General features: G+C 41.5%; 2 protein-coding genes, 1 non-coding gene and 1 pseudogene across 3 annotated transcripts; 3 read left to right on the top strand and 1 right to left on the bottom strand.

Moving 5' to 3' along the window:
- Positions 1–11,292: 11,292 nt before the first annotated feature.
- Positions 11,293–11,422, top strand: LOC143438710 (small nucleolar RNA SNORA17). The gene has a single exon (XR_013107405.1). It is a non-coding gene; the product is annotated as a small nucleolar RNA SNORA17 (small nucleolar RNA).
- A 1,056-nt stretch (positions 11,423–12,478) lies between these two features.
- Positions 12,479–20,362, top strand: LOC143438353 (FMR1-interacting protein NUFIP2 pseudogene; annotated as a pseudogene).
- A 43,273-nt stretch (positions 20,363–63,635) lies between these two features.
- Positions 63,636–89,388, top strand: Terf1 (telomeric repeat binding factor 1). The gene is made up of 10 exons (XM_076924321.1): positions 63,636–63,951; positions 65,613–65,708; positions 68,837–68,958; positions 70,672–70,758; positions 73,670–73,819; positions 74,344–74,456; positions 80,415–80,474; positions 82,412–82,497; positions 85,390–85,499; positions 88,412–89,388. The coding sequence occupies exons 1-10, from the start codon at positions 63,678–63,680 to the stop codon at positions 88,571–88,573; spliced, it is 1,260 nt and encodes a 419-aa protein (XP_076780436.1). The 5' UTR covers positions 63,636–63,677; the 3' UTR covers positions 88,574–89,388.
- Positions 89,389–93,234: 3,846 nt separating this feature from the next.
- On the bottom strand, positions 93,235–126,874 carry Sbspon (somatomedin B and thrombospondin type 1 domain containing). The gene is made up of 5 exons (XM_076924322.1): positions 126,505–126,874; positions 112,492–112,686; positions 101,887–101,977; positions 100,391–100,567; positions 93,235–95,171 (listed from the first exon to the last, which is right to left on the bottom strand). Exons 1-5 carry the CDS (start codon positions 126,716–126,718, stop codon positions 95,054–95,056), a joined length of 795 nt encoding a protein of 264 aa, XP_076780437.1. The 5' UTR covers positions 126,719–126,874; the 3' UTR covers positions 93,235–95,053.
- Positions 126,875–144,179: the final 17,305 nt, after the last annotated feature.

Genomic DNA, 144,179 nt, shown 5'->3' with positions numbered 1-144,179 from the left:
TCCCCTTCTACCCTATTCATCCTCAGCTCCTCCTCAACCTTAGAAAACGAGTTGTACAGGGCAGGATTTGGGAAACAAAAAAGGTGGAGGTGGGAAGGGGATAATAGCATGGCTCTAAAAGATCTAAAATAAGATTTATTTCCTCCCTTCTCCACCTTCTCCCATATTCAACTTGGTGTAAACAGATGGATTTAACCGTGACTCCGGTGAGTGCAGAATAGCAGGCTCCTGGAACCAAGGCTGAGTGCATTCCTCCCTTCATCACATGGCATTGTCCTTACAGCTCTCCTGAACGTTTGCTCTAAGACAGACTGTAGCATCCCTGGCCAATGCATGAACTTAACTAGGAAAGTGATCTAATGAGGTCCCTGATCAAGGCTAAGTGTTACAGGAATGACTGACTCTGACTGGCCAAAACAGCTTTGTGCTTTCTCACGACACACACTGATGTCAGAAAGTATCAGCAGAGAGCAGAGACTATCAGAACACTTCAGAAGCCTCAGTGAAGTTATAAGCCATGTGTCTCTATACGTCACAAGTACTTTAGGTGAATAGGGTGTACTTTCAGAGGGGAATCGTGGGGAAATCTCTGACCAAATGAAAGAGAATGGACTTTTTAAAACTGTTGCTGCACAGAAAGGTAGAAATAACACTCATACAACATACCACTGTTTTATTAAGTAATTCCCAAAACAACCAGCATGCAATTAATTCATATTGTATCTTTTAGTGCTGCATACCAGGAACCCAAGACTAGTAAGATGAGGTGCCTGCTGTAAAGAGTTCACAGGCAACATTGCAGGAAAGGCAAACATCAGCACAAGTATTTCACGCCCTCTGTCCTCTGCCATGTCTCTACTGACCAAGCATTTCACTGATTCCGGACACACAATTAGTATACAACACCCTCAACCACCTCAGACAATCAAAGAAGCTAGCCCACAGGGCATTTAAAGTTTCTTTATCACTACAAGGAACAAAGGTCTCAATATCTCCCTGTGTAGTCATGATATTGCTGCAGTAGCTGATGTCCTTTAAGAGCTTGTTGTCAGACAGACACTGTTCGAAGAGCCGTTTAACTCAGCTATCTGCTTCAATGCTCATTCTCAAAGGCAGTTGCTTAACAGGAAACTTTAGCAGTCTTCAATGAAGACACATGTGTAGAGGAAAAAGGAATAACTTCAGTATGTGGAAATCAGGTGCCCTTTAGGCAGAGCCTCCACTGTGATGGATGTCTCCCATTAGCGATAAGGACAGAGCTGGTGAGATTGTCTTCCCAGGATGGCTTTAGAATTAGAATAGATTCTCAGCCAGCTATAATGAGGAGCACAGAACAGTCGGGATAGAAGAGGACGAGGCAGATGACCTACATGACAGAGCCCAGCAATTAAGACATGAAGTGCCCAGTGTGTTTGTAAAACAGCAAACTTTTCCCAGTGTGCATGCAGTGTAAAATAACACGGGGTGTGTGTAAGTCAGTTTTGGTCATTGTGATGACACACCTAAAACCAATTTTAAAGAAAGATTCATTTTGCCTCACTCCACGGTTCTGAGTTACCCTCAACACATCTGTGGCAGCAGTAAGACAATCATAGTATGGGATGCCTGGTGGGCAACACTGGTCACCCAAGAGGATCAGGCAGGACAAGAAATGGGGTTGAAGGTAGGTCAGAGACAAAATATAATGTCAAGGCATGTCCTCAATGATCTGTTTTCTTCAAACAGGTCCCACCTCCTAGTTTGGATCACTTCTAAATAGCCTATTAAGCTATGAGCTTATCAATGGTTTAATATGTCAATAAAGTCAGGGCCCTTGGGATCCAATCACCTCCCAAAGTATCTCATATCCAAATACTGCTGCACAGGTGATCATGCCTTCAACACATTATACGCTAGAGGGCATTCATATCCAAACCGTAACAGTATGAAAAGCCTTGAAAATCACATAAAATAATGTCACATTTCATCCATTCGAAGTAAGGTTGTTTTAAAGAAGTGACTGGTAAAAGAAGACACAAAGAGAATAAAGCATTTAAAAAAAAAAAAGAAAGAAAGAAAGAAAGAAATGCCAACAGAGGAAGTTTAAAATCACTTACCATGTGATAGAAATACATGTCTGGTTTTAGGTGTCTTCACAAACCCCATGAGAGAGAAGACAGTATTCCTGCTAACCTTTGTGATTTGGACATCAAGGCTTAGAAGCCGAGTTTTGAAAGCAGGAGTACTATTTTTATAATTTAGGTGAGAACTAATGAAGAGTGAGTAGCTGACATTTGTTCTTTCAATGTCAGATGGTAGAAATAAAAAAAAAAAAAAAAAAACCAACCAAATGATGCAAGCACATTCAGAACTCATGTTAAATGTGTGATGTGTGTGCACTGTACTTGTTCACATAACATAAATCAGGTAAAGTCACATGACCAAGCCAAAACTTAGGAAGGAAGGCACTCAACAAGGAATGTAACTCAGTTGGTACAATACTTACATCACCAAAGAAATCTGGGTTCTTTCTTGGGTTCTTCAGCTCATTGATAAAAGAATTTTAAAAAAAAAAAAAAAAAAAAAAAACAGACTTGGAGTTTGCATCTGTGTTTATTTACATTTAATCTGAATACTTGTGTTTGATATTAGTAAGGTTTGCCTATTAACTACAAATTCTCTTTGGTTTGGTTTATATTGAAACCTTTTTATTTTATTTTCAGTTTTTTTTTAAATAGCTTCTTTGAATAAAACAATCTTAGACAACAACATTTTTCTCTGAGAACTTAAACTTTTAATACTTCTGTCTCTGGTTCCATTGTCGCTGGGTTCCACTGTCTCTGGTTCCATTGTCTCTGGGATCCACTGTCTCTGGTTCCATTGTCTCTGGGTTCCACTGTCTCTGGTTCCATTGTCTCTGGGTTCCACTGTCTCTGGTTCCATTGTCTCTGGGATCCACTGTCTCTGGTTCCATTGTCTCTGGGATCCACTGTCTCTGGTTCCATTGTCTCTAGGTTCCACTGTTTCTGGTTCCATTGTCTCTGGGATCCACTGTCTCTGGTTCCATTGTCTCTGGGTTCCACTGTCTCTGGTTCCATTGTCTCTGGGATCCACTGTCTCTGGTTCCATTGTCTCTGGGTTCCACTGTCTCTGGTTCCATTGTCTCTGGGATCCACTGTCTCTGGTTCCATTGTCTCTGGGATCCACTGTCTCTGGTTCCATTGTCTCTAGGTTCCACTGTTCTGGTTCCATTGTCTCTGGTTCCACTGTCTCTGGTTCCATTGTCTCTGAGATCCACTGTCTCTGGTTCCATTGTCTCTGGGTTCCACTGTCTCTGGTTCCATTGTCTCTGGGATCCACTGTCTCTGGTTCCATTGTCTCTAGGTTCCACTGTCTCTGGTTCCATTGTCTCTGGGATCCACTGTCTCTGGTTCCATTGTCTCTGGGTTCCACTGTCTCTGGTTCCATTGTCTCTAGGATCCACTGTCTCTGGTTCCATTGTCTCTAGGTTCCACTGTCTCTGGTTCCATTGTCTCTGGGTTCCACTGTCTCTGGTTCCATTGTCTTTGGATCCACTGCCTCTGGATTTTGCTGCCTATGGATTCCATTGGTTTTAGTGAAAAGTTGGCTGTTAAGCTGGGAGTGCTCTCTCTCTCTCTCTCTCTCTCTCTCACACACACACACACACACATTTACTTTTAAATTTTTTATTGATTGGTTGGCTGGCTGATTGATTGGTTGGTTGGTTGGCTGGTTGAAATGGGCTCATTCTGTATGGCCTAGAATTCACTCTAAAGACCAGACTGGCTTTACCAGCACAACCCACTGGAATTCTTTTCCAGATGTTTTTCTTTGGCTTTCAACATTTTTTTTTCTGATGAGCACCTTTGTGGAATGCTTGGACTTTACCACATGTTATGAATTAGTGTTTAGTTGTTGTTGTGGTTGTGGTGGTGGTGGTGGTGGTAGTACATGGAAATTTTTTGTTCTGATAGAAACCGAGTAGTGTAATTATAGCAAACAAGGCACTCTTTCCCTACCATTATTTCTCAGCATGTATCAAATTTGTGCATCTTTGTATTGTATTGTCTTGTTGGAAAACACCCATCTCACTCAAATTTCCATTTATTTCTAATATGTGGTGAAATCACATGTATACCAAAGAATTATTTTAAAATAAATATAATTAATTTTCAATAGATATTAGATTTGTAGACCTATTTTATAATACCTACAATCAGATAAAATTTCTCTAGCAAAAGAGATTGTAAAAAAAAAAAAAATGTTTGAGAAGCCCTTATCTAGATTGGGTTATTTCTAATTGAGTTGTTGACCAAAAGGGTCTCATGGGAATCGCCAAACAACCCTCAAACAACCCAAGCTTTTGTGCTCCACAAACACAGCAAGTCCCCATTGCTGAAGACAACACTCCCACACTCATTGAACATAAAAGTCAAATTGGTGCCTACATAGAGCCTTCACCCCTACATCCTAGTATCTTGGAATAAGAAAGTACTCTACGTGCTAGCAAAAGAGAAACATAAACACCAATCATCCATAAATCTTTTAATCTACAGTATTGTCCTGACTGAAGATATGCTATGATAATGGTGGTACAAACACTATGGGTGTAACCAACCAATATCTGATTTGACTGAAGGCCTATTCCGCAAGATGGAACCCAAGTGCAGTACTGCTTAGGTAACCAAGACTAGATAGCCCAAGGACAGAGAGTAAAACCAAATACTACTGTCCCAAATGATAATGATGCTAAAATAAATGTAGCAATAAAACAACACCTAATGACATTCTGCTATACTCATAGGTCAGTCTCTTGCTCAGCCATCATCAGAGAAGCTTCCTCCTGCAGTAGTTGGGAACAAATTCAGAGACACACAGACTTATGTAAAATAAAAGACCTAGGAACACTCATCTATAAATAGGATGTCTCCATGAAATCTTTTCCCTCAGGGCTCTGGAAATCCCAAGAAACATGAGATGAAAAGGCGTTAAGAGTTAGAGAATTTGGAGGATATCAAGAAAACAAGGTCATCTATATCAATGATCAAAGCCCACGTGAGCTCTCAGAGACCGATGCAGTGTGCACAGGGCCTGCCCAGCTTTGCTCCAGATCCTCAGCATGTATGTATTATGGATTTCAGGTTAGTGTTTTTATGGGATTCCTGAGTATGTGAACAAGTAGCTCTCTGATTCTCGTGCCTTCTCTTGGGCTCTTTTTCTTCTGTTTGTTTGTCCCGTCCAACTCCAATGTGATAGTTTTGATCTTATTTTATTTTGTTATATTTTATTAGTATCCCTTAGAAGCCTGGTTGCTTTCTAATGAGAGACAGAAAGGATCAGGATGGGAGAGAAGGAGGAACTAGAAGGAGCAAAGGGAGGGGAAACCATCAATGGGATATATTATGTGAGGAAAAGATTTATTTTCAATAAAAAGGGAGAAAAGAACACACTAAAATTAAAACCAAAAAAATATATAAAAATTAAAAGAAGCCCTTGTCTAGAATATCAATCAATAAGGAGTAACATTCTGCATAATGGAATGCGTTTCTATTGTATGTTGAACATCTTTCTTTAATAAATATCAAAGTTATCTCATTAGGATGAATTTTGACCAAAGAAGTTAATATAGTTCACAAAAAGCCAACTGGAGGAAACTAGTACTAATTAATTTCTCCTTTACAAATCATTCACTTCCTAGGTTAATCACATTATACATATTTCTAAATTATATGTTTCGAGTCCACTCAAAATTAACTATACAATTTTCTTGGATAGGAATTTGAAGTTCTATTTCTTCATTTTATAATCAATCTTTGCATGCAATCTTCCTCTTGCTTGAGATTATTTCTGTAAGGAGGAAGGATTTAAATAACCCTACAATAAATAATAAACAAACATAACAACCCTGTTGCAAGTTTTCTTTTTCTTCCAATAAGATGTGGGTAAAAATAACAAATCCTTCCCCTCAGGACTTAGGAACTAGGGCAGAAGAGGTGCTGAGAAAATAGCTGAGCCAGAAGGAATGGGTGACACCAAGGACACAGTGTCTTCCAGACACAACAGGACTGATGCACATATGAACTCACAGAGACTGTGGCAGCATGCACAGGTCCAAGACAAATGAGGTCTCAGTACTGACAGGAAGAAGTAGATACAAGCTCTCACTTAACTATGAGGCTGTCATCAGTTGACAACTGCTTGCAAAGGAAAAATTAGTTTTCTTCACTAGAGTCTCACTGGGTAGAAAACTCACACTTAAGGTCAGGTCCTATGCCCAGATGGCCAACAGAGTCAGCTCAATGGTATTTTACCTTAGTTGTCTTTTGCTTGTATGGTTTCTGATTTAGGGGTTTTGTGGTGTGTGTGTGTGTGTGTACTCAGATTTCTTATTCTTTTTCTTTTATAAAAATTCTGATGCAATTGATGATTTGTTGTTTGCCTGTTTCCCAGAGAGAAGAGAAAGAAGGAATGGGGTTGGATAAGTGAGGTGAGGAAGAGTATCAGGGAGATAAGGGGCGGGGGGACTGTGGTCAAAATATATCATATACAAAAATATTTTCAATACAAAAGAAAATTACAAATGCTATTTCTGTACATACTAAGTAGTGAACCACTTAGGTTTAATTTTTTTCTAACCACATTTATTGTCGAGGAAGATGGACAGTAGGCCATGGATTTGAAGTAAAAAGGATCAGGGGCTCATTTTCATTTAGGAGAAACCTATAATCCTAGTTCAGGAGGTCCAAACAGTAGAACCTCTCAAGCCCAAGAGTTTGAGGGTAGCCTGGGGTGACATGACCTGTCTCACAAAGGAGGAAAGGAAAAAACAAAGAAGGAAGAAACAAGAACTGGAGATGCTGGGGGAAGATGGGGATGGGGAAGCATGTGAGTTCATGCCTCCTTGCTTAGCTTTAACCTTGACCACTGCCCATCCTGTAACTCACTCTGTTTCAAGGCTAAAGAAAGGCCCAAAGAAACAGCGGAGGGACCAGGTAAGGTAAGACTGCAGCTGACTCTGAGCCTGTCAATCACAGTGGCTGCTTCCTCCTTTCTGGAGACTGCCTAGTGAGATGGTTCTACCACTTGCTGTGAACTGTTTTTTTTTTTTTTTTTTTCAGGCCTGGTATTTTCTCGTAAACTTGCTAGAAATTACCCAAGTTCCCAAGTACTGAGGTTATAAAAGAAATTTCACAAACAGTCTAAAAAAAAATTTTTTTTTTTGGAAATGAAAAACTTTTCTCTCACAGAACAAGTAATCAAGCATTATTTTCCAAAGAGCCATTTTCTCTCTGTGAGCACAAAACTCCCATTTTGGAGTCTTCATAAATGGATCTGTTTTATAAATGAACACCATCAGAAGGACTACACTAGCATTCAAAAGGGAAGAACCCAACCAGAAAATAAGGGCCCTGTCAGTGGTGGGACAATTCTTTCACCTATGAGAAACTATCTGAAGTGTGTGTGTGTGTGTGTGTGTGTGTGTGTGTGTGTGTGTGTGTGTGTTGTATGCATATGTGTGTGTTTGTATATTCGCACACTTGGGGTGGAACCTAGATCCTCCTGCATTTTAAGTACATGCTGTAACATGAAAGCACATGTCTAGTCTGAGACACAATCTTAAAGACACCAAGCAATTTTAGATTCAGAGTATTATTAACAGTTTAGACACCCCAAACACACAGAAAGAAACAAAAGGAAAAGCTGACTGAAATTTATGAGGGAAAATGCTGCTTCAAAAATTAATTCTTAATTTGGATAAATTGCAATACAAAGCCTTATAATGAAGATAGTGTCGTGGTGTATCTATTCACCATCGAAGACTGCTTAGACGTGGGTTTAAGCCAATAGAAGTCTTTATTAGCCAGAGGCTGGCTATATTGAGGGTTCCGGATCCCAGTGAAGTCCTGACTCTTTCTCACAGTGATCTTTTAAGCACACACACACACACACACACACACACACACACACACACACACACAAAGGTTGACACACTTCAGTTAACAAGAACATTTAGCCAGAAGTGGAACTACAAAAGCCAAAAAAAAAAAAAAAAACCTTTGGAGACTTTCCCAGAACTATGGACTTTATGGATTAGATCTTGGCTTTTATTTTAGCAGGTAGGGCTGTTCTACATACTGAGTTTTATGGCCTGAATGGTATCATGATGTTAGTTGTGCTAAGGTCTGAGAGCCTACAGGTTGGAGGCCTTGTTGAGGCCTTGTTATAATAGATGCCATTTTTTGCAAAATATAAGAGTACAATACAGTACAAAGTAGAATCATGGTTCTGTAATGCATGAACTCTTGCAACAATAGTCTAGTTCCCATTACAAGAGTTCCCTGATAACACTTGTGATGTCTATTTTTTGTTCTCAACTTGACACATCGGGAATTAACTAAAATCTATGAAAGATTTTTGTCTAGTTTGAAATAGGTAGATACATTTCTAATCCAAACCTTTGAGGTAAGAGAACACGTGCCTTTATTCTGGATCTTGAGGCAGGAAGATATACCTTTAATCTGGGCCATACCTTCATCTGGAAGCCTATATAAGGACATGGAAGAAGGAAGCCTTTGATCTTTGCCTGCTTGCTTTTGCCTTGCTTTAGAGCCTACTATTGAATTCTTGGACTTTCTACTGTTAGCCAGCCATTGTTTGATTAACTGGACCACAGCCTGTAAGTCATTCTAATAAATCCCATATCTAGATAGATAGATAGATAGATAGATAGATAGATAGATAGATAGATATAAATATATATGTGTGTATATATTACATATATACACACACATACAGGCTGTGGCATTAGTCTATAGTGATGATGATGATGTAATAAAAAATTAAAAAATTAAAAATTACTGCATTTTCTATTGTAGCTCCATTATACAGCAGACTCTTCTCAACAGGATGATTTTCAGAAACCTCCTGAACATTACCAGACCGATTATCAGCTTTTGTATTTTACCCAACCCTAAACCAATCACTACTTGAGGAAATACCTAGCTCTGACTGGCCAGAACCGGAATACTGGATTTGGCGATCTTCCCACCCATGCATAAAGCGAAAGAGTTAGAAATTCCCTGAAAGAAAACAAGATGGCATTCCAAAAAGCACACAGAGTTGAAGCTGAGCAGGGATATCACCACTTATGCTATAGCTTCTGTTTTAGTCAACCATCTCTTGGATGGCCAGTGAAAATGAAGATTACCCCAATTTTCTCCTTTATCCTTTGAATTTCAACAGGTCTAGGCATGAAGAATGAAACCACTGAGAAAAATTAAACTCACTTTGTCTGAGATTTTGGAGTTATTTATATTCAAATAGAAAATGTATCCCATTTTGAGTCTGTTGTGTTTGTTGTTCTGGGACTCGCTTACCTCATCTCTAAAAACAAGAGCTTTTCCTTAAATGATGGTTAATGTTGACTGACAGCTTGACAAAATGAGCCTAGGGTCGCTCAGGAGACAGACTTTAGAACAAGTCTGTGAGGAAGTTTCTAGAATGGGTTATCTCGGGTGAGAGGACCCAAAAGTGAATGTTGCCACCATTCCACAGACTTGGGTCTCCAGCAAAACAGCAAGGAGAGTAGAGCACCAGCATTCATCTCTGTCTGCTACCCCACCTTGTTTTTTCCCACAGAAAAACTAGATGTGCATGCTTGGTAGCCCATTGTAATGGCTAGTCTTCTTTCACCATAGAGGCATCTAAGTTAAAAGAACCTCAATTGAGAAAATGTCTTCATAAAATTGGCCTGCAGGCAAGCCCGTAAGGCTTTTTTTAATGAATATTTGGAAAGGCCCAGTCCCTTGTGGGCAGGTGTTTCAGAGGGTTACAAGAAAATAAAATTAACCAGCCAGTAAGTAATGCTTCTTCACTGCTTCCACTTCACTTCCTGCCTCCAGAATCTTGCCCTGATGCCCCTTGGTGATGAAGCACGACCAGAGAGCTGTAAGAAGAGATAAACTGTTTCCTCCTCAGGTTGGTTTTGGTCAGGGTGTTATTATAGTATTCGAAAGCCTAATTAAAAATCTATGATCCCAGCAGTTGGGAAGGAGAGACGGGGGAGTCCTGGGAACAAGCTGGCATGCCGAATCAGATAAACGGGCGAGTATCAGAAGCCCCTGCCTAGATGAATAAAGTAGAGAATAATAATATAGGAAAAGCTCTGCATGTAACATACATACTTGTACATGTGTGTCCACACATATGTAAATAAGAATTTACAACACGTACAAATAAAACATTATTCTCCAAAAAGCTTCCACCCTTTCCAAAACCAAGGTTTTATTTTTCTTTTCTTTATTTTGTCAAGTAAATACTTAAAAGTTTAATTAGTTGAAATAGAGCCAAGTGTTGGGTCACATGCCTGTATTCCCTCAGTTAGGAAGGACAGGAAGGGAAAGAGTTCAAGGTAATTCTCAACTACATAGGGAATTTTAGGCTATTCTGGGCTATTGGGGACCCTGTATTTTTGTTTGTTTATTTTAGTTTTAAATTGGAGTCTCTTTATAACCAAAATTATATCAAAGTAGAAACAAGAATTACCTAACCTCCTTGCTCCCATCAGGCAACTCTCCAAGTTGGTGATCTTGTATATGACTTTGACACTGGCAAACAGGTTCAGTCGTGTAATGGAAACCCTGCTTCATCACATCATGGTGCAATAGAGCCACACATATGCCAAGCACATCTCCTGTAGATGATAAACCAAACCTAAGTGCCTCTCGAGGATCTGAAAAACAATATCTGGATGATGTGCAGACACTATTTCTAGTAGAGTAATATGCAAAGAACTAAAGAACTATACCAAAAAAAAAAAAAATGGTCCGTAAAAGCTTGAATTTTGAGAATTATGAGAACTTATATGTAAATATATATATATGTGAGTCTGGTGCAATTCCAGAACATAGAAGACTGAGGCAAGATAACCACACAGTCACGGATAGCCTGGGCTACAAGATTGCTGTAGTTGAGACCATCACAACCTAACTTTAGAGTAGCAGTAATAACATTTCACTAATATACTAGTTGGGCACTAAATGTAGGATAATTTAGTATCATAAAAGAATCAAATTTCTCAAATCTAGTCTTTTTAGTATCTTAAGACACAAAAACTCGGACTATAGACATTTATCTTCCAAATACTACATACTAAAATCAACAAGCTACCAGTTTTTAACATCATCAAATATCTAGTTAAAAAATGATAATTTAACTTAGTTTTCTATGAATTTTTAAATATCTTCTGTGTTCGCTGTCAAATAAGTTTTTTTTTTTTAATTAATTCATAGACCTGCTTCTAGAAACATTGCAGGTGTGACCCTGTGTCACATGTGTGTCACTAGGTGGCACAGAGGAGAGAGGCTGTGTCCTATGCTCAGTGCTCTGACCTATGATATTCATAGGTCAACAACTTTCCCTGAAAAAGGACAGCCTGAAAAGACCACCAGTTTGGTGCCATCCAGCTCCCAGGACTGGGAGCAAGCTGGAAACTAGAATAACCAACCCCACCTGGAACTGAGGGCCACAAGCAAAAGTGAGCCGAGAGAACCCTCACATGAGGCCAGGCAGAAAGTGAGCCAAAGATAACCACCAGACTGGCATCATGGAGCCTGGACGGGGAGCTAGCCTGAGGTGACCACCAGCCAGGCACCATATAATGCACAAGTAAGACATAGCACTCCTGAGACTACTCCTGAGACAATCTCAGACACTCAGAGACCCCAGGCACCTCTAAGGAGCAAGTAAGTGGTAGAGAAATAGAAGAGAAAGAGAAATGGAAGGCTGTGAGCACATTGAAGAGAGGCAGGGTCATGAGGAACAGCTGATGTGAGTAGCCTGTTAGCCCATCTGGAACCATGGTGGGGGTCACAGTCTGGGCTGCCACTGGAGGCTACGTGGTCTGGGTTGCCATCCAGGGGCATGTGATGTCAGAGGTCTGTCTGTGCAGAACTGGCCCCTCACCTGAGCATCCTGGGAGAGCTGGCATTGGAGTTATGAGAATAGAAGAGGTAACCCCACCCATAGCCAACTGTGGTACTCCTGGAGAGTGGCAGCATGTTGAGGAATTGTGACTGAGCCCCTACCCCAACCCATGCCGGGATACAAATGTGGGAGAGCTGTTCTTGCCATTTGTCTGCCATGTGGTGACATGGGTGAGGGAGAGATGACTGCCCTCACCTTTTACCACCTATGGCATGTAGGAGAGTTGGTCCCAAGGTCATCAGAGTGTGAGAACTGTCCCTGCCCCTCACCCACTGCATCACCCAGGAGAGCAGCCCTACACCTCACCTGGGCAGCATTGTAGAGCTGACCCTGAATGTAGGGGTTGTGGGTAAGGCCCCAGGGTTGTGCGTGTGGGATTACTGGCCAGACCTTTTGTCTGCTATGCAGTAGCACCATTGAGGGAAAGACCTCCTCTGCTCCTTTTTGCCCTCTTTTTTCTCCTCCTCTGGTGGGAGAGTTGGCCCATGGGATCATGAAAACAGGAGAGCTGTCCCTGTCCCTCATCTGCTGCAGCACTCAGGGGAGCGGGCCCCACACTTTCTTGGGCTGCAAGATAGAGCTTGCCCTGGTAGCAGAGGATGCTGGTAAGTTGGCCCTGAGCATGAGAGGAAGAATCTGTGGGATGAGCAGCTCAGATACCTCTCAGGGGAGATCCAGGACTATGAGGTGGCCCATCCCAACATCTATCCCATCAACAAACCACTGGAGCACATCAAGGGGGTGGTCCTACAAAAAAATTATTGAAGTTTAAACAGAAGGGGTAAGAAAAATCAAGGGCAGTGAAGTAACATGTTGTTGCCCCGGTACATACAGCTTAGCAATTTCTTTCTTCTTTTTTTTCTTTTTTTTCTTTTTTGGTTTTTCGAGATCGGGTTTCTCTGTATAGCCCTGGCTATCCTGGAACTCAGTCTGTAGACCAGGCTGGCCTCGAACTCAGAAATCTGCCTACCTCTGTCTCCCAAGTGCTGGGATTAAAGGCGCACGCCACCACTGCTCAGCAGCTTAGCAATTTCTTACTAGATTAACATTAACACTCACAATTAAGGCCTTTTAAAACTTTGTTTCCTATAATTTTATGCATCGTGTCTGATTTTGTTTTTAAATTTATCACAATAGGGCTATGTGCTATAGCCTGCCTTGCAAGCAAGAGATGCTTGCCAGAGTTCTATCCAAGGAACCTATGTGAAGCTGCTAGACTTGGTGGCACAGGCTATAATCCCAGGGCTGGGGAATATGACACCAAAGGATCCCTGGCCAGCTAACTGGTGAGCTCTAGGTCAATGAAGGATCCTGCCCTAAGGAGGAAGACATTTCTGGAGATGACCCCATCAAGTCTGTTCTCCAGCTTCCATACACATGTAGATATATACATCATATATATACACACACACTCTTTCAAAAGTAATAATTACACAATAAGTAATACTAAAATTCAAAATATACACTCTGATAAGATAACACATCAAAAACAAAGTCAGAAATGACACCTGTTTTGGAATAACTTATCAAATAAAATTTAAAATAAGTATAATTAATATGTGAATGACTATAGAAGAAGAAGTAGATAGCAGAAAAGAACAGAGACAGACTATAAGCAAAGGCCTGGGAAGACAATAAGAGAATCAGTAATAAGTGCTGCATATGAAAACTATGGTATCAAACCATGACAGCCTCTGGTAGACTAGACACTACCAAAGAGAGAACACATAGTTCAAAAGCAAAGGAACAGAAATTTGTCAAACTGACAAGTAATGAGATAAAAGAATAACAAAACAAACTATAATGCAACCACTATTTGGTAGCTTGAGAAGATGAACTGTCAGCACTTAAAATACACAAAGAGGGAGGAGGGAGGAAAGCAAAGAAATATGTGGGTAAAAAAATGACTAAGAAGTTCCCCCAAATGAACGATGTGGTCGATGCACTGGGTTACTGAAGAAAAACAAAGAGACAGATAAAAAAATGAAAACAGCATGTGGGAGGAGGACATGTTGGGGGAATTCTTAAAGGGACAGAGAATGGGAGTGAGGGATAGATATAAGATAGCTTCATTATGTGTGTATGTGTATATATATGTATGAATGTGTATATATATACATATATATATAATTGTCAAAAAATAAAATTAAATTATTTAAAAAATAAATAATTTTAAAAGCAAGATTGATTTATTGTTGTCTAAATAAACTTTACAAAAATACACAGAGAGAGAAAGGGAGAGAGAGAGAGAGAGAGAGAGAGAATATGGAAGGATGCAAGTCAGTATAGCATGCAAATGGAAGCCAAAGAATGCAGAAGAGGTTCTGTTTCTATCTAATAAAATAGACCTTAAGCCAAAATTAGCCAGACCAGGTCACAATGGTCAAAAAATGACAAAATGGGAACACCACCAATAATATATAATCATTACAAACACATGTACACCAAGCACGGACACACCCTATTTTATAAAACAAATGCTGGGCAAAGGGGACAAAAGGCCCCCTTTTTGTATGGTAATATTAGCTGACTTCAATATCACTTACATCAGTGGATAAATTATGCACACAATAAAATGAACAAAGAAATGCAAGGTTAAGTCATGCCATAGGTCACGTGGATTTAACAGACATCCACAGAATGTTCCATCCAACACATGTGTGGATCAGAGACCTGAACCTCACAGCTTGCTACATAGACAACCCATTCTGCCTCAGGAGGCCATCTTCTGACCTAAAAGTACAGACTCCAGCAAAACCCTCTGCACCCTGGCCTCGGACTGTGTGCTGCTTAGGACTGCATTACTTCACCTCCTCTGCAGCGTAACATGGGAGGTGCTGAATATGTGATGCTTGTGTAGTTTCTGGTTATCTATCTATCTATCTATCTATCTATCTATCTATCTATCTATCTATTTGTTTGGTTCTGTACCAGGGATGGAACCCAGGGTTTTGTGCATGTGGGGCAAGTTTTCTACCAGTAAGGTACAGCCCTGTGTGTTTCTATAGTTAATTCAGTACAAGGTTCTCCTGCACTCATCCTGATTCCACCTTACCAAAAGCAAGTGAAAGGCCTCCTGTGGAGGTGAGTGTGGCCTCACATTCACCTATAGCCACCACTGTGTCTCTGCCTATATGCACTAGAGGAGGGTGAACAAGATCTGGCTTCTGGTAATGATCTGGAAAGTGCCCCCTGGAAATTGTCACATGTCTGATCCTGTGATCTTTCTGCCAATGAGAGTCCATAGTTCCAGTTCTTGCTGTAGCTATGAGCTCAGCTCCAGGCTAATCAGAGCCCAGGCACGCATTGTCTACTGTGCCCTCCAATTTTATTGTTACCACCAGTGAAAACTGGCCATGGAACTTGCTCACTCTCTGCCTGAGTACCTGATCTGATGGGCCCTCTGATAGCAGGCCGTGTTGTGAGTTTCAAGAATCTAGTTTTTTAAAAAAACAAAACAAACCCAGCACTTTTAGCCCAATATATTGAAGCTGTGTTCCCAGGTCAGTCTTCACAGGTATAGAACAGTGGTTAGAAAGCAGTCAAATGTGATTGTGATCAAGCTCTCACCCTGCCACTCCACAGTGGTCTTGGTGAGGTCTATTGGCTCCAAACTCTGTGCCTAGATCTGGGACCAATTTAATGAATGGACAGATTGTTTCGTGCAGAATCAGCATCTGATAAAAAAGATAGGTGTACGGGAAGCTTCCCTAATTGTTTATTGGCTAAATAAAGATGGCAAAAGCCAATCTCTGGGTGAAAGAGAAGGCGGGATTTCCGAGCAGGACAGGAAGAGGAAGGGGGAGAGGATTGGAGTAGAACCAGACCGGGGAGTGAATATGAGCTGTGAACATGTAGATTTTTCGGGACACTGATAGTTTGTGGCCTCCACAGGCAACAGTGGAGGCCATGGAGAATGGGGCAGGATATTCTTCACCCAGCCTTTGAGTTATCTGGTCAGTTTTAAAATATAAAGTCTCCAGTGTTTTCTTTTCATGAGGCTAAAGGGCGCTGGGTGAGATGGGGTAGGTGTTGGTGGCAGGGCCAGCCTCTGGGGTGGCTGTTGGGTGGTGAGTGGTGGCTCAGGAGTTCTCAGGAAGAATGGAAGTGGAGCCAGTGGCAGCATGATCTTGGAGCTAAGTCATCAATGCACCAGGCAAGGGGAAGCATGCTTCTGAAAATTACATGTAACAGATAGGTTATCTCCCCTGCCCATAAGCTAGGCTCAAGCACTCGCTCCTAGTTCCATTGGCTTCCTATGGTAGCTATGACTGACTTCAGCCCTATTTAACTACAAGGATTCTAGGAAATGCCTCCATCACCATTTTCCAGAAGTTAACATTCAGAATGATGTCTTGCTAGCAGAAACCTTGCTGTTTTCTTAGGTACAGCCCTTCATGGAATGGTTGTAGCATTTGATTACTTATCTAACTACATAAACAGGTGATCTCAGCTGTTAGGATCAGGACTGTGGAAACGGTTCCATGAGTTAAGCTTGCTGTACAAGTATGAGACTTAGAGATCAGATCTCTAGTGCCAGGTAGGCACCGTGGCCTGCCTGTAATCTTTTGTGAGGTGGGAATCCCAATTAGGCTGGCAGACCAGAGTGTCTAATACAGCAAGCTTCAAGTTCAGTAAGATGGGGAATGATGGAGGAAGAGGCCAGTAGTACCTGAGGCCCCCCCCCCACATACATACACAAGTGTGCTTGCACACACAGATGAACATAAATATGCATGCATAAATACCTCACGTTTACATATGCAAGAATGTGGGACCACGAAAGGATGATTTGGTTTCTGGTAGAGCACTGGCTTAGAAATAGCCAGAGACCCAACAGGTGTTCATTGCCTGCCAGGGACAGCACCTATCTCGCCACGCCCCAGATTCCAGACTCCTGACATATAGTCTAAGATCTCCATTGACCCACACTTTTCAGTCATGTAGGGCAATGCAGGAGGTTTGTGTCACCTAGCACAGGCAGAGGGTATGACTACTACAGGCCTCAGCCTCAAGAGATTTCCATATTAATGAGTTACCTAAAGGCCAGAGGGCGTAGCCAATTACATATTCCTTACCCTTCCTTCTCCCTCCCTATTTAAGTCAGGTCCACCCTGACTTAAGTTGGGGGGGCGGAGGGTGCATCCAGATTCAACTACCATTCACCATGAAAATAAAGCCTGTAAAACCCACGGACTTCCACATGTCTTTTGGGGGCCCACCATGGGGGTACCACCAAGAAGTTCTCAACTACTGAGCTGTGTCTATCTCCCATGGAGAGCTTATCTGCGTTCCAGCCATGGAGGCCTGCCTCTTTAAGCAAGCTAGCCGAGCCGCCTTTCAACCAAGAGAGTAACCAAAGAATTCCTTTCCAGCGGGATGCAGTCAGGGCTTCCCTCTTCGCCCTAATGCCACAGTCTCTTTTCCTCCTCAGCCTTCCAGCAGTGTCTGATGCGCTCGGTCAACAGCTTCTTCAAGCGCTCACCCGAGCACCCCAGAGCTGGCAGGCAGCCCTCTCTCCGGGTCCACTCAAGAGCACCTGCCCCCCACAGAACTTCTGACTGAGTTCTCTCCCCTGGGGGGGGCACTCCTGTGGCTTCTCACAGCTCACACCCTCCCCGGTGCCTCAAGGAACCAACTCAGTCAAATTCCCGCACTTCTGCCACTCTGAGCCACAATTCCAGCCGACTAAGCTGTGACAGACTAGTGGGATCACAACCACCCAACAAGATTCAGAACCCACGCCCACGTGTGAGCTATCATTCCCCTCACAAGAAGAAAGTTAATAAAGGGTTTTTTAATGCTAAAATCATCTTAGGTTACTTCTCTGCTCTGTTCCCACCATTCCCAAGGGTAAATTGTGTCCTGTTTGGGCCTATACATCCATCCCATATGTTCCTGCTACTTAAACATACATTTTTTCCTAAGTGAGCCACCCTGTAGCCTGCCAAACTATGCAATCCAAACCCTGCAGCTTATAAGGGGTGACCCTCACAGCTGGTGCCTCCTAAACACAGTAACAATTTGCACCCTGTGGAATGAAGTAGTCTGTGTTTGTTCATGGCCTAAGCCCCACCCAGGTGACTGTGATGTAAATGTTTCCATAGCAAATAATTATCTTTTTGCATATGTAAAGATGTAATACAGCAGGGCTGAAATCTCACAAAATCCAGCCAGATGAGATAAACATGTTGCTTAAGCAACAGACACAATGGCTTGGAGCAACCAGCCCCCCCAAATGTTCATGTTCCAGATGGGTCAACATCACAGCCCAGGGGTTGTTTCACTATGGAGTAAAATGTGTAACTATGAATACCTGACGATATGTTGCGACATTCTGCGTCCTGTGGGAGTCGGTATTTATGTGGAGAGATATGACTGTTAAGACATGTGAACATGTCCCTGCATCTGGAGCATGTGTTTACCCTCAACATTTCAAAGTCGTCATTTGGGCCTCAGTTCTATACAGAATTTAAAATAGACTCTGGAGTCTTCTCTCTATTGTCCGCAGCCCTCAGTTAACACCCAGGTCTGGTTTTGTGTAGGTGTCTGTACCTGAATGTTAACACATTAAATAAAAACTCCATACAACCAGGAACCCATGCTATGATGACAAATGCCTTGATTTTAGAGACTCAGCAGAAGACCTTACAGGCTGAAGTAGGGGACTGCATTTCCAGAGGGCAACTTGCTACCTAAGAGGGAAGAGGGTCTGGATGAAAAGTTACCTCATTTGAATAAGCTCAAGGACACTTAGTTCCTGGAAATACTAAAAGGACATTAACACACTACTCAAGTCCCCACGTGCCCCACTGACTTGCAGCAGACAATGTTGGAAATGCAGTCTAAGCCTCCACCACAGACCTTTTGAGTCACTGTCTGAATTTTAACAAGGTTGTTATATCATTCACAGGTACACTAGGGTCTGAGAAAAGCTGGTTTGTCTACAGCACCATGGTGTGGGGTAGACAGTTGAAAGTACTTAGGAGGGAAACTTTAAAGCCTGACTATAGTGAACAAAAGAGAACTCAAGTATAGATGATTCTAATCCTATTTGGAAATATGAAACTGGACCTGGAGGAACAAGTCGAGGAAAACCTACTATGGGTGACATGTTTTGTAAAAGCTCAGATGTTAAAAAAAAAAACTGGTTTGAGTAGTAAAAAAAAAAAAAAAATTGATGATCGGCCTAAAGGGAAGCATGCCTCAGCTGCTGCCTCCAAAGAGGACTCATGGACCTTGTTTAAGCCACCCCCAGTTTTTCCAGTGGACAAGAACAGTGCAAAAATAGTTCCTAAAATAAGTTATGCAAGCAAAGTTAAGGAAAACCTCAACAAAACTGTACAGAACTCTTCTGTGTCACCATCTTTGTCTTCATTATCATTATCTACTGGGGAAACTCAGACCCAGTCTTCCAGTTGCTTTCCCAGGTCCCCATGTCAGCTCTGAAATCTGTTACTTGCACCAGTTTCTCTAATGGGCCTGTTTTAACAGGAACTGAAGGAAGTGTGTATCCATCTTGGGGTCAGCCACTGCTAACGACTGCTGCTAATACTTTAACACCCATCTCTACTGGGGTTGATTCAGTTCTTAAGGACATGAGTCTGTTGAACAAGTCTAGCCTTTTTATCTACCCTTCAAATATGCAAACAGTGCTGTTAAGTGCACAAGTAGATCTGCCCTCTCAGACAGATCAGCAAAACCTGGGGGATATATTCCAGGATCAATGAGATTTATCCTTTATAAATGAACCAAGTGTTGGCCCAGGGACAGTTATTGAAAAGTCATCAGATCATAAAGTGATGGAAGTGACATTTCAAGGAGAATATCCTGCCACATTGGTTTCACAGGGTGCTGAAATAATTCCCTCAGGAACTGAGAATCCTGTGTTTCCCAATGCTTATAAGCTGGAAAAACAAAACTAGTCCTCAAGTTCTAAGTAACGTTCTAAATCCCGGGACTACTGAGAGTGGAGCCTTATCCTTGGAAGCCTATCGTATAGGTGACCTGCAAAAAGCAGACACCAGTAGTCAAGGTGCTTTAGCGTTCCTCTCAAAGGACTACAAAATAGAAAATCAAAATCCTCTGGCCTCTCCTACAAACATTTTGTTAGGCTCTACCAAAGAACAGAGATACCAGAGAGACCTAAAAAGGAATGATAACTGGAGTTCTTTTGACTTGAGGGCTGCTACTGTATATCACACTAAAGAAATGGAGTCTATATGGAATTTGCAGAAGCAAGATTCCAAAAGAATTATCACTTACAATGAAGCCATGGATAGTCCAGATCAATGAAGGACCAGACTGCCTATTTGTAACCTTGCTGCAGCATTACAGCCACCGTTCATGTGGGACACAAGGCTTTTATGCTCCTAGATCTTCAATGCAGCAGAGGAACCATAAGTAGAATCACAGGATAATATATACAAACATATTTTGTGTGTGTGTGTATGTATATGTATATATATATGTGTGTGTGTGTGTGTGTGTGTGTACATATATGTGTGTGTATGTGTGTGTGTGTGTGTGTAGTTATAGTTATTTTTCTTTATTATTTTGTTAGTTTTCGTTTTTAAGTGTGAATGCAGGTGATTAATGAATACAGACTTAACAAGCGTGGTTCTAAAGTTCCTGCTGTCATCTACTTGGGCAACAAATGACTCACTGGAAAGGAAATCCACCTACTTCTAGGTATCTGTACCTTGTTTTGTGACTAAAGTGATGCACTAATCATGGGGAACCCAGAATGATTCAACATTTTCCCCTACTTCAACCTTGATCTTTTAGTTTTCTTTTGAGGACTGAAGGAGAATGCTGGATAAATGCCTTGAAGTTTGCAAGGATGTTTTTTGTTGTTTGCTGTTTGTTTTTTTAATCCAATTATTTGCATATCTTGCCAAGAGTTGTGCAGCCTTTTGGGGTGTTAGGGAACTAGTTCCTTTCTTTTTTTTGTGGGGTGGGGACAGGGGAGGGCATTGAGGTTCTACAATTCTGGAATAGTTTTTAGATACATAGTTAACTTACTTTGGTTACATGTTTGACTGTTAACAGCTGAAGAATCTAAGAGTGTCATTCAAGAAAAGCTGCAGAATAAGTAATTGGCTGATAATTACCCATTGTAATTGTGTAACTGAGAGCAAAAATATATTCTGCTTTTCCTCTGTAGGTGCTCAAACTTGTTCTCTGTCATTAACACTAAGTGTATATTCTTGTTTTTCATCAACTTTTAAGAGAAACTTATGTAACTTTCTGTAACTTCTTTTAATTTCAGTTTCTCAGCAAAATTCAAAAATAGGAAAATAATTCATGAAAACTGTCTTGTTTTTTAGCCAGTGAGAAGGTAATAAACACTGCTTATAGAAGGTGTGTTTTCAGGTAAATTCTACATCTGAGCCTACTTGTTTCTAATTATATCTTAATATATTTTATAATTAGAACAAGATTGGGATTTTTTTGGGTTTTTTTTTCTCTTTTTGGTTTTTTTTTTTTTTTTTTAAGAAAAATAATTGGAATTCTGAACATTTTATTTTGGGCAGAAAGAGCATTATCCTGCCTTATCATTGCATTACCATCCTGTTGTGCTGAGGTTTGTATATAGCAGGCTAAAATTGTGTGTGTGTGTGTGTGTGTGTGTGTGTGTGTGTGTGTGTGTGTGTGTGTAGAAATTAAGGGTCCAATTTAAGACTGGGTGACGTTAGTGGCATAAAAACAAGTTCTCTGGCCTGATGTAGCATCACGTCACACACATAACACATACAGATAAGTTAATGTATCCATGTATGTCAAATACAAGTTAAACTAGCAGGGCATTTATAGAGTTGCAGTCTTCTAACAAAGGCAAACTGGATCCCCTGGACACTTTGGGGGAGAAAGTAGTTACTTTTTATTCTTGTTTTCTAAGAAACGTCTAGTTTTGAGCAATTGTAGTGTGGATGGATTTTTCTGGTTTTGTTAATTATTTGGGGTTTATAACAAATGTTTATGAAAGAAACTATTTGATTTACTGCAGAAAAAATATACTTTTTAGTCTAGATTTTTGCCCTGCTTAGATTTAAAAAAAAAAAAAAAAAAAAAAGTATAAGCATGGATTGCCAATTCCACTTGATGTGAACAAAACTTTTTATATATAACGTATTGTATCAGTCCAGGTTCAGAAACTTGTGGTAGGCCAGTTTCAGATAATATCATTTCACCTGTAAACTTTTACTGATACTGTAACTTTCAAATGTATAATATGTTTACAGATGTGCCCTGTATTTAGTCACTTTGTTCCTATTTTGATTTTTGTTGTTGTTGAGTCTCTTGCCTGCTTACCAAAATCTAGGATGCTTCAGGCCGTGTACATCAGTGAGGCATCCTTGAACTTTAAAACATTGAACAAACTGGAAAATGGAAATTGCCACATACTGAACTTAGAAGAGTCTGTGTTTTGTGTTCCTTTTAAAAAAAATAAAAATTTTCAAGAAGTTTAAAAAAATCAGGCTGTAGACGAGCTTTTCTTATTAGTCATTGATATGGGAGGGTCCAGACCATTGTAGGTGGTGCTATCGCTGGGCTAGTGGTCCTAGATCCAATAAGAAAGTAGGTTGAGCAAGAATGATGAGCAGGCCAGTAAGCAGCACCCCTCCATGGCTTATTAGCTCCTACATCTAGTTCCTGCCCTGTTTGAGTTCTGACTTCCTTTGATGATGAACTATGAGGTGGAAGTATAAGCCAAAGGAACTCTTTCCTTCTCAAGTTGCTTTGGTCATGGTGTTTCATCATAGCAATAGTAACTAACTAGGACATGCATGCTCCTTAGGCTAAGTCAAGGGGACCCTGGTCCTCATTACAGCTACCATAGGCACTCCCAAGTGGGTTCAGTTAAGCCCTCATAGCTCTTTTCCCACATTGGTGGAGGTTTAATACTCAGCTTAGTGTTTTGGACCTCTGTGGAATCCTCCAAAGCTAATAGGCCAAGGGAACGTTCCTATTGGGCAAGATGTTTCTCTTTTCTGTCATGGGCAATGAGTTCATCATTGCATTAAAAATCCCCCTAGTTCACATTGAAAAAAAAAAATCTCCCTAGTTCAGGGAGATATGTGCCCTACTAAAATCCCACAGAATAAAAATAGCCAAAATAAACAAAATCAAGCCTTCTTATTTGAGGAGAAAGTCCTAGCACCATGCTTGGCCAATGATAATATTTACAGCCCTGACTCATGGACCCAAGTAGCTTCACTCATCGGAAGCAGAGATACCCAAGAAGAAAAGACCCCCTCCCATGATTTTTTGACTTAGCTGTAATTCAGCAATGTATAGGGCCATCTAAAGTAGGACAGGCTGATAACAACACAGTCTCTGAGCCCCCCTCAGTCAGATGAGCCCAAAGACCAAGGTCCTAAAAACCACCCTATTTCAGATCTCACAGCCCTAACCCAACTAATAAAGAAAATAAAATCCATCTACCCACCCCTGCCTCTGTTTCCATCAGAAGAACACTAAATAAACCATCTACCATGTAATAACTTTGTAATTTTTGTGACTCCTTTGCAAAAACAAACCCCACCTCCCATGCTACTCAGGACTTCAATGCAGAACTAGAACCCCAAAACACTTGAGCATTCCCTGTTTATATTAACCCAAATCAAACTAAACCACTCAGCTGGTACCCATTCTAAGCCTCAGACTTAAAAGAATTCAGGCAGGCAGTGAAGGAAGATAGCACCCACGCACCATGGACAAAATCTCTTCTACAGAGCCATATTGCCAACCTAAACATGCCCCAAGATTAGAAAGATATTTGCCACTCCTCCCTGCCCAATATTTTTGGAATGGGAGGCCCTATTTCAACATGAATGTCATCAACAAGTCAGGCAAAATTGGGACCAACACAACACCCAATGAGGTTTGATAAACTCTTTGGCCAGGACAACTTTTCCACTGGAGCACAGGAGGTGGTGCAGTGAGGAGGGTATCATGAACAGGTCCACCTCTGTGCAACTCAAGCTTGGGACAGGCTAACCCCACACTCAGGGTCAAAAGACCCCACCTCCTCCCTGCACCCCTCCATCCAGGAGAACCCCTATCTGATTTTATTCTCAGAACTAGACTGAGCCTAGAAAGAAAAATCTCCAGCCCCACAGCCAGAGATCTTCTTCTTAAAAATAGAAGTAATAATAGAAAAAACACATCAAATTCTAAAAGCCTAACTTCTAAAATAAAAGACAACCACCCAATCAATGATGACTCTGACTGCACTAAATATATTAAACATCTACAAAAACTCCAGGGACTCTTACCCACAAGGAAAGCACAAGACATTCTTCTCTTTGACCTACCACCCCCCCTTTGCCTTGTAGGACCCTTCTTGAAACCCCATCTTACACGTGCCTGTGACATCACCATCACCAAATCAGTATGTGTTAACCCTCCTGTTCTCCTCTGATATAACGGCACTACAGATACCTGTATTAACACCCCTTCCCAAGGCTCCTGCACCCCATAATTGTTCCTCAGGTTTAATTCTTTTTTTTTTCTTTTTTTTTCTTTTTTTTAATTGGTTGTTTTATTTATTTACATTTCAGATGTGATCCCCTTTCCGCATTCCCCCACCCCAGAAACCCCCTATTCCATCCCCCTCCTCCTGCTTCTATGAGGGTGTGCCCTCATCCATCCACCCACCCTCAAATTCCCCAACAATGGGGCATCCATCCTTCACAGGACCAAGGACCTCCTATGCCCAACAAGGCTATCCTCCACTACATATACAGCTGGAGCCATGGGTCCCTCCATGTGTGTTTCCAGGTTGGCAGTTTAGACCCTGGGAGTTCTGGTTGGTTGATATTGTTGCTCTCCCCATGGGGCTGCAAACGCCTTCAGCTTCTCGAGTCTTTTCTCTAGCTCCTCTGTTGGGACCTCGTGATGAATTCAATGGTTAGCTGTGATCATCTACCTCTGTATGTCAGGCTCTGGCAGAGCCTCTCAGGAGTCAGCTATATCAGGTTCTTCTCAGCATGCACTTCTTGGCATCCACAACAGTGTCTGCATTTGGTGACTGAACACTGGGTGGATACTCAGGTGGGGCAGTGTCCAGTCGGCCCCTCCTTCAGTGTCTTCTCCACACTTTGGTTCCATATTTGCTCCCTTGAGTATTTGTTACTCCATCTAAGAAGGACTGAAGTACCCCCATTTTGGTCTTCCTTCTTAAACTTCATATGGTCTGTGAGTTGTATCTTGGGTATTCCAAGCTTTTGGGCTAATAACCACTTATCAGTAAGTGCATACTATGTATGTTCTTTTTGTGATTGGGTTACCTCACTCAGGATATTTTCTAGTTCCATCCATTTACATAATAATTTCATGAATTCATTGCTTTTAATAGTATTCTATTGTGTAAATGTACCATATTTTCTGTATCCATTCCTCTGTTGAAGGACATCTGGGTTCTTTCCAGCTTCTGGCTATTATAAATAAGGCTGCTACGAACATAGTGGAACATGTGTCCTTGTTATATGTTGGAGCATCTTTTTGGTATATGCCCAGGAGCTGGATCCTCAAGTAATACTATTTTCTGAGGAATCACCAGACTGATTTTCAGAGTAGTTGTACCAACTTGCAATCTCACCAACAATGGAGGAGTGTTCCTCTTTCTCCACATCCTTGCCAGCATCTGCTATCACCTGAGGTTTTTTTTTTTTTTTTTTTTTTTTTTTTTTTTTTTTTTTTTTTTTTTTTTTACCTTAGCCATTCTGACTGGGGTGAGGTGGAATCTCAGGGTTCTTTTGATTTGCATTTCCCTGATGACTAAGGATGTTGAACTTTTTTTTTTTTTTTAGATGCTTTTAGGTCATTCGAGTTTCTTATGTGGACAATTCTTTGTTTAGCTCTGTACCCCATTTTTAATAGGGCTATTTGGTTGTCTGGAGTGTTATTTTTGAGTTCTTTGTATATACTGGATATTAGCCCTCTATCAGATATAGGGTTGGTAAAAATCTTTTCCCAATCTCTGGTTGTCATTTTGTCCTATTGACAATGTCCTTTGCCTTACAGAAACATAGCAATTTTATCAGGTCCCATTTGTCAATTCTTGACCTTTTAATGACTGCTGCTATTTCTTAGAGGTTATGGACTGTTTAGATGATTTATCTGATCCTGATTTAACTTTGGTACCTAGTATCTGTCTAGAAAATTGATAATTTCATCCAGATTTTCCAGTTTTGTTAAGTATAGGCTTTTATAGTAAGATTTGATGATTCTTTTGGATTTTTTCTGTTTCTGTTATGTTTTCCTTTTCAGTTCTGATTTTATTAATTTGGATACTGTCTCTGTGCCCTCAGGTTATTCTGGCCAAGGATTTATCTTACCTTGTTTATTTTTGAAAGAACCAGCTCACAACCACTCTGGAAATCAGTATGGCAGTTCCTCAGAAAATTGGACATAGCAGCTCCCTGCTCCCTCCCAGAATCCTGGCCTGAAACACGGGCCACACTTCCCACATAAGGAAACGTGACCTGTGGTCGTGTAGCCCAAAACAGAGTTCTCCATGCTAATGAGGTACCCAGAGGCCTGGAGGGGTTTAGTCAATAAGCTTCCTTTCCCAGACATTCCTCCCAGCAAAAGGTATGTAATCTCTGGTCCACCCTGAGAAGGTAGTATGCATCCATTTTCCATGATGAACAGTCAATAAATAGTATGGGCAAACATGGACTGTCTCTTCCATCGAGAACCACCATGGGGAGCATGAAAAAGGCTTCCCCTACAAAGCCCCAGCCTAAGTCTCCTGTAGAAGGCCTCTGTGTGCTTCCAGACAACCACCACTAAGCTAAGGATTTTCACAGAAGAGCTAAACCAAAGTTCCTTATTTCTCTGGCCCCGGGTTCATCATCATCCTCAGCCCAGGGCCCACAGTTCCACTCCCAACTCTTCACGACCCAGCAGCACCTAGATGTCCAGGAGTTTGGAAGCACTGGGCCCCATCACAGACCTCTGGACCCCCAATCTTTCATTTCCAACTCCTCACAGTTTTCCAGGAGTGACTGGATTCCCAGGAGTCGGAGAACCCCAGCTTTGGCTTTCCACATCCTAGGCTGCATTTTCCAACCCCCGGGGTGGTGTCTCAGCACTTCCCTAAAACCCGGCACCAATAACAGCAGAGCTGGGTAAACTCAGTTAAGCATACTACCCTACCTGTGTTAAAATACAGACCCACAGATATGTATTTTGTGGAAAAAAAAAAAAGAAAGAAAGAAAGAAAGAAAGAAAGAAAGAAAGAAAGAAAGAAAGAAAGTTCTTAAAAGTGTTGGAAAACACAATCATTCAGGACTAGTGTAGTCCACTGGGAAGCTGTCCATGGGTACAATGTATTAACTTGGTCTGTAACAGGCCACAGGGTGCAAAACACATGTTATGAGTGCAAAACCTTTACAAATATATTCCCCTGACAAACACTGGTCTGCCTCTTCAAGAATTGTACGACAGAGGTATGTGGGTGGGTTTGGATGAAGGGAAAAGAAGGGCAAAATGGTATAATTATATTATAATGTTAAAAATTAAAAAGTGAGCGAACCGGCGGTGCCGCAGCAGAGGGTGCGGGTCCCTCTGCGCTCTCTCTCTGAGTTCGAATCCTGCTCGCTCCCGCCCGCCTCCTCCCGCGTCTCCTGGGAAAAAATTAAAAAGTGTTTCTTAAAAAGAATCATGTGACAGCATCAAGGAAAACCTGTATTTCTTATGCATCAACAGCCTCATCTCCATCCCTCCCACTGAGTCCTGGGAGCAGCTCTTTGCATAGGTGTCTGACAGATGCCACCTACAGGCACCGAGCCTAAGAATGAGAACTGGAAGCAATGACAACCTCTACAGGGAAAGAGAACAGAAACATGGTATGTTCCTGGAATGGGCTAATCACCACAAAACTGAAGCATGTGGGCACACACGTATTGCCATGGCAAACCTTAACATTTAATACTGAGTCAACAACGTTCAAATCCAAAAATCCATCACACATAAACGTGAGCTTTAGCATGTGTGTGTGTACACAAGAACACCAAGGGGGCTCAATGGGCGCGTTTCACACCCACATCCCATTACTCTAGGGCACAAGGGTAGAATCACTTCTGTGACACTAAAAGTACTGGACAGGTTGGTGGCAAGTGGGGAGTACTCCAACAGAGACCATAACATCTCATTTAATTTCTAAAAAGTATGCCCTGAAAGTTGGGTGAGGTGGCTCATGCTGCAAACCCAGCACTAAACAGGCAAGCACAGAAGGACTACAGCAAGTTCAAGGCTAACCAGGTCTACAACGTTGCAGGGCTGTTAGCCCGTGTGCGGGCTTGGGTCCTGTTGGGCAGTGCTGTGGATCCCTCCGCTCAGGGAGTTCACTCCACACAGCCAGCCGTACACACTGTGGGGCTCCACTCGGGCATGGGGAGATCTCAATCCAAACTCCCGCGGGGGCAGGGCTTTTGAGCCGTGGTCTCCAGGCCAATGCGGCTGACCCGGGAGGCCAGTGGTCTATGTCCTTGGGCTCCCAGATGCAGCTGGGAGCCTCGGAAGAACAGAGACTCAAGGGCATAGAGGCTGGACCGCAGCAGAGAAGAACAAGGGGGAGGGAAGCCCCGACAGCGCCCCATAGGTTGAGACTCTTTGTTACCGGGACTTGGCTGGCTCTGCTAGCTTGTTTGAGTTGGCGACCTCTGCAGCAGGAACATAGAGAAGCCCTCAGCACAGTTCCCCATGGTGGGGAGTTCCAATGACGCGAGGAAGTCCATGGTTTTAAAGGTTTATTGTCATGGCAGAAAGTGGATGAATCTGACTGTACTCCTCCCCCAATCCCCCATTCTCAGGGCAGACCTGAGTTAAATAGGGAGGGAGGAGGGTCTGGAAGGAACACTTAATTGGCTATGCCCTCTGGCCTTTAGGTATCTCGTTAATATGGAAATCTCTTGAGGCTGAGGCCTGTAGTCACACCCTCTACCTGTGGAGGGGCTGGTAGGGGCATTGCCCTATGTGACTGAAAGGCACGGATCAATGGAGGTCTTTGGCCGAGTGTCAGGAGCCTGGGGTCTGAGAGTGAAGCCAAATACCTACCATCATCCCATTAGGGTCTGGGGCCTATACTCAACCTGGAACCAAGCTATCCTTCACGGTCCCACACATAATGAGTTCCAGACAACACTGTCTAGAAACAAAACAAGATAAATAAACAAACCAAACCAGAGGTGCTCTTTAGTGAGAAATCTGTGAGAACATCTTGACTACTGTGATTGCTTGGTGGCAGAGCTGGAGTGTTTATGTTTAGGTGCAGTCTTGTTTTGCATTTGTTGTTAGAAGGAAGAGGAAGAAGAAGCAGAATAATTGTGTCCAAAATACATGCATTCCCATATGGCATCATAGATCCACATACCCCTTGGCAATAGAATAAAAAACTCGCCTGTATTGAAAAAGTTATTAGGCAATCGTAATTACCTGAGCAAGTAAAAGAAACCTAAAAAACGAATAGGTATGCCTATTGGTCAAAATGGCTTAGATTTTGCTGCAGTAACAACCACCTCCTCAATCTTAGTGTTTTAACAACAACAAATATTTGCTTATTTTTCATTCATACAAAGTCCTTAGCACACTTAAAGGAATTTTCAGCAGCTGTCCTTCACACCATGTTCATCCAGTGACTCCCCTGTCCTCAACCAGAGGCTTCCATTTGAGCTGCAGCAGAGGAAGAGAGTTGGGTTTCACTTCCTTGACTCATTCGTAATATACACCAGCATTCTACTGGACAGAAGCATTTGCAAACCTACAACAACTATGGAAAGCCAAAGGAGCAGGAGCTCTAGCCAACCTGAGCGTGTCAAACATGTCTCTGTCAGACCTTGCCCTTCTCCCATTCCCTCTCCCTTCCAACAAAAAAAAAAAAAAAAAAAAAAAAAAAAAAAAAAAAAAAGATTAGGTTACAATCCTAGAGCTAACCACTAAGGTCTATTTTCTTCCTCCTTAAGCTCACCACCAAGGTCCAGCTATCAAAGTATTGAAGTCTGGCAATCAAAAAATTTCCCTTTGGCTCATCTAATTAGCATGCCCAATCAAAATTAAACATCTCATTCTAACACAAGGTTGCCCTTTTTTTCTTTATGAACTGCCACTTGCCTATGGGCCACATCTGTCTCCTCTCTATCCACAGGAAGTCCTTTATCCTTTGTGACAAATCTCACCCCCCCCCCTTGTTCTTTTCCCTTCTCCCTTGTCCTCTGTCTCCTGTCTTTGTCTCTCATTCCCTGACCTCTGACCTTCTGAGGCAAGGAAATCTTTTTGCTGAGAACTTGGTCTTGGTGTGTCCTGGGCCAATTCAGGTCTTTTGGTCCTGGACCTATTCCATGCAACACAAACATTCCTCAATGCCAGCAACCTGTCATTACAGGCACACTCTGAAACAATTGCATGACCTTCCCAGAGGAGGCCACTTAGAAAATGGCAGGCACAGTTCTCTTGTCCTCTGTGGTAGTCAACTCTCCAACACCTGGGGTATCAACTTATGAAGACAAAAGTTGGCTTTACCTCACAGTTGAAGAAGTCCTAGTAGGGTTTCTTGGTTTTGGTGCCTGTGGACATTCAGAAAAAGGAACCCATTGGCAGCACGAGGCAGAACAGAAATGCTCGTCTTATACCTCAGAAGAAGGACCAGTGATTGAACTATGCCCTATGCCTTTCCCCCAGAAACCTAAACCTCCCACTAAGTCTGCCACCCTGGGGGTCAAGCATCTAACACTCGGGCCCTTGGAAAGTACTTAACATCCTGACTCTAGTACTGTAAGTGAATCTACTGGTGTGTACTGATGTTTAACAACTCCTAGCAATCTTCAAGCACACAGTTTTGAATGTTAAGGCTAATTAACCAGTAATGTCATCACTTTTCATTTTGTGTGCTAATGGGGGCACATACAGAAACTACAAGTAATGACTCTCATTAGAAGAAGGAAATTAGCATTTATGAGTTTTAATTAAGTTTTGGCTCCCAGACACAATGTATTTTTGCTTTTCACTAAAAATAGTGAGCCTTTAAGTTAGAGAAGGAAGTAAAAAAAAATGCCCAAATAATTATAAGAAATTTGAGACAAGAATGACAACATTAATGTTTCTGATTTATGATTTTTCACAGCCTATCCAGAGGTTGGCGACCAATAGGTAACCCAGATTTACCATCAAGAGAGAATAAAACAAAAAAATTAATAATAAATGTAAATATACTATAGAAACATTAAATATTTATTTTAGATATCATCCATTTATTATTACTATTGCTGTTGCCATGATAACACTAACCCACAGAATTAGAGAGGAATATAAAAACCTCTATATAAAAACCCAGAATATTTAAAGCATAAAGATATTAACTTTTCCCACCTTCATTCTATCATGAATGTCATGACTATCTGAAGTTGCTCAATGCCTTTAAAACTAAAACTAAAAAATATCTCCAAGTAGAAAGGTTAAAACAATAAAGGGAGAGTTGGGGTATACCTCAGTGGTATCTCATTCACCTAACATGTACGTGGGCCCTGGATTTAGTCCCAAGCATCACAAAACAAGTATTTAAGTTAAATAAATATACAATAGAAAGCACTGGAAGCAGTAGGAGTCCATGTGAAGCATATAAATAATGCTGGCACAAAATGAGGCTTTATTTTTCTCCAAAACAATCTGGGGAATGCCTACAATGCCTTAGTTACCGCTAAGGGACAGTGTCTCTATCTATTTTGGTGGCCCGGCAGCTTTCTCTCCTTAATTAGAGTCTCCATATTGCTTGGCCATCTGTTTCTGGGTTCCCAAGCTTTGGTGATGGAAGGGATATTTTATGATCTCATCCCTTTAATGGGAGGATAAACTCTACATTTATCTGATCAGGACTCAATATTTTTGGAGAAGACTTGAGGACCCTCATGATGCTTGCTATGTAACTACTGAACATTCTCTTCACTGCAGAGGTTCCCAGTATTCCTGATTGGTCTGTCTAGAAGGAAGATGCCATTTGCAGAACTCATTCTTCCTACTTCTCAACACTTATCTTAGATTGTCTTCTGCTGCTGGATTTGTTATTTCAAAGAAATACTTGGGTTTTCTCATACGCATCGCTTCTTCCTATACTGAGTCATTTGGATGTTAGATGCAACTCTGGGTAGTCACTAGTGTAGACCAATTTTTTGACACCAACTTCTCAGTTTGGAGAGAAGTTGCTCAAACACTCTGGTGTACTGTCTGCAACAATGGCTTTCTATAGTTCTTCTCATCTCTGTACAAGCATATCCCTTCTCTTAGCAAGAGACAAAATGTTCATTTGACTGCAATAGACTCTGGGGTGGCCTCATGCCTTGCTTTGACCCTAAGAGAAAGAAGTGAGTACTGTTCTGGGCCTAAGCTTGAGATCTGAGGAAGTCTGCTGCTGTTCATTTGGCACTTGGCTGCCATGGAAATGAGTCTAGGCTACATCATAAGAGGCTATGAAGACAGGTTCTGAGGGAGAAACTACTGAGAAGGAGAGGCCACATGAAAGAAAATCAAGGATTCTGGCATATGCGTGAACATCACCATTATCACAACAGAAGAATGCAGAACGTTGATAGTCCTTTGAATTGTCTTTTGTAATGTGCCATAGGACGGACATATCACTGAGACCATTTTATGTCCCATAGAATTAGATGGCTGTAAACCTGGTGCCTCAGTTTGCACCAGGTAGAGTGGAGAAGAGCCATTTACATGCTTGAGTCCCTGACCTACAGATAAATGAGTAAAGAAATTGTTACTATGAACTTTTGTATTTGGAAATGGAATGTTATATAGCAATATGTAGCTGGCAGAAATAGTTCGATATACCATTGTAACAACTGCCACAGAGATTAATGCTACCCTGCTTATACCTTGCAATGTGACATTGCCATATGTCCCATCAAAAGGTAGAAAACTGTGACTACTGGTCAACAGAATACAACAAAAGAAATGCTGTAGAAGTCCTGGGCAAGCCTTAAGCCACAGAAAGCTTCGAGGCTCCAACACTCATAATTTTGGGGCCTGTACTCCACCATGTTAGAAAAAACCTAAACTAAACCTTGCAAAAGGAAATGAGGATGCTACAGCTGATAGCCAACTTCAACCAACAGACACTTGAATGAGGCCATCTTGAAGCTCTTCTTTCCACAAGATACACAAATCAGCCAGACAAGCTCACCAACTCTGCTCTCTGTTTTAAACAATTATTGTTTTAAGCCACTAAGCATAGAAACAGTGTCTGTGCAGCAGATTATAATGGCTGAAAAATGCTCACCTACATGGTTCTCCATAATTCCAAAAAGGTACACTTTAGACTGTCATCACCGTTGGAAGTGCAGCACAGTGGTCAGATCCACAGCTCTAGTGTTATACTCCTTGGGTTTATTAGGGCTCTACCACTAACAAAGGAAATGACTGATCTAATACCAATATCTTTGTTTTCAAAATAGGGATCAAAATAGTAAGTACATCAATGGGGTCTCAACAGGCAATTCATGAAACATCTACCTAATATATATTTAGTAAATGCTAGGCAGCCTTATTTTTCCAAGGTTTTAAGGTAGGTTTTTATGGAAAGTCTTTACAAATTTTCAAGTGAAGTCATATCCTTTTAAGATCTTTTTATAAAATGAAACTGAGAATGAAAAGCCCACATTCCATAGCCCTCCAAGCCTTCTTCAGGGGTTGTCATGGTAGTACTGAAAGAATTATAGGAGAAATGGTATAGGGCGTTTTTATGGAATGGGTCTGTAGGAGGGAAGGCTTCTACATGATAATTTAAAACAGTTTTGAGCAAAGCTTTAGGCCCTGATCTTTTTAAAATTCCTACTTCCCATGATTTCTTAAAGTAGGATTCTGAAATTTTCAAATTTCCTGTCACTGTGAAGATAAAAATCTAAATACTTGTTTTATATTGATGTTATAGGACAGAAACATTCACGAGCACGTGTGTTGTGCTGTTTCATAGAACAGTGAGACAATCCATTCTGTGATATAGCAGTAGAAATGCAGAGATGGCAAGATGGCATAGCAGGTAAGGGTGCTTTCTGCCAAGACTAGGACCCAAGTTCAAGCCCTGGGATTCACATAGAAGAAGGGCTGACTCTTTCAAGTTGCTCTTTGGTCAACACATGCACACTTTGGTGCAAGACACCTACATGTACACATAACAAATATATACATAAATGTAATTTTAAAGTTTAAACAATAAAACAAATAAATTCAGTTCTAAATCACTGGAAGCAAAATTAAATAGTTGAAAATTGAAAACTTAATTAAATGGTAGTATATCAATATATTATGAATTTATATACTGGGAATAAGGAACCAGTAAACTGTCTAATCTATTTGATTATATTACAAATTATTTGTTTGTGTTATTTAGATGGACTTCAAGAACTTCCTCATGACTAAGACATCAAAACTGTCAAGACAGTAGAATAAGAATGAACTATGTTCTTAAATTAATGAGATGAAAATCCTCTATAGCCAGAGACGATGCTATAGTTTGGGTACATTCTAAATAATTGGTGTAGAAAATGCTACCAAAATTAATGTATATTCTTTTTATACCCTTTAAAATTTTTACTTAGTTGAGGTTACTACAGCAAAATACCCTATCCTAGTAATTGCAAAGAACAGAAATATATTTGTCACAGTTTTCCTGGAGGCTGAGAGGTCTATGGCCAACATGCCAAAAGTTTCTGAGGCACCACTTCCTGGTGAATAGAAGAACACCTCCTTACTGTTTTCTTACATGGAAGAGAAACAGAGACCAAGAAATAGAAACAATAAACAGAAATCAACAGGCAATATAAGCAAGTTCTCTGGTGTCTCTTCTTCTCAGGCCTAGCCTTTAATACCTAATTGTCATTCAAAGGCTCATCTCCAAATGCCATCATTTTGAGAATCAGTGTTCCACAGGTAAACTGGAAGAATGAAAGGAGTCTATAATGGTAGTAAAAGGGTTACTGTGGCATGTTTGCCTATCTGACAGAAATCATTACATTTCTTGTCATACATGTGTTCTTAACAGGTTTCTGTAATAGGTTTTCTCCACCAATGGAACAAGCCAATTCAAGCCGAATTAAAAGTATAAAAGCAAGTTTATTGAGGGCAGCTCTCAGGTGAGTTCACTGGTCTTAGAGAATGAGGTCAGGGAAATCACCATAAAGACAGGGAGACAGAGAAAGAGAGGGCATTCATCCAGAGAGGAGAAACGCAGAGGGACAGAGGGAGGGAAGGAGAAAGAGAGGAAAGGAGAGAGAGGGAAATCTTGGGTGGCTGGAGAGTTCTTTTATCTGCAGCACACACCTGATGCACCTGATAATGTAAGCCAACTGCTAGGTCCCTGTCTCACAGGCCAGTTGAATTGTCTGTATATTAACAGGGTTAGGGTTAGAGTAGCAGGTTTGAAATCTAACATCCTGTACTTGAATTTCCTTAAACCTGGGAAGACACAATACATCTACCACAAACAACATCAATGGTTTGCACTCAAGAATGTCTGTTCCCTTGGGAACATTTGGCAGTATCCAGAAATAAAGGGTTGTAACTAGTGAAGCCAGTGTTGCTACTGCTAAATACCCTATAATGTCTAGTCTCAGCCATGATGAGGCTGAACCAGCCTGTCATAGAGATGATCTAAATTAGTGGTTCTCAACCTGTGGGTCACTTTGGGAGTGTAACGATTCCTTTACAAGGATCACATATCAGATATTTATATTACAATTCATAACAAGTAGCAACCAAAAAAATGATTTCATGGTTGGGAACACTAGAGCATGAGGAACTGTATTAAACGGTCACAGCATTAGGAAGGTTAAGAACCCTGGCCTAAGAAGTGTGTATGACTCTCTGGGCTAGGCTGTAGAGGGTACTATACCTTCTTCTTAGCCTGTCCTTTCAGGGATTGTTTGCAAGCATGCAATAAAAAACTCAGGGGCACAGAGAATCAAAGATCTGAATCATACCTCTTGCAAAAGCCCAAAACCAACAGCCAGCAACAATTTACCCAGACACTCGAGTAGATCACCTTGGAATCAGATCTCCCCGCTTTCAGTTAAGCCACATCCCCTGATATGTGCAGCAGAAATTAGCCACCCCCTCAGAGGCTGGGCAATGCAGATTCATAAGACAAATTAATGGGCTTTCTTTATGTCACTAAGTTTGTAAATGTTTCCACAAAAAAATGGAAACTGCCATCTATTTATCATCTATACGGCTAGTTACCTGTCATCCACTTATTTATCCTTTCTCAGTAATTGCAGTGAGAATTAAAATTACCTGTTTAAGTGGCGTTGTGCTCTTGGTAAAACATTTAAATACTACATAGTATTTGCTACATTGTGTTGTAAAGAGAACATAATAGGAGCAGCAATCAACCCTTCCTGGGTACTTGTGAGTCACATGTAGCAGTAGTTCCCTTCAGAGGCCTCTGTGACTCTGACCTGGAGAACACCTGCAGTTCTTAAGCTGATAAAAACTACACACTAAAAATATCGGCATTCTAAATTAGACAGCAAGACCATCAAAGGGTGTAATTATTGACCCTTCATCAAACTGTTGAAATGAAGCTCAGACACATACAGCAGGATAAGAAACTTGTTTTTAAAGAATCAATGCATACATTATACATTGATAATTAAAATTTCCTGGTAGAAAATTGTCACCAGTGCTGGGCGGTGGTGGTGCACGCCTTTAATCCCAGCACTTGGGAGGCAGAGGCAGGCGGATTTCTGAGTTCGAGGCCAGCCTGGTCTACCTAGTGAATTCCAGGACAGCCAGGGCTATACAGAGAAACCCTGTCTCGAAAAACAAACAGAAGAAAGAAAGAAAGAAAGAAAGAAAGAAAGAAAGAAAGAAAGAAAGAAAGAAAGAAAGAAAGAAAGAGAAAATTGTCACCAAAGGTAAATCAGTAAAATAAATGACCTTGTTTCTAGTTAGAATTTCTGCATTGCATTTCAAAAATTATATTAAGAAACTTCAGAGCCATCCATACACTAAAGAAAATAATGAAATGATGGCAACCAGATGGTTTAGCATTAGCTGCTATCTTAGAATTTTTAGACTATTTCTAGTCAACATCTTCACTCTTGGTAGTACTATGTTTTGAATTTTACACATTGTCTGAGAGTTATACATTTTGTTAACAGAGTCTTTTATGATTAATATTTAAGATTCATAATATCCTCTTCCTGTAAGCAGCCTGGGGGACCTGTAAAAAAAAAAAAAAAAAAAACTTTTATGCTCTTGACCCAGAAACCCCTGCAAAATTATGAAAATCAAGAGGTTCCAATCTGTGTTTCTTTTAAAAACACCCATGAAACTTTCCAGTTACCTGTAAAATGCATGTCCCCAAAGCCACCAAGTATCAAAAAAAATGTATTTTTAATATATAAGCACACATTTAATGATGCATGTGTATAAAGATGTCATGAAATGAAACCCGTTACTGTGTGTAATAGAAAAAAAAAAAAACAAGCAAAAATAAAACAGGAAAAGTGCCAACATGTACTACAAAAGTAACTTTTTACTCACCTGATGTGATTGTCCTCTCTGAGGCTTACGGCTGAATAAGCATACCCTTTCCAGTTCTTTCTGTACTTTGGCTAATTGGTTCAATTCAGCTAGCTATTCTGGCCCAAACACTTCTCCAAGCTTACTGATTCATTCTGGCTTCTCTCAGCTTCTCACTGAATTGCTCTGCTTTGTCTCATACTAACTCTGGCAATTTGTTCTAATCTTCTGGCTCCTTTTTACTCTCTGGCTTGTTCTGTCTTTACCTGTGACCTGTCTCTGTAAAATGGTCCTAGTAAAATTGCCCCACTCTCTCCTTCTCTCTCTCTGCACTGCTCTCTTAAGACACCTTTTCTTTCTGTCCATTCCTGTCCCCTGTGAGAGTTGGGTGTATCCTATCTCAGACTCACCCTGTCAAATCTTTCTGATTCATCACTTTTTCAGCCTCTCAAGTAGACATAACTTTTAAACATGGTTTCTTTGTGGTCTCTTGCCAGAGCAGCCATGTTGCTGGGTTAAAATTTCTCTACAACATACCATGTTAGTGGGATTGCCAAGTGTGGCAAGGCCAAACAGTGGAAAGGGAGTTGGACTTAATACCCCAAAAAGAAAGTTACTTTTTTTTCCTATTTGTGCTTTAAAATGCAGAAAGTTATATTTGATTTGGATATGAAATTTTCTGGCCATTGAAGACACCCAAGTGAACAAACCACTACCACACTTACAGACCTCATGGTCAGATCAGCCAGTATATGAACTCCAAAATGAAATGCTTTTTCATCACTGGGACCAAATACCTAACAAAAAACAAGTTAAGAAAGGTGTGCTTGTGTGCACAGTTTGTGAGGTTACAGTTTATTATGGCAGGAAAGTTATGGAGGTAGGTGATTCGTATTGTTGGCAGCATGGGAGTTTCTCAGTGACTCAGAAAAACAGACAATGAGGAATGTTGCTTCTATGCCTTCAGTGAGGCAGAGCATCATGGTGGAAACATATTGCAAAAACAAGCCTTGTCACTAAAGAGTAAGAGGGAATGAGGAAGAACTGTTCCACTATCTTCTTCAAAGACACGCTTCCAACTGCCTGAGGACCTCCTGCCAAATACTACTTCTTGAAGGTTCTATCATCTCCCAGTAATGGTACACTGGGGACTAAGTCTTTGCCATATGGTCTCTGGATAAACATTTAAGACCCCAAATATAAGCCAGGCACTGTGGCTTATGTCTGTAGCCCAGCAATTAGGAGACAGAGGCAGGAGGATCACTGTAACTTTAAAGTCAGTCTTGTCCATATATTGAGTTCCAGGCCAGCCAGGGACACATATCAAGTCATAGGGCTAGAGATACAGGTCAAGGGAAAGATAGCTGTTTTGTACGTATGAGAACAAGGTTTGTTTGGGGTGGGGGATCAGAGACAAAGACAGAGAGATAAAAGGAAGAAAGGCAGGCAGGGATGAAAAAGGGAAGGTAAATAGGGGGATTAGGTTGGTCTAGATTATAGATAGATGGTAGATAGATAATATATATATACAGACAGATACATACATACATACATACATACATACATACATAGGTTTTTTTTATTTTCTTTTGGTTTCTTGAGACCAGATTTCTCTGTGTACCCCTGGTTATCCTAGAACTCACTCTGTAAACCAGGCTGGCCTCCAACACATAGATCCACCTGCCTCTGCCTCCTGAGTCCTGGAATTAAGGGCTTGCACCACAGTATTTACCTACTTATTTGGCACTGTCCCTTTTGTTGTTTATAATCATATGGCTTTATACATCCTCCTGCCGTACTGATTGGCCAATGACAAATCTTCTGAGTTCCATGAACACACATTTGTGTTCTGCCTTTGACATCCTTGTCCTCCCAGTACACAGACAGAAATGGCTTTGTCTGCTCATTACCACACACAAAGCCTTAAACTCTGTAGTGTCCTCAAGTAAAATCTGCAACATACCTACTTGAAACTGGAAAAGCATAGAAAAAATCTTTGAAAAGAGATCTCAGAAACAGTACATCAGAGACTAATTTTTAGATTGGCTTAATTGGCATCTTTAAGTCATCTTATAATGGTTCTCAGTCTGTGGAGGAAGGCGGGTTTCTTATTTTTATCTCCAGTTTCTGCCGCTCATGACTAATTTGCAGGTCTGGCCATATGCCCACATGAGATTCACTACATAGAATTCAATAATACCTGAACTTGTCTAGACCTTTATTTAACAAGACAAATCAACCAGTCCACAATTAGATGTCTCAGCAATAATTCATTGCTATAGTCTCTAAAGTTGAGCACAGTGGCACACATATGTATCCCACCACTTAGGAGGCAGAGGCAGGAGGCTCAGTTCAAAGCCAGTCTCTGCTGCATAGTAAGTTAGAGGCCAGCTGGGCTATATGAGTTTCTGTCTTACGAAAGTTCCTGGATATTTCATATTGGCTTTGTTCCTTATTAACCAAAAGCAATAATCCACAGCACCAATTGCAGGCTGTACTCAATGTAGCCCTGCACTAGAAACTTCAATTAGCTAGGCAAGGAGGACAGTTTAGGTGGCAAAGTGCTCACTTAGCATGCCCCTATGTTGAATGTCCAGTGCCACACAAAACCAGAAATGATAATTCATGCCTACAATCCTAGCATTCAGTGGTGGGGTAGGATAATCAAAAGTTGAAGCTCTTCCTCAACTACATAGCAAGTTCACAGTGAGTCCAAACAATATGAGATACTGTCTCAAAAAAATAAAATCAATCGGAGCTGGAAAGATAGCTCAGTGGTTAAGCACACTGGCTGTTCTTGCACGGGACCCTGGTTCAACTCCCAATATCCACGTGTCAGCTCATCACTATGGGTAACTCCAATTCCAGTGAATCTAGCACCATCTTCTGGGTAATCTGTAGCCCCACTACCACCACCCCACACACAAATAGTAAGATAAGTCTTTTTTTAAAAAAGTCAATTATCCTGAATGATTCTTTCCAGAGAGTATCAGTTAACAATATATTAAATGTAGAAAATTTAGAGTCCCCTCTCTGGAAATTTTTGTTTGTATACATTTCACATTCCAAACTGTCATTTTTTTTTTTTTGCTGACAGTCATAATTTTTGTTTTATTATGTGTTTGTATATACGCACATGCATGTGCCACATGAGTGCAGATATCCTTGAAAGTTAGGTGAGGACAGTGTATCCCCTGGAACTGGAGTCCCAGGCTGTAGTGAACGTTATGTGCTCTTCTAGAAGAAGAGCAACTACTCTTAACAACTGAGCCGTCTCTCCAGACCCTCAAAGTGCCACTTGAGTAATGAGAATATGGGTCTGATGTCAGTGCACACAAGCTCTGATCTTGGCTGCACATTTAGTGAACGTATGGTTTTAGGCAAGTTCCTTAACTTCTTACCCTCGTTTCCCTCATTTGGGATGTGTGGGTAACATGTTACAAAGATGGAATGGGATTTGGATTGATGATGCTGTGAGGTTTTCACAACATTGCCTACAATGCAGCTACAAATGAGAATTGCTGCTTCCATGATTCGCATTTTATACTTGTTGGTCAGTGAGTGCTGAGATTTGAACTCAGGACCTTATACACTCTAAGCACATACATGTTGTACCACATAGCTTATACCCCAGAGCCTATGTTTAAATTGGGGAAAGTGCCTTGCTATTGACATTAATTAGCAGTTCATCATTTCATTTTACTTAAGTACAACTTTCTTTTAAAAAACTGTTTCTCACCAGTTGGGTAAGATAGTTCACATCCGTAATGTTCCTACTCTGTCAGAAGCTATAAGGAAGACAGTTTGTGGAGGAGAGCAGACACCTATTCTGAAAGCAGATGGGCTAGTGGCCATTAACTTAGCATAGCATGAAAGTCTGAAACTGAGTCCAGGATGGGGAATTCTACTTCAGGAATCTAGAAAACATATTAAGCAAAAAACAAACATGCACTAGAGTAACCATTGAAGGCAGAAGTGTGGTATAAGAAAAACAACACTTCTTTTCTTCCAGGGTCTAACTCAGAGCTGAGAGCATTTGTTCCTTTTTATATGGGAAATAACTATTCTCATTCCCATTACTATATAAAATATATGTTGTTATAATAAAATATGAAGACTGGATAGCTTATAAAAGTTTTTGCTTAGGGGCACTTCAGAATGAACCTGTGTCCTTTAGAATGCTAGAAAGGCACTCAACTGTATCTCCACCTCTCCTTATCCCCCCCCCCTTTTTTTTTTTACAGAGTTTTGTTCAACCTAGGCTGCTTTCCAACTCACTATGTAGCTGAAGATAACTTTGGACTTCTGATCATCTTGCCTCCACCTTCCAAGTGCTGGGATTATAGGTATATCTATGATGGCCAGTTTATATAGTTGTAGGGTTAGAACCTTAGGGTTTCAGGAATGCTAGGAAAGTTCTTTACCAACTGATATACATTCCTAATACACCTCCACCACAGACTACCACCACCACCACCGCCGCCATCACTACCTCTGCCACTACTGAAATCACATGCGCTTGAGTGTGTGAGTTTGTGTGTATGTGTGTGGGTATGTGGGTGTTAAATTTTATATATAGCAGGCCTTAAGTTTGCCATCTTCCTACCTATACCTCCAGAGTTGCTGGGATTACAGGTCTGCATAACCTGCTTTTCTGGGTTTTGTTTTGGTGTGTGTGTGGCAGGGGCTGGGGAGGTGACGGGGAGGGCTGCTTTATAACTCGTAGCTCTGGAACTGGAAAGGCCAAAAGCACTGTACTGGTATTTGGTCAGCATCTAAATCTTCTCGTTGCATGTTCATAGCATGGCCCAGGGAGGCACATGGTGAGAGAACAAGGTGTGAGCTTGGTTTCTCTTCCTCTCTTTGTAACACCACGGTATCTAACACTAAATCCCTTACACCTATAAATGCCATCACTTTATGTCTAAAGGTTGAGTTTTGCAGAGGACACATCAAACCCCAGACCAAGTTGGTGAGAAGATAGGCCAGCTACACCGCTGGCAAAAGGTGAGTAGTCCTCTACCAATATGAGAAGTCAATGTTCTGACAAAAACAAAACAAAACAAAACAAACAAAAACAACAAACAAACAAACAAACAAAAAAAACCCTACACTCTTTCTCCCAGTTCTAGTCCCAGACTAGGAGTCTGATATCAGAGGATTCTTTTGTGGAGAAACCATCTAACCCAAGAGAAAAGATCTAGATGCACTACAAATGGCTACTGGTAAAGAAGACTTAGTGAAAACAAACCCAGTAGTCCCCTAATCATGCTGCACTGTTACTGATTTATCATGCAGATGAGTCAGGACTAAAGACCATATTGAATTAGAAGCAATCGCTAAGGCTATGTAACAGCAAACTCGTGCCCCAGTGGACAGAGGAGAATTAATGGTTACAGTCCATGATCATCTTCATCAAATTGATTTAACAGGCACTGCAGAAATCCGGACTTGAAGCTGACTTCCAAAGGCACAAAACCTGACCCTGCTTTCCTACTTCTATGAAGGAATGGACCGAAAGCCCAAGAGCCCTAGAGGCAGGCAGCTTCTACCTACCATCCCCATAAAAACCCTGAGACTTGTTTCTGTTTTGCAAATGGTGGGTCGAGAGATCAGAATATCTCTACCCCCACTCGCCTTTGACCGCAAGTCAGACTTGAATAAAAACTCTCTTCTGCACTAGTCTGTCCCCTGGCTTTCCAGGAAATATACAGTAACAGGACTTCCAAATTCCAGCAACAAATCTAGCAAAACCAGACTTGTATCAGACAACAGATTCCAGAAATTTCAGGTGAAAACAACCTTGCTGATATACACAGCAGCTGACTAGCTCCTCAGTATTCCACTCTCATATATGGGCAAAGGTTAGAAGGTAACTGAAGAAAAATTTAATATTAGAAAGAAAGGAAGAAAGGAAGGAAGGAAGGAAGCAAGAAAGCAAGCAAGAAGAAAGAAAGAAAGAAAGAAAGAAAGAAAGAAAGAAAGAAAGAAAGAAAGCAGAACAAGTGGGAAAATGAGGGAAGCAAGCAAAAGCTGAAATATAAAATATATCCTAAGAAAGATAAAGTATGTGGCATCTAGCAAACACAATGAAAAACTCAGAGGAAAGACAGAACTCATGGGCATTAAAAGTACTGATGAGATGCTCAGTGGTAAGAGAACTTGCTATTCTTACAGAGGACCTGGGTTAGGTTCTCAGCACCTACAGGGTGCTCACAGCCATCTCTAACTCTAGTTCCCGGGGATCTTATACCCTCTGGCCACAGAGGGTGGTACCTCCATACACCATGCCATGATACACATAGACTCAGGCAGGCATACATGCAGACACATAAATAAAAAATACATCTTTTTTAAAAAGCAAAATTTAAGTTAGAAGAACTAAGTATTCTTGTTGAAATACTTAGTTCCATTTCCAAGAAATAGAAAACCACAAGAGAAAACCTTTTTTTTCCTAACAAACGATTAGCCAGAGAACTTTTTATTGACCATTAGAAGTTCCAGAAACAGAGAAGACAGGGAGAAGGGAAATTACTAGAAATAATGCAATTCATTAGACTCATGAGACAGGACTAAAGAACACGACTTTCTAAATTAAAAATAATCACCAAGAAAAATCATGTTAAACAACATGAAATTTCAGAAAATGGCATACAGAGGAAATTGTTAAAAGCTTCCAGACAGGAGGAAAACAAAGGTTTCCAAAAGAAAGATTTAAAACTGTAATCATATCAGATCTCACTGTATTTTACTGGAACCAAAAGGACAATGAGGTAAGATCTCTCAGAAATTTCCAGTTGCCCATCCAGTACTCAAACAAGTATATTGATATGGAAAGTTATTGCATTTTTAGGCAAGAAGAGTTAATCTCCCATACAAACAGTGACAAAATCACCAGGATAGGAATGGGATGAGGGCGGGGCCACTGTTGGTTGCCTTCTTCACCCTCAAGTCTCTTTCAGAACAAAGTCCTGCCTTCCCCTTGATACTTACACCACTGTGGCTCAGTAACTTGTGGTGCAAGATTTTGAAGACCTTTAGGGCTGAAAGGTATAGATCAGTAGATTAAGCGTTTTGTTTGGTTAGTTAGTTGTTTTTGCTTTGTTTTGTTTTGTTTTGTATTTGAAAAGAAAGGGTTTATTTGGCTTATACTTCAAAATTATAGTCCACACTGAAGGAAGTCAGGGCAGGAACCTGGAGGCAGAAACTGAGGCAGAGGCCATGGAGGGATGCTACTTACTGGCTTGCTCAGCTCATGTTCTAATAGAATCTAGATCAAGGTCTAGGAATGGCACCACCCTCAATGGCCTGGGCCTTCCTTCATAATCATTAATTAAAAAAAAAAAAAGAAATGCCCTTTGGGTCTGCCTATTGCCAGATCTTTTTTTTAAATTTATTTATTTTTTTATTGGATATTTTATTTACATTTCAGATGGCATCCCCTTTCCCCATTTCCCCTCCCTAGAAAACCCGTATCCCATCCCCCTTCCTTTTGCTTTTATACCATTTTTTTTTAATGTTGATCAAAGGCTTTATAAGTTTGGTAATGCTCAATAACAAGATGCCCATACAATCAGAAGCGTAACCCAATACCCAACCTGACTGGTGGAGACACGTGAACATCCACCTCTCTCTCTCTCTCTCTCTCTCTCTCTCTCTCTCTCTCTCTCTCCTAGCTCTTCCTCCTCTCATCACTCCTCCTCTTCCTCTCCTTACTCCTCCCACCTTAGCTCCTCCTACATATCACCCTTCCTGTTAAAATAAAACTTTTCCCTCAAAATACAATTAGAGCATAACTATATCATTTTCTTTGTTTTTTAAAACAGGATCATACTATGCAAACCATGCTATCCTGGAACTGGATTATGTAAACCAAGTTAGCCTCAAACTCAGAGATCTACCTGCCTCTGCCTCCTAAGTGTGGGGACCAAAGGCATGTGCCATGCCACCATGCCTGGCCTGTAGCTCAGTTTTGTTTTTGTTTTTGGTTTTCTTTTTTTTTTTTTTTTTTTTTTTTTTTTTGGTTTTTTGGTTTTATTTATTTATTATTGGATATTTTATTTACATTTCAGATGCCATCCCCTTTGCCCATTTCCCCTCCCTAGAAAACCTCTATCCCATCCCCCCTCCTCCTTTTAGCTTTTATACAATTTTTTTTAAAATATTGATCAAAGGCTTTATAAGTTTGGTAATGTTCAATAACAATCAGAAGTGTAACTCAATACCCAACCTAGATATACCAACTGTCTTTGACTGGTGGAGGCACTTGAACATCTGCCTCCATGTTTCTCTCTCTCTCTCTCTCTCTCTCTCTCTCTCTCTCTCTCTCTCTCTCATCTCCTAGCTCCTCCTCCTCTTCTTACTCCTCCTCTTCCTCTCCTTACTCCTCCCACCTTAGCTCCTCCTACATATCACCTTTCCTGTCAAAATAAAACTTTTCTTTCAAAATACAATTAGAGCACAACTATACCAATTTGTGTCAGTAAAGTACAAGATAGACCTAATACCCAGTCCATCATTCTGTTGACTAAACAGAACCTCTGTCATCTCTCCTAACTAAAAGACTTAGTTCTGAACCTGGCTTTTTTCTTGGCTTTAGAATGAATGTCAGCTGAAAACAATCCTCTCAAATCTTTTCTCTCAAAGTAAATAGCCGGGATTGGCTATGAGACTATAAATCTTCAAGCCCATCAGAAGTCCAGAATGACTGAGTTAACTGAAATTATGGAAAGCACAAATCATAGCTTCTAAAACTTAGCCAATTTATAGAGACCGCTGAACACCTGGACAGTACCTATGCTACAAAACGTTGGAGCATTCAATCTTCAGCCTTCTGGCCCAGGATCATCTGACAGACCTAGTGATGCAAAATTATTAAGGGCTGATTACTCTGTCTTGGCAGATATAATCAGTCGACTATTCTGCAAGTGTGTTCTTTTCTGGACAGTAAATTGTCTATAGATGAAAAGAGGCAATTATTGCCTAGTGGCTGTCTCACCACAACTGGAGTAACTCCAAAGATGTGTAGCTCAGTTTTGAATCTATTACATTTGACTAAGGATATTAAAAGTAGGGTTGGACCATTTTTAAAAATGTGTAACTCACTGATACAGCACTTAATTTGGAAGCCCTAGGCCTAATTACCAACACTGTAAGGAAAGGGGAAAAAAATAAGAAGAAAGGTATATGTCTGAAGTGGGATTTAGTTCTCAGATGGGAATTCATGTGCTAATGAATTGAGACTCCACCAGGAACCCCTCAGACTCCATGCTACCTACAAGTGGACAGTTCCTCCCACCTCAGTTAATGTAGTCAGGATAACCCTTCACCAGCCAACAGGGTCTAGACAATTCATTATTGAGACTCTCTTCTCCACTGATTCTAGATTGTGTCAAATTGGCAATTAAAACTAACCATCAGAGCTGTAAACAACAATAAGTGTGTATGTCAGTACACAAGAAAACGAATAACCTGGAGACCATTGCATTAAACAATAGAAGCCAGACTTGTAAAGACAAATTTTACATTTCTTTCATGTGGAATGTATAGTTAAAAGTATGTGTATACATTATGTGTACTCCAGTAAAAATGGAGGCTGGAGGTGGCTTAGTGGGCAAAGTACCTGCTATGCCACAAACATGGAGACCTGAGTTCAGATATACAGCAGTTGTGTGAAAACTGGGCATGGTGGACCTCTATAACACCAACTGCTGGTAGGTGGAGACAAGATCTCCACAGCTCAATGGCCAGCCAACCTAGAGAACATGGTTAGGGTTGTGAAAAAATGACCAAGGCAACTCTTATACATAAGACATTTGATGGGGGCTGGTTTACAGTTTCAGAGGTTCAGTCTGTTATTATCATGGTGGGAAACATATCAGCATGAAGGCAGACTTGGTGCTGGAGAACCCGAGAGTTCTGCATCTTGATCTGAAGGCAGCCAGGAGACTGTCTTCTTGGCAGGCAGGCAAAAGACTATCTTCAGCCCTGAGCAGAAGAGTCTTCAAAGCCCACCCACACAATGACACACTTTCTCCAACAAGGCCACACATCTTCTAATAAGGGCACACTATGGCCAAGCATTGAAATATGTGAATCTATCAGGATCAAATCTATTCAAACCACAAAAGTAGATAATTGGTAAGCTCCAGATTCAGTCCCTGTCTCAAAATAAGATAGACAGGAATAGAGGAAGACATTCAATGACCTCCATACCCACAAACTCACATGAATACATACCTCACACACACCACCATTACCTGGCAACAATCAGGTATGCTCTCCCCACAGTTACCTGGCAACAGCCGGGTAGACCTGGCTCACTATAAAAGGGGCTGCTTGCCCCTCCTCTCTTGCCCTGCCCAGCAGGACAGTGAACAGGGTCTGGGGGGACCACCTGAAAGAGAGAATGGGGAAAACAGGGGCACACAAAGAACCACGGCTTATCTATAGTCTGATCAAATCGTTATTTTAATTTTTTCACATGGGGATTATATAGACATAGAGGCAGGATGTGGGGAGGGGGATGACACAGGAGTGTAGGTGTTCTCAGGGGGAGTACAGATATCTTCCAGAACAGGGTTTTGGCTGAGTGAAGAAGCAGGGAACAGGTCACTATGATTCTGTTTATGATTCATTTGTTATTATCCAAGCTGGTACTTTCCACCAAGGCTACCTTTCCACAGGACCTATGACTACTTGTTCTTATCTAGGTTGGTAGTTTTCCACCAAGGCTGCCTGTCTACAAGATCTATAGCTATCTGTTCTAGGGTCAGTGGTTTCCCACAGAAACCAAGACTTTGTGTTAGTAGGCATGTATGACTGACTTAGGCCTATGGCTGATTTAGGCCTTCAGTGTATAAACAAGGTTGCTTCCAACACTCTTTCTCTCTCTTACACTCTTGCCTCTTGCTCTCTTGCTTCTCTCTTGCCCTCTTGGGCTCTTCCCTTCCACGCCCCACCCCCCCTTCCATGTAGTCATGGCTGGCCTCTATTTCTCTACTCTCTCTGTCTCTCTGCCTCTACTACCCTCTTAACTCCCCTCTCCATGCCCTGAATAAACTCTATGTGGCTGGTCCCTCAGGGGGAAGAGATGCCTGGCATGGGCCCGCTGAGACATCCCCTTCCCCCATACCTCACCACACACCCATAGAACATATTCTCTTTCTCTTTATCTTTTTATAAACACATCAGTGTGCACCTGCGATCCTAGTACTTAGGAAGTAGAGGGATGAGGGTCTTCTGAAGATCAAACATAGCAAATTCAGAGCCAGTCAAGGCTATATGGTAAAGTAGCTGTGGGGCTATCAGGGTAGGAGTGGCTGGCTGGCAAGATGACTCAGCAGATAAAGGCACTTTTTGCCAAGCCTGACAATCTGCTCTGATCCCCCAAAACCCCCATGGTGGAAGAAGAAAAGCCATTTCCAGGAATTCCTCTGATCTTTATGTGTGTACTGTGGCATGCATATACATACACATACAAATATAAGCATGTACTTTTTAAAAATTTAACAAAAGCTGGAGGGAAGGGAAGGAGGGAAGAAAGGGAAAGAACAAGGCAGAAACCAGTCTCTGAGACTGGGAGGAATTCTAAAGGAAGGGGAAGAGGAAATGAGAAATATATATATACTATGATGTGTGTCATAGAAGCAGGAAGGAAGGCAGGAAGGAGGAGAAAAACCAAGAGGGATTCAGGGGAGACCATGGAGTAAGAGCAGAGAATGTACCACATGTGTATGGAAGGCCCTTCTCTAAGCAGTGTCTGCCTGCACTCAGGCAGTAGAGGAAAGAATATCAGAAGTTCAAAGCCATCCTCAGCTGCTGTGCTGGCTAGTTTTACAACAAAAGGAGAGGACCTCAGTTAAGAAAATGCCTCCATTAGACTGAGCGATAGGGCTGGAGAGATGGCTCAGTGGTTAAGAGCACTGACTGCTCTTCCAGAGGTCCTGAGTTCAATCCCCAGCAACCACATGGTGGCTCACAACCATCTGTAATGGGATCTGATGCCCTCTTCTGATGTGTCTAAAGACAGCTACAGTGTATACAGTGTACTCATATAAAATAAAATAAATACATCTTTAAAAAAAAAAAAAAGACTAAACTATAGGACAGCCTACATGGCATTTTCTTAATTGGTGATTGATGGGAGAGGCCTAGCTACCTGTGGGCTGGTGGTCCTGGATTCTATAAGAAAGAAGGCTAAGCAAGCCATTGGGGAAATAAGCCTTAGCCACACTTCTCCATGACCTCTGCATCAGCTCCTGCTTCCAGGTTCCAGCCCTGATTGAATTCCTATCCTGACTCCCCCGTGGTGGTTTGAATGAAAATGGCCCCCATAGGCACATAGGGAGTGGCACGATTAGGAGGTGTGGCCTTGTTGGAGGAAGCATGTCAGCAGAGCTAGGCTTTGAGGTTTCAGAACCTCAATACCTAAGTCCAGTAGCTCACTCTTCTTTCTTGTTTCCTGAGGATCAAGATACAGAACTCTTGGCCCCTCGCTAAGCACCATGTCTACCTACACTCTTCCACGCTTCTTGCCATGATGGTAATGGACTAAACTTCTGAACTATAAACCAGCCCCAATTAAATATCTTCCTATATAAGAGTTGCCGTGGTCATAGTGTCTCTTTACAGCAATAAAACCCTAACTAAGACACTTGCTTTGATGATAAACTGTAATGTGGAAGCCAAATAAACCCTTTCTTCTCCAAGTTGCTTTGGTCATGCTGTTTCATCACACTAACAATAACCCTAAAACAGCTACCAAGTAAATTCAAAGATAGTGTGGGCTACATGAGATCGTGTGTGTGTGTGTGTGTGTGTGTGTGTGTGTGTGTGTCTGTGCGTCTGTGTCTGTGTCTGTGTGACTGTGGTGCCTGTGTGTGTGTGTGTGTGTGTCTGTGCGTCTGTGTCTGTGTCTGTGTCTGTGTGACTGTGGTGCCTGTGTGTGTGTGTGTGTGTGTGTGTGTGTGTGTGTATCTGTGTCTGTGTGTCTGGGGGGTGGGTGGGCTGAGGAGATCACATGCCCTAGGGAGAGCCTACTACTTCTTCTAAATAGATATGTTATTAAACAACCTTCTAAGTATTCTGTTTATAGCCATAGATCTATACTACTTTCAATTTAGGTCAGAGAAGCTTCTTTGTGCAGTGCAGAGTAGTTGATACAGAGACTCATAAATGGACAAAGCACAGAAAATAAATAATTGCATACTCAGCCCTAAATGGGGCATCTATAGCAAACCCTACCCAGAGGACAGCATAGATGAGAGAACAGAAAACAAAACAAAACAAATATAAGAGCCAGAGAATGGGAAGGGATGCTCTAAAACGACATCTTCTGGACATAGCGCCGCCATTACCCCAGTTAATTCACAAACAGCTCTGGTTACCTGAATGTGATCAATCCAAGTAGCATTCCAGTACCAATGGGAAGGGGCTCACGCGGCTCCCCTCAGCTGAGGAGCTTCTGGCAACTGATAACTGGTGGCGTAAGGGGAGTCACTTTTTCTAGGATGTGAGCACTGAGAGGTTAGCCATGTCATACAGGCAACAAGGAGAAGCACGAAGGGGGAAGAAGGTGTGGGGGAGGTCGTGACAGGGGTCCTGGGAGTCAGACAGACTCCCTGAGAGTTGGGGATAGATATGACTGAGATACATTGTACATATTATGAAATTCTCAAAAGAATATATGCAAATAGTTTTAAAGCAATCTGGGTCTTTGATGGTGCTGTCCAGCCTATGGTTGTCTCCTCCACACTGACTCACATCCACATTCTTGTCCAAAGATATAAGACATTATACTGCGATTTGTGTTATTTAAAATGGATTATTTCTGTGACTGAAATGTGAAATATCCACGGAGAGTCTATGATAGGAAAAGACCCTTAGGAAGGAGAAAGACAGCCTTAATGCAAGCGAGCATTCCAAAGATGTCTAGCAATGCAACCCAATCGTGGAAGTGTGGCCTTGCTCACTGGTGCCGCCTCTCCTCTGATTGAGTGCATCTATGTTCCTCAATCGCTGACTCTCATGATCTCACCCCAACAGGTACCATCTGACTCTGTGGAGAGCAGATATAAGAAACGTATTTTGAAGTCAGAATAAGTTCTCAAACCCCCAGAGCAAAGCCACATCAGCAAAATTACTTCTATTTGCACAGTCACTAGAAACTGGTTCTTTGGACCTTAAGGCAGCACATTTACCCTGGCTTAGTTCTACCCATCTTGGCTTATAGAAGAACTTGCAGGAAGGAATTTCACAGATTGGGAAGGAAAAAAACTGAAAAAAACTACGTGGAGGAAATTATATCACATAGTAGTTTAACCAAATAGTTCATTGTATGGCGACCTCTACTGGCCAAATAAATGAACCACTAAAACTGAAAAAAAAAAAAAAAAAAAAGATTTAGTTTTGTCCTTCAAGAACTTGAAAAGACAATTTGAGAGAAATGCTATTTAGAATTATTACGTTCCACAGCAATCTGAATTCTTTTAGTTTTAAAAAAGACTCTACATATTTCAAACTTACAAAGTAGAAAAAATAATGTAATAAACACACAGCTGCTACCTTACTACACCTTAACATTTTGGCAGATTTACCAGTCTATGTGTGTATGTGTGTATGTGGGTTTGTATGCGTGTATTTATATGTATGTATGTATGTATGTATGTATGTATGTATGTATGTATGTATGTATTGGAGGGTGGAGAAGCAGTTAAGACAGAGCTCACTCCATAGCCTTAGCCTAAACTTCTGGGATTAAAGGCCTGACATAAAGGCTTAGATTTAGCTTTTGTTTTAGGTAAGAAACAGTTGGCTAAAGACTTAACTAGAGCACCAACTCTGGACCTCCCAACATACTAGGCTTGCCTATACGCTCCAAAGGAAAGAAGCAGAAGTAATGGGGTAACATTGAGGGGAGGTTTTTTTAATCGGATAGCTGTGCAGGAACACTGAGAGCAAGAATTTCCACCCATCTTCTAAGTGCTGACAGAGCTTTAGACTTAAATACAGGCAGGCATGGGGCAGAAGCAAGGGGTACACACAACTAAGTCATTGCTGCTCTAAAACCAAGCAGTCTGATCAATCACTATCAAACCTGGTGAAAATGTCCTGAAGAAGCTCTTATTGTTTGAGGGGATGTGGGAGAGAACAGCCATACAGGCCACAGTATTGTCCTTAAACCCACAAAAGCATAACCACTATGATCCTGAAACCCCGTCTTATGTAGTAACCCTTTCAAAACGTTGAAAGAAAAAAAAAAAAGAGAGAGAGACACTAACTACCTTATGGTTGGAGTCTCTGCCAAAATGTTTCTTCCAGACCTTGCTACATCTCCTCAACAGCTCTCTGCCTCTCCACATCTGGGACATCTTCAGAATCCCACCTCGGATTTTAAAAATAACCAATAAAATTATAAACTATAATTTTATAATATTATTTAGGGTTTGTTATAAATATAAAGGTTTTGTGTTTTCTTATAATTTTATAATTTTAGTTTACCATAAACTAAACTGTTGAGGTTTAGTCTCTTGCTATGTACTGTAATGTTAAATACTGGCCCCAAGGTCTGGTTGCCCCCAACGATTAGGAATCTTCACATTTACCAAGTGATGTTATATAACATTGCCCCCCAAGTTTGCCTTGATTTGTCAATAAAGATGTCTACACCTTGTAGCTTGACAGAATAGAGGCAGGCAGGGCTTCAGTTTCTGGGCTTGAGGTTTGAGGAGTGAGTCAGAGTAAGAGTGGCCCAGACAGAACATGGCAAGTTATATCTCTGGGTTATTGACAGGAACATAGACAAATAAGCTTAGAGGGTTGATATCAGCCCAGCTTTAGTGCTATTATTTAGGGTTTGTTATAAATATAAAGGTTTTGTGTTTTCTTAACAGGGCACTAAATGATCAAAGGTAAGGTAGAAACTATTGAATTAATTATTACTGCAACACAAAAACAGCAAAAAGCAAATGAAAAGGTCCTTTCAAGGAACTTGAGATTTGATTCCCACTCTAGGGATAACTTGTACCCATTACAGAGTCCCTTCTGCTTGGAGCTGGTCATGACAGAGACAGGAACCTGTCTGTGAGCCTCTGCTGTCCCTGGAGTCCATGATGATACAGATTTACAGGAGGCTTCCATGTAACATTTTGTAGGTCTTCAAGAGTCCGTGATAAAAGTTGGCAGCTGCACTATAGACGAAGCTCAATTGGTAGGATGTCAGCTTAGAATCCTTCAACTCCAGAAACTGACCATGGTGGCACACACCAGGAAGCCTTGGAGAGCAGAGGTAAGAATGTCATCCTTAACTACAAAGAAAGCTTGAGACCAGCCTAGGTTACACAGAATGCTGTGTTCACAAACAAATCAGAAACACTGACAGTAAGATGCCTCAGTTATTCTTATGCCTGGGCCTTCAGCCCTGAGGAGGGGAATGAGATAAATTAGGTATTATCCATATTTAGGCAGTTATCCCTTCAATGATTAGCATGGCTATGGATTGAACCAGAGGAACTCAAGATTTTAAAACAAAGGAGACAGATGCAAATTAAAGGCAGGGTTTCCGGTCTTCCCAACTTTTAATTGCTTAGGGGACCTACATGACATTAGTGATTATTAGAAAAGTCACTCATCAGCAGGGCGGTGGTGGCGCACGCCTTTAATCCCAGCACTTGGGAGGCAGAGGCAGGCGGATTTCTGAGTTCGAGGTCAGCCTGGTCTACAGAGTGAGTTCCAGTACAGCCAGGGCTACACAGAGAAACCCTGTCTCGAGAAACCAAAAAAAAAAGAAAAAAAAAGAAAAGAAAAAAAGTCACTAATTTCTAAATATTGTCATCATAGTTATATATATATGTAAGTATTCCATGTTGCAGTTCTGAAAAACAGTAGTTTCATCACCTTTCAAGAAGGTATTGCTTGATGTTTTCCCCATTAACATTTTCAACCTCCACTTCATAGGAATATAAGGTCCTCATGACAGGTTTTTATGAACATAAAATATATGTAACATATATGAAATACATATATATGAAATGTATACTTTTCGGCTGCATGAATTTGAAAGGTGGTAGGTAAGAACACTTCTATGTTCTGTATTTATGAGTACACATGTTTTTATTATGTGCACTTTATACTGTAGAAAGGAATGTGCACCTGATACATTGCAAATCGCTCAACACACACACACCATCATTGCTTTGTACATAGTTAGTCTCGAGCCCAGGCTGTGCCCTCAGCAGCCTTGAGAATCTACAATATTATTGCACAGAGAGACAATAATGATGGGAACAAAGAAGGAGTAAGGAGAGACGGCTGACCAGCTTACCACAGAGAGACAAGACTGAACTGTGGAATAATTAACTTGCCTTTGTTCCCATCCCCTGTACAGTGTGAGAGTTAGAGATGAGACTTAAGGCAGTCAAGATGTCTTCTCACTGACAGCAACCTGAGGAAAGATAAGATTCCATTCCTTTCGCTTCTCATGGGCATTTATGGTTAGAAGCAGCATAGCCTATAGCATCCTAGTTACAAATTGATTCATTATTGAAATCATGGCCTTTCTTACCCAAGGTGAAGATAAAAATCCAAGGTTTGGTTTTAGGGTTGGTGATGTTAGAGACGGAGCCCATGTCCTTGAGTACCACCATCAAAACACAGAGGTTTCTATGGATGAGGTAAACATAGCTCATGATAACAAAGGCAAGACAATGTTTACAAAAGATTCTATGCAAATTATTTGAAAGCCATAAAAAGTGGAGGAGTGCCAGCAGTAGCTATGTTACTGAGTACTTATAATATGCCAGAGACTGGCCTAGTGCTTCCTTTGTCCTAAATTTCAATCCTCACAGCACTCCTATAAAGGAACTTCTATGCTAACCTCCATTTTCCAGTTTTCCTTGGGTCAGATAGTTAGGCAAATGCAGCTAGTGCCCCCTTACTCTGATGCTGATGTCATGCCAAGAGTCCTGAGAAGTACATAGAAATCCTGCCGATGCCTGGCTTCACCAAGCTTCACCAAGCTCCTCCTACTGGGGTTTTAGGGGCTCCTAACCACATCCAAAATGTACTGGCCTCTTCTAAAACCTAACTGAACATCTCCTTCACAGAAAAACCTCTGCATCCCTTAGCATAAGGAAATTAACATTTGTTACTGACGCAGGTGACTGTGACCTAAGTTGAAGATGAGTTCAGCTAACATGCTATTGAGACAAAATATTATTCTTTTCCAGCTAAAATAATCTCGTGTTAAGGAAGACTAATTTAATAGGTTGTGGCACCATTGGTTATTAAATGAGAGGCTCTGGCAGCCCTACCTCATACTTTTGTGATGTATTTGCAAAAAAAAAAAAAAAAAAAAAAAAAAAAAAAAAAATGCTGCAACCTGAATTTGGGCTAAGTCTTCGGAGAAAAATAGAATGTGGAGATCAACTTTTAAAGAATGGAGCAAGTCAATTCTGGCTTGTAACCACTCTCTGTATCCCCCAGTACTTTATAGGAAAAAGAGAGAGAGAAGTGTGGAGTCAGTTCTGGGCTCTTATCTTACTAAGTAGAAAACTCACTAGCCCCAGGAGAATAATAATACTTGCTACAGCAGATTTATCCTCAGTGAAACCATGGGTTAACGAACGTATCTACCTATAACACAAACCTTGAAAAGTAAGTAAGTTAACACAATCAATAAGAGAAGATGCTTACTTAATCAATCAGTAAGAAGAAGTTCTTACTGGAACTTGATATGCTAAGGCTGGTTGGTATCCATGAAGGTCTCCCCCCCCCCCATTTTTTTAAGAGAAAGGGAGGACAGGTGAATGGAGGAAAGGGAGGGAGGTGGGAGGAAAGCACTGGGAGGAGAGGATGAAGGGGAAACTGAGGTCGGGATGTAAAGTAAATAAATAAATGAAGAAAAGCAGAAGTTGCATTAAAGGCTCTATTTTCTGAGGGTAAGCACAGCAAAGTATTATAGTATTTGGCTTTTTTTGTTGTTGTTGTTGTTTTGGTCCTGGGTCTTGAACTTGCCGTGTACCAGCTAGCACTCTAACATTGAGCTATATCCAAATCCCTCATTGGTCATTTGGTCGATTGGTTTGTTCTTGAGGTGGAATCCAGCCTCAGCCTCCACAGTGCTAGGATTATAGGCATGCACACCCATATCTGACATATTTAATTTTTAAAGGTAAAGTTCTCAAATTCTGTGGAAGTTTTCACTAATAGGAATGATTTGGGGCTGGGGAGATGGCTCTCTTGGTAAAATGCTTGCAGCACAAGCACAGGACCTGAGTGAAATTCCCAACACCCATGTAGGAAAGCCAGGTATAGTAGAGTCTTGTGCTCCCAATGCTTGGGAGGCAGAGCCGGGCAGATCCTTGAGGCTCACTGCCCAGCCATCATAGGTGAATCAATGAGGCAAAAATGAAAAGCAAATCAATGAGGTAAAAGCAAAAATCAAGGTAGTGGGAAACTAAAGAAGATGACGTTGACCTTTGGCCCAAGACAGCAATCTCAGAACTTTTGAAACAGAAACACTAGGACTGTTGCCCGAACACAGTCTAAGAATGGAGTCCTGAGAGTAGCAACTTGAGTATCTGTGGAAACAAAACAAAACAAAACAAAAAAACAAAACAAAACAAAACAAAAAAAACAACAAAAAAAAAAACAAACAAAAAAAAAAAAAAACAAGAAATCAAGACCTTGTGGCCTCAGTTCTTCAAAAACATGAAACTGTTCTTGAAATCTGTTTTTATGCCCTTGCCAGGTATAGCAGATAGCAGTGAAGTTACCACAGATTGTTCATCACAACTTGCTGTTGCTGTTTGTTTATATGTCTGTATGAGAAAGCATGTGTTTACCACAAGCAGCTTGTCTCAAGTGACTCTTCTCAAGCCTCAGAGTATAAATGTCTGATGCTCTAAATCCGCCTGGCTATCAGGCTGCCTCACCTATTAGCTCATTCTCCGGGGCCCACTGTCATTCACTAGTGGAAAGTAAATGGCGACGTGAATCCTGAGGTCGTTATAAGAGAGACAGGAGAGTGAAAAGCCTCACAGGGGTGAGTGAGAAGAATGGAGCAGAAACCAGGAAAGGCTGGCCTCATGTCAAGCTTGTATGTAATTTTTTAAAGAAAGAAGGGTCACAAGTATTATCACAACTGTTATATTACTTGCAAGTTGTTTATGGTTATAATCCTTGGTTTCCAGAAGAGAGAACTTTTAAAAAGGAAGTATGGGAAAAATCCAGGAGAATATTGAAAAGACATATAAACAAGGATCCTGTTTGTAGAGAAATGGTATGAGACGACTCTCCCAGCTTGCTAGCTTCGAGCCAACCTAGGGTCCTTGTCATTCTCAGCAGACTGAGACCAAAGAGGTATGCTTTCTCTTCAGAGAATCCTGGTGTTCTGCCAAGTAAGCAAACCTGAGGAAGTGGCCTTTATGTTCCTTGTCTCGTGAGAAAGTAATTTTGATTTTAATTATAAGAAGCAACACATCTAAGAGTTGGACTGCAGACAGATTTCTCAAGGTTTGGGTCACCTCGAACCAAGATAAGCTATTGCTAGGTAAACAGCACCTGGTGCAAACTGGAAACCGTGGGAAAATTCTTATTCTGCCTTCTGTATAAAAGATGCTGAAACTTTCAATAAACTATGCATTGGCTAACTGTGGCTGTGTACCCCTTTGTCCTGTTAATGTGGCTCTACCCTTGGGAGTAGAGTACACTTACTGACACCTGTTCAATGTTGGGTTACTTGGGCATTAGTTTAAACTATTAATAAAATACTTAAGGAAGACAAGGAGGATATTAATGAAGAGATGGCTAATTCTTTAAATTAATATAAATGGGATAATCAAACCTTAAAATTGGTAAAAAAAAAAAAAAAAAGAGGCAGAAAAGAAAAAAAAAAAATCTTAACCCAGTCAGACAAAATTGAAAGTAAAAATAGCACCACGAATAACTGCCAGTGTGGATTCCTTCAGCTTCCTTCCTGGGGCCTCCTTTAAATACACATCCTCCACTGCCTGAAAATGACCATGAAGCATGGAATAAGGAATTTTATAATCAAACTAATCTTGAATCCCCTCCATATTTTGAGAAGAATTTAGGTCAACCTATGAAAATATTAACTTTACAACCTAGGCGAGCTAGGGCATGGCAGGGGAAGGGAATGTGTTTATCAATTCCTGCCAGGCCTCAGGAGCTGCACTTGTATTTCCAGTGCAATTTCAGCAAAATCAAAATGTTTACCTAATTATGTACTAACCCATTTATTTAAAAATTCTAGAAGGAAAGACATTGTTAGACAATCCTCTCATGTTATCTTGAGAGCCAAGAAAAAAAAAACAACTGCAGCTTTTTGAATCCAGGTTAAATGAGGCATTTGTATATCGTGTGCATCTTTCACTGATTTCCCCACTAAATTGTCTCCTGCAGGTACATATGCACAAGAAGACAAACCTTTGGAATGGATCTATTTACACCATAAGGGCTAGAAAATACCAACGGCTTACCTTACTCTTCTTGCTCAATTAGCAAGTCAGGAGAGACCCCTAAGTCAACAATTATATGGATTTAATCTGCATTATTATATTATTCTTTACTAACAATCAGTTTTAACAGCACCACAAGCTTTATAGATTTTAAATTTTCATTTGCAGATTAAATCATTATCCAGCTGGTAAACTATGGAATTTTCTCAAACTGAATTTGTGATTACAAAAATTGACCAACTTTCTCCTATTACATAGGCAGATATTTATTTTATTGATAGCTTATCAAATGATCTAGGAGATATTCTTGGTCAAGACATTCACCAATCCATTAATACTTATTTTTCCTCAGCCCAACAGGTAGAACTGTTTTGATCCATCTATTGTGGTTAAATCATAAACCATTAAATATTGCTTTGGTTTCTACTTATGTTGTAGGATTATTTCTAGCAATAAACTCATACTTGTGTATATTCTAACCTCCCTGGTTGCATTGCAGAAGGAAATAAGCTAAGTATTAACTTGACCTGTTTTCACTTCTCCAGAAGAAAATTGGGAAGGGGTATGCATCTGTCATTGTAAATGGATCCATTGTGGATTCCTCTCCAAGGGCTTCTCCTGCCCCAGGAAATCAAGGATGACAGGACAGGGCAAGGAGACAGTGGAAATTACCCAAAAGGCCTCCAGCTAAAGGGCAAAAGGAGACAGTGACTGTGTCATCAGACATCAAGTCTGCCCACCTAGAGTCAAGTTAAGGCCCCATGCACCAAGGGAGAAGATATTCTACAAAACATAATGCTCTATGTCACTTGAGAATATCTTTCTGACAATTTGACCCATGCCTCTGCAGTGGACATGCCTCTGAACATGTGTATTGGTCTTGCGTTCCTTATCCGTTCTTGCTTCAGCTCATAGTTTGAATGGATCCAGCTCCTGTTATCTTTACTAAAGATTCTATGTTTATGACTGGATCTTGGTACCATAATAGAATCATTTATTCATCTGGAGAATGGACTACATTTAATTTTTTTCTTGGGATTTAAATCATTTTCCACTTGCATAACACATAACATTTATATTCCTATTAAAGGCGAATATGAACTTACATTCTACAAGATACCTGAACCTAATCATATGGGTCAAGCTATTCTATACATTTTTCTGATCAGTATATTAATGTAACCAATAGTAATAGTTTGGCTAACTGTTCCTGGTAGTGTGGTACTGAAAACAATGCTTTCAGAGTTCTAGTATTCGTTATGTTTACAATTTGCTTGCTTATAGGATACATATGCATCACATGACAATTGGACTTATCTAATTAAAAGCCTTCTGGATATCTTGTTATTAAAAAATAAAGACTGGGATGTTGAAACACAGTCCAAGAATGGAGGCATGTAAGGAGAATTCTGAGTGCTTGTGAAAACTACAGCAGCAACAGTAATAATAAATAGTAGGAGGGGGAAGAAGGAGAAAAGTCTAAAGACTTCAATTCCTTGAAAAACGTAAAATTAGTCTTGAAATGTGTTTTGTGTCCTAAGTGTAGCAGGATGAGAGTGAGTTTATTCTGATTAAACAGGCTATTAAAACAGGCTATTGCGATTTGTTTATATGCCTCTATGTAAAAACATGTTTTACCACATGCAGCTTGTCCTTGTGATTGTATACTTTACTCGCGTGACCCTTCTTGACTCTCAGAGTATAAATTGTTTGATGCACTGAATAACATTGGCTATTGCATCAGAATTTAGTCTGCCTCATTTATCAGTTGATTCTCCCAGGTCTTACTACCTCTGGAGCAGTGACAGACTGCACAGGTTTGAGGCCATCCTGATCTACATAATGAATGTATGACCATTATCAGGTCAGACTGAGCTAGAGAGTAAGACCCTGCCTCAAAACAAGACAGATGTTTTCCATTTTGTTTGTTTGTTTGTTTGTTTGAAAACAGGGTTTCTCTGTATAGCTCTGACTGATCCAGAATTCCCTTTGTAGACCAGGCTGGCCTCTAATTCATAGAGATCCACCCGCTTTTGCCTCCCGAGCGCTGGGATGAAAGGCATGTACCACCATGACCAGCTATTCTCTATTCTTTCAAGTATCAGTTTTTAACCTTGAAACTATAGAAACTAACCAATAGGAAATGTAACACATGTATTCTACATTTATTGAATGTCTTCCATGAGACTCTTACTTTGCTAGGCATTAAGGACACAGTATAAATAAGACATACTATATTAGGGAGGGTTTTCTAGAGTAACAGAATTCATAGATTACATGAGATTTATTATATGTAATATATGTGTGTGTAATTTATATTATATATAATATATGGGGAATATATATATATATATATATATATATATATTTTACATTCTGTAGTCCAACTAATCCAACAGTAGCTGGTTGTGAATGGAAAGTCCAAGAATCCAGTAGCTGCTCAGTCCACATGGATAAATGTGCCAGTTGGCCGTCAATATACACTGGAATATTGCAGTAGGCTCTAATGCCAGTGAAGAAATGGATTTGCTAGCAAAGTGAGGGCAAGCAAGCAAAGAGTAAAGGCTTCCTTCTTCCATGACCTTATATAGGATTCCAACAAAATGTGTGCCCCAGATTAAGGTGTGTCTTCCCCCATCAAAGTCAGGAATAAAGTCTTGTATATTCCAACCTTAAAGATCTAGATTAGAAATGGATCTACCTACTTCAATTTAAACAGAAATCCCTGACAAGTATATCCTCCAGATGTGGTCAAGTTGATAACCAAGAATAGCCATCATGCATGCATAATGCGCCTTCTTTCATGGATCATACTTTTTACTGAAAGACTAGCAAAAAAAAAAAAAAAAAAAGCAAGGAAATATTAATACTGTCAGTCTTGATCCCAGCACCTAAATAAACACGTCTCTGTTATCCCTTAGTGATAAATACAATATAACTAATTCACATGGGGTCCAAATAGAACCCAAGATGTTCAAGGGAAGCATCTCTGAGCAAAGATGCCATCAGAATAAGATAAGTTTGGATAGAAATCCATAAATAAAGAACCATCAAGTCAGAGCAAGTGACAAGCATAAAGACACTGTCTCAGGAACAACCTTGGGCCATGTGAGGAATAACCAGAAAGCCAGGCAACTCCACTCCTGGACTGTACAGGCTATAGACACCTTTATTAACCAATTAGGAATAAAGGCAAGGGATCTTAGGGTTTTACTGCTGTGAACAGACACCATGACCAAGGCAACTCTTATAAAGACAACATTGAATTGGGGCTGGCTTACAGGTTCAGAGGTTCAGTCCATTATCACCAAGGTGGGAAAATGGCAGCATCCAGGCAGGCATGGTTCAGGAGTTACTAAGAGTTCTACATCTTCATCTGAAGGCAGCTAGAATACTGGCTCCCACGTGATTAGGAGGAGGGTTTCATTGCCCACCCCCACAGTGACACACTTCCTCCAACAAGGCCATACCTCCTAATAGTGCCACTCCCTGGGCCAAGTATAAGCACAAGGTTTACACATGAGGATCTGTAGCTGGGCAAAAGAGAGGTAGTAGGGCTGGAGATCCTGGGCTTAGGGTCTCTAGAGAGACCATGAGGAGAGGAGGAAAAGAAGGAAGAAGTCGCCATGGGGTAAGTGGATCCTGAATGCATGGCCATGAGGGTCAGACTGATAAAGTAGGAACGGCCCAGGCAGAACATGGCTAATGATATTTATGGGGATCTTGACAGGGAAGTAGACAAAATCACATGGATAGTTGATATCTGTGCGGCCCTAGTGCTTAAAGGTTTATTATAAAGATTTTGTGTCTTTTATTTGGGAACTAAAGGATCAAAGGTGGGGTAAAACCTCCAAACAATATTTCCTGCAACACCAGTCACTAGGTTTGACCACCTCACACTGCATGAATTAATAATAGCAATAACTCTGAAGGACATCCACTTAATATCCAATAAGAAGGACTACAGCTCTAGAGCTTGGTGGAAACACACCCTCATAGTCAATGCAAATATTGTACAGTAATAGGGATCAAAATGTGGTCCTGACTAACAGTCTCAGCACCAGTGGGGTACTGACTAGACTTGCAAATTCCGGGGACAGCCCTATCCCACCCCCTCAATCCAGCCAGAACTCTAGAGTAAAAGCAGAGCCCAGCAATTTCCGTTTTAGTAAACTCCAAATTTCAATAAAATGAACATTCAGAGTAGACAGACACTCAGTGTGATTACACTGTAACTGAATTAAATAATCATGTTTATGGCGACTAGTTTTAATTTCATTTGTTGTTGCTGTTGCTGTTGGCTCAAGTGCCCCAGGCTGACCTGGGCTCTAGCTGAGGATGGCCCTAATTCCTAATCTTCCTGTCGCCCCCTCCTGAGTGCTGCTGGGATTACAGACGCGCAGTGCCATGTAGTCAAACTCTGCAGGCAAAAACCTCTCCGTTTTAATTACCCCGGTTGTTTCCAGCGCTGACTGCATTTTTAAAAAATTATCCACGCCTACCAGCCAGAAGCTACTCTACCCAAAAGGCCAGGGAATTTAGCAGGTTCCAGCCAATCGGAAGCCAAGTTCGAGGCACTAGCCCATCCTAGCGATACGATTGGCTGACTTCCACGCCCATCGCGAGCCAATCGGCGCAAGGCGCCAGCTGAGTGAGTACGCGCGTTTTCTGTTTAACATGGCGGAGGCGGGCTCCTCAGTTAGCGTGCGAAGCAATGCGGGCCGAGAAAATGCGGATTCTCCAGAGAAGGAGGCGGCGGAAGACGACGCGGGGCTGCTCCAGTGCCTGATGCAGCAGGAGACCCCGACAGAGGAGAAGAACGCGGAGCTTGTGGCCGAGGCGGAGGCCGTGGCTGCGGGCTGGATGCTCGACTTCCTCTGCCTGTCGCTGTGCCGAGCCTTCCGCGACGGCCGCTCCGAGGACTTTCACCGGACTCGTGACAGCGCCGAGGGTGAGTGCGGGCCGCCGGGGCCGGCGGTGCGTCGCGGTCCGAGACCTGCTTTTCTGCACACACCCGGGCGGGATCACAGGCGTGAGGCCGCGGCTTCGCCCAGATCACCCGAAACCAGCCGCTTCCTGTTTACTGGGAGTCCTCGCCCCGCCCTCACGCCTTCCGTGTCCCTCAACAGTACTACGGAAAAACCTGTCGGGCTTCATAGAAGGATAAAGGATAAAACGGGTTAAATGTTTTTTTTTTTTTTTTTTTTTAAAAAAAAAAAAGGAGGATGAGGTTAGAAGGCAGCCTGCCCAGTTGCTACCGCCTCCTTCTAGATCCAAGCTATAGCAGATAAATATAGAAAAAAAATTAAGAAAGGGTGGGATGCGGGTGCCGAGGGAGGTAGCACAGCTTATCAAAATGCTTATCGTGCAAGCTAGGAAACCGGCGTTTGAGCCCCAAAACCTATACAAAAGAAGCGTAATGCTCGTATACGTACAGCACTGAGAAGACAGGTAGGTGGATAGGGTTCCCTGACCCCTGGCCTAACCTAATTCGGCAAGCTTTAGGCAGTGGAAGGTCAAAAACAAAGGCCTGGGAGGAAGGGGTGTTAAGAGCACTAACTTTTGCTTCTTAACACATGGCAAAGTCTTAAACTCCAGGGGATCTAATGCCTTGGCAGACACTGTATACATATGTTATACAGACAGACGTACAGGCAAAATACCCATATTCATAAAATAAAAGTAAATCAGTCTTTTGTTTAAATGTTTAAAAAGTTTGACAGTGCCTGAAAATGAGACCCCGGTTTGTCCTCTGGCCTGTGTGTGGATGATAGAGGTCCAGGAAGATGGCTGACTTACCAGTGCATATATGCAGTGCCAACTGCATCTTTGTGTTCAAATATTTAAGAAATAAATGTTTTAAAGTTGATTACGCATATACTGTTTACAAAAATACAAAGAATTTCATGGTATAAATTTCGAAGTAGTGATTTGATCCGTTTTATAATTTAGATGTGAATCCAGGTACTACTTGTAAAAATAATTTTTGAGTATCCGTTTCACATTTGAGTTACATTTTGTAAGAACAGTAATATTACAAACCTTTTTTCCCCCTGAGTTTTAAAAAATAGACTAGAATCTACAGTTGTAAATTTATGATCAGTTTTTGTTGAGTATTATATTAGGGTTTCTCTAGAGTAACAACTGTTTAAGAATCCAGTAATTGTTCAGTCTATGATGCCTGATGTCTGCAGTATATGCCAGTATCCTAAAGAGGTAGCCTTCACTGTCCGTGAAGGAATGGACTTGTTATTGAGAGTGGGAGGAAGCTTGGGAAAGTGGAGGGCATCCCTTGTCCATGTTGGTTATATAGGCTTCCACCAGAAAATGTGGCCCAAAGATCTGAATTAAAGGTTTGCCCCCCACTTTAAATTCCCAAGCAGAAGCAGATCTCCCCACTTCATATGATCCAGGTAAGAAAAAAAAAAAAAACCTCCCAGGTTTGCCCAGCTGTTTTTAGGTTTTAACTAATGCCAGATGCAGTCAAGCTGAGACCCAAGAGTAACCATCACCAGGTGTTTATAATCTAGTACTTAACACAGTATTGTGTCTACACAATAGGTATACTAGTTTGTGATAATATTTTAATAAAAGTTTTTAAAATTTTTTTAGCTATTATTCATGGACTACCCAGTCTTACAGCTTACCAATTGAAAACTGTATATATATGTCAGTTTTTGACAAGAGTTGCAGCAGGAAAGTCCCTTGGTAAGTATAAATTTTTATCTTATATTGAGAAATTTTTTAACTTATTTATAAATATAACACATGGAAAACTGATAAATATGTTTTCCTGTTTTAGGGGTTGAGAGAGAAAGTTTGCCTACCTGCATCTGTCATACACATAAGCATATCTAAAGCAAGCAAATATAATTTTATCTTTCTAGAACAAGACTCTCAAACTTTACCCTGCTTCAGATTTTGTTTTAAAGGGCATCTTACAACAGTAGAGTCGTTCTGCCTCACTGTGAGTTTAGCTCCCAGATGATTCAGATGTAGTGGGAGGACTACATTTTATAGACTCCTGGACATTCAGTATTTTCTTATATCACTTAGTGATGACAGCTATCATATATACACTGTTTACTGGCAGCTATTTAAACTTGATGCCAGTCCTTATGCAAAAAAAAAAAACAAAAAAAAAAAAAAAACAAAACCATGGTTGTTAGCTGTAATCTGTCTCCCTTATTTTCATGGTTTATTTTAGATTGTAATGAACAACTGTATTTTATCAATCATGACTCATATTCACAACATGGTCATTTAATGAGCCATTTTGTAAAAATAATTCCGTTGGTTTTTATAATACTCAAAATTCTTTCCCAGCCATGCTTGTTGGTGAGCAGTACTGACATGAAACTGCTTACTTATAAAACTATATTATTTGAACTCCCAGAATATTAGTACCATGCTAAACCGTACCTGGGCCATGTAACCCGCTTTATTAGGAGCTTGTCTGACATTATTCCTGGAGAGATTATCATCCTCCCCACAGTGTGGAACCCATGGCAAACCAGAGTAGGACTGAGTTATTTACAGGGTCATGGATAACTCCAAGGCAGCTGCATGATCAACAACTCACACCAGCATGAATGGGCAACTCAGCAAAGCTGTCTCCTTGGCGCTTTCTGGATAACTTGAGTCTTCTGAGTTGTTTATTTCCTCAGTCTTGGTACACTTCCCTCTAGAATAGAATGTTGGAATTAGGAAAAAAACTACTACACACGAGAGCTACAGTAGATGCAGAAGAGATGGCTATAGTAGGTCAGGGCCTGTGGCTGAAAAAGATAACATGCTGATGTGTTCACAACTGGAAAATTGAAGACCATAACTTACAGTATTAGAGTTAATTGGATAGTTTTGTAAATCAGAATATTCTAACTGCCTGGCAATGCTTTACATATATAGTTACTCCTTATATCTTAAGTTGAGGCAACTTGAAAAGGGGAGGGGGGAGCAGTTTACTTGGACAGTTTTACAGAAACAGATTGCAGAGAGAACAAGCTAGACACAGGTGAAGAGAAAATGAGCCAGAGAATGAGAGGGAGCCGAGAAGAGGTACCGCATATTGCCAAAGTTAGCATGAGGCCACGCAGAGAAATTCAGTCAGAAGCAGGACTGGAACCAGTCACTTGGAGAGTTTGAGTCAGAACAGCTGAGTTCAACAAAGCCAAGAGTTCGGAAAGAACTAGAAAGGGTGAGTGTATTCAGCAGTAAGCTTCTGAGATGCCATTTATGTCTGGCTAATGAAGATCTGTAACAGTATACCTCTGTTTTATCTTCCACCTCAGCTTTCCCACACATTGTCTTTCTATCCTGTGTGCTTTTCTTGGTTATTTTCTCACTATCCTTTTTTGTTATTTTCTTAACAGCTCTTTACTTCATGTATGCAGACTAAGTGTTCTACTTCTAAACTCCATCCCTAGGCCATATTCAGAAGCTTAAAGAGTTTCCAGGGGTATCTAGTCATCCATATGTTTGAAATTTTCTGAATAACCCTTAAGTAGAACAAGCATAGAGAACCACTGGCGTAATAACATATTTCTAGGAAAGTACCAGTTGTCAGCATTGTATCATGGATATTTGAATTCTACATGAACAGGAATTGGTTTTAGTTAGTTAGTTAGTTAGTTAGTTTTAAGAGTCTCACCCAGGCTGGGCTTGAATTGTTGGTAATGCTCCTGCCTCAGCCTCTGAAGTGCTGGGAGTATAGACTTGAGTCACCATATATGGTGGTTTCTCCTTGTGTTTGTATCCTAAGTACTTAGCATAACTCAGATGATAAATGAGTAATTTTTTTTTTTAATTTGAAAGATTGGAAATGCCGAGCAGTGGTGGCGCACGCCTTTAATCCCAGCACTTGGGAGGCAGAGGCAGGCGGATTTCTGAGTTCGAGGACAGCCTGGTCTACAGAGTGAGTTCCAGGACAGCCAGGGCTACACAGAGAAACCCTGTCTCAAAAAAACCAAAAAAAAAAAAAAAAAAAGAGAGAGAGAGAGAGAGAGAGAGAGAGAAAGAAAGAAAGATTGGAAATGCCCAAAGAGGCCGACAGAAAATAAAACATTTTGAAATAGCTATGTAGATGTGCTGTTTAGTGTATGAAATTGTACCCAGCTTGAAATTTCTCTTAAATATATTTATTTACTATACATTGAAATGAACCAAAACTGCTCTGAAACTAGAGCTTTAGAGGAATATAGGTAGTTAGTAGTTCCTGCCCTCAAAATGTAAAATACAATTGTATGATCAAATAAGAGTATTTTTGCCTTCAGGATACCTAAAATGATAGCTAGCCATGGTAGTACATGCCTGTGTTCCTAGTACTCTGGAGGCCAAGACAGGAAGAACAAGCTTGAATTCACCCTGGATTATGTAGCAAGACCTTGTCTTAAAAATCTATAAATTAATAAGTTAGTAAATTAATTTAAAAATGGTTTTGGTTTGTTTTATTGTTTGTTTGTTTTTCTTTGCCAGGCAGTAGTGGCTCACACCTCTAACGCCAGCACTCAGAGGGCTGAGACAGGCGGATCTCTGAACTCAAGCCCAGCATAGACTGTATAGTGTATAGTGTCCCAGGACAGTCAGGGCTTTGAAGAGAACCTGTCTCCAAAGAAAAAAGAAGTTTCTGACTTTTATAATTTGAGTGTTTATTTGTTTGTTTGTTTGTTTGTTTGTTTTATTTTAGTGAACAAATTAACCTAAAAAAATCATTTCCCTAAACTGTTCTGTATGAAAACTGTCTGGAATGTAGTGTATGCTGGATAAAAATAATTGAATAGAATGAACTTCTTAAGGTTCCACTTAGCTCTCAGTTAACTTACTTCTCTGTTTTAAAGATGCACAGTTTGAAGTTGATGAGCGGATTACCCCCTTGGAATCAGCCCTGATGGTTTGGGACTCAATTGAAAAGGAACATGATAGACTGCATGCGGAAATAAAGAACTTAATTAAAATTCAGGTATAAGTATTTTGTGCTTATTGCTTTGCTAGAATATTGTATCAATTATGTTTCACGTTGGTGAGACAAAATACCTAACAAGAAGCAACTTGAGAGGTTGTAGGGATGTCTCAGTGCCTATGAGCATTTCTGCTCTTTCAGAGGACCTGAGTTTAGTTCCCAGCACCCACACTATGAGTTCACAACAACCTGTAACTCCAGCTCCCTCTTCTGGTCTCTGCAGGCAGCTGCACCCAAGTAGACACATACACAGAGATTTATGCATATAGAGAGCAAAAATCTGAAGACATGAAAAAAGTAATGAGAAGAAGAGTTTGTTCTAGCCTGTAGTTTGGGAAGGTGCAGTCCATGTGGGTGGGGAAGGTATAGCTAGCTGTAGGAGTGTGAAGTGGATGGTCATCTCGTGTCCTCGGTCAGGAGGAGGGAGATGAATGGGAGTGTTCATTTCTTCCTTTGTGTTCAACCCATGACATAACCCTTGCCCTGCTGATGTTCAGGCTGGTCCTCACTTCTCAGTTAAACCATTCTGGAAAAAAGTTTCTAAGTCAGGTGAACTTGAAAATTAATAGTAACTGTCACAAGTATGAAAACATCCAAAATAAAAGTAACCTGTTAAGAGTTGTGCTGTGAACCTTGTGAAAATCTTAGTGAATCTTTTCTTTAAAACTTAGCATTGCCCTCAGTTCATAGTCTTCACGTGAGCACCAGGCCCAGAACTTATGTTTTATATTTGGACATATGCAACCTCCATGGTACAGGAAACACTACAGCTATTTAAAGACGAGCAAGCACACTTTAAAATGAGGGATTCCTGCTCTTCTTCTTTCCCTATAGACTGTAAATATGAGGTGGGGGTGGGAGATAACAGGTACTTTGGCTTGTTTATTGTAGGATTGATGGTGGTTCTGGGGATTCAACCCAGGGCCTCACATGTGGTGCATGGATTTTTATAAATAAAAGTATGCAGGAATTTTAACCAAGCTAAGACAGTTTTAACAGACTGCTTAAGAATAAGAAACAAAAACAAAAAAAAAATAGAATCAGTATTGCAGTCAAAGCAGATATGTTCTTAGTTCAATAAATGTTTACTCAGCCTTAGATATTTTGTTATTGTTGTTAAGTTGTACAAGAGAGAGAAACCCAAGAATATTTCCTACTTTCCCCAATGTGGTGATTGTCAGGTGAAATTAGAACCTGGAGACAAGAGACATTGGATAGAAAAATGACTGCTTCTTATACAAATTCAGCTTAGAACAAAGACTTTTCATATTTTCACAATCTCTGGGTCTCTGAGGAATGCTGACTTTGTTTATTACACTTGTAGACATTGAGACGGTGACAGTAGCATTTAGTGTGTTTCTGCTCTTTCCACACTGTTGTATGAGTTTGACATCAGTTCTGTGGAGCGCGGGTGTACTGTCTCTAATGGAAATGAACAGCAAGATCAGTAGTCTTTCCAGATAATAAATTGACTTATAATTTATTAATTCCTGCTTTGGGATGCTAAACATGTAAATGTACACAGAACTAGTGATAATTTTTTACACTTTTTAAGACAATTATTTCATCACTGAAAAATGACTATATATTTATCAAATAAAATGCATAAAAATGTTTTTAATGAAGTCTTTCAGACTTAATTTTATGCACTTAGTCAAATAATGGTTGAATATTTTAAAAAACAACCTAAGGTTTGTATGTGTTGTCTTTAAGGCTGTAGCTGTTTGTATGGAAATTGGCAGCTTTAAGGAAGCAGAAGAAGTTTTTGAAAGAATATTTGGTGATCCAGAATCTCACACGGTAATTATTTATATTAAAACAATAGAATTAATTTTATAACTTTATATGGGTTGAGGAAAGGAAAGCTTGACCTAACTCTGTATATTAAAAAGATAATTTTAACATTAATCAGTACAAAGATTTAATATTTTAGCTACCCTCTTTAATATCAAGTCTTTATATTTTCAGTATGTCCAACTTGATAGTCAACAAATTTTGCGGGCTCAGAAGCTACATAGAGGGCTGGTGGCTGCCACATTAGACAGCATATAGAGTGGCCTAACTTTCTTATTTGTTTGTTTATATTGCTGTATTGTTGAGATAAAGTCTGGTTCAATATCCAACACTAACTTCAAAACTCAAGATTGTTTTGCCTGAACCACTACAGTACTAGGATTGTAGACATGTACTAGTAGGTCTGTCCCCATTTTCTGTACTTTTTCCCTTTTTCTTTCCCTTTCCTTTTCTTTCTTTGAGATAGAATCTCAAGACTGTGTCACCACACCCAGCTTGGAGTTTGTTATATGATCATTTGCAGTTTGTGTCTGTGTATGTTAATTCAGTCAATAGGCCTCAAGTTATTAAAATAGTTTTAAAAAACACTGTTTAAAAAAAATAGTGTTAACTGGGGTAAATTAAGCATCTTCAAACCTATAGATGAAAATAATGCATCCTAAGTATGTAAGTAGGTATGTTTGCACCAGGGAACACAGTTATGTGAGGAGCCCCTACATCAGGAAACAACCTAGCTCAGAAAGTAGCTCTATGGTAGCACTCTAAGATTTGCCTAACATATACAAGCCCTAGATTTGATCCTTGGCACCATCAAAAAGAAAGATCAGCCCGGAATGGTATAGTGCATGCCTGTAATCCAGCACATAGGGGTCGGGGAGCCTTGGGGCTAATATCCTTAATTGGAGACTACTTTGACTATAGTAAGATTTTTTTTTTTCTCAAAACCTAGAACTTCATCAAATCTTTCAATCACTTGAGAAAATGCCTTTCTTCTCCAGGGTAACTACAAACCAGAGTCTACCACTACAGATTTGTTTTATAATGGTGTCATGCCAGGTATACTTTGAAGTAGAATTCCTGGGTGATTGGCTAGACATACTCATTTGTGGTACTTACTTGCTGTTCACTTTTCAAGTAAGATTCATTGAATTTTAGTAGGCACAGCCAGTACTTTTTCAAAAGAGTTAACAACACTTGCTCTGTAGCCCTTCCTTGTGGTTTTCATTTCAGCTTTCCTGGCAAATGTATAGTTCCAATATACTTGGTTTAATTTGCCTGAAAACTATTAAAGATGGAATGCCATTTGATATTTTAGTAGATAGAGTTGAGGGGGATTCAGCTTAATTAATAACTGACTTAGCCTAATTTAGTAGGGTATAGTTGAGGTAAGGCGTTATCTGATTTGACCCTTCTCTAAGGCTATAATTCCCCCTGAAATTTCAGCTGAGAGCCAGATGATTTTGTTGAATTTCCTACCCATATATTTTCTTAGTATTAGTAGATTAATGAAAACTCTACTCTCCTTCTGTCTCATAAGAGGAAATTTATGGCCAATAAATATTAAGCACTTAAAGTATTCAGACTCTCTAATATTGGCATAATCAGTGGGGCTTTACCAACTCACTCATTGAACTATTTGCCATACTCTCGGACCGGCAGCAATTTCCATTGATTTGGACATCACCAGTTGGCTCAAAGGCCAGCACGGTGCTTAGGCACCTCCATATCTTCCTTTCTGGAATATAAATTGATGAGTTAGAGAGTCTTAGCAAACTATGCACGCACACATCCCAGCAAATCTCATTTCTAGGTAAGAGTCTTAGAATGACTTTTTATGTTTGCTCTACATTTCTAAAAGCTGTGAAACTTTAAAGAGAAAACCCAGGTCTTACTGAGACAATTAGTTTAAGATCAAGCTTACAGGTTCTTTTCAAGTTCTATAGTATTTACTGCTTGTCCAGCATTCAGACAACTACTATTGAAGAAAAATTTACATTGAGCACAAAAAATATTAAGAGAAAATGTTTGAGCATTGCAGTAATAGCAGATAAACTAAGTTCTTCAAGCAGCTAAATGAACAAATGATGGTTGATCAGTGTACCAGACAGTGGTACCAATAACTTTCTACATGTTAACATAAGTAATTGCCAAGAATATAGAACTAAGGAAAATATAGCAAATTTCAGGGCGGGGGGGGGGGGGGACCACTCTCACACAAATGGTACCATTTGTACAGAATCAAACCCACAAGACTTCAGGGACAGTGAAGTGAAGAGCTTTCTATGCAGAAGCATGAGGACCTGAGTTCAGATTCCCGACACCCACATAAACATCAGACACTGTGACAGAAACCTGTAATTCCAGTGTTGGTGATGCATGCGGAGATCAGCACACATACATGCACCCAAAATGGATAAATAAAATTAAAACTGTGGTAAATAGTACTATTTCTTGCTTATAGACATATAAATATACAAGTATAAAGAAATTTACTTTTGGGAAGGTGGCAGGACTGGAAATGGAGCCCAAGGCAGTGTTTAGACTCCACTGTTTCTGACAAACTAAACATTCCTTCAGCCCGAAGGAGTTTATGAAGATAGTAAATTCTGAATTTTGAATAGTAGTTATGGGTGAGCACAAAGAGTGGGATCAGATTACAGGCATAGACAGGCTTTAGCCATATTGGTAGTGCTTTGTTTTTAAAGAATTATGTTTATAATCTCTGTTTCTTCCTATGTGTCTGGAACAAAATGTAGACGCATTAAAAAAAGAAGACAATACATGGGTCTTTTAAAGCAGAATTATAACTCTTAATTGTATCTCTATTAGTTTATTATTACAAAATAATTGTTTTCAATCAAATATATTTATAGGAAATAAAATTTGTGTTTTATATCAATACATTTCTGTTCTTTAGCATTTAGAAAGAAAATTACGTAAGATAATCTCTCAGAAAGATGTGTTCCACTCCGTTTTTCAACACTTCAGCTATAACTACATGATGGAGAAAATTCAGAGTTATGTGGACTGTGTGTTAAATGAGAAATCATCAACTTTCCTAATAAAGGTACACATGCTATCTCAAGGAGAAATTGTTATAACAGAGTACTTAACAGAGAGGCTTAAAATCTAATCCAAATTTTAAGTTAGTGGGTTGTTAAAGTGGCTATCTTCATTAATTTGAAGTGATTTTACTTCAAAATAATTAGGTGCGTACATAAATAAGTACACATGTGGGCGTGTGCTGGCAGAGGCCAGAAAAGAACGTCACATTCCTTGTTCCAGTTGTAAGCCACCTGAGCAAGAAAAACTTTTCACTGCTAAGCCATGTCTCCAGCCACTAAAATTTTATTTTAAATTGCCTAGAGAACATTTTATTTATCATATATATTTGCAGGAGAAAAAACTTTCATAATGCTTACAAGCCAAGCAATAATAATGGAGTTGCAAGTATGGTCATAATCGTGAAAATAATTTGGTACCTTCTGTTGACCTGTGAACAGATAATTTTGCTGCTACATCAAAGACTGTGTTGCAAATGCCTAATTCATTCTTTTTTTCCCCTTCCCCTTCATAATCAACCTTTTTAAGGCAGCAACAAAAGTAGTGGAAAATGAGAAAGCAAGGACACTAGCTTCTAAGGATAAACCAGATGCTACCAGCACTGGAACAGAAACTGAAGTTCATTTGAGTAAAGAGAAAAGGTTTGTATACTCTTGATGTTTAGTTTGTTTTAGGAATATTATGTCTTTAACATAAATGATGCTACTAAGCCATTATTAAAAGTAATAATTGAGTAATTGATATGATCTCTAATTAATATGATTGATTGTTTGAATATTGGAAATACTATAGTGTTATTTCGTGACTTACACGAATTATGTTAAACAAATGTAGGGAGTGAGAAGATGTCAGTTTAATGTGTATAAATTTATTTACTAATTTTAGTGAAGGTGTGCTTAGGAAATGAGGTTGGAATTAGAAACCTGGTTCATTTGCTTCTTATTTGAGCTCAGATCTCACTAAATTATTTTAGTATATTAAGATAATTGTTCTCCATATTTTCAAGCATATGATGCACCACTAAAAAAAACAGTAGTTGGCCTCAATGCGGCAGGAAGTGCACTAATTAGTCCAGTCTGTTGTAAGGCGGGGTCAATCTTGGGTTGTCTGAAAATGTCACGCATTTTCAAGGCTAGTTTTGCTTTTGGGCTTTGTTTGTTTGAACAGCATCCTTACCTGGGAGTTGTGCTTGTTTGGTTTTGCTTTATTCTTTAGAACGGCTTTTTATGTAACTGCAGCTGGCCTTAATCACACATTCACTATCACCGCGGCAGACTTTAAACAGATCCTCATCCCCCTGCCTCCACTACCTTAGTGCTCCTTCATAAGTTATGCCACCACACACAGCTAGGGAGTAGAAGGAGTGTCAGAGAGCAACCTGTGGGAGTTGCCTCTCTCTGTTTTGTGTCAGAGATGGAATTTAGGTAGTCAAACTTGGCAGTAAACCTCAGCCATCTCTCAGGACACTAAGGGTAAAATTTTATCTTCTGTCTTTCAAGCTAACCCTATTGAAGAAGATAAACTTTGACCATGAAGATTCTTTATTGTTTTGAATTGTATTTATTATTTGTTGTGTATGTGAGTGCATGCTTATGTGTAAGTAAGTGAGTGTGTGAGGTTAGAGGGTGTTAAGTAGTTGGTTGCTTCCTTCGAGGATGGGTTCTGGGAAGTGAAATGAAATCATCAGATTTCAGAGTAAGTGCTTTTACCCACTGAGCCATCTTGTTAACTCAAGATTTCTTCTGTTTAACCCATGACAGATTCTTTTTGTTGTTAGACAATTAACTGAAGGCTAGGTGGTTAGAACCTTGTGATCTCTGAATGAATGGATTTGGTAACCCATATAATACTTAAAGTTCCAAGGATGCTATCTGAACTATATTTAAAGGTAGGAGTTGAACCAAAGTTAGATAAACACTCTTCATTGTAACCCCTTAGGACTAGGGATCAGTTGTCTTAGAGCCCTCCCGGCTTTTGTTTCTTTGTACCCAAGGACAGTTGGCTCCTCATTCATCTCAAAGGGTATATTGAAGTCCTGTTTTGTCATTAACAGGCAACCCATTTTGAGAATTAAGTATCTCATTTTGATTTCATTAGTTTTGTTTGAAGCCATCTTGCCCAGTGTAATAGTGCTATATAATAGAATTAAAACATAGACCATGATTCTTGGAGCTAATCAGTACATTTCCTGTGTTCTCTTCTTACAGAGCACCACTCGTGTTTGAGAGGCTCTCCTAGATACAGACACAGTACAGAGTGTAAAGTAGAACCCTCAACTTCTCATCTGCTGCTTTATACTATGGCTCTCCTTGTCTTTATACATACAACTATCTTTCCATCCCTGAAATACTTCTGATGATTTCTATCCAAAATTATAATATGCTTTGTACCATGCAAATACATCCTTAAAGTAAGGTCTAGGATTGGCTTCTGCAAAAGTAAATGTTTAGATTCTTCACACCTTAAAACTTTTAGTTCATAGTACTAGAGATTGAACTCGGGACAGGACATAAATCATACTTTCTGTTATTGAAAATAGATTTTTTAGTACAATATATTCTGATTATGGTTTCACCATCCCTGCTCCTCCTAGTTCTTCCCCACCTCCCCTCCCATCTGGATCCACATCTTTTGCATCACATTAGAAAACAAACTGGCATCTAAGAAATAATAATAAAATGGGATGAATCAGAAACAAACAAATATGACAAAACAAACAAACAAAAGTACAGGAAACATATATAGGTGCAAAGACACATGTTCCCACACTAAAGAATCCAAAAAACCCCAAACCAGAAATCATGATGTATACCCAAAGGTCCTGTAAGATAGAAAAGGCAAAAAACACATCAATTTAACATGAGAAAGAACCTCCAAAGATGCTGTTGAATTCATTTTGTGTTGGGCTATCTGCTACTACCCTTCTAAGTGGTTTCTTAGTGATGGGCCATGTGTTTACTTCCCCTCCCAGTACCAGGACTCTCTGTGGTACAGGCGCTGCGCATGCTGCCATAGGTCTGTGAATTTATATGTGCACCAGTCTAGTTTTCTAGAAAGCCTTGATTCCTTGGTGTCCTTCATCCTTTCTGACTCTTAATACTCTTTTCATCCTCTCTTCCACATAGTTCTCTGATCCCTAAGGAGAGGGATTTGATGGGAGACGTCCCTTTTAAGGATGAGTGTTGTAAGGCCTTTCACAGTATAACGTCAGGCTGTGAATCTCTGTATTTGTTCTCATCTGCTACAGCAGGAAACTTCTTATGCTGGCTGAGAGAGACACGGATCTAGGAGTATAGCAGAATGTTATTAGTCATTTTGTTGTTACGTTCCTTTAGGGGAACAGTAGTATTTGGTTCCCCGAGGTCCCAGCCTCAGCCTAAAGGAGGTTCTGAGGAAGAGGTGTCTAGGAGCAGCGAAAACAACTAGAAGTCAAATCATGGGGTACATGGTGACGGGCTGTGTTATACTTAAGACAACTTTCTTTGGAGATTACCAGATAGCTCAGATCAAGGCCTAGTTTTATTTACATATCAATTCAGCAATTTACTCCAGGTCCCCTTTGATTATCCCACCAATTAGTATTCCATGAACCCAGCCCCCTGACTCTTAGAAAAACAACCACCAAGCACATTTTTTTTAAAGATTGCAAATGAATTCAGAGATCTGCCGGCCTTTATGAGCACAGACAATAAGCTAGCTGGGTGGGATGCTCTGAAATAGCCATTTCTACCACTCCTGGGTCTAACTTAGCTCTGTCCCAGGCTGATCTTGAATTCAGGAATCTGCTTGCCTTTGTATCTGCCTACCATTGTATCACAGTGTGTCTGCCTCTGTTCTTTTAGATCTGTGAAGCTCCTTATATGATTCATACTGCATCCTTATTTTGCATAATTGAGAAATTATATATTCTTGAACCATGTTTTCATAGTTCTTTCCCATAGCATTAAGGGCTGTCCTGAAGACCTCAGCATTTGCCAGTTTGCTGAGACATTGGCCACACCCTTGCCTCCCAGACTCCTGCTGTCTTTTATTATCATGGAGTCATTAACCTTGGCAGAGAGGACACTCCTCAAAGGAGGAACATGAAAGTATGTATACAAACAAGCCTTATGCCCACAGCAGCCATGGAGCCCCATGTCCTGCTGGCTCTATTCCATGGGCAGAAACCATGTGACGCTCTCCCTTGCATGGCCAAGCCAGACTCAGCACTGGACTATCTAATTTCAGGTTCTTTGCCCCCTAAGCAGCACTGGGTATGGATTCCATTTCATGGAGTGGGCCTTAATTCAAAGCAGTTGATTAGTCACTCCCACAAGGTTTGAGCCACTATTGCACCAGTGGATCTTGCAGGAAGGTCACTCTTATAGTCTGAAGGGTTTGTAGTTGGGTTTGTCTTTACCTTCTTTGGTAGTATGCAGAATACATTCCAGTACCATGAACACTAATTAATAGAGGTGAAGACTTTAGGAAGTCGTCAGCATGATTTCTTCATGTTCAATGAGGTGTGTGTGTGTTGTCTTCAAGATTAGGACCTATTGTCAGTTTACTTTGGCAACAGCTCAATTAGACATAACCCATTCCCAGACTAGAAGTTTCGTTTGGTGACAAGAGATGTTCACTTGGGGCTTTGACTTGCCTGTTATTTGACTATTTCATTTAGATAATCTTCATGAATGTATGTATTAATAGAAAGCTAGTACTGTATGAGGTTTTCATATGTCTCCTCAAAATGGCTCTTAGTTTTAGCTTTCCCTCTCCGTATTTCCTCCCTGCCTCCCTCTCTTCCTCCCTCATCCCATTCCAGTTCCCCTGCCTTGTCCATCCATGACTGTCTATTCTATTTCCATTTCCTAGGAAGAAATCCCTTCCCACTACTAGTCCCTTACTGTCTACCTAACCTTTATGCTAATATGGACTATAGCTTCCTTATCAACAGCTGTCATCCACATATAAGTGAAAACATATATTTGTCTTTTGAGGTCTGAATTACCTCATTCAGGTTGCCTTTTTTTTTTTTTTTTTTTTTTCTTCTTCATCTATTTACCTGACAGTTTGTGGTGGTTTTTTTGTTTTGTTTTGTTAACAGATGAGTAGTATTTTGACCAGGCTATTTGCTGTATTTATAGCCTTCCCAACCTTCATTTCAGAGACATCCCAGTTATGAGCTGACATTTGCATTATTGTAGTGCTTGGATTCATGCAATTCTTATTTTATTTAATGACCACAAGCACAAAAGTGGTAATGTATCAGAGGATGTCCTTAAAGTTCAGTCTGCCTACTTTCACTTCTCAAGTTCCAGAATCACAGGGAGACACTGCTTTCCACAGCTTGTCAGAACAATAGTCTGTGTCTTTGAAATTGTATGGAAAGAAAACATTTCCAAGGGAAGCATGATGGACGGCCCACACCTGCAGTCCCAGCACTGGGGAGACTAGAGCAAGAGAGACAAGGTTCAGAGCTAACCTAGCTACATATAATACAAACCACAGCACACAACCCATAATTCATTGCTAGACTATAGATAAGTTATCAATATTGGAGTTCAGATAGCCAGAAGTTTTAGTAGTTTTGTTTTGAGACAAGGTTTCACTAGGTAGCCCTGGTTGGCTTGAAATTTGCTATATAGACCAGCCTGGTCTCAAACTCACAGAGATCCTGAGTGCTAGAATTAAAGGCTGTGTGTGCCCAGCTGGTTAAGATCTTTATATATGGGGTGTGGTTTAGTTTGTAAAGTACTAGACTATCTTGAATACTGCCCTAGATTTGATTCCCAACACAGCATAAAACCTAAAATGGTAACATACACCTAAAACCCTAGCACTTGGGAGGTGGAAACACTATTAGAAGTTTAAGGTCTGTTTTGGCTATATAGCAAGCTTGAAGCCAGCATGGCTTCAGCCTTGGCCCTGTCTCAAGAATTTAAAAAAAAAAAATGATAAATATATATATATATATTTCGGTAGATGCAAGAGCAAATGTGATTTCAGAAAAGCAAAACAGGCTCATTGGAGGATGGAGTTGACCATGGTCTTGCTGTGTTTCTGAATGCTATTTTAGTGCCAGCAAAGGAGATTTTTTTTTTTTTTTAAGTTCAGTTGGAAATGTAATGGTTCATAGCTTTTATACTAGGACCTGGGAGACTAAAGCAGGAGAGACATGAGTTTGATTTTTGCCTGGATTACATAAGACCTCATCTCACTTCCCACACACCACCACAATCTCCCAACAGTTCAATTTGAGACTGTTTAGAAAGAGAAGGAAAGAAAGTTGGACCATTAAATTATATACATGAAGCACATGTGGTTTTTCATTTATCAGTTGTACTCCAGTAAAGCTGACAAAAGACACTCTGACATAGGAGTTCTCTAAAGGAAACATGGTAAATGCTTGATTGTAGCATTAACTCGTGTTTGGGGAAGTTTGACTTGTACCTCATAAACACATCCGAGCAGAGATTGGCTGCCTTTTAATGGACTGCATAGGTCTTCCATGCTTCCATCCAGAGAGGTTTCTGGTGGATTAAAAGATGTCTTGACTGTGCTTCCCCCATATAAAGTTTCATTTGTATATATTCTTAGATTTTTTTTTTCTTTTAAAGTGTTAATGGCCAACAGTCTACAGAAACTGAATCCTTAGTGGATACAGTATCCTCAGTAAGGTAAAGTATGATATTTGTCTTTGTTCTTAAAAATCACTGATAATAGCAATTTGTGTACATTTAAATATAATTAGCATGTAAGTAGTATGTTTTAGAGGTAGCTTAGAGTCCTGTTTAGCTCAACAGGTATTCTAGACCCTGAAATGTCTTGAAATTTTTGTCTAGAAAGACTTTAATATGGGACCTAGGATCATTTTACATTGTGTCTATTAGACTAACAAGGAGCCATGAGTTTGCTCTGGTATTAAATAAAGATTTACTGCTAGAACAGGAAAGGCCTGGAAGCTGCAGTTTTTGATGAGTATCCCATATTCCAATTATACAGTTATTAGAAGATTTTCTTATGTACTATAAATGCTGTAAGAAACAACCTTAAGATGTCCAAAAACCAGAAAGTCTTTGTAAAGGACTGCAGAAATAGCTCAGTTGGGTTGCTGGCTGGGTATGGGGATGTGGAAGGGGTTGCTGGATAGGACTTTAGAATCCAAGATGTTATGTGATTTGTCCATAAAATCACTATATTAGCTTTTATACACCTGAGAAGGCCGGGGAACAGGGTCTCAGTGTGTAGTCCTGGCTATCTGGAACTTACTGTGTAGGCCATGCTGGCTTCAAACTTGCATTGATTGTCCTGCCTCAGCCTCTCAGTGCTAAGATTACAGGCATGCACCACTATGCCTGACTTGAAATTATTCTTAATCATACCTCTTAGGTGTAAACAAGATAGATGAATGATGGGAAGTTCTTGGGAAGATGGTAATTGGCAGTGAAGAATGGTAGAAGGTGATATGGCTGAGATGTCTGTGGAAGTAGGCATGGAAGTCACTGGGAAGTAAAAACTACTGGAGTTGCTGCTAGAGCTTAGGGGTAGAGCCCTTGCTTGTGCAAGGAGGACCTGGGTTCAGTCTCCGGCACTGTACAAACCAACCATGGGAAGACCCATCATTGGAACACTGTGACTTTTGGGGCTAAAACGTAAGCTTTCTTTTGAAAAGGTCAGAAGAAGAGGAATGCTGTCCTAAGGTAGAACTGGCATAGAGTCAGGGAATAGACAAAGGTGAAGAGTTTGAGAATAGCATTATAAACAATACAATAGAGTATTTTAGGAGCGAGGAAAGGTAAGAAAGAATTTGCTAGTTGTAGAGTATTTTTGTGGCTAAAAGTATAGCTACAATGTGTATATATTAGATGGGGTAACATACCTACCTAAGTTCAAGCACATTGATTTTTAGGTTCTATTTTTGCATCTTATAAAATAGAATAATGCAGGGCTGAAAAGAAAACTGAACGGCTGAGAGAGAGCACTGGCTGCTCTTTCAGAGGATCCAGATTCAATTCCCAGCTACCACATGGCAGCTCACACTTGTCTAACTCCAGTTGCCGGGGATCTGACATGGTCACACAGACAGACATTCAGGCAAAACACAAATGAACATAAAATAAAAATAAATTATAAAAGAAGATTAGGATAATGTTAGCTTTGCAGGACTGTTAAAGAAACATGCCACATTCATTATTAACAGCATATAGCCTTACCTTTAAAAAAAAGTCTTTGAATCTATAAAGTAAGGGATCTAATATTAGATAAAGAAATTTTGAAAATTCTGCAGAAAATGATTTAGAAGCCATGGGAAAGAAGAAAAATAAATGTGTGTGGTTTGAGGAGTGTTTGGGAGTTCTTCTGGTTTGGTTTGGTTTGGTTTGGTTTGGTTTCGTTTCTCCCTCAATCTATTTGCAAAATCTTGATCTCTGAGTAGATGAGCTGTAGAAAGATAAAACACATGGAAGTTTGACAATAGAATTATTAAAAATGAACATGGGTCACTAAGGAGACGGGCCAGTGTAGAAGATTTTATAGCAAAGATGAAAACAGATCATTTCCCACTATCTCTTCACTAGTCTCTGGAGTCAGTCACGAGCTCTCACATTTTATTTAGGTCTCACAAGAACTTATCTCAGTTGAACCACAGAAGTAGTCAACCAGATTTCAGTAGGAACGAAGCAAGAAGAGGAACTCTTAAATGTGAGTACTATTCCTGTAGCTGAGAGGGATGCACTAGCTGTCTTCCTTTCCACCACAGCACTGCAGCAAAGCACCTCAGAAGCCCAGAGGCCGGCTTTAGAAGGCTAGCTGCTTTCGATAGTCCTGTCTGATTTGTTGGCGTGTGTTTGGCACTGTTTTTTTCTGCTCAGCTGTACTCGGCAACTTTAGACTTTGGAGTGATAAATGCAATCACAGTTCGTTATTCACATTGACTAAGTGAATTCTCAATCAGTACTTAGGTATTCTTGATCTTCCGTAACTTTTTTTTTTATCAACTAATAATACACAGTCTGATTTTATGTTTGTTTCTATTTAAAGACACTGTGGTGTTGGCTCATTAATATTGACTGGTTGCCAGCATCAGTATACTGTGTGTCTGAATAAAATAATAAGTAACTCTTTAATGTTGCCCCCTGATCTCCATAAGTACACAGCATATGCCCACACGTAAATAAATGAGTGTAATTTTTTAAATTTGAATAAGGAATATGAAGTGCTTTGAAAATTGGTTATACTTGTGTCTGCAAATATACATTTAAACTTTAGAGTATTAGACGATTTAAGCAAAAATCTGTCCCCAAAAGCCAATCTTCTGCTTCTCCCAGTTACCTGTTGTTACTGGCTTCCCAACATAAATTAGAATCCTTTTGTTCAGTTCCAAGTCTGGCAGTGTGGTCTAGTCTTATCTCACACTTAGGATTCTCTTATTTAGCCTCCTGGCTTCTGGAGTTATTGTGTGTGGCTCCATGCCTAGTTCTTCTGTTTTATGTAATCGAGGCTTGTAGCATGGATTTCTTGATATAAAATTCTGCCTTGATGAGTCAGATTTATTCTATGAATCCTTCCATCAGCCTTCCTGTTTCCTTGCATCTTTATTTTCTTTACTATTTTGTCTGAATTTTTTTTTAAGTCTATAATTTCTAAATTTCTTAAACACTGAAGACTATCTACTTTCTGTTTTTTTCTGTAAAGCTTTTTGTCTAAGTATAATACCCTTTAGAAATACTTTTTGGTCACAGCTTCGCAAACAAGCTGAATCTTCATTTGCTCCAGTGGAGAATCTGACGTTAACACGACTTTCCCCTGATATATGAGTTGCTTTTCTCCCTTACATGGCCAGGTCTTCCCAGGATACGCACGTAATGCTGGACAGCCCTCCTGATTACTGCTTTGGTTTTGGATTTCCATTTAATTAAAGTGATTTTTCACTTTTTAGACTTTCCTGAACTTACGGACTATTTGTACTTACATATTTAATTTCCAAATAATTGAAGGATATTCCAAATATCTTTCTATTACTGATTTCCACATTAATTCTGTTGTGGTCTGAGAATAGTTTGTAGACAAAAAAAGAGACCTGTATCCTAAGCTGGCCATGAACGTGCAGCAATCTATTCTCCTGCAGTGGCCTCCCAAGTGCCAGTCGTCAGAGGACAAACTTTCAGGAGTGTTTTCTCCTTCTACCAGAAATTGAACTCTTGACAACCAGGCTGCCCACTGAGAACTTTTACTTGCTGAGTCCCTTAAAGGACTTTGTAATGGTTTTTCCTACCGTTGGTCTGTTATGGTGATTGTTGTTGATGCATACCTGAGAAGAATATGTATTCTTTAAAAAAAAAAAAAAAAAAAACCATTTAATAAAAGTTGTCACAGGTCAAATTATTCATAGTGCCTCTTTGATGTTCTAGTTCTTCTTTCCTACCTATATGTTCTAAAAGTTGCTGAGAAACAGGCATTGAAATCCCAAGCTATAATTACGAGTTTGTCTATATTAGCTCCCCTCCCAGTTCTAGCCCTATTTAAACACTTTTTTCCACTACTAAGATTTTGTTTATAGGTAGTGTGTTATTTTCCTGACTAGAGTCCAGCCAGTATAATTATCAGATTTCTAATGTTTGGGTCTCAGTGCATTCCTATAACGTTGTTATATCCCAGTTACTATAGCTTTGTATGGTCTAAGTGTAGTCGCATTGATTTCAAGTCCCATAGCCAGTGCAGTGGACCCAGGTAAATGCTTTCAAGGCAGCAAGCTGTAGCCTAGTGTTTAATACTTTCTGGAAAAGCTATAAAATATTACAGTAGCAAGTAAGCCAATGCAATCCCAGGAGCTGGCCGGTGGAGTCCTGTTGTGACTATTTAATCTATTCATCTATTTAATTGCTTAGCTATGAGTAGCTTTGGAAACTGCAGTGTGAAGAGATGAATGAGCTTTGTGAGAATTACAGGGACCATGTAGACTGCTAGAATCTTGTCAAGTTATATAAAATTCTAATTGAAAGTTTTACTGTAAATTATAACTAGCTCATGACGATCAAAAGGAACAATTATGTCTTATGAATAAAAAGTTACCTCTTTAGCATGTAACATTTGCTTATAAATTCATGTTTTTAATTTACATTTTATGATATTGAATTCAGCGTTGGAGTTACTCACTAGGCATGGTGGTGCACACCATTAATCCAGTACTTGGAAAGCAGAAACAGGGAGAGTTCTATGAGTGAGTCTGAGGTCAGTCTGATCTACAGAGTGAGTTCCACCATCCTAAACTACATAGTGAGATGCTGTTGCAAACAAAAACAAAGTAAAGTAAGGGAAGGGTTATTATTGGATCAAGTACCCCCCAGCACTGTCATAGAAAAGATTCAGTGACCCTGTACAGAAGTACTTTTGCCTACTTATGCAGGTGAGATGATGCTTACAGATTTGAAGGGAAAAGAATTTAACATAAAGAGTTCATTTTCTTAGAATAACTAAAGTAAATAGAATTTTATGGCAATTTTTGGAAACTCTTTTCCCTAATATGAAACAGTTACTTAATACAATCCCAAGTACAACATTACATGGACTTAATGTTAGTGTTTTTATTCATAGGTGGAATAACAACAGAAAGAAACAGAAGAACCAGTGGAAGTAAAAAATTATGTGTTTCAAAGAATCAGCCAGACACTAGTGAAAAACATGGGCGGCGCAAGAAAAAACAGGTACTTTTCACTATATGTGAATAACATTTATAAACATTAAAGTAAGCGTTTATACTCAAGTTTTCCTGGTAGGGCTAACTTAAATAAGATTTCTAAGCACTTGAAAACCACACACAAAATAGAAAATAATACCTTGATCATTTTTGTTGTCATTTTGGGTTTTTGTTGTTGTTTTGAGACAAGGATTCTCTTTGTAGCCCTGGGTGTCCTGGAATTCACTCTGTAGACCAGGCTGGCCTCGAACTCAAAGATCCATGTGTTTCTTCCTCCCAAGTGCTGGGATTAAAGGCATGTGCCACCACTGCCTGGCTTTGGTTAGTTTTTTTTTTTTTTTTTTTTTTTTTTTTTAATTCTGGTCAGCTTCAGTGTTTACATTGTTTCTCTCACTTAAGAATACTATTCTTCGGGGCTGGAGAGATGGCTCAGTGGTTAAGAGCACTGACTGCTCTCCCAGAGGTCCTGAGTTCAATTCCCAGCAACCACATGGTGGCTCACAACCATCTGTAATGGAGATCTGATGCCCTCTTCTGGTGTGTCTGAAGACAACAACAGTGTACTCACATGAAATAAATAAATAAATCTTTAAAAAAAAAATACTATTCTTCCAGTATCTGAAACTGTTGATGTACTCTATCTGATTTCCTAACTCTTGACAACAGATCAATAAATCTAGTTGTTGTTGGTTTACTGTATCTGGGACATTTTTCTTATTCAATTTAAGATGTGTTGGGTTTTTTTCCCCAACCTGTTTGCGATTGGATCATTGCAAATGTAAGAGCTTTTGGTGTGTGTGTGTGTATATTAAACAGAAGTACTTGGGCCTACCTCATTAAAATTTGTAGAGCCTTTTATACACTTATTCCATTGAGGGAAAAAGTAAATGCCTTTGAGAAGTAAACCCCTCACACACACAAAGATTACATAGTGTGAATTATTATAACAAGCTTTTTCTCTTACTATAACTTATGTCATTTTGGAGACACAAAGCAGAAGATACAGGCTAATGATAGCTCATACAAACCTCCAACGATTGTGGCTGTAATCAGTGTCTCTGGTATTTAGTCATCTGTAAAACAGCTTTAATATCCTATTTGTCTTCAGGCTGCTCTGAGTTCTTTTTAACACCAGGACTTTCTAATATGAATCTTACCTTTTTTTTTCAATTGTATTAAAATACACATAATGTGAAATTTATCATCTTGAGTTTTTTTTAAAACTTACTATTTTTATATCTATTTCTGGAGTAGGGCTGTGTGAGTAAAGTGCTTACAAGTGTCAGGTTCCTGGGAGCTGGTGACACAAGCAGTTGTGAGCCGCCCACCGCAGTTCTGGGAGTCAAACTCAGGTCCTTTCCTTTGCAAGAGCAGAATGCAGTCTTAACTACCAAGCTCTCTCCACCACCCCTTAATCATTGTTAAGTGTGCAGTGTTGTGTTTTCCTACCATCACAGTCTGTCCACATCTTTCAAAGCAAACTCTAGACCCATTAAAATAATTCTTCCTTTCTGTTTTCTCTTCCATGCCTGGTGACTGCCATTTTTACTGCCTGTCTCAGAGTTTGACAATTCAGGGAACCTCATTATCAATGAAATTATACAGTACTTATGTCATTTTTTTTAACCTAAGATTTATTTATTTATGTGAGTGTTTACTACAAATGTACCAGGTGCCAAAAAGGTCAAAAGAGGGCATTGGATCCCCTAGAACTTGAGTTACAGATAGTTGTACATTACCATGAAGATGCTGGGAACTGAGCCCAGGTCTTGTGGAAGGGCAACAGTGCTTTTGACCACTGGGCCGTCATTCCAGCCCCAGTACTTGTCCTCTCAAATCTGTTATCTCACTTAGCATAATATTCTTAAGGCTTCAGTATGTTGTTAGAATTTCCCTTTTAAGGATAAATAATATTCCCTACATATTATATGCTGCAAATTCATTCATTGATTGAATGATTGCTTTTTCATCTTACTGTTGTGGATAATACAGCTGTGTTAGTGTACAAGTAGTGTGTTAGACTCAAATTCTTCATCATCCAAAAAAGAAATAATTAGTTGGTCACCTATACCAAATATTAAATGTTAGTACTTTCTCCATGCAAAGTATTAGATTTTATTTAGGTTTTTGTTTTTCAGCATTTTATCCCAACTTAATTGTACATTTTAATTAGTAATAGTTGGGTTTTTGAAAGTCTGTCTTACAGAAGGCTTGTACTTTCTGTGTGTGTGTGTGTGTGTGTGTGTGTGTGTGTGTGTGTGTGTGTGTGTGTGTGTGCCTCCCCCATCGCAGGTACACAGAGTTTTTACTGAGGTTATGAGTGAAGGACTATACAGTTATGAGTTCTATTTAGAAATGTAGAGTAATCTTAAGATTTTTTTTCCTTTTTTTTTTTTTTTTTTTTTTTGGTTTTTCAAGACAGGGTTTCAGGCTGGCCTCGAACTCAGAAATCCACCTGTCTCTGCCTCCCAAGTGCTGGGATCAAAGGCGTGCACCACCACTGCCCGGCGATTCTTAAGATACTATAATGAAAGTCAGACTGTTACTTTATAGACATCCCATTGTAGATGGCTGGGATTCTGTAAAACTACCCTAAAATGTTTACATGGTATGTGTGTATGTGTTCATATACACAAAAATATATTTTAGAAAATCATTTTATTTTTAAGAAACTAATCATTGTTCTGATTTTTTAAAAGATATACTCTCTTTAAAGTATGTTTCTTTGGCCGGGCAGTGGTGGTGCACACCTTTAATCCCAGCACTTGGGAGACAGGTGGTTCTGAGTTCGAGGTCAGCCTGGTCTACAGAGTGAGTTCCAGGACAGCCAGGGCTACACAGAGAAACCCTGGGGCGGTGGGGGAGGGAAAAAAAAGAATGTTTTTTTTTTTTTTTATAACTTTTACGTTCTTTTAACAGACATGGCTTTGGGAAGAAGACAGAAGTTTGAAGTGTGGTGTGAAGAAATTTGGAGAAGGAAATTGGGCTAAAATACTATCCCATTATAAGTTCAACAACCGAACAAGTGTCATGTTAAAAGATAGGTGGAGAACGATGAAGAGACTGAGACTGATTAGCTGAGACACTGAAGGCTGGATGGGTTTGTTTCAGCTTAATGAAAGGACATTTAAATGCTTGGATCACTACATTTTGTTACAACTTCCTGGTCAGTAACGATAAGGCGTGTGCGTGCATGCGTGTGTGCGTGTGTGTGTGTGTGTGTGTGTGTGTGTGTGTGTGTGTGTGTGTGTGTCAGTCAGAGAGAGACAGGATTGTGTTATAGGAAATTTGTGCTGAAAAAGTATATGCCATCATTTTTTTCTATAAGAATCTTTATTTTTGTAAAATATAGATACATTGAACCCTACCAAATTCAGTGCCCCATCCCATGTTCCGTTTTAATATGGAAGTGCCTGATGAGATAAAAAGTATTTATGACTAGTTACTGTTTGCTCTATTCCATGTCTGTAAACTAACCTAACAAAATACCACCTAGAGATTTTTTTTTAAAGAATTAAAGTGGAATAATCCTTTGATGTGACTTTGCTGCTCGATTTATGGCTAATGTACTACTTACTAAAGATTTATTACTAGAAAGATGTTCAGCCCATAAGTTCTAACAAGCCTCGATTGACATCTCTCAATAGTTTCATTTAAAGGAAGTTGAATTTTCACTAAAAATTTATTCATTACAATATTTAGTCAAAGATGAATAATTAGCATTTGAGTTTTATGTGCTGTATTTAAGAAGTGAAAGTAAGTCTCAGCCTATTGAAATATTTACAAGAGACTCAGCATTGTGTGTTTCCTTCAAAGTGCATTGCTTTCCTGCTTGCTTGAATTTGCTGCCTTATATACATAATAAACAGAAGCATTAATTGCTGTATGTTTTCTGATCCACGCTCTACCTCACATGCTGGGGTCACTGTGTTTACCCACTTTCCTGATGATTAGTTCCAAAGCTGGCATCTTAAGTCAAAATAGGCAAATATATGTCAACCTCACTCTGTCTCCAACTGCCCACCTCCGTCAGAAGTTGCTGTGATAACAGTTTCTGCTCTGGGGGGCAGCTTGATGTCAAACAATGCAAAGCAGTGCAAATCTTCACAAAATGTGTCTGTGTTTCAGTGTGTTTGTTTCTTGAGTTTCGACTCAGCTGTGTCTTGTTTCACCTCATCTAAACTGGAACAACTTGAAGTGGACAGTTTCATGAGTGTCCAAGGGGATAGAGCCAGAGATCAGGTGAAGCGTAACAAGCAGGACTCAGACAAGTGCCACTGTATAGGCAGAGTCTAGAGTAAGGTTTGCATATAGCTACTGGTATATGTGTACGTAAGTGTAGGACACAAAGAAGTCCTGTGACGGGGAAACGGTTATTGGGACTTTTCATGGAATAAAGGTTAGAGGGTGGGGACCATGCTGGAGGTTGGGAGAGGGATTGAATAGAACAAAGTTTTAACACATGTATAACAAGTGAGTCACTAAAAGCAGGTTTTGAGGTTTTTAGAACCTGCCTTAACCCTTCTGCCAACTCCCCCACCTCACCCCCAACACCATCACAGATGGCATCCCTTCTTGTTTTATAAGCTGAAATAAACCTTTCTAGTCATGCATTTGGTCACAGCAAAGAGAAGAGTAATGTATTTTGACTATAGACTTTTCCCCAAGGGTTCGTGTTTCTAGTGTTTTAGGTGTAGTGGTAGTTGGCTACACCATTTTGGTTCCCAGCAGGTCGCACGAGCACACTGCCTGAGAGCTATCTGGATTCACAAATGAAAGACACACACACACACCAGTTAATTTTAATATGCATTGACTTGCTCAAAGGCTGGGCAGTTGTAATCCTATACTCAACTAGCATACATTTCCCTCCAGTGCTCCTTGCTCAACACTTTGTAAATCTGTTTCATCTTTGCTGCCCTGTACTTTCTGGGCAGCACCCTAATCTTTGCTACCAAGACATTTCTGGGGTCCACATTCCTTCTAACCTACATTTCGGATGGTTTTCCTTCTGCAGCTCTAAACCTGATCCATCTCCCGCCAAATCTCTTTCTCCCAGTTTCTAGCCATCACAAATCTAAAGGTCCCACCTCAGTCTTCCTGCCCAGCCATTGGCTCTTTATTGATTAATATAAAACCATTGGGGACAAGGACCTTCAGTGTTTGGACACAAAGAGTCCAGGTTTTGGGGGCCAAATTAATTCAAAGCATTAAAACCAATCCCCAACATTTAGGTCCCCAGCAGACAGTGCTGTTTGGTAGGTGGTGTAGATGTTTGGAAGCGGGGCTTAACTGGAAGAAGCAGGCTCTTGGGAGTAAGCCTGTGAAGGTTATAGCTAATTACTAGTCCCTCGCTCCCTCCCTCTGTCGCTTGTCCATGAGTTGGGCAGCCTGTGACACAAGCCATCATTGGCATAATGCTCTACCTCACCAAGGGCCTAGGTCAACAGACTCAAGGGCTCGAGATCTCCAAAGCTTTGAGTCAAAACAATCCCGTTAGCTAGTTGTCTTCAGTATTTGTGACAGGAACAGAAAATGACCAATACAACTGGCAAGGTAAACTGCCCATTCTTGGTAGCTCAAAACCATGCCTTGTTGAGCCTATGTCATATTTGAGTATTTTACTTGCAGCTTGTTTATGGAGCTTGGTAATACATAATTTTAAAATTAGAATTGCTTACTGTCAATGAAGATCCACCAGCTTTCAGAGTTTCCTACAGGGGCCTCTTCTCAGAAGTTTTCACTTTTTCTCAGGTATTTCAATGTTTACTTTTTAAAAACATTCTCATGCTGCTTATGTTTCATTGGCCTCTTGCTAAAACAAGTGTTAGGTCTCTTGCATGTCACACCCGTCTATACCCCAGACAGACACACACACACTTACACCCTACCTCTTCCTCACCATATTCGGTCTCTCCAGGGTTCAGAATTTGTCATCTTTATGCTAACACAATATTCATGATTTTTTTCATTATTTTGTATAATGATAGAAAGTAATCTTCCTATCATTATAATTCTGTGGCTGTCATTTACACCTGGACTTTGTAGTGTATCTGTATTTTTATGTGTATCTGTAATTTACACATCTCCACTTCCTCTAACTAACCACCCTGAAAATCCCCAAGCCTCTTAACAGCTGATGGGTATTGTGTCACTACATTGCCTCCTCCTGCCTCCAGGTAATCTGGCTCTCCCCTTGGCTAGCTTGATCTGGGTTTTCTCTCTACCCTAGGAATCCCCGTTTGTCTCCCCTTGGTGTACTCTCTCTTCGCTTGCTAGCCTTGGTTGGTTTGCACTCCTTTCCTGCTTAGGTGCAACACTCCCCTGATGCCCTTCCAGAAAGGGAGCATGGAGTAAACATTTCCACACTTCCCATGTGTAAACATCTTTGCTTTATCCTTGTATGTGGTAAGTAGTGTCGTTGAATATAGAATTTTAGTTTGAAAAGCATTTCCTTTTTGAATTCCAAAAGTATTGCTGTTATCTTTTAGCTTCAGATGTTGCATTATAAATTCTCACACACCATTCTAATCACTGGTTATATACATAGGAACCAGTTTTTTTTTTTTTTTCTGAGTATTTTGTATTCTTTGTTTTGATATTTTGGATTTCTGTTACGTGTCTGCTGTAATGATTTTCTTAAAGAAAACTAATGAGCCAGGCCAACAGTCGGCCTTAAAGAACCTTCATCCTCTGATGACCTCTCATCCTCTGACTTTCTTATGTTTGTGTCTTCTGATTTCTGTCTCTTTAAAAATTCACTTTATGAAGAAAGGGGATGTTAGTACTCCAGAGACCGACCTGTCTGTCTGTCTGTCTGTCTGTCAGAAAGGCTGTCTTTCCTTCACACATACCTGGTGACAGCTGGAATAAAGCTGGCTTCAAGTTTAGTTCCTCTTGGGGATTACAGGTTTTGTTCTGTTCGATTTTAAATAACTCATTGATGCTGAAGAGAGTCTGCCTCTTCAGGATCTTTGTTCCTCTCTAGGTGACCTAGTTTTCTCTCAGCAAGCAGGAGATCTTCAGAGTGTCCCCCCTGCACTGAGAGGGACCTCTCACCTGTTGGAAGAAAGTTCCTCCGTGCTGATTTCATCTTCTCTAAATGACAGAAAAGTCCCTTCCACCTCATCCTGCTCTTGCTTATCCATCAGGAGAATCTCATTTTCTTTCACTCTTCAAAACCTGTCTCAATTGCTAGAGTGCTTTCTTAGCATGCATAATGCTCTAGGTTCACTCTTCAGTACCAAAAAAGGAGAGTGATGGTGCACACCTGTAATCCTAGCACCTGAGTCAGAGGCAGAGGAATCAGAAGTTCAAGTCTGTCCTCAACTAAATAGTGGGTTTGACAGTTTGAGTTGCATGAGACCTTGTCTCAGGGGGAAAGAGATACATTTAAAGTCACTGAGTTGAGACTGCCCCGGCCTCATCCATGTTACCCACATAATTTGAGGGAAGGCAGAGAAGTAAGCTTGTATCTCTCACCTAGACCTAATAGTGACATGCCTCTTTTCATACACTTATCTGGTTACTCATGCCTCAGAGTGGCCAACCAACCTCCTGGAGCTACAGGTAGTTGTGCGCCATCCTCCCTGGGTTCTGAGAACCAAACTCCAGTCCTCTGCAAGAGTAATGAGCACACATTTAACTGCTGAGCCAACTCTCCAGACCCCAGATTAAAAGTTTTTGTTAAAATTAATTTTCCATGAAAACACTTTTGGCAGTACAATGAAAATACAATCAGAGCCGGACAGTGGTGGCACACGTCTTTAATCCCAGCACTTGGGAGGCAGAGGCAGGCGGATTTCTGAGTTCAAGGCCAGCCTGTTCTACCGAGTGAGTTCCAGGACAGCCAAGGCTACACAGAGAAACCCTGTCTCAAAAAAAAAAAAAAAAAAAGAAAAGGAAAGGAAAGAAAATACAATCAGAAGTACCATCAGGAGACATTTGCCACCCCTTTAAGCTTCTTGTTGGCCATCGGTTACATGATCAGCACCGAAAAATATGCATTTTAGTTAGCTATGTTAGTGAATAATTATGTTATTTGATTCACACCAAAGGGATTATGCCATTTAAATATTGATTCAATTCTTCAACGAAAATATCCTCAATTTAAAACCTACTTCAAAACAAAACCAGGCTGAGGTCCTATAATGGAGTCTTGGGCATAGTCGTGATGATCGTCACTGAAGTAGAGTCCCAGGAGAGGAAGCTGGGACAGATGACTGCAGATGCCTGAGAAATAGCTTGCCATCCTACGCCTGAGAGCACATCATGCCACTTGGCCACAAACTCAGCTGTCTCCCAGCCAAGGGTAAAGCTAATATTTTATTGCCTGTGTAGGAGATGATTACGTTTGCAGGAAAATCTGTGTTTCCTACCCTGTGTGTCTCTGCCTCAAACCTGCTGTAGGAAGAAAACTAGTAAGCACCTTTAACTAAACATGAAGTCAGACATTAAAAGATTGTCTTCAGCCTCTAAACTTTGGGAAATCTTAGATATGAACAATGATAGAATGCTTATAATTGAAGCAGTTGGCTCATTCATTGGTGCCAGAATTTCATGAAAATTTTAACTCTTTAAGGAATTCCTATTGATCTAACATGGATATTTGATCTTTTCAGCTAACCAAAAAAAAATTTTTTCTTTAAAAATGTTTTTAGCATGGGTATTGGCTTTTCATTATGAAACATCTTTTAGAATTTTAACAACTTTCCCTGTGAAAAATTATTTGTGATTATTTACTTGAAATTAGTTTAGAACTTATAAAAATAATAAATAGTATTGATACTTTCTGTGTGAGAGTTCACATGTATGGTTTTTTTTTAATTTTTTTATTTTTATTTTTTTAAGTGAGAAGCTCTTAAGTATAAGGGGCCCTGAATCCTAGCAGTCAAGAGGCAGAAACAGGCAGATCTCTGAGTTTGAGGCCAGCCTGATCTACAGAGCAAGTTCCAGGATGGCAAGAGCTACACAAAGAAACTGTCTTGACCCACTCCCGGCAAAAAGCAATAGGCACAAAGAATAACAGTGCATGGTTTCACATGCCCTCGGTCCCAGCATTCAGGAGGCAGAGGCAGGCAGATACCTATTAATTAGAGGCCAGTCTGTCTACATAGTGAGTTCTAGGCTGTATAATGAGAACCTGTCTTTAATTTTAAAAGAGGGAGGGAGGGAGGGAGGGAGGGAGGGAGGGAGGGAGGGAGGGAGGGAGGGAGGGAGGAGAGAGAGACAGAGAAAGAACATAGGTGCCTTAAACAACAATTTGCCCCAAACTGGAGCGCATGGTGGTGATTCTAGTACAGACATGTATACTGTAACCAAATGTAAGGTCAAAGTCTACAGGCCATAGGAGCTTTTAGTATATGGGTTCTTAACTCATAAGAACAAGGAGACTATGATCTATCTTGAAAACTGTCCCTAAGTTTTCTTTCTCAGTGGCAAAGCGTAGCAATGGCAAGTATCTAGGTCCTTGGCACAGCTCCGGAGGCTTCTGAAGCTTTGAACACAACTGGTCAATACTCAGCCCATTCACAAGCGTGCTGTGAAGTAGCTCCCGGGGCTCTATATAAAAATGAAGCGGTGCACATCTGGACATGAGCACTGTTCTACTCGACGCACTTTTTTCCAGGTTCCTTGACATCGAGGATTGCCGATGGCTTGCCAGCGAAGAGTCTGATTTCTGAAATGATATTGGAGAAATGTAGGTTTTACTAAAATCAAGCCAGAGGAAATGCTACATGATTAGATTATTTAAAGAGTTAGTGCTTTTAATTTGTGTGTATGATTGTTTTGTCTGTACATATGTAAGTACACTATATGAATATCTGGTAAAGAGGGTGCTTGGTCCCCTGGAGCTGGGTTGTTAGCTTCTATGTGGGTGTTGAGGACTGAATCTGAATCTAGGTCCTCTGCAAGAGCAGCGAGTGCTCTTAATTACTGAGCCATCTCTCTAACCATTATTTTTTAAAACTAATGTGCTGGCTGGTGTTATGTCAATTTGATACAAGCTAGAGCCATCCAGGAAGACAGAACTTCAACTAAGAAAACTATCCCACCAGATTGGCCAGTGGGCAAGCCTGTGATACATGTTTTTTAAATTGATGCTTAATAACCATAACTAATATAGACAGTGATCACACAGTTTCAAAATTTATTAAAAGTCAATTTTTAAATTATTTATTTTTCATTTTACATGTATAAGTGTTTTGCCCAAATGTATGTCTGTGGGGGCCAGAAGAGAACATTGGAACCCCCTGGAACTGGGGTTAGCTGTCATGTGGGTGCTGGGAATCAAACCCAGGTTCTCTGGAAGAGTATCCAGTACCCTTATCCAAAGAGCTACCTCTAGCCCCCCACACCTTCTTTATAATCACAAAGAAGACTTATTTTTACTGGGCTGTGTCAGTATAAGTTACGAATTGATCCCTATGGCAAGAGCACTGATTCAGAGAGCTGTTGCTGGCCTTCATGTCCGTTTCTCTCAGGTGGATGTAGGCACTGCAACAGTGGTGTGTGCAGGTTATCAGGAGGGTCTGTCTACCCAGAAGGCCACTTTCATCTTATTCCAACTCTCTGATTTCACAATGAAAAATTCAAGAACTACAAGGGAGCAAAGCCAGAGAATTAAAGATACTATTAATTAAGTCACTCATACAGCAACCAGGGTTTAGGCGCTTTCTTTATTGGGTACAAATTGAATTATAAATTCATTTAAAGTCAAAATAGAGATGAGGTATTCAGAAAAACATTAAATCCAAATATTAGGTTTCATTTGATATGAATTCCTTACCCACTTTATTGCTCATATGGTGAGCTCAGTAGAGACGGCTAGGCACAAGTGACTAATAAACATGAGCGAAATTATTAAATATTAAACTGTGATGGGAATAATGGTTAACTGGAAAGGTCAGCCTTTTACTTGTAATCTGTTTTTGCCAGTTACACCTGACATGATGAAAACTTTTATATGTATGTGGCTAAATTGGTCCTTGTCCAGAGCTGTTGCAGGGATTCCTTCGAGCTGCAAATGGCATTAGTAGGTCTAACCAAAAGTGAGTGCAGGGCTGGGAGAGGCTTGCAGGGAGACACAGTTACTGGAGTGTGAGTTACCTGGGCAGAGCTAGCACAGTGTGACCACTTATTTTTGCCCACCCCCTCTTTTTGAATGGACTTGGGAGGTAAGGATGAATGGTAGGTTTGTTTGTTTGTTTTTAAGATTTTACTGATTTTAATTATGTAATGTGTGTGTGGGTCTGTCTGTTCAGGAGCCCAAAAAGCCAGAACGAGATAGCAGTTGTGAGCTCCCCAACCAGGATGCTGAGAAGTAAACCTGGGTCCTTTGCCAAAGCAGCATATACTCTCAGGCCCCAACTTCTATGTCCCTAAGAATCAGAAGGCAGGTGTAGTAGCCTATGTTTACAATCCCAATATTTATGACTGGGATTTAGGCTGACTCGAAGTTTGCCATGAGTTCTAGGGTTCCTTGACCTATGTAGTAAATTCCAGGCTATCCTTGGATAGAGTGCGGATGCTATATCAAACAGTAACAAGGCGTTAAAAAAAAATCAAAAGAACAATATTTCATGGCACATGAAAGCCATCTGTTTTAGTTAGTGTTTTACTGCAGTGAAGAGACACCATGACCAAGGCAACTCTTTTAAGGACAATATTTAATTGGGGCTGGCTTACAGGTTCAGAGGCTCAGTCCAGTATCATTGAGGTAGGAGCATGGCAGCATCCATGGTACAGGAGGAACTGAGAGTTCTACATCTTCACCCAAAGGCAGGCAAGAGAAGACTGGCTTTCAGACAGCTAGGATGAGGGTCTTAAATTTCCACCCCCCCCCCCACACACACACACATATTTTCTAACAAGGCCACACCTATTCCAACAGGGCCACACCTTCAAATAGTGCCACTCCCTCCACTTTCTGGCCCACAAAGGCTTGTTCAAACACATGAGTCTATGGGGGCCACACCTAAACATAGCATAATGCAAAATACATTTAGTCCAACTTCAAATGTTCCCATAGGATACGGCAATCTCAACAATGTTAAAGGTTCTAAGTTCAAGGTCTTTTCTGAGATTCATCCAATCACTTAACTGTAATTTCCAAAGCAAGACAGGAAACCAGCTGGGCAAACTCCAAACTCTGCATCTCCGTGTCTGATTTCAAAATGGTCTTCAGATCTCCAACTCCTTTTTCATCTTTGTTGACTGCAACAAACTTCTTTCTCCTAAGCTGGTTCCATTACCTGTTAGCAGCTTTCCTCAGTAGATAGCCCACAGTTCTGACATCTGGAACATCTTGGGGTCTCCAAAGCAACTTCACTGTTACAGCTTCTTGTTTCAATGTCTGGGATCTACACATGATCTTCTGGGCTCCTCCAATAAGCTGGTGTCAGATCTCCAGCTCTGCCCTCTGTAGCACTGTAAGCTCAGGCTGATCCACAGCACTGCTGCTGCTGTTCTTGGTGATCATCCTGTGGTACTGGCATCTCCAATACACCGGGTCTTCCACAGCAATTACATTTCACCAATAGCCTCTTATGGGCTCTCTTCATGGTGCCAAGCCTCAAATCCTTTGCATGACTCCTTCAGTCCTGGACCATCAACTGTAACTGAGGCTGCACCTTCACCAATGGCCTTCCATGGCCTCTCACAGTTGCCAAGCTGCTCTTCATGACCCCTTCATGCCTTCAAAGCCAGTACCATCTGGGTAACTCTTACACATTACCAAGTACAGCTGCAGCACAAGGTATAACCTTGGCTACCTCTGAAACAGCTTCTTTGTGCTCTCAGAAAACACTTCCCAGAAGATTTCACCTCAGTGATCCTGGTCTCTTCTTTTTGTTTTGTTTTTGTTTTTTTGAGACCAGGTTTCTCTATGTAGCCCTGGCTATCCTGGAACTCACTCTGTAGACCAGACTGGCCTCGAACTAAGAAATCTGCCTGCCTCTGCCTCCCAAGTGCTGGGATTAAAGGCATGCGCTGTCATTGCCTGGCTTGGTCTCTTCTTAATCACCACTAATTTCTTAGCTCCAGCTAACCAGCATCAATTGTCCCAGTAGTCCCTTCTATTCTGGACTCTAAAGCCAGAGCCATGTGGCCGAAGCTGCCGAGTTCTGCTGCTTGCTAGAGCTGGAACACGGCCCCTTGTTCTATTACATTATCATCAGCTTTCTGTTTTCCAGCTCCTTCGCTGCCTAAGCTTGGCTGTCTTAGAAATTGCTCTGTAGACTGACTTTGAACCCAGATATCTCCTTGCCTGTCTCCTAAGCACTGGGATTTAAGTTGTGGTCCACCAACCCTGGATTTAGGTTTTTCTTCACCTAGAACCTGCTCTGTTCTTGGCTGGCCTTGAACTCAGAGATCTGCTTGTCTTTGCCTCCTGGGATTAAAGGGTTGTACTACCACGTCTGGACCTAAACTTAGCTGGGTGGGAAATTGCCCCAAGGTCACTACCCCCTTAATTCAATTTAATGTCCTTGAACACAGGACAGCTCCATTTCACTTCCTGGTGCCCCTTTAATACTCAAACAATATATTTTAAATTTTTTCTCTCTAAACTTGCTATGCTTGTTCAAATCGCTTTTTGTGATACTTAGCCAGAGAACAAAGTCTTTCTCTGCTGGGCTTTTTTTGAGATTTTTTTTGTCAATGTAATTAATATAAATATATTTATTAATAAAAATCTCTTAACCTTAGCCTCAGCTAGACTCTTCATACAAGGATAAAATGCAGTCACATTCTTCACCAAAATCCCACAAAAACAGTCTCTAGGCTACATATTAAAATTCTCTAGTGAAACCTCTTGGGCCAGGTCTTCATAGTTCAAATCTCTCTCAGCAACAAAGTCTTCCATATTCCTACTAGGGTAGCCCATGAAGTCCCATGTAAAGCATTCCACTGCTTTCCAAATCCAAAGTCCTCACATCCACATTCTTCCAAACAAAAGCATGGTCAGGCCTACCACAGTAATACCCCAGTCCCTGGTACCAACGTCTTAGTTTTTACTGCTGTGAACAGACACCATGACCAAGACAACTCTTTTAAGTACAACATATAATTGGGGCCCACTTGCAGGTTCAGAGGCTCAGTCCAGTTCATCACAGTGGGAGCCTGGTAATGTCCAGGGAGACATGTTGCAGGAGGAGCTGAGAGTTCTACATCTTCATCTGAAGGCCACTAGAAGAAGAAAGGCTTCCAGGCAATAGGATGAGGGTCTTAAAGCCCACCCCCCCCACACACACACACAGAGAGAAAAAGAGAGAGAGTGACACAAGGCCACACCTTCTAATAGTGCCACTCCCTGGGCTGAGTATATACAAACCATCACACCATCCAAAACCTTTTATTTTGGTACTTACAAATAAAGTTTTGTTAGAACAAAGCCAAGGTTTAAATACTATCAATAGCTGCTTTAATGACCAGTGTCAGAGTCAGTAGTTATGACAGAGTGTCATGGATGAAAAGGCAAAAATAACTGCTTTCTGACATTTTATAGAAAAAGTTTTTAGGCCTAACCTAAGAGTTTACTAAAACTCTAGCTCTTTTGGTTGTAAAAGCAGGGCCAAAGACATGGCATAGTCTTAAGTCTCCAACCCAAGAGATTCAGAATCAAGTGTTCTATAGTACCTTTGGAGTGATAAGGTTTTTGGTAGTCTTTGGGGAGCTTCATATGAAATTAACCCCAATAACCAAACTGGTCTGTGTATTTCTGGTCAAGAGAGCCTCTGAGTCCATAGTGAGAACCAAAATCCTGGATTTGAGTCCCTGGACAGGTTCTCCTTGCTGCCACATCCTGCATTGATATGCTGCATACTTCTCAGCTCTTTATGACCCAAAAGGACAGCTCCTCAGGGTAAGCAGAAAACTAGGTCAGTTGTTTTTCCTTACCCATCAGAGTCCAGACCGTCTCCAGAACAACGCAGGCTTCCAGAGTTCATAGCTGGAGGCTGACAGTCCACACACACTGTGTATCCTTCCCGGAGATACTGCATCCATCGAGTGAGGGGACGGTTGTCCAGAGCACAGTGAGGAGTCAGGGACTCTGTCTTGAACTCCATACAATATCTGAAGCAAAAGTCAAGAGGACACTTACTCTACTCAGAAGTGGCCCAATATTGTAGGAAGTCTTAAGGAGCCATGTCAACCTCACGTGGTAACTATCATTCTGTACTTATTTTTGAGGCAAGGCTTCGCCGTGTGGCTCAAGCTCACCTAGTAGCAATTCAAGAGAAGCAATCACTTCTCTTGCCTCAGTCTATGTGCTGGCATTACAAATGTGTCACAGAGCCCACAGTGTATGCATGCATGGATACATATATACATACGTACGTACATACATACATACATACATACATGAAACTGAGGTCGGGACTCACATAACTCAGATTGGCTTCAAACTCAGCAGTGTAACTGGCCCTGGACTCCTCCTGATCCTCTTAACTCCACCCCACCCAGAATCTGAGGAATACAAGTATGCCACCACCTTGCTCAACTAAATATTTTTTTGAGAATAAAAATAACTATTAAAAATAAAGAAATAACTATTAATAAAAATCATTAGTAAGCAGCCTGGGGATCTGAATGTGTGATTGTTAGGTCTCCCTTATCTGATGGAAGAAGAATGGGCCCAGGTGAGCATGGAGGTGCCTTCCAGCCTGTGCATGTCATGTCAATGGGAAACCCTCTGAATGAACATGTGTGCAATTTCAAATTCACAAAACAGTTTATGAAGACTATTGGAAACTGCTGGGTGTGCTGTTGCATTCTCTGTGAGTTCAAGGCCAGTCTGGCCTGTATACTGGGTTCCAGAACAGCTGGACTATTTGGTGAGATCCTGTCTGAGAAGACCCTCAGAGGAGCATCTATGCACTTGTTCAACACACAACACCTCATTTTTCCTATTTGTTTCTTTTCGGAGATAAGCCCAAGAGACACACAATTATAGCATCATAAAACCAGGAAGAAGACAAGTGCTTTCCAAGTTCACAGTGGAATCATGTTTTACTCAAAGTTAATGAGCAAGCATAAGAAAACAAAGTCAAAACAAATTCAATCTTTTTGAAAGACTTGGAAAGGCAGGCATGGTGGCACCTGCCTTTAGTCCCAGGAGGACTCAGGAGGCAGAGGCAGGTGGATTTCTCAGTTCCAAGCCACTTACTTCAGAGTGAGTTATGGGCGAGCCAGGGCAACACAGGGAAACACTGTCTCTGGAAAACAGAGGTGGGGAAAGAGGGAAGGAAGGATGGAGGGAGGGAGGGAGGGGGAGGGAGGGGGAGGGGAGGAAAGGAAGGAGGGAGAAAAGGGAAGGGGAGAGGGAGGGAGGGAGAGGAGGGAGGAAAAGGAGGGAGGGAGGACATAACAGTAATTTTAAAGCAACAAATTACCCAGCACCCTCAGTGTGTGTAGACCACTGTGGATATACAGCTTGTATTATTCTCTTCTTGTTGAAGGCAGAGCTAGTTATGAAGGCAGGAACTAGAAAAGAAAAATTACATTGTATTTGTGCAGCCAAAGTACTCAATAAGGTTTCCCAAACTGGGTTCTGTGCCTGTCTGAGGTCTCTATTTCCAGACCCAAAGATCTTAGTGGACAGTGTCAAATGAGACTGCTGCAGCATCTTCTGACAGGCTCACTCAGTATTTGTAGGCATCTGGGTAGCTATGAAGGGAGCAGAAGGCCTCTGGTGATGACTTTTGCCTCCAGGCATGAACTTGTAAAGGAAGGGGAGGGGCCAAAAAGAAAAGCCCGCAGATATAAAAGAAAATGGAGAGGGGCAAGGAAAAGAAAGCTGTAGTGGAGACTATAGCATAAGGAAGTGAAGGAAGAAGAACTAGACAAAAGATGAAAAAGCAGTGTGAACGAATCTCAAGAACAGATGCAAGAGAAGACCAAAGAAAGAAAAGGGGAAAGAGGGAGAAATGACCGGAGGAAATGAGGAAGAACAGAAGACACAAGGGGAGAAAACATGGGCGGGCATTCTCAAACCTCTTGGGAAACAGAGCCTGGAAGCTTCGCTCCACCACCAGCCCAGCCGGGGCACAATGCCCTAGTGTGGCTGCCCAGCGCCAGCCACTGCCAGTCCCAACAAACCTGGGGAGAGAAAGATTCCTGTGGCCCCTTTCCCTATCCTGTCCAAAGAAAAGGAAGCAGCCAGGGACACTTCCTCATCGATCGCTTCCGTTATCTTGTATAGTCCCTAAGTCTGGTGAAGTATCTATTGATAAACCACTTGACTTCATGGTCCATCACTACCCCTAGTACTCTTACACACTTAATACATGGCTGTACACTGAGTGATGGGCCAGTGAGAAATGGAGTGAAGACGAGGGATTGCCACCCAGACACACAGGTCCTATGTCCTCTGGTCTGCTTTATGCAGTGCTCTCTTGGTGTCTAAAGCTGATGGTTTCAGGACCTCTAAAATATACCAGAACCCTTAGATGCACTAAGTCCTTAAATAAAATACACTTACACAACTCCCCTGTTACACTTTTTAAGTGCTGGGATCATATTTAGGACATCACACATGCTAAGCACACACGTTACCACTGGGTTATACCCCCTGCTCCACCCGTATACTTAAACTCAAGTCGAGAATATTTAAAATATCCAGTGTGGCACAAATCGGTGTTACTGTTTCCTAAACTGTGGATTGAAGTCCCAGATAGGATTCCCTAGAACTGAATGTGAAGGTTGTGAAAATCTGGCACGAGTCAAAAATTAACCCCAAGTCAGACTTACAGTGGATGCAAGCTGCTTCTGGCACCACGTGCCCACGTGCATCACAGGACCTCACCACAGTCTCGATTCTGAAAATGTGTGCTTTGCACTGAGTATACCATCACACCAAAAAGCACTGGCTGGGTCACTGGCTCAGCCACTATTAGAGGCTATTGTATATTAAGGTTGGTAGTGTTTTTAATGTGGATGCAAAGTTTTCTCTTATTGAAATATAATGACTCAATTATAGTAAACAAAGATTTGATGTTGTCATAGAAGTATTAACTCAGTATATCTTTGTATCGTGTGTGTTAGAATGCTTGAATTTAAAAATTGCTGTTTGAGTAGCTGACTTGACTTTCCTTTAAAAAAAAAAAAAAGTCATTCAGTGATTTTGACTTGGGACTAGGACAATTTTCCAACAATTTCTGAAATGGCCCTAAATATCCTGCTGCTGTTTGGTACTGCATTTTTCTGCGAAGCAGTGCACTCAACATTAATGACTATTAAAATCAAAATATCAATCAACTCTGAAAAATATCAAAGAGTTATTTGTGGCCTGTATATCAAATATTCAACCAGGGCTTAAGTTTTATGTGAAAATAAATAAGTACAACAACTTCATTCCTATGTATATCTGCTGTTATCTTTAATCAGTGGTAAAATTATATATAAAAAGAAATATTTTAAAAATAAATTTCATTGGTGGCGCACACCTTTAATCCCAGCACTTGGGAGGCAAAGGCAGGCAGATTTCTGAGTTCAAAGCCAGCCTGGTCTACAGAGTGAGTTCCAGGACAGCCAGGGCTACACAGAGAAACCCTGTCTTGGAAAAAAAAAAAACAATAAATAAATAAATAAATAAATAAATAAAGCATAAATAAATACATAAATAAATACATAAATAAAATTTCATTATGGTTTATTATCAGTAAACATTTTATTTATTTACCTATCATATATACTTATTCACTTGGGATGAAATAAAAATTTGGAGGGTGAAAGGGAGACACAAGTAGAAAAAGTTAAGAAGCCTGGGTTAGAGATAATATCAACAGAGCGTCTGGGCAGGAAGGTAGCTCAGACAGCAGTGTGCTTGCCGCTGCAGTGTGCTGACTTGGGTTCCGTGCCTAGCAACCACATTAAAAAAGAAAGCCCAGGCATGGCAGCAGTCCCTATAGAATCCTAGCGCTGGGGGGAGAGTCCAGCTAAATCAGTGAGCTGACTCCTGGCTCAAAAGATAAGGTAGAGAGAGACTGGGAAGACACCCAATGCCAACCTCTAACCTCTGTACACACGCGCGCGCGCGCACACACATACACACACACACACCCCATGTGGCTATATATGTTCAGTATAGACAATTTTTCCCTCAAATATTTCCAGTCCTACTTGGGTGAATCTACAGATTGTATGGACAGAGCCTGTGAAGAACTCAGCAGCCTCTCCTGCCTTCTGCTTTAGAAACTGGACAATATAGACAAGGGCAGTCAGAGGCTGCGGCTGGGTTTTGAAATGCCAGAAGCATTAACGTGAGCAAACTGGCATGAGAGTGCTAGTTTAAAAGGGAAAAGGGGCTTCAAACTACATCTTGATTTTCCTGGCACCTGACTGCCACAAGATGGCAGGCCTTGATTCTCTTTCAGATTTTCTTTTCTTTTGCTTTGTTTTCTTTATTTCTCTCTTCCTCTCTTTCTTCCTCTCTTCTTCCTTGCTTCCTTCCTTTCTTTCTCTCTTTCTTTCTGTTTTTAAGAGGAGTAACCCTTTGTTTAATTGTTTCTCAAACAAAACCAACAGAGTTAAGTGTTTGGGGAAGATTAGTCAGAGACCAAATTTTATCTGACTCCTCAGACCTTTTCTTAGCTTCAGCTCTGGCTGGGATGGCAGCACCAGTGACAGGGGCAACAGCTACAAGAAAATGCGGATGTGTGAGCCCAGAAGGCACTGACCTTTCCAAATGGTAAGGTATACACAGTTTTCATAGACAAAGGCAGGACCAGATGTGTATGTGTGTGCTCGGGCACAAGGAAGTCAGGACCAACTTGAGATGTCAGTCCTGGGCAGCTGTCTGCCTTGTTTTATGGGACAAGGGTCTCTGGTGAGGCTGGCTGGTCACTGTGGCCCCTGATCTCTAGAGATCGATTGACTCCAGCGTATCAATATTGGCATTATAAGCACATCCACCATGTCTGGCTTTTACCTTTACTCTTTTTTTACCTTTTAGTCTTTAGAGTTTACTATCCAGGGATTGGAAATACAGCTCAGTTAGTAGAACATTCTCTTAGCACGAAGCCCAGAGTCTATCCCTAGCACTGAAAACAATAGCAATAACAACATGCATATATATATAATCACACACATATATATATACATATGTATATATACACATATATAACATATACATGTATAACATATATACATACATATATTATATATACACATACATATGATCCTATCACTCAGGAGATAGCTGTATGAGAATCAGAAGTTCAAGACCAGTCTGGACTGCAGGAGTCCCCATATTCTTGCTTAGTTTCTGTGCTGCTAGTCTGTTTTATAATGTTTATTATTGTTATTTGTTTCTTTCTTTCTTTGGGGACAGAGTCTTGATATGTGGCCCAGGCTGGTTTTCCAGCCTGAATCCTCTTGCCTGAGCCGTAACGTCCCTGACTTATGGCACATCTTAAAAGCAAGGCATTCCTGAGGAGCATGTCTGCTCCTACCCCAGTGGCTGCAGGGTTTGTATCCACAATATCCCTCCCCCACACCTGAGTCTTCAGCACACAGACTCGAAGCCAGATGGCCTGCAGCACTTTGAACCAAAGCCAGTCTTTAATAATAATCCACAAGTTTAATTTTCATATCTTGAGGGTTGTAAATAATTTAAAAGTTATTTTTGCCTTCAGTCCCACCTCTGCTTCTGTGTGGAAGCGCATAGCTGGCGCCTCAGGACACAGTCTCTCCATAAACGACTGCCCTATTCCTTTTCCCTTGTTGGCAGCCCCGTTCAGATGGAATATCGTCATTACTCAGAGGCCGTTTGCCGACTTTTTGGCAACCTATGAACCTACCATTGTTCACTTTTACAACAGGTTTCACTTAAAAAAAAAAAAAGAAAGAAAAGAAAAGCAGGGCACCACACATATTTCCTTTGAACATGAAAGTAAATGAAGTTTGCTTTGAAAATTTCATAAGCCCTCTGACACAGGGCATGCCACAAAAGCAGGCTGAGAACCTCTGCTCTGTGCATACAATACAGAAGAGAATAAAGGGAAGTTTGGCAAATTACCCTTACCTGGAAACATTGTTTATTGTTAATGCACATTGGCCTTTTGTGGGGAGGAAAATGCACATAAACCTTAGTAATATGCAATAGTTCAGGTTTTTTTATATTTGTTTTTAGATAAAATATAATTATATCCCTTAAGTTTAATGAGATAAACTCATTAGAAGAGAGTAGTCATATTCACAGGCTTCATGGGGCTTTTATATTTTGACTTAGTCACCAAAGTCTGTAATCTTAATTTTAATGACAATATGGAGAGGAAGCAGCCCAGGATTTGTAGCCACGGGGTGAAGTTTTAGTCCTGATAGCCATGAACAATTAATCGCCTTCTAACTCTTGTGTCTCCATGTGTAAGTGTGTAAGCCAAGCATCGTGACTGAGGCATGCCCATACCCTCAGATGTCCAAGTCCCAATCTCCAGAAGGAATGGAATCTTAGACGGGACTCAAGTTGCTCCTCAGTTGAATTTGAAATAGGAAGGTTCTCCATCTTCTAGATGGATCCCAGGTAATCACTAGGGACTTTAAAAATATCTGCTGGGAGAGGAATGTGATTTCAGAAAAAGGGCCCAGGTAGATGCAGTGTTGTTAGCTGTGCCCATGGACAGGACTGTGAGACAAGGAATGCAGTTAGTCTCCGCATGATGAAAAAGCCAGCTGGAGAGATGGCTTAGCCGTTAAAGGCTAGGCCCATGAACAGTGAAGAGAAAAAATGTCAAAAAGAGACTGACCCCTTACATCCCAGGAAGGAATGCAGCCCCACTGATACCTCAATCTAGTAAAACTTGTGTCCGATTCCTGACCTCCAGAACTGTAAGATAATAAACTGTTTAGATCACTAAATTGGTGGCACCTGAGCTCTCGGAGATGTTAAGCGACCTTACAGCTACACCACTGGCGTTTTTTCTAGAGCCTGCTTTCCTAAGAGCAAGTGTCATCACCACCGTTCTGCCATCTTTCATAAACTGAGAAGTAACCAATTCATAATCCTGATTCCATTAAGATTAAATATTTTTTTTTCTTTCTGTATCTCTTTTTACTTGTAATTTACTAAAAGCAGCAAGAAGAACCCAGGCTGTATGTTCAACATCACGCTCAGAGTTCTCCTTGGCTAAATACACAAGCTCCATTCATTGCTTACAACTTGTAGAAGATCTTCCCAAAGATCCTTCAGGAAGGAATGTGCCCTTTCTGACCCACTAGCCTTAGCAGCTTTAGGTAGACCTGCTGAATCATGTCCTACAGGAGCAGAAGAAGGCCAGGCAGTGGTGGTGCACGCCTTTAATCCCAGCACTTGGGAGGCAGAGGCAGGCGGATTTCTGAGTTCAAGGCCAGCCTGGTCTACAGAGTGAGTTCCAGGACAGCCAGGGCTATACAGAGAAACCCTGTCTCGAAAAACAAAACAAAACAAAAAACAAAACAAAACAAAAACAACAAAAAAAAATTACAGAAGCAGAAGAGTTTGTAATACCAGCACTTGGGAGGGGACAACAGGAGGATCAGAAGTTCAAGGTCATCAACAGGTACATAGAGAGTTTAAGGCCAGCCTGGGCTACATAATCATGATCTTGTTTCAAAAACAAACAAGCAAACAAAAAATGCCTATGTCATTTAAAAGCGAGGTATAACTAACTATTCCATGTGACCAGGTTCATGCTTCCTGAACAAGAACTGTGGTAGAGGAACAAATGCACTTCCACTTAGGTGGGCTTTCCTCCGTTGTCCCACATCAAGAAACACACACACACACACACACACACACACACACAATTTTTAGATTGGGGGTAGTGCTTGGTGCATCCCAGAGGGAGTGTGCAGAGATTAGAGGAGAACTTGCAGGAGATGATTGTCTCCCTTCTACTGTGTGGGTTCCAGCAGTTGACCCAAGAATCTTCCTAGCATAGCATAGTGTTTATGCCCCAGAGCTGCAGCATCCTCTGATATACTAGTTGTTTGGATCTCTAAAACCTACCACAGTCATGGCACGAAGCAAGTACTCGGTATTTAATAAATGTGTGACCTGGCCATGACATGTCTCCCCTCTGATCACCAGGTTTGGTTGCGTTGATCTGGCTTGCTGGGCAGGTGTCCCCTTCCTCCCTGGCACCTTTTCATTTTCATCCTTTCTGAGGCTGTGTGTTTAGCTGAAGAGGTGGATCTGTTCCAATGGAGGAGGACCAGTCTTCAAGTCTGTGACAGCAGTGTGCTCCTTAGCTGAGACTTCTACCTAAGCTCACAGAGTCTGAAGGAGCAGGAGCCCGGTGTGAAACAGGCACAGAAGAATCCACCAAACCAGATGTTCTGCCTTTTTCTTGCCTCTTCCCCTAACTGTTCACCTTCTAACACACATTTGTGAACACTAGTGATTTTACTTAGTTGCTTCTGGGGTGGGGGAGGTTTGCTTAATTAAACATGTTACAGAAACCCTGCATAATCTACGTCCTTCTTTGCAGGGTTGACTTGACCCAATCATCATTACTTCTGTAAGGTCCTTTGGTAGAAAAAAAAAACATATTCCCTTTTGTTCAAATTATTATTATAAAAGAAGATACACTTTGAAAACTTTTGCCAGCCATGACACAGGCATAGGTGCATGGCCATGTTTGGGGTATTCTGAAACTCTAGTGACCATTGGTCAAACCAGAAAGGTTTGTTACAATTCAGACAGAATTCTGAACCCACCCCAAGTATTCTGATCCCATGGGTCTGGGTATAGAAACTTATATTTCTAATGAGTTTCCAAATGGTCCAGACACTCCTGGTCCAGGGGCTCATGTTAGGATCCACTGCAGTGCAATATTCAATGGGCAGTCTACTCCCCAGCCAGCCGGTAAGTGGAATCACCACTGCAATTCATCCCCTCCTGGGGGTTGGAGTGGGAGATTAGAAAGTCAGGACTAAAACTGTAAAGATGTCCATCTTCTTTGCAAACTAGGAGGTTGTTATTTATGCATTTAGGAAAAGAGTGTAAACACAAAGTCTACACCAGTGTAAACCAAGGCCATTAGCAGCTTCAAGAAGCAAGAGAAAAAGACTGCCACATCAAATCCTCAGTGGGGTGTGTTGACTGGAGCTGTAAGATGGAAATTCGGGACCACGTGGAAGAGGAGTTAGGAGGCAGATCTAGAGCTACAGGACAAGAAGTAAGCACCTCTAGGCAGAAGAAAGACATCCAGGACTGGGAGCATGAACCAGGTTCTCCCGGGGCACACTGTCCCCTGGGTGTAAGTTAGAGACTCAAGACTGGGAAGTACAATGGCCCGGGCATTGACCTTTCCAGCACCCAAATACTATGAATGAATAGCATGGCTGCTCTTCTTGCTAGCTAGGCTCCAGGACTTAAGAGCCACCAAAAACCAATAGCCATACAACAACCACCTTGCTGGGCCTGTTGTGTTGTGTTTCTGCCGAGGGCCTGGAGTGAGTATGAACTATGCCCTACAATTACTTCTGGGAATGGCCCCTTTGGAGCTGCATAGTTATTTCTCCCTGAGCTTAATGTGGCCACCGCATCAATGATAGGCCTCCACCCAAGCCCTCCACTGTGATCCTTTACAACCCCAGGTCGGATTACTCTGCAGAAAACACCTCAATGACTTTCCAAGGCCCTTCGGAAAAAGACAAGAATCCAAAAATAGAGTTCTCTGTAGTTCAAAAGCTTGCTGGCACCAACCCCCAAAGTTCCCACATTCAGTTTTTTAAATAGCCAAACAAGGGCTTGAGGTGCAATTCAGTCAGCAAAGAGCTTGAGGACTTGAGTTTGGTCCCCAGAAACCACAGAAAAACAGCCAGACATAGGTTTAGGGGGTGGTGGGAGGTGGACTCTGTGCTTGGAATCCTAGGTCTAGGGAAGCATAGAGAGGCAGACCCCTGGGGTTCAGTGACCAGCCAACCTAGTTTAATTGCTCAGTTTCAGATCAGTGAGAGAGCTTATTGAAAGAACAAGGAAATGGCACCTGAGGAAAGACATTGGAGGCTGTCCTTTGACCTCCACATGCATGCACACATGTACACATACATGCACATGCGTGCGTTCCTGAACACATGAATACATACACCTTAAACAATCAAACAAGCAGCTTTTTAGCATTGACGGCTCGCTTGCCCACCTGTGGCACCATTGATGAGACAGGGACCTAATATTATAGACCCCAGGCTGCCATGCTCAAGCACTGTCCGTTTAGGTTTGTCTCTTGTGGTCCTATGTTGGCTTTAATCAGCCCTTCCATCTGTGTACAACTGACTATCAGGTTTAAGCAAGCTAGCCTTTCTTCTAGGCAACTCAGGATTTCATTCATATATATATATATATATATATATATATATATATATACTGTCCCTCAAGATGAAAAGGAATCAGTATTAGTCCTGCTTACAGCTCTTTGGATGACTGATTTGTTTTCTTTCATTGGACAGATTAACAGAGATATAACTTTCTAGGATTAACTTTCTGGGATCATCAGATGGTTATGTTCCTTTCCACTATCCAGACTTTGGGCCTCACATCAATTTCCCTCCCCTCCCCCACCCCCGCCACGACAACCCACCATATAGCCTGTGTCTGGCATCAAATTGACATTCAGCAAATAAGTATGCGTATGTGGAAAAAAGAAAGAAAGAAAGAATGAATGAACTTGTTTGATAAAGATCACATTGATGTAAAATTTTCCAGGTTTATACAAAACATATGGTGTTTTCTACCCAGGAGAGCCAATGTTTTGCTGCACTGGATTCAGTCCAGAGCAACACACTGGTGCTGGCCTCTGTTTATCTCCTTTTAAGACTCACACAGTTTCTGGCGCATTAGTGAACCAGCTTCTTCACCCCCTTCATTAGCTACTCCACACCTTACCCATTTCTCTTTTTCTTTCTTTCTTTTTGTTTGTTTGTATGTTTGTTGAGATGGGCTCTGATGATGGTGTTCAAGGTGGCCTTGAACTCTTTGATTTAAAGATGTCTCTTTCTGCTCTGGAGTAGCCTGGAGTATACATGCCTGCCACGGCACTCAGAAAACATAACCTTCTCAGCTGACTCACGACCCCAGTCCAGTCAGCCTGAAAGGAGAGGTGTTTCCAAAGATCATTTTATCATTGTTTAGAAATGTATCGGCTTTCTTCCATTTTTCATATTTGTGAGTGCATAAATTAAAAGTCCTGTTTAATCAGAAATCATGAGGCTAAAGTTATATTTTAAGTCTTAATTACTGTGCTCCAGAGATCTATAAAACAAAAACACCTCTACTCTGTAAACTTCACTTGCTCAAGGACAGATAACTTCCCAGAATGCTGGGGGCTGTTGTTCATGTATTCCAGTAAACAAGATTAGTTGCCCCCACTGCACAGGATGTATTTGATCACACGTAAGTGGCAGATATATAGACAGGAAGTATGTAACCTTATGGGGTTAGCCTTTATAAGTACCTGACTAACGTAATTCAGGACCATTCTCTGGGAATCCTGGGTATGGATCTATCCAGTGTCCATTAAAGGTTACCTTGGCTAGATGACTGCTCTCCTGTGTGAAATGTCTAACTCCCTCTGTCACTAGCTTAAATGATTGCCAAAAACCGAGTGCAGGAGGGAAAACCGAATGCATGCGTGTGAGTGCTGGAGTGTCACTCAGTGGTAGGGTACTTAACTAGTGTATAGTTCAGTGCTCAGGAAGGGGGGAAAGGGTCAATCAGTTGGCGGTACATTCACGTGTTTACTACTGAGTCCAAGCAAAACTGAAAGGACCATTGCCTTAAAAACAATCCCGAAAATCAAAACCCCTGAGGGAAGCAAGGGAAAAAGAGGCATTTGTGCAGCTGGCTACTCATCCCCTTAAAGAGCATTTCCTGAACTATTGCCTATCTACCTCGGGCAGACTGGTCCATCCCTCTCCCTGCACTTAATGGAACTTTCCCTGAGCACCACATGACCTTTCAGGAAGTAGCAAAAAGTCATCAAAAGCAACAAAGTCAGCAGCCATGAGAACACCAGTACCAAAGGCGTGCCCGCAATCCTGGCCCTGTGACGAGGAGTACTCCAAGCAGCCGGCTCTCTCTTCCAGGGGTGGGCAGGGAGCCCCTCCGTTTAGTGGCTCCTGATGCACCGAACGCCTGCGCACACGCGTGGTGGGCTGGCACTGACCTGCGCAGCCACTCCAGGGACTCCATTCTCCCACAAAGCAAGGGCGAGCTGGAAAACAAAACAACATGCTCACACTCGAGTAAACCCAGCCAACCTGCCAGGTTGCTCCTGCCCACACCAACCTGGGAATCTGTCTAGCTGTGTAAACTTGGCAAACTTAGCCATGGCCTGTATCTGGGAACACAGCAGGTCTCAGAGATATGAACTCCTTCCACCCTGATGGCTAACTGATAATCAGTGCTTCTGCAGAGGTCGGGGATGCTGAGGGTTGGCCAGGGACACACAAGGAAATTTCTACAGCATACTTCCTCATACTCCTGGGTTTACAGACTTTTTTTCATTTTTTTTTTGTCCCTAATAATAACTTTTACCCCAGCCACTAATTTTTAAAATTATTTTCTTTCCAGATTGTATTTTCATGAGTACATATTTATGTGTACAAGTGTATAATGATCTAATTAGTCACTGATAAACCGATTTTCTTAAACACTGAGCATTTCTGGAAGGTGGAACTAACAGCCACAGTCGTCCAGCAGTGCTACAGAACTCTGGGAGTTATTTCTCCTAACTGCATCACTACACCTGGTAGACAGCCTTTCTCCATCACCTCTTCCTCCCTTCCCAGAACACTATTAACAGTAATATACATTCACTGTAGAAAACAGAGAAAATAATTATAAAAAACAAAAAACCATAAATGCACCTTACCCATCAATAACCCTAGCACTTCCTGCTCAATCCTTGTAGAAAATGCAATGATAAGACATGTGACTCAATAGTAACAAAAACCAACTGGACACACAGGTCTGTGCAATAGAACAAGGTCCCTGACAGAAGTCCATGGAACTACAGCCACCTCATTTTTGACAAAGAAAACAGAAGTACGCACTGGAGAAGTCCCCCCACCCCACCCCACCCCCAAAAAAAAACCATTCCCTTAAGCAGGCAGTGCTGGTGACTGTACCCTGAACAGGAGAACTCTGGCTGGGTAAACAGAAGGGTTGTCGTTGGGTAAAGAAGCCTAAATGTTTCTCTTTACCGGAACCCACCCATAACCTTCCCCACAAAGTCAACTAGCTCCGACAAGGGCAGCTCGTACTGGATGCACTAGACAACCTGCATGGGCTCAGACCCCCACCCTGCCAGCCATCAGATAAAATCTGGATGATTTTCCACTATTTTGCTCTTCAAATGATTCTGGGAAATTTGGATATCTACATAGAGAAAAATGTAATTGGATCCTTATCTCTCTGCATAAAAATCAATTCCACTGGCTCAAAGATCTCAGTGTTGGTTCTCAAACTCTGAAACCACTACAAGATAAAGTAGTGAGTATGCCCAAAAATATGAGGACACACAAGGACTTTCAGAATAGGATCCCAGGAAATAAGACCCCAAATGGGATAGTGAGATCTTACAAACTATAAAAGCTTCTGTTAATGGAATGAAGAGGCAGCCTACAACATAGGAGACAATCTTTGCCAATGATACACCTGACAGAATTGGTGCCTAGAATATACAAAGAACTTCAAAATCAAACATCAAGATAACAGGGTTAATACATGGTCTGTGCACTGTCTGCTATCAGTGTTGAGGCCTGCCGCCCCCATAGCTGTAGCCATTTTGTTCCATGCCCGCCAGCTACTTCATATTGTTGCTGTAATCTGCCTGCCATTAATTGACGCAGAAAAATAAGTTGACCCTGTTATGTTCTGTATGTATGTTAAGAGGTCTGTTAATCTTAAGAAATTTCACAATATAAGCTTCATGTAGGACCTATCAAATTAAAAGTCAATATGAACTATTATGTCTAAAATGGCTGGAGTCAGGGCTGATCCCTGGCACTTCCAGCACCTGTGTATGAGCTCACTGTGGTTTTTGTGGGTTTAGCCTTTATAAGCCGGCCCTGAGAAATGTCCAGTTTTGAACTGTTGCCTTGGTTGATCATTCCTGGGATGTGCATTCAATAAACCATCCCTGTTTAACTGAGATCAATGTTCATGTGGCTTACAGAGCGATTCCTGTACCCCCACAACCAACAAGATACGGAAGATGTGAAAGATGCTTGTTTTTATTAACCAATTCCTCTGTCTTTTGATTTCCTTTCTACTCTTTGTTTACCTTTGTATTCCCTTCCCCCAATTAACTAAATGGTATGGATGGACCTTGGGCTAAGTAAGTAAACAAACAAACAAGTAAAATGGTTTATGAAAGGAAGCACAAATGACCAGGAAATGCTGTTAAAAGTGCTCAATGTCCTTGGCCATCAGGGAAATGCAAATTAAAATCATTCTCCAGTGACAAGGGCTATTATCAAGACGCCAAATGACTGTAAATGCTGGCAAGGATGTGGGGGAAGGGAGACCCTAATTCACTGTTGTAACTAGAGAAAAAGCTTGTATAGCCACTATGGAAATCAGTGAGGAGCTTCCTCAAGAAACCTAAAAATACAACTGTGCTGCTACTCAGCTGCACCACTCAGGGGCTCGGCTCCAGTTCCTACGCTGGACATAGCTTCCACCTGAGCCTCTGCTGTGTTGTGTGTTGTGTTGTGTTGTGTTGTGTTGTGTTGTGTTGTGTTGTGTTGTGACAGGGCTCTCTACATTGCTCTGTCTGTCCCGGAACCTACTTTGCAAACCAAGCTGGCGTCAAACTCACTCTGCCTTGCCTCTGCCTCTGCCTCTCTGCCTCTGCCTCTCTGCCTCTGCCTCCTCTCTGCCTCTGCCTCCTCTCTGCCTCTCTGCCTCTCTGCCTCTCTGCCTCTCTGCCTCTCTGCCTCTCTGCCTCTCTGCCTCTCTCTCTGCCTCTCTCTCTGCCTCTCTCTCTGCCTCTCTCTCTGCCTCCCTGCCTCCCTGCCTCCCTGCCTCCCTGCCTCCCTGCCTCCCTGCCTCCCTGCCTCCCTGCCTCCGCCTCTCTGCCTCCGCCTCTGCCTCTCTGCTTCTCTGTTTCTCTCTGACTCTCTGTCTCTCTGCCTCTGTCTCCCAGTTACAGGGATGAAAGGTACCCCATCATGCTTGCAGCCGTCTGAGCCTTAGGAATCCAGGTATTATAGACACGTTCCTGAGCTAGATGCCAAAACTCTCTTTTCTACAAAATAAGACACCGCCCACCCCCCACCCCCCACTTCCCTATTGCCCTCAAGTGCCATGTGTATGCAATCCCTCGGACTTTTGAAAACTTCCGACAGTTCATACACGAAAACATACCTCGTATAAAAAGTGTACATGCAACTGAAAGTTCAATTTTTTTAAAAAAATACTTTAAAGCATGTTCCATTTACCATCTAAAAACCCACTGGTATCACATGTCAACTACCTTCATGCAGGGGATGAGCCATGCTGGTCTTCATTGCCACATCCACCATGGAAACACCCCTTGGGAACAACTCATCTCCCACTGAGCCCTCTCCTTTTGAGTGTATCTAAAAGAGAAACCTTTGTGGATCACATATTAATAGCCCCGTCGCTGTGACTAAGATACTGAGCACATTTGTGGACTATTTAGAATTGTCTATTTAAGTCCTTAACCCAATTTTGAATTAAAATTTTAACTTTCTATTGTCATGGAATTGTAAGGTGAACAGTAACTCCTTGTCAAATTGATGATCTTCACAAATTTTCCTCCATTCCTGTGGTCTGTCTTTTTCTTTCTTGATGGTATCTTTTTATGCAAAAGTATTTTTTTTTTAATCCAATGAAGATTAACTCACCTATTTTGTCGCTGGTGTGGCACATGCTTTGGGCTCACTATTGGGCTGTGCCTTGATCCACAACTCCAACATTGTGAAGAATTATGCCAATAATTTCTCCCATAAGTTTCTAGTTAGGTCTTTTATTTGCCATAATATTTGTCTGTGGAAATAGGCAAACATCTCTATTTGGTTGCATTTGGATATCCAGTTTTCTTGGCACTACTTAAGAGATCAGGGACCTTAGCACCCTGGTCAGAAGTTAACTGACTGATAGCCAGGTTTGGCAGAGCACACCTGTCATCTCAGCACTCGAAGGCTGAGGCAGGGGGATTGAGAATTCCTGCCCATTCTTGCTTAGATAGTGAAACTTGTTTTAGAGGTTTCTGCCTATATAGTGGGAGCACATGGTCCAACAGAAATGTCCATATCATGTCATCAAGGAATCAGAGAAACCAGCTCTCCAGAAGACATTCAGAGAGACTCCCAGGCTGGTAGCGGGCTGTGAAGGACTCCTCCAAGCTTCATGTTTTCTTCGCCTCACGTCCTCCCTGGACTTCTTCATCCCTGAGTCTGGCTCATTCTTCCGTGTGTTGAACTTGAGCAGCACTTAATACTTGGATTTTAAAATGCATTTTGTTTCAAATTTTAAAATTTGGACAATGCTATAACATAAAACTGACCATGTCATTACTTTTGTGATGTGGTCTTGAGTTTGACTTTCTCTATATATTAAGAGCTGACACCAGGGAGTATTTTCTGTTAGAATTTAGCCTCTCAGAAATTCTTTAAATCGGTGTCTCATGCCCTACATTCATTGGTTTAGTTTGGTACCATTCTGATGGTTCCGAGAGTCACAGAATCACTGTGTTAATAGTTGTTCTCATTGTCTAAGACTGACAAAAAAAAAAAGTTATTTGCTATTTTTCCAATCCAACTTTCAAATCCCCACAAAGGGCTGAGTACCAGTGTAAACCAGGAGTCCCAGATACTAGAGAATTGAGATAGGAAGATCACTTGAGCCCAGCCTGAGCAAAGGTTATTACAGCCCATCTCTAAACAAACAGACAGACAGACAGACAGACAGACATCTCATAAAGATAAACTCAAGTTCTAGGTCCCAAGACAATGTCTCCATGGCTTTATTCTAAGGCAAAATGAAAGAAGAATTGAAACATAATTGTATGGGGGGAAAAGTGCTCCCCAAGATTTTTACTGAAAGATTAGTTGGGGTCTTTGTCTTCTACTGGGAGGTTCTATTCTTGATTCTCTTGTGAACGTTTGATTATGTGAGTTGGAATTCACTGTAGTGGAAATTCACCACAAGAGATTTTTGGTCCCAGAGGTTAGAAGAAATACAGGAACTTCTGACAGATTTATTGCCAGTCATATATCACGGCTGTAGGACACGTTTCCTTTTGAACTCTTTCATTAAAGCCCCGACCTTTTCCCACTAAAGCTTATCTTAATAGACAACATGATAGAATATTCTTTCTTCAAATTCAGTCTTCTCAGTCTTCACGTGTGCTTTTACCAGCTGCTAATGGGGTCAGTGTGCCACCTAATCGGCTGCCTTGGACTCCACTTTGCTCAACTTCTTAACAGAACTCGATGACATCATCCCATGCCCTTTCAGGGAAGGAAGCCTAGATTTAATGGGTACAGGAAATTCGGTGACGTCTTTCTCTTCTTTGTTTAAATTCAACTCAGTATTCAGGTTGGGTTTCTCCAGAAGCAGCCTATGGGATGTAGACTTGAATGTAAGACCTTGATTTGGAAAGTATTTCTACAAAACACCATAGGGAGTGGAGGAGAACAAACACAGAATGTTCCTACTGTTGGCATAGTACACCTCTGACTCTAACCTACTGGACAACGAGGGTGATGGATCAACCAGAGAGTGAGGAATGATGGAGTTCTTACTGGTCAACTCGTGTCAGATACCCGTACCTCCAGGCACAAGGGAATGTCCAAGAACAAAAACGTAGTTACACTGTATGCAAGAATAAGGTACTTCATTCTGATAGGGATAGCCAGCCATATCCAAGTTCAATAACTTTAAAAATTGTACCCTTGTTTGTTTTTCTTATTGTTTTGAGACAGGGTCTCACCATGTAGCCCAAGTGGCCAAACTTTGCTATGGAGACCATGAATCCTGAACTCTCAGATTAGTCCAAGGGCTGAGATTGAAAGGTGTGAGCTCTAGTACCTGGCTTCTCTTTTGTTTTTTGTTATTGCTGTTGTTATTTGGTTTTGTTTGAAAAGGTGTTAGTTACTTTTCTGTAGCTGTGAAAGAATACCATGACCAAAAAACAAGTACAGGAAGAACAAGTTTATTTGGCTTATGGTTTCTGAGAACTAGAGAACTAGAGAACTGGAAAATGTGTTAAGGCAGGAAGGTACAGCATGGCAGCTGATGCAGGAAGCTGAGAGACTGAAAGCTCACAGCTCAACTGCACTTGAGAAACAAAGATGAAGCAAGAAGTCAGCTGAGGCTATAAACCCTCAATGCCCATACCCAGTGACAGTTTCTCCAGCAAGGCTCCACAACCTCTTCTAAACAGTGTCACCAGCTGGGACCAAGGGTACAAATACACAAGTCTATGGAGAATATTTTTATTCAAGCCACCCTTGCTTCATACGGAATAAAATTCAAACTCCTCACCACACACACACATACACACACATACATACATACACACATACATACATACACACATACATACATACACACATACATACATACACACATACATACATACACACATACACACACATATATATACACACACATGCATGCACACACACATATACACACATACACAAGAATACTCACATTCACACACATTCTTACACACATGTACACACACGCACACACACATATACACACATACATATACATACACAAGTACACTTACATTCACACACATGTACACACACATACACATATGAGTGTACTCACATTCATACATATTCATACAGTCACACACACACACACCACACTGGCACCAAGCTTTAACTACCCTGCCTCTTTCTTCCCAGGACCCAGCAAGCATGTGTGTGCTCGAGGGCCTCTAGGCACATGTTCACTTCCCTTAGAGTTTCTTTCTGTACAGAGTATGACTGAGAACTGCTCATCTAAAGTCTTAGACAAACTGGTTCCTCGGCCGAGGCCTTTCTCTCTGTACCTTGGCTTGGGGAGCTCTGGCCTCTGAAGGCAGCCAGATCTCAACCCTTTTTAACCTGTTTACATCTCTTGCCAGTACCTCATCTTAATGAGCTCCTTCAGTTTCATCATCTGAGGCTTGAAACTCTATTTCTTTTCATTTTATTCCAATTTTGTTCACCCAAAAGTTTCAGCATATAGCGAAAGAAACGTTCCCTGTCCGTGCCCTTTGCAGTCTTTCTGTTTCAGTATGTCTGTCTCCTGCCTGTTCCGTGCGGGCTTTTCCCATGGAGTGCTGAAGTTCTGGGGCCATCTTTCTGTGGAGGAGACACCTCCCATCTAGGGTTACCATGGTCTTTCTCTAGGCAGACCACAGCTCTGAGTTATGACAAATGACTACTCTTAGTCTCCTTTCCAGGGGCATTTTTTTTTTATTTGTTGTTTCTTTGGTTGTATTTTGAGACAACGCATCAGTATAAAACCAGGATGGCTTCAAACTCACCATCTAGCTAAAACTGGCCTAAAATGGCAATCCTCCTTTTTTCAGCCTCCTGGTTGCTAGGACTACAAGTATGAACCACTATGATGTCTTCACAAGATAATTTAATTTTTTTCCAGCCGGATATGGTACATGTCTGCAATCCCAGCACTTGGGAGTTGGAGAGAGGAAGGTCAGAACTTCAAGGGCATCCTCAGCTACATAGTGAATTCAAATGCATCACGACATACTCCATAACATTCTATCTCAAAAGAAAAAACAAAAGTCTTGTGGCTGGAGAGATGGTTTGAAAGATATTGAAAGCTTATGAAAAATATAGAAAGTTTTATGACCCCTAGACCTGAGCAAAAGCATGCAGGTTCACTAGTCCCAAGGAAGTGGAACTGAATGTAAGATTTCAGGCCTTCACTGCCCCGGGATACATTCCAGGAGGAGTACATTATCCCTGAGTCAGAGGACACTTGCTAGATAAACATTCCTCAAGCCTCAGGGAAGAGAACCCACCTGTGGGTGGGGAAGGCCCAAAGCAGGAAGACACATTCCTGACTACAAAGGAAGATGCAAGTCATCTAGGTGGTCCCAGGAACTGGCTGACCATAAGATAAATGGTTGGGGGAGGTTACATCCTTACAAAAGATAAGTGTATAAGATGTTTTCCGAATGACCCTGACTAAATATGGGTTGGGACTTTTTAAGACTTTCTACTGCTTTTATGTTATGTTTCCTTGGTAACCCCCTCACTCCCCTTGGTTTGTGGTTTTCTTCTATATAAGCCCTCCACTCCCATTGTTAATTCTTTGTTAATTTCTCATTCTTTGTTAATTTCTCTGCCCCTGCGTGGGTTACAAATTGACCATCAGTCAACTGATCCTGAAATATACCTCATGCTGTTGCATCAAGAATGGTGTCTTATGAGTTTTTGGGTGGCTGCAAATTTCTGAGGCTTGAGGGAGGTCCTCCCTTGGGGGGGGGGTGTCTTACAGGTTCAGAACTTAAGAGCACTGACTGCTCTTCCAGAAGTCCTTAGTTCAATTCCCAGCAACCACATGGCGGCTCACAACCATCTGTAATGGGATCTGATGCCCTCTTCTGGTGTGTCTGAAGACAGTGACAGTGTACTCACATAGATACATAAATAAAATCTTTTAAAAATGCACTTCCAGGGAATTCTTGTCAGAAGGACCTCAGTCTTGTTAGTGAAATAAAAAAAAAAAAGGAGAGATGTGGAGAGCTTTTGGGGTTGCTTGGCAGGAATCTGACATTGGCCACAGACAAGGAAATGAACTGCAGGCAGGAATCTGACATTAGGCTGGAACAAAGACGTAATGTCAGGCAAGAATCTAAGTCTTAGGCTAGAACAAAAAAGTAGGCTTTAGGCATGAAAATGACTTTGGGCTAGGACAGAGAAATAGGCTCAGATATTTTGGTCATCCTGATAAGCTCTTAGAAATAGTGATCACAGGAGTGATCACAGGACTCTGTGTATTGTTCTGCATGTTCTTTGACTATTTGCATCTATTATATTGCTAGTTCCTCAACCTAGAACTGACCTTAATACTTGCATGTAATCTAAAAAAAAGGAAAAAAAAAAAAGAGGAGTGGGGATGGGATAGGGGAATTAATGGGGGTGGGAAATGGGGAAAAGTGATAACATCTGAAATAAATAAAATATCAAATAAAAAAATGCACTTCCAGGATCTATGTTTTTAATTTAATTGATGATATTTCCTCTCAAAGTGAACACACCTTGTCATCACATCACGAATTAAACCACTAGCAAGAGAAGTGTCTCTCATTCGATCAGTACCATTGAGTTCTTCCTTCTCTGGTGTAGCATGTTGACTTTGTCCTCAGAGAGCAATCTTTCCTGGGTTCGTCACACAAACACAAGCACTCTTCTTTGTCACCTCGCCCTGCCTGCTTGCTCCATCTAAAAGTCAAAGTCCCTTTCATCAGGTTCAGACATCCTAATATCCCTATGGAATGTTCTGTGCAGGCACTACAGTGGTGCCACTTGTGTATAACTATTGCTTCTTGACAGTCTACAGAAAAAGTACTAGAAGACTTTTTAACCAGCACACAAAAGGCAGGCATATCTTGTGGAGACGTTGTAAGATCTCTGCCATCTTCCTTTTCCTTTCTCAAATACATCCTTTTCTGCACAACCTTGTCAAAGTCTTTCTGAGACTCAAACCCACATTGACCAAGGGACTCTTTCTACCTCAATTTTTAAAAATCAGGTTTTGTCATTATCGTTTCGTTTTGTTTTTTCCTCTTGAAAAAAACAATGTCATCTAGTCCTCAGTAGGTTTTTACAAAATCTTTTAAAACACCAGGTAGGCTAGTTTATAAAATTGAGGCAAAACAATGAAATAATTACTTTTATAGACAAGCAGGGTTCTAGGTATCATGTAAACCTGGGGTGGGGCTCGGGGAGAAAATACAAATGAAAAAAGGTAGTGGTGTTTTCTTCTGGGTAGCATTTCCAGTAGAACTGTGTCTTTGTATGCATTTCTGGGCCCCTCAGTATTTAGCAATACTGGAGAATAAGATGAGACCAAAATCAAGTGTAACTTCAGCAGGTCTTGATACCACAGTGAGTCGATATCTGTAAGTGGCTGTGCAGTAACCGGACATGTGGGTGGGTACAGGGAGGGGTGCTGGCCCAGGGTAAATGCCACCTGAGTGTCAATGTCTTCCCTCTCCTTGACTGTAGGCCACCACTACTAAGTCAGCTATTTTGAGTAAGGGTGGTAGGCCCTGCACAGCCTACCTCTCACACTGTACTGGTTGGAAAAGCTTCATCTTTCTCAGCCTCACCATCTGAGCCATTCTTCCTCTTAGTTGGTTGGGAGCCTGTGTTGTGTTCATAAGCACGGTGTCCCTTTCCTCATTGAATTTCAGGTGGTTTGTTTCCTGGACTCCCCAGAGGTCTGGGAGAAGACATGGGGGCTACTCAGTTTTTGCCCTGTCCTATGTGAATTAATAATTGCTATGCATATTTCTCTATTCTCTATGTTTCTGTGAAGGATCCAATACAGCCCGGTGTTTTGATGATCTTAGCACTGAGGTCATAGGAACCCAGTCTTGAGTTAGCAACATGAGAGAAGCACTGAGCAAGCAAGACTTCCACTAAGTTATTCCAGGGCAGCATGACTTGAATCTGGGTCTGTCCCCTCTCCTGCTGTTATGTATACCCAGTGGAGGGGTTTTGTTGTTGTTGTTGTCGTTGTCATTGTTGTTCTGTTTTGTTTATTTGGTTGGTTGGTTGCTTGGTTTGTTTTGGGATTTCCAGACAGACTTTCTCTGTGTATCCCTGGCTATCCTGGAAATCACATTGGTCATACTGTCAGCCAAAAGGCTTTGGAAAGCAAGGATAGGAAGCACAACCTTGGGCAAGAAAAGAGTCTGACAGAGAGATGGCTGTGAGTACTGAGTAGCCTGGGACTCTAGACTTTGCTGTATCTAGGAAAATGTCTGTAGTCACCACAAATTTCATTCAAAGAGGTGGCTATTAGTAACCTGGGACCCACGTGGGTGATGGGAGCCCCTGCATAGGTCAGCTTTAGCACTTGTAAATCAGTAACAGAGGGAGGGCAACCTCACTTTCCCCAATGTCCTTGAGTCAGACGACTTTCTGAGTTCAGGCTCCCCTGATCTTAGGCAGATGTACATAGATAAACATCAATATACATATTTGACTTGGGTGTCTTTTCTCCCCAGGGTCTGGAGTAGATTTTTTGCAAAAAAGAAAAATAAATTGTAGTGCTGGCAGCCAAACTCAAGACCTGCCCATACTAGGTAAATGCTGTACCATTACATGACATCCTGAGGATGTAATTTTTAACTAATTTACTCATAGTCGTTCAAATATTCCATGGAGCAGGTAGGCCTGGGACCTGAAGCTGATTGTGGTTCCAGGTTTCTTAGGTATTACCTTTTAGGAACCAGTTGGCAGCGCCCTGTGGTGTTCTTCTCATTTTCCTTTTACACAGGAATATGTTGAGCCCCAAGACATAGCAGCACACGCTCTCCAGAGCCATAAGGCTAGTGGATGGCAGAGTAAAAGTTAAACCCAGAAGTCTTTGACATTAGGGACAAAATCATGACATTACAGCTATTTCAGAGAGAGCAGGGATCACAAATAATATTTGGAGGGAAAACTGCAGGAGATTTGAGGCATTCTGCCAAAGTGTTGCTCTCATGGGCAGCTTCTAGAGGCAAATTTAGCTCTGGCCAGTGGAGGCAGGCCCACAGCAATCCTGACCCACAGTAGCTTGCCCAGAACTGAGGAGGCTGGACCTCTCAGCTCTGCCCTGCTCCTGCCTCTTATCCTTTCCTGTAAGGTATAAGCAGGCTCAGTCTCACCAAGTAGCCAGCTTCCAATGCTTATTACCTTTGTGTCTTCACAAGAAACTTCTGACTAGAGCATGTACCAGCAAGGACCCTTATTGCTCTGCTATCCTTTAGCCTGCAAAGCCCTCTGTTGACCCCTAGGAAAGTACATGTAGGAATATGTTTCTAAATTCCCCAACACATTATCCCTCCTCTGTCTATCGCCCACAACCTTTCTGGAAGAAGTGCATTTTCTACAATCTGCTTTCGAGCTCTTCACAAGATGGTAAACTTACTTAATCTCTTTAATCTACCCAATAAATTCCTAATCCAAAATACTTGATTTTACTATTTCTACAGCCCTGGCTAAAAAGAGGCTATTTCACTTCTTTTTGGCCAGATAAAGACTGGGAGCATTTGTGACTCAGCCTAGATCCTTTGTGACTCAGCCTAGATCCGTCCTGTCTCTTAGAAACATAGTACAGCCAGGTGTGGTAGCATGCATCTTTAGTCCCAGCGCTCCGAAGGCAGAGGCAGGCAGATCTCTGTGAGTCTGAGAACAGCCAGAGCTACAGGTAGAGACCGTAACTGCGCACACTACTACCTATTAACCATGTCCGAACCTTCTCCAGTCCACTGTGGTGATATTATGAGGTTTTATTTCAGTCACATAGAGCCATGGAGTGCAAAAGTAAAAATACAAGAAAAGTGCCACGGTGGAAAACATAAAGGACAGATGAATCCTGGCACTGTAGGAAAGGGCACAGGAACACATCAAAACCAATCCTGGTGTTGGGCATCCCTGGCCACCATGGACAATGTCCCCTGCAGGAAGAGGGAGCTTTCTGTACTGTGTGCACGTGGCTTCTCCTGTACATCTGGTACACAGTGACTTCCTAAGGAGTAGAGACTGCATCTTCAGTGTCACACCATCCCTGTGCTTACTACAAACCAGGGCTACAGGACTCCAGCACTAATACATAGGCAAGCCCCTCAAGAATGAGTGCTTTTGGTAAGACCCAGGGAGATATAGCTGAGACACCCAGCTTAGGGTGCTGCCGGGGTGGGGACACATGGCTCAGACTCACTACATTTTCTGGATAATTGACTTTTCCAGCTTCCTTTAGTCTGAAGCAAGATGTCCTGGAAAGGGGGTGGGGTGTTGGGGGTGTACCTTATCAAAAAGGGCATCCCCATCACAGGTAAATAAGTTCCAGTCAGTACATCTTTGAGTTTTTCGGCTGTGCCCTTCCACAGGATCAGGCCTAGGTGACTGACTGGCCTGGGGGCTTGATAGGCTCTTAGCAAAGAGGCAATAGAAGCCTTGTTGCTGCTGGGCCTCTGTTTCCTGGGGTGTGGCAAGGTCCCTGGGTTCTCTCCACAGAAGTTGCCTAGGACTTGTGTGGGGACGGGTGAGTTCAAACCCTATTGTATGTACAGCTTTGGGACTGATCTGATTAGCAAGAAGCAGAGCTGCTTTGGTTTCCAGAGCTGACTTTTTCAGGACTGTGTTTCTCATTTCTTCCTTCACCTTTAAGTTCAATTAAACCAGAGTTGACCTACAAAGGGGCAAAGAACTGTGAGAAGTTATGGGAATGTTAAATAAGAAAAGGCCTCACTCTGAAGGAAATCGGGTGGGATTAAACACCACAGAGGCTCCAGGAAGGAAAATATTCTAAAGAAAGTTCCAGGAGCACAGGAAACCTCCTCACAGAAAGCAGCTGTGGTCCATGTTAGAGCCCACCACAGAATACCTCATACCTCTGAGAATGTGGAGGTCCCTCCCAGGGCAAGCTTGGTACAAAGCGGGACAGTCTCACCTTCCTGTGCCTGCCACCCTTCTCCATCCTCAAACTATCTATGAGGTTGTCAGAATGAGAGTGGTGAAGGCTGGTCCAGGGACACACCCCTGACAACTATCAGTGCCAACCTTCTAGGCCCCAGGTGATTCTATGCAACTGTAGTTCTTGAGTCACAGAATTCATCCCAGAGGTGACCCCCACATATGTTGGGGGTGGTGGTGGTGGAGGTTACTTCGAGGACATTAGATGAAGAGGACTGGGGAGCCTGGGATTGAGCGGGGGTACTGGGATTGGGAAGGCTGATACTGGGCTGGCCCGGAAGCGACCAGAAGATTCCTGGCTTCATAGCAGTCCCTCCCGGGGCCCAGCCACCCACCTGGGCACGCCCTGTCGTAGTCGAAGCAGCAGTCCCCGGTGAGACGGCAGGCTTGGTCACAGAAGCATGTTCCATAAACCCTGTCCAGCCGCCAGCCGCGGGCGAAGCAGGCCGGGTCCCGGCCAGGACAGCAGCGGCCGACCTCTGCGCAGCCAGCCAGGGTCCCGGGCCACAGCCGCGCCAGAGCGCACAGCACCATCCACAGGGTCCTCATGGCCAGAGGTGCGGCGACACCTGCAAGCGGATCCAGCCAGAGCCTCCGGCGAGCGCTCCGCTCCTCTGACAGCCGCAGCCCCCGCCTTCGGTCCTCCGCCCTTCCGCACCGCCCTTCGGCTGCCCTGGCCGCGCGCCCGCCCGCCCGGCGGGCTCCGAGCGGGTGGCGCTGGGGCCCAGGTGGGACGCGCCTGTCCTTCCGGCCACCACCCGCCCCGACAGCCGCAAAGCAGGTGCTCGCACAGCCCGCCCCCTCGACAGGCTCCAAACTGCCTCCTTAGGTCCGGGGATGCCGTAGCCCGTGCACGTTTGCACTGGGAAAGCCCTCAGAAAAACGGAGCCCCAGTGCCCCACCCGGCGACCCCCGGGTCCCCCTGCTCGCTCTAGAAAAGCCCTCGGAGGCTTTTCCCAACTGCTTCCCCAACTCTCCTAGGCCCTGTCGGGCACATAGGAGCCAGAAGTATCATTCTGCAGCATTCTATATTTTCTCACCCAGAAAAATGCTACTTTGCTTCACTTAAAGGACAAATTAATGAATACGAAGGAAATGATAAAGTGGAAACTGTGCCCTGTTTTTTGTTAAACCCGATTTCCCAAAGAGAGCCTCCACCAATAATGCTTTTGTTTTGTTTTGTTTAATAAACGAATAACTTTCACTCTAAGGTGTTCGCCTAACTTTGGAGGGTTTTATTTGCTTGCATGTCTTTTGTTTGTTTGTTATCGTGTTCTTGTCACACCACCGAGGGCGGAAACTAGATCCTGACCAATGCAAGGCCCTCCAACTAAGGGACACCTTGAGACAGGGACTTACTAACCTCTGGCTGACCTGTAGACCAGAATGGTCTCGAACTCACAGAGAGCCACTCGTATCTGCTGAAATGAAAGGCATAGGCCACTATGACCAGCGTCACACCAACTTCTTATATGTCTTTCTTTCTTTTTCTCTAAATATATTAAGTTTTCTACACTTTTTTTTCACCGAAATTTATTCTGGAAGTTTCAATTTTTCTTTCTGATTTTAAATCATTTAATTAGTATGGTTTGTAGAAAGAAACATTTTCTATAACTGAGAACCTAAGAAATCAAACTAAATTCAAAGTTAATTTCCTTCTTCATACAAGGTCTTCTCAAAGTGGAATTTCTCTCATTGGAGAGAAAGTAATGTAAGTAAAAATTTTAAACTTTACTACAAATGTGGTAAAGCAATTTAGCAACCAAATATAAAAATAAGGCATGTTATGCAATGGAAAGACCTACATTGTAAGGGTTGTATCTGATAAGCCTCAGTCTTGGATGGTTTTGACCAATGTAAAATGTAATACTATTTGATTGTCCAAAGAAAATATACTCTAAAAAGAAAAGGAATTTTTCTTTGTGAGTTTGTACAAATAGGTTCTCAGCATTGGATACTTTTTGTCTTCCTTTCTGGCAACTGTCTCTTTGCAGTTTAAAGAAATGGTTGTGATTTAGTTTTGATGGCTGGGACTAAATACTCTTGCCAATAGATTGCATACACCTTCATCTTTCCTCCTGTTAGAAGTTTTATTAGCCATTTTGAAGCAACCCATTCATGCAATTGATCTCCATGCCTTCTCTAGTCTGTCTTCTCCACGGATGCCTTTGGACAGATACTTCTGTAATGCCGTAAGAATCTGGAACAGTGCCAGAAAGGTGTAACAGCAAACAATCCACTGACTAGTTCATTTTTCCAGACCAAAACATGAAATGAAGTGGTAACAGAGAAGAGGAGGTGAGCTCTGTCTTAACAGAAGTGGAAGATGGGCTTGGGGAGATGGAGTCGTTAGAAGAGCTGGCTGTTCTTCCAGCGCTCCGTAGGGGTAATTAACTGCCAGATTTGGAGACTAGAGTGATGATCTGGCCACAGAGAAAACACACAGACACACACGCATGCACACGCATATGCACACAGGCACAGGCACATGTACACACACATGCACGCACGCACGCACGCATTCACGCATGAACGTGAGCACACACACACACACACAAATAGAGAAGCAAAAAGCATAATGTCAAATGTTTGCTCAAATACCATGTCTTCACTTTCTTTTTCTTTATGCACTGACAAAAGCAAAAGTTGACAGGAAAAGGGTTAGAAATGGGTTGGAACTGCAGGGTTAGCACATTTGTTTGTCAGGGAGGAGGTTCTCCAGCCCCTCTATGCTGCTCCAACCCCACCAGCTTCAAGTTCACCATCTGGGAGTCTGGGCTTTGCATTTAGAAAGGACTTGGACTCAGCTTAGGGACTGCCATCCTTGACAATCACCTCAGCACCTTCATCCCACACAGAATGCCACTTTGATCTTCATGAGAAGTCCACAGGAAATCCAGTGACAGGTGAAACTGAGCACAAAGCGTCTACTGAATATCATGTGGTAACTTAAGGTCCACTCCCTGCTGTACTTTTTGCACAGGAAAGCACAAAGTTTAAGATTTTAAAAAGGAAGAAGACCACGAAGAAATGACCATTTCTTAAAGCAAACAAAGGAGCTCTTGTCTCTGGTAATGCTTAAAGAAGCTCGAAGCATCAAGATCAAGCATCAAGGGAACCTTCCCCAGCAAACCATAGCAAACCCAGGACAAAGTGAGGTGGCATGCTCACTCACACCCTTACTAGAAACTGGATTCAGTCCACTCTAACAACATGTTTGCCATGCTGCATGGATATTTGAAGGACAGAAATCACCGTGACAAACATTGGAAGTAATCAAGTGTATCTTTAAAGACTTCCTGTCTGTTGTCTTTGGGAGTTATCCAAGATTGGGAAAATTACAAAGAGAAGCTGAGGCCTGCCTGTTCCATCAGATTCCAGAACACAGTAACTGTAGGTAGCCCCACCTGTGCGGTCTCACATGGTCCTGTGTAACTGTGAAGCAAACACCTCCCCCACCTTACAGCTGACATGGGGTACACAGCCAGTTAGTAACTAATCAGGCCTAGAACCAAAATTACCCATTGCAGTGCACTAAAGGCTCTTCCATAACTGCCAGCAGAGGATGGGGTAGGGAAAATAGGGTAATGGGGAAGAAAGATGGTTAGCATTGGGCTAAAGATGGAAGTATTGGGCTGAGTACTGAAATTAAGTATATAGAAATCAAAATACCAACAGTTTCCCAAGAGGCTGGAATGCATTTAAAACATAAGCTGAGAAGATGGTTAGTAGATAAGAAATACACTCACTGTCAATTTCAGACTTGCATACAAACATGCACACATGTGTACCCATGTACAGACGTGTGTGCCCATCTGCGTGCATGCACACGCACGCACACAAACCACGGGGGAAAAATTAAAAATAACAGTTTTGCATTTTTACTTACAAAAATTGAATGTTATTAAAACCAGTTAGAGCCGGGCGGTGGTGGCGCACGTCTTTAATCCCAGCACTTGGGAGGCAGAGGCAGGTGGATTTCTGAGTTCGAGGCCAGCCTGGTCTACAGAGTGAGTTCCAGGACAGCCAGGGCTACACAGAGAAACCCTGCCTCGAAAAACCAAAAAAAAAAAAAAAAAAAAAAAAAAAAAAAAAAACCAGTTAGGGTGCTCTGAAAGGTAAAAGGAAATCTCTTGAGATTGGGTGACAAATATAGTTGACACAGTTTGGAGCCATTTGTCAGAGGCACAGCACCTCATGGACCTTGTTTTCTTGAATACCAGACGTCTTTGACTATGTTATCTGGGGTGGGGGGGGGCTATATGTTTGTTTTTTTTGTTCTTGTCCTAAGACAAAATAATGCACACAGATTATAGGAGAAATTTTAGTTTCAGAGATGAATATACTTCATATAGATATTGATGTCAGCTACATAGTAAAGACTTCCTGTCCTTCAGAATACCTTCACTTGCTGGGTTGTGTAGTTTACCTGTAAAGAGGTTTTTCACATGTTTGCTTGCTTCCTTGCTTGCCTTGTGTTCTAAGAGAGTGTTTCACTCTAGCCTAGGCAAGTCTGGAACTTACATAGCCCAGACTCGGCTTACACGTCTGTTACTCTCTTGCCTAACATTCCCAACTGCAGGGACAATAGACATGAGTCATGGAACCTGGTTTGGGGACTTTCTAATTTTATCGAATCTCCACACAAACACTTTTTCTGCATCAGAATTTTACTGTATAGCTATGACCAGCCCCAAACTCATGTTGACTCTCAGGCCTTTGCCTCTCTAATGCTGGCACTACGTGGGGGCACCACCATACCAGGCATAATTCTTGCTATTATTTCCCAAGCTACTGAAGTCTTTTCCAGGGCCCTTTGTTGCATCTATATCTTGACATGCTTTCCATCTCTCTCCAGCAGTTTAGAGGATGCACACCTCACAGAAACCCCTTTGCTCCATTTTGAATTGAATTCTTTTTTTTTGTTCAGTGTTGGGAGCCGACTTTTAGCAGAAAGCGGCTATCAGCTTTGCAGCCATCTTGAGCCATATACCCTGATAAGAGATGTGATTACAATAGCCTACAACAGCTGAGCACACTCTGATAACATCTTGCTTTAGATACCCAGGATTTTCCCCTGGGTGTGTGAGATTAAAAGTGTATGAGATTAAAGGTGTGTGAGATTAAAGGTGTGTGACTTAAAGGTGAGATTTAGAGACCAGATTTAGAGACAAGACCTAAGGTCATGACTTAAAGGCGTGACCAAAAGGCATGGCTTAGAAGTGAGACATATAAAAGGCGAGAGGCAGACAGAAGAGAGATTAGAGAATCAGACACTTTAGAGAGAACAACTTTGAGAACAATTTGGAGTAACAGAGATTCAGACACTAGGAGTAGGAGTAGACATTAGACACTCGGAAGAGAACAAATTGAGTACAACTAGGAACTAGAAGGAGTACAACTAGGAACTAGGAACTCAAGACTTGGGACTTGGACTAGGAAGAGAGACTGAAGAATAAATGGGATTGAATCACACTCTGTCTGGTCTCCATTCTTCGAGTCCATTCTCACTCTCTCTCTTGCTAAACCCCGACCTGAGGACCGGAGCGGCAGCTTGGGCGGGATACAGTGGCCGCCAAGCACGGAGTGGAGAGGGCCACAACATTTTAGGCCGCCCAAAGTGGGGCAGCTTAGGCCCCAACAGTTCAGATTTAGATACCTAAATCTATTTTCATTCTTCTGCACATGAGTACCAACTTTCTTCAGCACCATGAAAGTACAAACGCTTCATGGATTCGCACTTCATCCTTGCATGAGGCCAAACTGATCTGCTTCATTTTGATGTTCATGCATGTGTGGCTGAAGCAAGTATCTAGGTACAGTTTAGTTGGCTGATATTTTTCAATTACTGGGTGGGGTTCAGACCCAGGGCCTTGCTCTCTATGACTGAACTACATCCCTGGACCTTGCTTTTCTTATATTATATATTTATTTTATGTATGTTTGTGTCCAGTGGGGGGTATGAGTCTCATGGCACATGCATGGAGGTAGCACGACAAGCCTCATGGGGAGCTTCTCTGTTTCCACCATGAGAATCCAGAGGAGCACACTCAAGTTGCCAGGCTTGATGGCAAATGTCCTTACCCAATGAGCCATCTAGCTGGTTCCTAGCCCTTGTAGGTTGTTGTGGGGAGGGGTTTGTTTGTTTGCTTACTTTTGTTTTTAATTGATAGAGTATATCACTATGCCACTTAGGTTAGCCTGGAGCTTTTCATCTCCCTGCCTCTGACTCCTGAGTCCTGGAATTAGAGGCATGTGCTACCATATCAGGTTTGTTTCTCTTTTTCTTTCTACTGAAGTCTCTGTTGTTTGTTCCATCTGTCCCTGTGTCTTTCCACAAATCCCAGAGGGCAGTCCCTTTAGAAGTGACTCTTCTCATAATTCAGTTGAAAGCGAGTTTCTGAGGATTGTGGGTATCTACAGTGAGTCAGAAGGCTCTCCTGGTAGCTGGAGCTGTACTGGAGGAGTCTGATCACTGTTGACTTTCAAGGGCTCTGTGCCCCAGAATGGCATCATTGAAACCACAGAGCCCTTGCTTAGTGTTTTCTCTGAATAGCAGTAGCAATACCCTTAGAACATCCTAGGTGTTATTCTAGTGACCATAAATAGATTCATATACCAATGTCCATGAAACTCCAGAAAAATAACATAAATACACACAAACTGACCATTGGATCCCCAATTAAGTCAAACACAAGGACTTGGCTCAGTCATAAAGTGCTTGCCATGCATAAGGGCCTGAATTTGGTTCCCCAGCACCTACCAAAAGGCCAAGGATAGTGGTACACACACGTAATCCCAGTCCTGCGGGCGGAGAGGAGAGAGGGCTGGTTAGCCGAGCGTTCTGGGTGCTCAGTCTGTCTAACTAGTAAGCCCCAGATTCAATGAGAGACCTTGTCTTAAAAATAAGGTGGAGATGGGTGGAGGAAGACGCCCGATGCTAACCCCTTCCTCTACGTGCATGTTCCCACAGAGACCATGTACCCCACCCCACCCCACCCCTCACAGCCCTGAGCCTACCTGAGATGTGTTAGTGAGTATGGGGTGACAAGAAGTAAGCACTGTGCTCCAATTTACTGTCCAGGTCACACAGAGGCTCACACAGTGTTTCCTAAGAACAATAAAAAAAAAAAACAAGTTGCAAATGTTTCCAGTTGCAACTGAATAATTTGTTGTTTTGTAGCCTTTTTAGCACACTACAGCATATGACATGAATAGTTCATCCCGATCCACAAATTAAAATACTCCAGTGCCAAAGAGCAACAGTATGTACCAGTCTGGAAAATGAACTGGTTCAACTCCAAACCAACAGGACGAATGGCCAGCAAACACAGCAGCTAGGTTCCAGTGGGCTTGTCTGCCCACATGATACTCAGTATGTATGGCTAGATGGTGGCTGAGCAGACACTTAGTGTGTCTGTGCAGAGGGACCTCTGCTATGAGAAGCTTCTAGCAGCCACAGGCACCACGACCAGCATGCATATTCCCCACAAGCCCAGAATCCACAATGTTTCATTGATAAACGCTATGCCACCCTAGCTGGCCTTCTGTTACTAGATGTGAAATATTGGTTGGGTGGTTTATTCAGAGTACATGTTTACCAGGCTCACAGGACTGGGAAGTCCAAGGGACCATCTTCTTCCCAGCTGCACTGTAACCTGGAGGAGAGTGAGCGAGATAGTTCGTTTTATAACAAAGTCATTTTGTGACACCCCGTTGATTCATTAATCTATGAAGAGTCTTCATAACTGGAGTCCTCCCAGAGATCAAACTTGTTAACTTGCTTCTTTAGAATTCTTGATGAATACATACAAACCTTTGCATGTGCCAAGATCATCTACCATCTTCTCACACTCCAAGTCACCACAGCAAATGAAAACTCAGACTCACAATCCTAAAGTACATTACCTTGTCCTTTCCGAAAAAGTCTGTAGGCCCCTAGTCTATGCATCCAGCTCCAAAGCTCTGGGAACTAATATGCATTCTAAGTTGGTACACCTCAGGCCTTCATCCACGTTCGAGTAGTTTGTATAAAACAGGATTCTGAAGTTTAAAAAAACGCAGCCAGAAGACTCTGCCAGCAAACCTTGTTGGTGATGGCAAAGCTGCAGACAGTGCCAAGATTTCTCCTGTGCTGCTTGGAAATTCTTTGCAATTATAAGCAAAAGCTGAAAAACGCAAAGGGGAAAAATCATCTGGTTGACATTTAAGGAGATGTGTAATTTTGTTCCTTTTATGGTAAAACAGCCTCTGATCCACACCAGGAATCTTTATAGCAAATTGTTCTTTCTTCCTACACGCAAACTCTGTGTCGGTAAAGGACACAAAGCCTAAGAAGAGAGCCACATTAGCCAGCGAGAAATGTGCCCCTTCGGGGGAAAGGAATGTTCCTACTCCATTTATTTCAAACATGCAAGTGGGAAGTGAAGACACTCCCTGACCAGGCGGGCAGCCCTATGTGGGTGTGGAGGCAGTCCATAGCTGTGACCTTGAACCTAGACATTTGCTGGAAGGAAAAACATGTTCTTTGCACGCTAAGCCTCCAAAGATGCTCATGTACTAGGAATAACAGAGCTACTATTTGTAAAAACTATTTGGCTCCAAGGTTCTTCACCTTGGAGGTTCATTAGCTGTTAATGTATGAGATCTGGAGTGGTTGAAGCTATGGATGAAGCTATGTATAAAGAATATATAGTGTCCCTATGTAGTCGCACTTCATACATGCCAAGGACATATATGTATTCTTTATAGCTGAGGGGCTTGTAACTTGATGGCAAGAAGCTTGTCCAGATTAGAGAAACTCAAATAAGCTCTCATAAGAGCATTTCTGCTCACAAAGTTAGTTGTATAATTAGTGACTTACTATGTATTAAAATTCAAAGGCCAGCAGGGCATGGTAATGCATGCCTTTATTCTCAGCACTGGTGAAGCAGAGGCAGGAGGATCTCGGAGTTCCAGAACAGCCTGCTCTACATAGTGAGGCATAGCTAGCTGGAGGTGCATAGGGAAACCCTATCTCCATCAATCAATGGGACTGGAGAAATAGCCCAGAGATTAAGAGCTCTTCCCATCATCCACTCTGGGATTCACAACAATCCATAGCTCCAGTTCCAGGAAATCTGACTCCCTCTTCTGACTCCCATAAGGTATCAGGAATGTGCATAGTGGACATACATGCACACAGGCAAAACATTCATACACATAAAATAAATATATCTGTAAAACATAAAATCTCACATTGTATGATTAATGAGGAACGGGGCAGGAACTACTGAAGGCCAAGGGTGAGAAGCCTTCTATTCTCCAGACCGTTTCCTAAGTTCTGAAAAACTTAAATGATAAAGATTGAGCTGGAGGGTGGGAGAGGTGGGTTCTAAAGTTGATTCTGTCTCGCCCTCTGGCTGTGAGCTGCCGCATTTCGCAAATTCTGCAAGTTTCAGTTTTCCGCATTGTAAAGTAGGGATGACAAATTTTATCTCAAAACAAGAATGATAACTTAAAACAAACAAGCAGGCAGGTCTTGTGAGGATCAAGTAAAACCGTGTTGGTGACCGTGCTATATAAGCAGTATTGTGTCCTGTCACTGTTAGAGTGTTACTATATGGAAATACATTCACATGGATGTTTATGACCTACGACAGATAGGAGCATCCCTAGGAGATGGGTAGATTGAAATGACTGAGGCAGAATCTTGCTATATAACTCAGACTGGCCTCCAATGCACAAATCTTCCTGTCACAGTGTGCATGGCCTTACTTAGATAACTTCAAGAAACTTCTTAAACTTTGTAAGTGTGTTTGTTGCGGTACGGTGTTCACGCGCGCTCGTGTGTCTCTGTGTGTGTGTGTGTGTGTGTGTTTGTGTGTGTGTATGTGTGTGTGTGTGTGTGTGTGTCTCTAAGAAAAACACCAATGTTACAGTGTGCTTATGGAGGTCAGAGAACAGCCCTTGTCATCAGTCTTTGCTTTCCACCTTGTTAAAGATGGGCTACGGTTGTTCTGAACTGAGTGTGCCAGGCTTACTATTCCTTAAGCCTCGAAGTTCTTCTGTCTCCATCTCTCTTCTTGCTGTAGGAACACTGGGACTATGGCTGTGTGCAGCAGTGCCCAGCATTGTGTGGGTTCTGAGGATTCAAGCTCAGTTGTCACACTTGAACTGCAAATTCTTTAGCCACGGAGTCATTTCTGCAGCCTTCAGAGATTTAAATCCAAACTTTGTACATACCTTGACTTAGAGAATGTAGTGTATCTCCTTTTAGTAAGCTTAAAAGGATAAAGGTATCAATCACCCTTTCAAAGAAAGAAAAAATTTTATCCAGATTTACTATGTATCCTGAGCAGGTCTCAGGCCTGTACTCCTTTCCCTGCCCTTCCAAGGGCTGATATCACAGGCATGTGCCACCATGCCAAGGCAGAAAGACCATTTCCCAACTTTATCTAAGATGCTATGTAAACAGAACAGCACATCTGGCCACAAGCCTTTATTGTTTTAGCAGGAGATGACAAAGGTGCATATCACTGAACCCTGTGGGCCCACATGGCTTAGAGTCACAGGAAGCAGTGCCCTGCTTGTCCATCGTTGCAAACATCACAGCAGGGTACTAAACCACACCTTAGCTACAGTCTGAACGCTACGCAGTTACTACATCCTGGCTATTTGGTTCGGATCATCTGAGAACAGGTTGGAAAGGTCCATCCAAACCTTTTTGCCCTGCTTCCAAAGAAAACTGTTCCATCCAACAGCCCCACCTGCTGGCTGGTACCAGGAACTAAATCCGGGCCTTCCCACCTTTGCCAGATCCATCCACACAACTTACGATCTTCATCTCAGAAAGTCCTGATTTCACGTGTACACAGACTGTTAGTATTCTGTCTAAACTCCACCTCCACAGTTACCTGGCAACAGCCAGGTAGGCCTGGCCCACTATAAAAGGGGCTGATTGCCCCCTCCTCACTCTCTTAATCTCTTACTCTCTTACCCTCTCTCTCTCTTACTTTCTTGCCTCTCTGTCCCCTCCCCCCTCTCCACGTAGTCATGGCCGGCCTCTACTTCTCTATGCCTGCTTCTCTGTTTCTTTCTCTCTCTCTCTCTCTCTCTCTCTCTCTCTCTCTCTCTCTCCACTACCCTCTTGGCTCCTCTCCCCATGCCCTCTATTCTATACTATACCGGTGTGTGGCTGGTCCCTCACCGGAAGAGATGTCTCTACATGGGCCCGCTGAGAAATCTCCTTCCCCAAACCTCTCCACACACCCACAGAACATACTCTCTTTATCTCTTTATCTTTTTATAAACACTTCACAGACCTCTCTTCTCTCTTTCTTCCTCTTTTAATTTGCTGGGGCTTCTGTGACAAAGCGCTACAAAACAGACGACTCAAATGGCATTGTCTCCGGTTTGGAGGCTGCAAGTCTGAGAGCAAGAGATGGGTGGGTTGGCTCCTTCCCACAGCTCTCAGGGAAGAATCCGTCCAGGCCTTCCTTCTTGATTATAGATGACCTCTATCGTAGTCAAGTGGTTTTTTGTTTGTTTGTTTGCTTGCTTGCTTTGTTTTCTTTCTTTGTTTGTTTGTTTTCTGTATTTATAACTATGTTCAAATTAGGGTGACCATCCTCCTCAAATGACCTCATTTTTCCAAATAAGGCCACCTGAGGAGGTGCTGGGGATTAGACTTCAATATGTGAATTAGAAGGAAATGACTTTATGACAAAAACAACAATAACAAGTTGGAGAAGAAAGGCTTTATTTCAGTTTACAATTCTCAGGTCATAATCACTGAGGGAAGTCAGGACAGGAAGTCAAACAGGGCAGGAACCTGGAAACAGGAGCTGAGACCATGGAAGAGTTCATTTTACTGGCCTGTTCCCCTTGGTTTGCTCAGCCTACTTTCCCATAATACCCAGCACTGCCTGCTGAGGGATGCTACCCTAGGGCTAGGCCCTTCCACGTCAATCACCAATTAAGAAAATGCCCTACAAGCTTGCCTTCCACTGAATCTTATGGGGACATTTTCTCAATCAACAGTCTCCTCTCAGAAGACTTTTGGTGTTTGTCAAGTTGACAGAAAAACTAGTTAGTACAGTCTATCTAGCTACAAGCTTCAGTATGTTTCTGTGGATGAGTTTGTTAAAGTGATAGATGCCACATTTGACCTCAGGGGCATACACATTGTTCAGGGCAAATGAACAAAGTCTAAACCTGCAACTTGAGCCTCTTCCTTTATTTATGGGATTCATTGTAATCACTGAAACAATGAATTGTTGACACACTGTTTTGTCTTCCCTCCCAGTGACTGTTGTGAGCTGCAACACCGCCAGCCAGCCACGAAAAGACTTAATTTCTTCTTGGGTGTCAGCATCAAGCCATTTTTTACTTCCATCAGTTCCTGAAGTTTGTTTGGGGCCGAATTATTTTGACAATTGCCACTCATAAAGCAAGAAAAAAAAAACAAACCCAAAGGGAGGCTTTGAAATTATTCTTTTGAAAAAGGGGGCGGGGGGGAGGCAGGAGGTGTCTCAGAATCCCAAGTGCTACTGACACCATTTGGTTATTATGAAAAGCCAGAAGGGCATATCAGTGTGGTGTTGTTTGTTTATAGGGTCAGAATTTGGCCGTGACTTGGTACACAGAGACCTCTACAGCTGCTGATTTCTCAATTTTTGTTCTTAACAGTTACTAGCAGGTACGTTTACTAGTGCCTGGGGAAGGGTGCCTTGTGTATGTCTATGTGCCACATGTGTACAAGACTGTTTTATGTGAACACAGGTGTCAAACTTTGGAACTATAGTTACAGACAGTTGGGAGCCACTGTGTAAACACTAGGAATGGAACATGGATTCTCTGCTAGAGAAGTAAAGGTTTTTAATGGCTGAGCCTTGTCTCCAGCCCCTATTTATTACAGTTCTGAATGTCTCCTAAAGGCATATGTGCCCAGGGTGCCACTACAGGCTGGTGGCTAGATCTAGAAATGGGGCCTTGTGTGCCCGTATGTGCAGTCCTCAGTCACTGAGGGCATGCGCTTGAAGGAAATGGGGAACCCTAACCTTTTCCTCATTTGTTTCCTGTTCATAGAGTAGTTTCCTCCACCCCATGCTCACACCCAGTGCTGCCCAGCATCCTCGTCTATAAGGGGCCTAAAGGCCATGGGTCTTCCTCATCATAGACTGGAAGCACTACGAATCAAGAAGCAATGGAAACCTTTTCTATTTGTAACTTAATTACTTCAGCTATTTTGTTAGAGAAAACCAGATAACATAACATTTATGACCCATGTTGCTCTAACCAAATCCCTCACTTAGAATGCGTTTTTCTCCCCAGCATTATAGTGAAAAACCAAGACATCTGAGAATGCTAAAGCAGAGTAAGATAGAGTGCATCTCTACCAAACACTGGTAAGAGGACAGAAGCTGAGGCCACTGACAAGACTGACAAAGCAGAATCCAGGGGCTCCAGGACTTTTGATGCTTTTGATGTTTCCTATCCTAGTTCCTCTGTTCACACCCTTCCCATCCCTCCCACACAAACACTGTGAAGAATTTAATCTTAAGGAACAAACTGAAGAGGTTTAAGATGGATTGAACAATCCTGTTAATCCATGTTATTTGTTTTAAACTCTCTAGTGACAAGGAGTGGATTGAAGGGAGCACTGTTCAAATATGTCTTCAGAGTTTGTCCTGATCACATCCCTAAGGTGGTCCCATGACTGTTAAAGCCAACTCACCCAGACCAACGCTCAGTGTCCTGGGCCATACTCTTGACCCAAGGACAACCAGTCAGCTGTGACAGTCTCAACAGACAAATAATAGTAGCATGTACTGAGGACTCAGAGATTTTTTAATTCCATGTCACCCTCTGAGACCCAAGCAGGTGAAAGATTCTGTTTAGAATTTAGAATTGAATCAAGTTAGAGGAAGTGAGAGTCAACACACACACACACACACACACACACACACACACACACACACCTCTGAGAGACAGATACATGGGAATTCTGGATGACAGAAATGTTAACTGGAGTTAATTAGGATGAGATGACTCGTGCTGCTATTTGCTCTCTGAGCAGGCTTGTCTTCTTCTCTACTGACAAAAGTGTGACTGAGGGATGGAAGGAAGCCACCGTAGGCTGCCCTCCTCCCTTTCCTCAGCTCTCACGTTTCCAGTGGGAAGAGTGCAGTAGAACTGTATCTGCTCATGCACAATGCTCCAGTGTGTAGCGGACGCTTAAGAGCACGAGGTCTAGTTCAATTTGCTGAGTTTTTGCTTATGTGTTTCTTACTCTTTTATAATGAACATTAAATTTATTGCATTTATCACTGCATTGGTGCTGTAAGCAGTCAGAGGAGGACCAACAATGAAGAACCGTTGGCAAAATGCTTCTGTGGTGTACATGACACCCTGGGTTCAATCTCTGGCACAAACCGACCTCCTGTTACAGGCTGCCTGTCATTCTAGCACGTCAGAGGTAGCAAGCATACTTAAATACATAGCAAGTTTGAGTTTATCCTTGGAGGGAAAGGAAAATGAGGAAGAAAAGGAGGAAGAGGAGGAGGAGATGGAAGAGGAGAAAATAATTGTTTTTCTAAGAAAGAAGGAAAAAGAAGCAGGTAAAGGAAAAAATAAGAAGAAGCAGGGGAAGGGGTAGAATTATTATTTTTTAATCGCTCCGTCACTGCAAGGCCCTGCAGTGAGCCCCGGAGTCATAACTGGTTTTGCTGACCTGTTCTACATAGAGATGGTTTCAAAGCTGGTGTGTGTGTGGGGGGGTGGTGGGGGGGTGGGTGTGTGTGTCTGCAAGTGCATATATGTGTCTGTATGCATGTCTGTACCACCAAGAAGGGGGAACAGAGGGAAGCTATCTATATCTAGAAAACCTGCTCTCACAGAGGATTTAGTCAATAGTAAAAGACTTTGTTCCTGATTCAAGTTTAAATTACAGCCATGGCAATATTGAACACTCAATGAGACAATTGTTCAGGTCAACTTCAAAGCTGGGCTGAGGTGCGGCTGTGGGGGAGGGCTGCCACACCTCCACATTTGGCAGAGAGCCGCCCAACCTCCCTGCAAACAAGCTTGCCCAGTGTGTTGGTCCTCCGGGGATTGGACTGATGGAGTCAAGATGTAGAGACTTCAAACATGCTGTGTCGTCCTGTTTTCTTTCCCTCCTCCCACCCTTGCTACTTCCTTGTATCTGTTTACACTCACAATGCACACACAAGCACACACCTCAGTACATACCCTTCAAAGTTCCAGAAAGAAAGGCTCCTAAGACCAGGAGCTGCCCAGGATACTTAAATAAGCTGTGTTTCTGTGATTCACAAACTCACTCATAAGTGACTGGTTGGTGGACGGTTTTCCCTGGGTTGTGGTCCCTAGCTGGGAGCCTGCCTAGAATTATCTTCCCACTGAAATCATAATTATTAAGTTTGTTAAGATACTTAAGTTTATTAAGAATATTTTTATTTTATCTTAAAGATTACCTCAATGATCTCTAAGAATGTTGATATTTTTGTTTTTTTTTTTTGTTTAGTGAATTTGTTTTAGTTTTGCTTTAATATAACACTGTATATTAAATATACAGATGATACTATACAAGACACATTTCAGAAAGGGCATCTTCTCCTATCAGGACAGTAATTAGCAATTGCATTTCTTTTCAGTGCCCACCGATTGTTGTTCTTGTACGTGCTTAGCAAGCACCTGACCACTGACTAAACTAACCTCACTGGCCTCACTTCACATTACTGTGGGTAAAGCCTGAAGGAAACAGGACACAGAATCACTAAGTCCAGTCTACAAGACAAGAAACAGATATAAAAGAAGCTAAGGACTTTTGGCCTTTGGAAGAACTGGGAGACAATTGAATCGAGCTGTTTGGCCAGTGTCTGTCTCTCTTTCCTGCTAGGCTCCTCTCCTGGCTCTGCCTTCCTAGTGTCAGCCCAACCATGGCGAGGTTGGGTCTATAGAGAGGCTGTGCTCCCAAAGCAGAATTCTCATAAGATTTCATATTTCATCCCTGACAATTATTTGTCAGAAGGTTAAATTATGTGCATCTCTTTGATCAAATGACTTCAAAGACAATTTGAGAACTTACTCCAGGACCAATACTTAGCAGTCTCAGAAAACGAAGAGGTTCGAATGTTTATTTATGCACTGGTATTTTTGTGATGACAGTTATGTTTGAGTGGTTGGTAGAAACTTGTGAGCATAACAAGATAATGAGATCAAATTCTATGGGAGAAGTGAAAGGGAAATTCGGGTCTGAGAAACTAAGGAAGGCTTTCCCGCCTTAGGGAAGAACTTCATACTCATTCCTAGACAGCCCGTTGGCAATTTAGCAACCAATTTGTTGTTGACAGTGGATATAAAATAACCATGCTGTCTGTGGTCAAACTAATAGATTTAAGAGCAATATCATGGTGTCAAGTGTTTACGATAGAACGAAAATTACATCACAGCACATCAGTGATACAGAGTGAAAAAAATTAAGTGTGAAGAGTACAAACTTTTTCAAAAGTTTTTGAAATAAATATTTTGATGACCCTTGAATTAGAGCGCCCTTGCCCCATCTGATGGTGGAGACAGGTCAGGTGGCTCCACTACAGGAGAGAGAAACTTCCAGTAGAATGGCATAGGCCCAGAGACTTTCGTTTAAGATTAGTCTATACTCAAGCTGGGCAGTGGTGGCGCACACCTTTAATCCCAGCACTTGGGAGGCAGAGGCAGGCGGATTTCTGAGTTCGAGGCCAGCCTGGTCTACAGAGTGAGTTCCAGGGCTACATGGAGAAACCCTGTCTCGAAAAACCAAAAAAAAAAAAAAAAAAAAAAAAAAAAAGATTAGCCTATACTCGATATTTGAAAAGTCTTGAGGAACCCAATAGCTTAGAATAAGCAACTTGACTGTGCACTTGTGGAGACACTAGTAGAATGGAAGGCTGAACTGTTCTGTTTGTAATTAATCAAGTTTTGACTTCAGAAAACTGTGGTCCTTTTCCTCTAATTATCCCTGTGTAAGTGAAAGGGGGGAGAGGCGGGGAATACCTCTTAAAGGACCGCAGGCTCGAAAGAGGCTAGAGAGGTGGTTCTCAACCTGTGGGTCTCGACCACTCTGAGAGTCGCATAGTCTTTTCACAAGGGTCAGGTAAAATCATCTGGGAAATACAGAAATTTACATTATAACTCATGACAGTAGCAAACTTACAGTTATGAAGTAGCAACAAAATAATTTTCTAGTTGAAGGAACGACAACATGAGGAACAGATTAAAAGGTTGCAGCATTAGAAAGGTTGAGAACCACTGCTCTAGAGTAATCTAGGTGCAGGAGAGCGGTATCCCACAGTAACCCTCATGATATTATCTGGAACTTAAAAAAAACAATTCTTGTACTCATAGATATATAGATTGTTATGAAATGGGCTATTGTAAATGTATACCTTTTTATGTAAGCACTGAGAACATTTGTTTTCATAACCATTAGAGATTGGTTCTTGCTTTGTAGCCTAGGCTACCTCCACACTCTCAATCCCTATGCCTCCACTTCCTGAGTGATTATACAACCATGTGGAGCATGAAGACCACGCCCAGGTCACTGTTCACCCTTGAGCTCTCTCGGGGCATCTGTATCCACTTCCTGGTCACTGCCCCCACCCCCTTTCCCAAACAAGATCTTGGGTACCTGCCTTCTACCCAGCTCTCTGTGTTGGCTGCCCAGCTGCATTTTGCAGGATAATCTTGTCCCATTATCCTTTCCGGCCATGGGTCTCAAAACTCTACCTGAAATCTGTAAAGTGGAGAAGAGACTGTTTTGAAAGGGAGGGCAGAAGGTGGGTGAATCGTGATAGCAAACATGATTTGCAGTTAATTTTCAATTCAAGAGGAGACTTAGTACGCTGTGGCCGTGTGACCTGCCTAAAGATAGTCAGTGTCTTAAAGTTAGCCTTGGGTTGAAACTGACACGCCTTAACCATGGTGCCTCCTGGAGGCAAACAGAGGAAAGAGGACTACATATGGCCCCATA

Source organism: Arvicanthis niloticus, chromosome 25 (genome assembly GCF_011762505.2).
Source record: "Arvicanthis niloticus isolate mArvNil1 chromosome 25, mArvNil1.pat.X, whole genome shotgun sequence".
Taxonomy (NCBI): domain Eukaryota; kingdom Metazoa; phylum Chordata; class Mammalia; order Rodentia; family Muridae; genus Arvicanthis; species Arvicanthis niloticus.
Note: the sequence above shows the minus strand (reverse complement) of the source record. Positions and strands in the feature narration are given on the sequence as shown.

Coding starts and splice junctions, on each gene's coding strand:
- Terf1 (XM_076924321.1), top strand. CDS start 63,678: ATGGCGGAGGCGGGCTCCTCAGTTAGCGTGCGAAGCAATGCGGGCCGA. Junction 63,952..65,612: donor GACTCGTGACAGCGCCGAGG/GTGAGTGCGGGC, acceptor AAATTTTTTTAG/CTATTATTCATGGACTACCC. Junction 68,959..70,671: donor AGAACTTAATTAAAATTCAG/GTATAAGTATTT, acceptor GTTGTCTTTAAG/GCTGTAGCTGTTTGTATGGA.
- Sbspon (XM_076924322.1), bottom strand. CDS start 126,718: ATGAGGACCCTGTGGATGGTGCTGTGCGCTCTGGCGCGGCTGTGGCCC. Junction 100,568..101,886: donor ACACACACTGAGGGTGCTGG/GTAATTTGTTGC, acceptor CTTTTGCTTCAG/ATATTGTATGGAGTTCAAGA. Junction 95,172..100,390: donor GACGGTCTGGACTCTGATGG/GTAAGGAAAAAC, acceptor ATATCATTTCAG/AAATCAGACTCTTCGCTGGC.